Source organism: Populus nigra, chromosome 15 (genome assembly GCF_951802175.1).
Source record: "Populus nigra chromosome 15, ddPopNigr1.1, whole genome shotgun sequence".
NCBI classification, from domain to species: domain Eukaryota; kingdom Viridiplantae; phylum Streptophyta; class Magnoliopsida; order Malpighiales; family Salicaceae; genus Populus; species Populus nigra.
Window position 1 is genome coordinate 9,453,598 of NC_084866.1, and position 142,120 is coordinate 9,595,717.

At 31.8% G+C, this 142,120-nt stretch overlaps 13 protein-coding genes and 8 non-coding genes across 35 annotated transcripts in view; 5 read left to right on the plus strand and 16 right to left on the minus strand.

The window, feature by feature from the left end:
- Nucleotides 1-8,645: 8,645 nt before the first annotated feature.
- On the plus strand, nt 8,646-13,133 carry LOC133674416 (proline-rich receptor-like protein kinase PERK1). Its single transcript, XM_062095506.1, has 8 exons — nt 8,646-9,410; nt 10,137-10,703; nt 10,964-11,050; nt 11,171-11,241; nt 11,435-11,511; nt 11,959-12,106; nt 12,262-12,423; nt 12,619-13,133. The coding sequence occupies exons 1-8, from the start codon at nt 8,825-8,827 to the stop codon at nt 12,925-12,927; spliced, it is 2,007 nt and encodes a 668-aa protein (XP_061951490.1). The 5' UTR covers nt 8,646-8,824; the 3' UTR covers nt 12,928-13,133.
- Nucleotides 13,134-17,259: 4,126 nt separating this feature from the next.
- Nucleotides 17,260-23,997, minus strand: LOC133674411 (subtilisin-like protease SBT6.1). Its single transcript, XM_062095497.1, has 10 exons — nt 23,294-23,997; nt 22,844-22,972; nt 22,586-22,738; nt 22,050-22,166; nt 21,515-21,699; nt 20,093-20,356; nt 18,759-19,827; nt 17,810-18,307; nt 17,664-17,724; nt 17,260-17,580 (listed from the first exon to the last, which is right to left on the minus strand). The coding sequence occupies exons 1-10, from the start codon at nt 23,801-23,803 to the stop codon at nt 17,492-17,494; spliced, it is 3,075 nt and encodes a 1,024-aa protein (XP_061951481.1). The 5' UTR covers nt 23,804-23,997; the 3' UTR covers nt 17,260-17,491.
- A 3,711-nt stretch (nt 23,998-27,708) lies between these two features.
- LOC133673817 (uncharacterized) lies at nt 27,709-33,126 on the plus strand. 7 transcript variants are annotated; one of them, XM_062094711.1, is made up of 11 exons: nt 27,714-28,038; nt 28,344-28,547; nt 28,627-28,711; nt 28,834-28,909; nt 29,130-29,306; nt 29,434-29,536; nt 29,752-29,861; nt 30,057-30,149; nt 30,263-30,343; nt 31,648-32,490; nt 32,701-33,126. In XM_062094711.1, the coding sequence occupies exons 1-11, from the start codon at nt 27,786-27,788 to the stop codon at nt 32,791-32,793; spliced, it is 2,118 nt and encodes a 705-aa protein (XP_061950695.1). In that variant the 5' UTR covers nt 27,714-27,785; the 3' UTR covers nt 32,794-33,126. The 7 variants fall into 7 exon arrangements, with proteins under 7 accessions (XP_061950700.1, XP_061950701.1, XP_061950695.1 ...); XM_062094712.1 differs by having other exon boundaries at nt 27,715-28,038; nt 30,060-30,149; XM_062094713.1 differs by lacking the exon at nt 27,714-28,038 and adding an exon at nt 28,071-28,233.
- A 3,802-nt stretch (nt 33,127-36,928) lies between these two features.
- LOC133673972 (uncharacterized) lies at nt 36,929-39,231 on the minus strand. Of its 2 annotated transcripts, none has more exons than XM_062094924.1 (3): nt 38,950-39,231; nt 37,894-37,985; nt 36,929-37,587 (listed from the first exon to the last, which is right to left on the minus strand). In XM_062094924.1, the coding sequence occupies exons 1-3, from the start codon at nt 39,097-39,099 to the stop codon at nt 37,182-37,184; spliced, it is 648 nt and encodes a 215-aa protein (XP_061950908.1). In that variant the 5' UTR covers nt 39,100-39,231; the 3' UTR covers nt 36,929-37,181. The 2 variants fall into 2 exon arrangements, with proteins under 2 accessions (XP_061950908.1, XP_061950906.1); XM_062094922.1 differs by having other exon boundaries at nt 37,894-37,988; nt 38,950-39,230.
- An 8,350-nt stretch (nt 39,232-47,581) lies between these two features.
- Nucleotides 47,582-51,626, plus strand: LOC133674391 (pentatricopeptide repeat-containing protein At5g21222-like). Its single transcript, XM_062095470.1, has 4 exons — nt 47,582-47,740; nt 48,406-48,568; nt 49,440-50,348; nt 50,440-51,626. The coding sequence occupies exons 2-4, from the start codon at nt 48,515-48,517 to the stop codon at nt 51,325-51,327; spliced, it is 1,851 nt and encodes a 616-aa protein (XP_061951454.1). The 5' UTR covers nt 47,582-47,740; nt 48,406-48,514; the 3' UTR covers nt 51,328-51,626.
- Nucleotides 51,627-59,017: 7,391 nt separating this feature from the next.
- Nucleotides 59,018-61,939, plus strand: LOC133674875 (chloroplast processing peptidase). Its single transcript, XM_062096164.1, has 5 exons — nt 59,018-59,649; nt 60,401-60,538; nt 61,018-61,104; nt 61,371-61,438; nt 61,545-61,939. The coding sequence occupies exons 1-5, from the start codon at nt 59,137-59,139 to the stop codon at nt 61,675-61,677; spliced, it is 939 nt and encodes a 312-aa protein (XP_061952148.1). The 5' UTR covers nt 59,018-59,136; the 3' UTR covers nt 61,678-61,939.
- A 1,591-nt stretch (nt 61,940-63,530) lies between these two features.
- Nucleotides 63,531-63,629, minus strand: LOC133674964 (small nucleolar RNA Z43). Its single transcript, XR_009835292.1, has one exon. It is a non-coding gene; the product is annotated as a small nucleolar RNA Z43 (small nucleolar RNA).
- A 219-nt stretch (nt 63,630-63,848) lies between these two features.
- Nucleotides 63,849-63,941, minus strand: LOC133674961 (small nucleolar RNA snR60/Z15/Z230/Z193/J17). Its single transcript, XR_009835289.1, has one exon. It is a non-coding gene; the product is annotated as a small nucleolar RNA snR60/Z15/Z230/Z193/J17 (small nucleolar RNA).
- An 83-nt stretch (nt 63,942-64,024) lies between these two features.
- LOC133674975 (small nucleolar RNA U83) lies at nt 64,025-64,110 on the minus strand. Its single transcript, XR_009835303.1, has one exon. It is a non-coding gene; the product is annotated as a small nucleolar RNA U83 (small nucleolar RNA).
- A 217-nt stretch (nt 64,111-64,327) lies between these two features.
- On the minus strand, nt 64,328-64,428 carry LOC133674965 (small nucleolar RNA Z43). The gene has a single exon (XR_009835293.1). It is a non-coding gene; the product is annotated as a small nucleolar RNA Z43 (small nucleolar RNA).
- A 4,903-nt stretch (nt 64,429-69,331) lies between these two features.
- On the minus strand, nt 69,332-69,430 carry LOC133674963 (small nucleolar RNA Z43). The gene has a single exon (XR_009835291.1). It is a non-coding gene; the product is annotated as a small nucleolar RNA Z43 (small nucleolar RNA).
- A 626-nt stretch (nt 69,431-70,056) lies between these two features.
- LOC133674960 (small nucleolar RNA snR60/Z15/Z230/Z193/J17) lies at nt 70,057-70,150 on the minus strand. Its single transcript, XR_009835288.1, has one exon. It is a non-coding gene; the product is annotated as a small nucleolar RNA snR60/Z15/Z230/Z193/J17 (small nucleolar RNA).
- An 83-nt stretch (nt 70,151-70,233) lies between these two features.
- LOC133674974 (small nucleolar RNA U83) lies at nt 70,234-70,319 on the minus strand. Its single transcript, XR_009835302.1, has one exon. It is a non-coding gene; the product is annotated as a small nucleolar RNA U83 (small nucleolar RNA).
- A 210-nt stretch (nt 70,320-70,529) lies between these two features.
- Nucleotides 70,530-70,620, minus strand: LOC133674966 (small nucleolar RNA Z43). The gene has a single exon (XR_009835294.1). It is a non-coding gene; the product is annotated as a small nucleolar RNA Z43 (small nucleolar RNA).
- Nucleotides 70,621-72,756: 2,136 nt separating this feature from the next.
- Nucleotides 72,757-77,975, minus strand: LOC133674777 (protein CONTINUOUS VASCULAR RING 1-like). Its single transcript, XM_062096007.1, has 7 exons — nt 77,605-77,975; nt 77,052-77,104; nt 75,028-75,137; nt 74,743-74,910; nt 74,557-74,654; nt 73,434-73,560; nt 72,757-73,135 (listed from the first exon to the last, which is right to left on the minus strand). Exons 1-7 carry the CDS (start codon nt 77,764-77,766, stop codon nt 73,041-73,043), a joined length of 813 nt encoding a protein of 270 aa, XP_061951991.1. The 5' UTR covers nt 77,767-77,975; the 3' UTR covers nt 72,757-73,040.
- A 5,850-nt stretch (nt 77,976-83,825) lies between these two features.
- Nucleotides 83,826-88,831, minus strand: LOC133674837 (uncharacterized). Of its 5 annotated transcripts, XM_062096105.1 has the most exons (7): nt 88,374-88,831; nt 88,159-88,249; nt 87,889-87,980; nt 87,740-87,778; nt 85,745-87,634; nt 85,375-85,519; nt 83,826-84,774 (listed from the first exon to the last, which is right to left on the minus strand). In XM_062096105.1, the coding sequence occupies exons 1-7, from the start codon at nt 88,389-88,391 to the stop codon at nt 84,137-84,139; spliced, it is 2,913 nt and encodes a 970-aa protein (XP_061952089.1). In that variant the 5' UTR covers nt 88,392-88,831; the 3' UTR covers nt 83,826-84,136. The 5 variants fall into 5 exon arrangements, with proteins under 5 accessions (XP_061952089.1, XP_061952093.1, XP_061952091.1 ...); XM_062096109.1 differs by lacking the exon at nt 88,374-88,831 and having other exon boundaries at nt 87,889-87,975; XM_062096107.1 differs by lacking the exon at nt 88,374-88,831 and having other exon boundaries at nt 87,740-87,791; nt 87,889-87,975.
- Nucleotides 88,832-96,814: 7,983 nt separating this feature from the next.
- On the plus strand, nt 96,815-99,690 carry LOC133673670 (rho guanine nucleotide exchange factor 8). The gene is made up of 7 exons (XM_062094519.1): nt 96,815-97,345; nt 97,565-97,681; nt 97,808-97,959; nt 98,096-98,170; nt 98,259-98,531; nt 98,611-98,931; nt 99,025-99,690. Exons 1-7 carry the CDS (start codon nt 97,033-97,035, stop codon nt 99,418-99,420), a joined length of 1,647 nt encoding a protein of 548 aa, XP_061950503.1. The 5' UTR covers nt 96,815-97,032; the 3' UTR covers nt 99,421-99,690.
- Nucleotides 99,691-102,882: 3,192 nt separating this feature from the next.
- Nucleotides 102,883-108,187, minus strand: LOC133674943 (aspartate aminotransferase, cytoplasmic). Its single transcript, XM_062096245.1, has 12 exons — nt 107,991-108,187; nt 107,708-107,779; nt 107,551-107,612; nt 107,387-107,470; nt 107,183-107,282; nt 106,954-107,074; nt 106,503-106,666; nt 106,226-106,363; nt 105,316-105,437; nt 104,864-104,958; nt 104,249-104,369; nt 102,883-103,233 (listed from the first exon to the last, which is right to left on the minus strand). Exons 1-12 carry the CDS (start codon nt 108,048-108,050, stop codon nt 103,149-103,151), a joined length of 1,224 nt encoding a protein of 407 aa, XP_061952229.1. The 5' UTR covers nt 108,051-108,187; the 3' UTR covers nt 102,883-103,148.
- An 8,234-nt stretch (nt 108,188-116,421) lies between these two features.
- Nucleotides 116,422-118,600, minus strand: LOC133674059 (probable protein ABIL5). Its single transcript, XM_062095019.1, has 8 exons — nt 118,230-118,600; nt 118,032-118,114; nt 117,731-117,878; nt 117,498-117,597; nt 117,309-117,345; nt 116,977-117,134; nt 116,829-116,893; nt 116,422-116,735 (listed from the first exon to the last, which is right to left on the minus strand). The coding sequence occupies exons 1-8, from the start codon at nt 118,311-118,313 to the stop codon at nt 116,634-116,636; spliced, it is 777 nt and encodes a 258-aa protein (XP_061951003.1). The 5' UTR covers nt 118,314-118,600; the 3' UTR covers nt 116,422-116,633.
- Nucleotides 118,601-123,084: 4,484 nt separating this feature from the next.
- Nucleotides 123,085-125,664, minus strand: LOC133674131 (probable protein ABIL5). Of its 4 annotated transcripts, none has more exons than XR_009835122.1 (5): nt 125,352-125,664; nt 125,154-125,236; nt 124,853-125,000; nt 124,544-124,781; nt 123,085-124,005 (listed from the first exon to the last, which is right to left on the minus strand). XR_009835122.1 is itself a non-coding variant. In XM_062095118.1 (4 exons), the coding sequence occupies exons 1-4, from the start codon at nt 125,433-125,435 to the stop codon at nt 124,731-124,733; spliced, it is 366 nt and encodes a 121-aa protein (XP_061951102.1). In that variant the 5' UTR covers nt 125,436-125,664; the 3' UTR covers nt 123,085-124,730. The 4 variants fall into 4 exon arrangements, 2 of the variants coding, with proteins under 2 accessions (XP_061951102.1, XP_061951103.1); XR_009835123.1 differs by having other exon boundaries at nt 123,085-123,687; nt 123,799-124,781; XM_062095118.1 differs by having other exon boundaries at nt 123,085-124,781.
- Nucleotides 125,665-139,950: 14,286 nt separating this feature from the next.
- The window catches only part of LOC133674159 (uncharacterized), a 2,313-nt gene continuing 143 nt past the window's right edge, over nt 139,951-142,120 (minus strand). Inside the window, exons 1-3 of the mRNA XM_062095165.1 lie at nt 141,996-142,120; nt 141,795-141,913; nt 139,951-140,247 (exon numbers count right to left, since the gene is read on the minus strand). The exon at nt 141,996-142,120 is cut by the window's right edge and continues 143 nt beyond it. Of these exons, the coding sequence (XP_061951149.1) occupies nt 140,228-140,247; nt 141,795-141,913; nt 141,996-142,120 (264 nt within the window). The 3' untranslated portion in view covers nt 139,951-140,227. The remainder of the gene's footprint in view (nt 140,248-141,794; nt 141,914-141,995) is intronic.

A 142,120-nucleotide genomic window follows, 5' to 3' on the forward strand; every position in this document is an offset into this window, starting at 1 on the left:
AGTTGGTTTCACTGTTCATATAAGGAGTGAAACTAGTTAATATATATTTTTAATCGTTTAATAACAAACATGTGTAGTAGCTCAAGTGACTTAAGCACGTGGGGGTAGCTAATGAGGTCACGAGTTTAATTTTCACCGACAACGTGAATATTTGTTACATTATGATAAATAACTTATTATCTATCACATTGTTTTTTAAAAAATAAAAATAGATAAAAGCCCCTTATAAATAAACAAAAAAAAAATCACATGTTTCACTTGAAACAGGCCCAACCATATTAGGCCACTTAGAGATAACATGATTGGATTCTTTTATATTTGATTGTCCCGATTTTTTGGTTTTTTTATATATATTTAGATTTTTTTTCTTTGTCTAATTTTACCAGTATATGTTGTACTATTTTAAAAAAGAAAACAAAATGAAACAAATTTTATCTCGTTCAGGATCTCGAATTATTCTGGATTTCTCGTCTAATTTTAACCAAGATATTTTGAGTTTATTTCGTTTATTTCATTTCAAATAACAGTTTGACAAAACCAAAGTATGATTTTATTATATAAAGAGTACAGTAAAGAGACCCAACTCAAAGCTAAAATCTAAATTCCTAATTTTATCAATCTCTCACTTTTATTGCTTGTATTTTTTATATAAATGTTATTTTGTATTTATAATAACTATTTTGTTGAATTTTTATTTTAATTAGTTGCATGGTAGGAGCAATTTGACAATGATACTATAGAACTTTAAAAGTTTGCAATTTTAAATTCTTAGTCAATGTTGTAATGCAATTGCATATGAGAAAAATTAAAGTATATTTGAATTCATTTATTGCAAAATAGGATAGAGCACAAGAGATTAAGTGATTTGATCTTTGTTCATTACAATTTAAGGATTCAACAAAGGTAGAATATTAATAATATTATATTGATATAATATTGAAAATAATTATTACTATGTTCATTAACATTGGTATTATTTTTCTAAAAATTAAATATATAAGTAATATAAATGATTTATATTCATGTTGTTTTCTTTTATATTTGTTCTTTATAGAAATTTGAGCAAAATAATGAATGTTTTAAATCTTATTTAACTTTGATAACATTAACTTATTGAATGTAAAAAACCTAGCTTTCTTGATAGAAGGGATTTAAATTGGAAAACTACTGAAGCATATTTGCCGCTTTGACTTTAAAGACGAAGATCTATTTTGATACCGAAAATAAATTTAGTGGAAATGATTATCTATTAGAATGTCTAGTTGATGATTTTATTTATATACCAACACAAAAATCAAGATCTTTATTTCTATGTTAATTATGGAGATGGTGTTTAAATTATTTTAAATTAATTTTTTTTTAATTTTGACTATTTAGTAATGTTTTAAATTTTAAAATTATATTTAAATGTTTGACATTGTATTTGCAATGAATAATTTAAAACTAATTTATCTTTATATTTGAATTGAAATAATATATCCTAAATTAATATATATATATATAAATATAAACATTGTATCATGGAACAAAAAACCAGGATATCCTTCAAAAACAAAAATGTTTTTTTTTTTTTGAAGAAAAAACAGAATATCAAAGTAACAGAATTGACATCATTGATTAAGATAAGCACTTCCCAGTTCCCACAAGTCACGGAGACAATCATTCGTGAAATCTTGGAAAACAAATATGGCAATTATCCGGCCTCGTGGCCCAGCATCTGGAAGGTTTCTTTTTTACCCATGTAAGTGATTGTTTTTTTTTCCCATGAAAAGGCTCTTTGAGCTTGACTATACAATAAAGATTGTTTTATTATTATTATTATTATTATATAGTAGCTAAATAAATTAAAACTATTAAAACTCGAATTATCACATACATGACCGCTGCTACAATATGCATAATTATTTTAGTGTGATTGAGTTAAATATATAATAATTCTTTAAAGTAGGTGCAGTGACCGTTTGGAACCACCTTCTTTAAAAATTTAAATTTTTTTGTTGTTAAAAAATAAATTTTTTATGTTTTGAATTGTTTTGATATGCTGATTTTAAAAATAATTTTTAAAAAATAAAAAATATCTTATTTTAATATATTTTAAAAAAAATATATTTTAAAAAATAATCATAACTACACTTTCAAACAAACATTTTAAAATGCAATGCTCGCATCAAATGGTAAGAACCAGTATTTCACAAGGCACATTTACAATTTACAGTAAGGTACAAAATCACAAGAGTGTGTTTCTTCAAGAGATGTATGGAGCCGTGCAATGCATTTCATGAAAAAATATATATTATAGTTTTATTTATTTTTATGTTTTAAAAGTATTTTTTAAAAAATTTAAATTTATTTTATTTTTTATTTTAATTTAATATTTTTTTGGTATTTTTTAATTATTTTGATATGTTGATATTAAAAATAATTTTAAAAAATAAAAAATATTATTTTAATGTTTTTAAATAAAAAACTTTTTAAAAAAATTATAATTACTTTTTCGTACACTTTCTACATGCTTTCCATGAAGCGCGGCAGACCTGACCAACAAACACTCTATAATTAACTCACCTTACATGGCTGCCACTTGTAAAAGTGATTCAAAAGAAAAATAATTATTGCAATTAGCACATATATTCCCGTTATTATTACTATTGGTACTATTATCATTATTTTAGAAATCATGTTATATATATATATATATATATATATATATATATATATATATATATATATATATATATATATAAAAGGAGGAATATGAAAGCTTTGCAAAGATTCCAAATGATGAAGAAACGTCTCCATATTTTAATGCGAGACTGGATAGGTGGATTGAGGTGAATATTTTGCCTTTTGGTCAGACGAGCGAATGTCATGGCACTAATTATGAGATGCAAATAATATATTACCTCCTCCATGTGAGCTCCATGGCCCACAATCCCCATCTTCAACCCTTCCAGTCCTCCTCCCTGCCAACAAGTTAAACGAAGAGACATGGAAGCCTGGATTAATTTACAGGCCGAGTATTTCAAAATATAATAGTGATTGTTTTTAAAACAAACTAAAATTATAAAAAGAAAATTCAAAATTCAGGCAACCCTTGATCACTCTGGCCAGCTACGAGCAGAAGCCTTATTTCAGTAAGAGGAGAGAGAGAGAGAGAGAGAGAGAGAGAGTCAAAGCAACTTTCATTTGCGTAAATTTTTCAAATTTTTTTATTTGAATATTATATATGTGGGCAATGAGCAGGCTCCGGCGGGTACAGTTGATATTGTCAAGTCAAGAACGCCATAAACTTAATAATTCTAAACAAGCCAGCTGCCGCTCAGCTTTGATCACGCCTCTGCAACAGGCAACGCCTCCCTTCTCAGGTCTGCCTGAATCCGGTTTCTATCCCGCCGACTGCATGTATGCTGCCATCCTCCCCACAATCTGCGTCCTTACAAGTCATGAGAAGTGGCCTCCTGCAATGAAATTATTTAGGGTTTAGTTCCTTTTCAAATTATTTTTATATATTAGTGAATTAAAATGATTAAAAATTATTAAAAAAATGAAGAACAAAATTCAAAAGTATTTTTTTTATTCCCTTCGTTTTCTTTTTAGCTGCACCGTTAATTTCCTCCCTGCCAACGTTATAGAAAGCTTGAATAGGAATGATCACATGACCGCTTGGAATCATATGAAAAGCAATAAAATAATCTAATATGACTTTTCAAATATTATATGATTTGGGTAATAAATATATCAAGTGGGCCCTCTTTTTTTTTTTAATTAGGAAACACGTCCAGATTTTTTCGTAGCGTGGTTAGCCGTTGGTATCCAGCTGGCTTGCATTTTACTTGGAGTAACAGCCACAGCTAGCATATTAGCCATAGGGTCACCTAATCCTTGACTGGCTCAACAAGACTTTGGAGTTATTTAGAACGGCAATAAGTGTTATTTTTTAAAGTAATTGTTATTTTTTAATTCACACATCAAAATAATTTTAAAAAATAAAAAATAAAATTTAGTCAATCTGAACGGCAGGGTATTTTTTATCACGGAAACGGTGCCGTTTAACACTTTAATAATTTCTTAAGAATATATAGTTGCGAAACGTTGCGTTGATTTTGGACTGCCCTTCTTTGGGCATCGAATCCAGCGTAAAATGTATAGAAAATTTTGTAAAGGCCATGTACCTCTAAAAATGTTAATCTAAGAATATTATAAAAATTGGATTAAAAATAAATAAATAGAAGAGCCATTAGCTTACAATGTAGCTTATTAGGTGGCACTCTCCCGCTGCGAAAAAAAACAATAAAGATTAAAATTTGTTTTTTTTTTAAAAAAATAAGAAACTCTTACAAATTCATGATTTTAGGTATAGATATTTTCCACACACATCGAAAATAAGATTGTGATTTTATTTTTATTTTTATTTTTATTTTTTTAATCACAAGCTTCCTTTCCTTACCGTGTGTGTACTGTCGTTGGCTAACGACATAGAAATACATATACGACAATGTCCGAATAGCCAGAGAAGAACATAAACAATGAACTCAATTTTGGCCTTGACAGTCAAATGGATTGAGATTTGGGAGTAGGGTTTGTCTTTTTCTTAATTTCTGTCCCTTTTCTTGTTGGACTCTTCTTTAATTTGATAACGCGTGAGGATTACATCCATCCTCCTCGTCTTTTTGAGGTGTGAAAACACAAACACTCTCGTCTGAACGGTATTATAATAATATTATTTTTTAAAATAATTTTTATAAATAATTTTTTATTTTTAATATCAATATATCAAATTAATTTAAAAAAATTTCTTTTCAAAAACACGATGTTCCCTCAAGAATAAAGACTATTTTTTTTTTAACTGTGAATATCCGGGTCAGTTTACACATATCTCAACTAATTCCTCAAGACTCTGAAATTAATGATCGAATAAAACTCCAATGGCTCTAAGATTTGTGGTACTCGAATTGGTGATTTACGAGGAACAAATCCAGAATCTAATCAATTAAACTACACCCCTTAATATTAAAATAAAAGGTACTTTAATCAATTGACAAGTGGTGTCCATGTGAAAAAAAACACAATCTTATAAAGCAATTCATTAGTAAACTAGTTGTTACCAAGAATGGGGCGGTTTATAATATATGCTTTTTAAAACATATATGTAATATATGTTTTTTTAAACACGTCCCAAAACTTGGGGGACGGTTCATTATTCTCTCTTCCCGTTTGAATTGGATATACATTAGATAGGTGTTTATAAATAATTTTGAAAATAGATATTTACAGCTCTTAGTAATTAAGAAATCATTAATTAAAATTCAATCTTCTAGTAACTTGAAAAGCATAGTTGTCAACAACCCTTCTTAAATCACCAAGACTCGTCTCGTTTCACCTAATTTATAAATCTCTACATATCAATTACACAGCTGTCTAACACCAAACATTCGTATTTCTATTCTTTTTATATTGTTATGATATGCTTATTATGGTATGATACGATTATGATTATGGTAATAAAATAAGTATATTAATCTTTCTAATAAAAAAATAATTAGGTGTTCCTAATGTATTTTCTAACAGAAGAAAATTTTAAATTATTTAAAGATTAATTTGATGTGATTTAGTTAACTTGATAGGTCTAAAGACAACCTGAAATACCGTTAAAAATGTAGTTTGACTAAAATAAATTTCAAGACAATACCTTTTTTTTAATATTGAAACAAAAATATATTGGACCGACCTATGTCAACCAGGGTAACCTGTCAAATCTGCAACCCGGATTATGGGACTGAGATAACTCCATATAAAATAAATCAAAATAAATTATGAAACTTAATTTTCAATTAACCCTGTGTTGGAGTATCAAATTGAAAAAAATTAATTAAAAAAATTCATAAAACAAACAACTCGAGTTAACCAAGGTTAATTGTTAAACCCGCAATCTAGATTATGCAACTAGGATAACTCCATTTAAAGAAAATCAAAACAAGTTATAAAGTTTAATTCTCAATCAACCCAATGTTAAAGAATGAGATTGAGAAAAAAATCAATTATACAAAAAACACAAAAAAAATAAACTGAGTTAAGTCGGGTTAATACGTGAATCGGGTAATGAGACTGGAACAACCTAATAAAAAACAAGCTAAAAAAATTATGAAGTCTAATTTAAAATTAACTAAATCTTAAACAATGAAATTAAAAGAAAAAAATCAATTAAAATAAAAAAAAACTTGGATTAATTTATCAAATTTTTGAGTTGAGTTATGAAATTAAAATAAAAAAATTAAAAATAAAACTATTCAAGTTAATAATGATCGATGAGAAGAGAGTCACCCAGAATAGTATATGTTAATAGTACGTCAAAAAGAATAAAGTGTAAAGTTACTCAGGACTTGTGTTGAAAATGAATGTTAGTGAAATGCAATAATTCAATTTATACTAAAAAGTATCGACCTCAAATATTTTTATTATAAAAAACAAGTTGTTATACTCTGTATTTATTTGGAGTCAATTTTTAGCTTCTCGATCTGGCTGGATGACAAGGAGAAAATCCAATCCTAATTATGCTGAATCCTTTCTTTTTTTATTGTCATAAATAAATAAAATTCACGGGGTGATCAACGGTAGAACATTTCCACGTTAAACAGAATCAACGCCGGAGCTTTTTGACTTGGCGCGGCAAACTATTTTTGCAAACAAGGATTGACAAAGTAATTAGTGACATCCAAGTTACTGTTAATTAGGTGATCACTGCATTTTACCAGCTAACGTGTAGCATTGCCTTCCCTAACCTACTGCCTTTGATGTTGACTTGCTTAATTAAATCGACCCCTCCTTTTAAATTGCGCCTTAAATTATTATAAATATCCTTGAAATTAATATATTATTGGATGTCATGGAATTGTATTTTAAATTATAAAATGTACACTAAAATGCTTTTCTAGAGTATATTTAAGGTGTGTTTGGAATTGTAGTAGCGGTGGTGATTTAAAGTATTTTTTGTTTAGAAATACATCAAAATAATATGGTTTGCACCGCGTTTCTAAACACACCCTAAGAGCCTGAATTGGAAGGCGGTGCAAACTGTGTTTCCTTAAATTTTGATTTTGTTTACTAAAACTTTTTTTTCCAGATCGTTTAGATGTGTTGATATAAAAAATAATTTTAAAAAAATAAAAAATATATTATTTTGATACATCTCTATGAAAAAAAAAACTTTTAACTATAATCATTATCACAATCTCAAATACACCCGATAATTATCATGTAAGATATATTAAAGGCTTTTTTAATCTATTATATTTTCTTACCTTATAATTACCATGAGCATAATTTTATAAATGCTTGCTGGTTATATTTTTTCATCTTGGAAATCATTAGTAATTAAATTTTTATTTAATTATTGTATTATAATATTTTATATTTATTCAATTGCAGTGAAATTTATCTTGAGAACCAATAAAGTAGTTTTTAAAATTAATTTGGCACAATCTATGATTATCATGTAAATTAGATGGTAATCTGGTTAATAGCATAGTGGAGTGTTCAGGTACTGAAGTAATAATGATTTCGAAGCAATACGAGGGTTGAAAACTAGTTGCTTATGAACGTGAGAGGCAGTTGCAACTAATACTAGGAGGACAGTTAGCAGGAGTTTCCAGATATATTAATACAATTAAAAGTGTGTGTCGGAGTATGGTAGCGGTTATTTTTTAAATAATTTTTAGTACTAAAATATATGTTAATAATATTTTTTTATTTTAAAAAAATTATTTTTGACATTAGCATATCAAAATAATCCAAAACGTACAAACCATATTAAATTTTAATAAAAAATAATTTTTAATTTTTTTTTTAAATATGATTTTCATCGTGTTTCCAACCGATTTACAGTGAAGCACGAGCCAATAATTCAGTGGTAATATAATGGTTCATCTTTAATCAACATATAATAATCCTTTTTTTTTTATTTTCCTAAAACCTTTGTCATTCTAAAGGAAGAAAGAAATTCCTTCTGCAGATAAAGAAGAGAACAGATTGATTAAAAAACCTCTCGGTAAGTAAACAACAGACGATATACCTATTGATTTTGAGAAAAAAGATTACCAATATAAAAAAATGTAATAAAAATAGAGTTTAATATCTCTGATATTAATTAATAACACTTTAATGTTTTTACTATGAAAGCTTTTCCTAAATGGTCAGCTATCGAACAATAAATTTGACTGTTTATTCTTAAAAATATTAAATTAATATTTTAAAATATTTTCATAATTTTTATGTATTAAATCTAAAAAATATATTATTTTAATTAAAAAAAATACTTTCACCATGTTACCAAATAAAAAAAAAACTCAAAGCAACAACCAAATAAATCGAAACCCATAATTAATGCCGAACAGCGCAAATATACCGAAAGGAAAAATTCCAAGGCAGGACCTCATTTATTGCAAAATAAAAAATAAAAAATAAAAAATAAAAAATCACATGATCAATTAAAATATAAATAGAAGGTAAAAAAAACGAGGAGAAAAGATGCGACGACCAGCACAAAAGCACAGCGCGGGGCCAGCCGTGTAGGTCCCAACACACACTCTTTCAGTCTTTTGTCCTAAACGAAACAGCGAATAATAATTCTCCTGATATGTGAAAAGAAAGACAACAGCTTTTTCCTTCCACCTCCAATCCTCATTTTAACTTCAAAAAATCTCAAATATCCTCAGAAACCACCACAGCACCCTCCCTTCTCTCTCTCTCTCTCTAAAAAAGAAGAAGAAGAGAGAGAAACAAAACCACTAGCGCTATCTCCTGCTTGTTTGTCTTCTGTTCTGTCACAATGTCAGCTCCTACTCCCACGTCGCCGCCGTCTAATACTACGGCTCCACCTCCTTCCACCACCACTCCACCCTCATCTACCCCACCTCCTACAACTCCTGCAACTCCTTCAGCCCCTCCACCCACTTCTCCACCACCTCCACCAACCCCTTCTGCCCAACCACCGGCCTCAACACCTCCACCACCACCAGCTGCCTCACCACCCTCACCGCCATCCTCCTCACCACCCTCACCGCCATCCTCCTCACCACCCCCACCACCATCCTCCTCACCGTCTCCACCCTCGTCCCCCCCTCCGCCTTCATCCACTACGCCGTCGACTCCCTCTCCGCCTTCATCCACTACGCCGTCGACTCCGACATCAAAGTCGAGTCCCCCACCGCCGACGAGCACTAGCACGCCGTCTCCAGCCGGAACAAGTGGGGGGTCGTCGGGAATTTCGACTGGGGTGGTAGTGGGGATAGCAATTGGGGGAGTGGCGATTCTGTTGGTAGTGAGTCTGTTTTTTATATGCTGTAATAAGAGGAAGAGAAGGAGACGTGATGACGAGGCCGCGTACTATGTGCCTCCTCCTCCTGGCCCCAAAGGTGACATTTTTCTCCTTTAAGATTTTAAATTGTTGATATTTACAAGTGGTTACTGGGTTTTTAGCTGTATTACAAATTTTGGCCTTGGCATTTCCTTTTTCTCTCCTTAAAACGCATTTTTGGGTTCAATATAGATTTAGTTTTAATGCATTTCTTAGATTCAGGGACTTGCTCTATGACTTTGAATGCACATTTGATGTTGGTTTAATTTCCTAATTTTTAAATGTTTAGGTCGACGGTTTTTTTTATTCAAATTCTGACTGCATTGAAGCACTGATCTGGTCGATGTTTTAAGTTGGCATTTTGCATTACAAGACTAGTGTGTATTTTTTTAAATAGTTTTCTTCGAAATTGGTGACCCTACTGAATGTTTTTGCTATCTGCAATTGGAATCAAGGCTCCTAGTGTGGAAATGATTGTCTGGAGAGATCCACTTGTAAAGAAAAAGGCCCTGCATAATCGTGTTTAAAATGTGTTCTCCACAACACATGATATCAAAAATAGAAAGTGAAGGAAAAGAGGAAGTAGTTTATCATTTGTAGATGAAATTTTCTTTGACAAGTTTTCATGCATTTGAAGTTTCAATTTGTGGCAAATCCAGATGATTTTCTTTTGCTATTAAGAACAAGGTGACAGTTTGTTTGACTTTCAACTTTCTGATGCCACCCTCTGGTGGTAATTTTGTGCTCGGTGGCTCATTTTCTAGCATTTCTTGATGATTACCAGATGACCCTTATGGTGGCAGACAACAATATTGGCAACAAAATGCTCCCCCACCACCTGATCGTGTTGTTGCACCGATGCAAAACCCCCCTCCTCCACCACCCGTTGCATCAAGGCCGTCACCTCCTCCTGAGCGTGTTGCAATGCCTCCACCACCTCCTCCACCACTTTTCATGAGCAGCAGTGGTGGCTCTGGCTCCAATTATTCTGGTACGGAAAACCCATACCCACCACCTTCTCCAGGCATTGCTTTGGGTTTCTCTAAGAGCACATTTAGCTACGAGGAATTAGCAAGAGCAACAGATGGATTCACAGATGCCAACCTCCTTGGTCAAGGAGGTTTTGGGTATGTGCACAGAGGAGTTCTTCCAAATGGGAAAGAAGTAGCTGTCAAGCAGCTAAAGGCAGGAAGTGGGCAGGGGGAGCGTGAATTTCAGGCAGAAGTTGAGATCATCAGCCGGGTGCATCACAAACATCTTGTTTCATTGGTTGGATACTGCATCACCGGGGCTCATAGATTGCTTGTATATGAATTTGTTCCAAATAACACTTTGGAGTTTCACTTGCATGGTATGTTCTTCCATCAAGTAATCTGCTTTTATGTTAAATTTTTCTGAAAAATATTTCAATTCCTTTATCCTGGCTGTTTGTGCACTGTTATGTTTTTGTTGTTTTTTCTATGATGAATGTTGCAGGGGGTTTTATTTTTAATGGTATTTTGACTGCGTTGTTGATTTGTTTCAACACAGTAACTCTGAATCAGATCAATTTAACCAAGCACCATGTGCATTAGGGTTATACATGTATCTGATAGAAAATAAACATTTCAGGGAAGGGGCGACCCACCATGGATTGGCCTACGAGACTAAAAATTGCATTGGGTTCTGCGAAAGGTCTTGCATACCTTCATGAAGATTGTGAGTTTTATCTTCTCTTCCTTCCCCCTCCCAGCCCTTCAATCTCTTATGGACACATGAAGCTGTACTGCTACACCTATCAATATTGTTACTAATGTGATCCATAATATTTATATGCAGGTCATCCTAAAATTATTCATCGTGACATCAAGGCATCTAATATACTTTTGGATTTCAAGTTTGAGGCAAAGGTATTAGCTGCATCCAGCTCGTTTGATCCATTAAATATGGTTTCTTTGGTAGTCAGGTTTATTTGGTTCAAAGTAATTGTTGCGCTTATTTTGAATCTTAAATGGAACTCATTTGATCCTTTTTATTTCTACCTTTTGATATAATTGCTATGGAGATGATGTATTGCCTTTTCTCTTCTTTCCTTTTGCCCAGGTTGCTGATTTTGGACTAGCAAAGATATCTTCTGATGTCAATACTCATGTCTCCACGCGGGTGATGGGAACTTTTGGGTATGGCGAACTCCTTTTATAATCTAGTTGCATAACATTCAAATTTTGTTGGTTGATATTTTTCGAAGATGAACCAGATGACGACCTTGATTTCTTCTGCTTGCTCAAGTGCTTGTCATCAGATGATGTGGTTCTTGTTTTTGTAGATCATGTTTTCATAGAACTGTTCAAATATTTTGAATTTTAAGAATTCAGTCTTCTTGAATTCAGTGTTTTGGGTCCCATTCAGTGCATTTGCATTGAGACCTTTAAACCAGCTGCAATAGTCCATCTTGAATTGTGGGGTTTTGTGATTTTCACTAACATGTCATCTGGCTGGCTTGATGATGGCCAGATATGCTGTCATGGTTTCGTTTTCTATTTAGGTGTAACCTACTTTGGTCAGATATCACTGTGTATGACTGTTAATATGAAAATTATGTATTGTTCATGTGCTTCTAAATCCAGGTATCTGGCTCCAGAATATGCTTCAAGTGGAAAACTAACAGACAAATCAGATGTTTTCTCCTACGGGGTCATGCTTCTGGAATTGATTACTGGTCGTCGACCTGTGGACTCAACTCAGTCTTTCATGGAGGACAGTTTGGTTGATTGGGTAAGCTCTAACTCTTCCTATGTGGTCTTACCAACGCATACGCATGAATACACTTATAAAACATGTACGCTGGCAAACATATACACATGCTTTCAAACAAACAGCTAATTGGACAAAATTGTGGATGTCACATCAATCTATATTTTCATTTGTAGGCGAGGCCTTTACTGACTCGGGCTTTGGAAGATGGAAACTTTGATACCCTGGTTGATCAAAAGCTGCAAAATAATTATGATCAAAATGAGATGGCTCGCATGGTTGCTTGTGCGGCTGCTTGTGTGCGTCATTCAGCTCGCCGTCGACCACGCACCAGTCAGGTAATTAGTTGAATGAAGCTTAAATATTCTTTTCAGGAGCAAACTGAATACCTGGTAGATGTTTGTGATCTTCTGATATACTGTCTCACTCTAATACATGGACAAAGACCATTTATTGAAAAAAGTGTCTGATGATATAGGCCAGGGTCGTGTATAAACTATCCTAATTGATATCTTCAACTCATAACCAAGCAGGTAGTCCGAGCTTTGGAAGGAGATGTGTCTCTCTCTGATCTTAATGAAGGAATAAGACCTGGGAACAGCAGAGTTTATGGTTCGTATGGCAGTTCAGACTATGACACCAGTCAATACAATGAGGACATGAAAAAATTCAGGAAGATGGCATTAGGAAGCCAGGAATATGGTGCAAGCAGTGAGTACAGTGGACCAACCAGTGAATATGGCTTGTACCCTTCTGGCTCGAGCAGCGAAGGCCAGAACACCCGTGAAATGGAAATGGGAAAGATGAAGAAGGCCAGTAAAGGTTTTAGTGGAAGTTCGTGACAACTGAGCCTTAATTTTCTGTAAAGACCCATCCCTTCTCCTCTTAGTATTAATTGGACGTCACATTGATTGCAAGAACGGCATGTTTTGGAGGTGAAAACACATACAATTTTTTTTTTTACTGATTTTGAAGTTTGTTTTTACTACATGTATCTAATAGTGCTTACATACAAGAAAACAATGAAACAGCTTGGCTGATTCTTTTATTCTTTCTTTAAATGTTGATAGCAAGCTTGTGAAATCTGTAGCCACTTGCGTGCCTTTTGTGCATCATCGTTCTCTTGGATTGTGGTTTAACCATTAGGTTAGATTTTGCTGAAGCATGGTTGACAGTGGTGTCACTGGCCCTTCTGGCCTTTGCAAGTGTACAGGCTGTTTTTAAGCAAGAAAAATGCCTCTTTTTTTAAAATAAATAAATAAATATTACTGTGGGGCCGACCTTCTTGGTTGGTCCAGTAAGATCTTGAAGAAGCTCTAATGGTAAGCATTGGTTTCGAGTCCCTTTTGCTTTGTAATCAAGCTCATTCGGTAAGCTCGAGCTTAGCTGTCTGATTAGGGACTAGCTAACCTACTTGAATCAACAGCACAAAAGGGTCTGTTTCTGTTATCGGCGATGGAACGAGGGGTGGTCGGGGATTAGGGCCTCCGGCTTATGTTAAACAATTGCTGTAGCCTGTAGGAGTGACGAATCAGGGCCAGCTCTGAAACGGATCCCATCCAATCCTATGTACTATTATAGAGTTTGAACGTGCTCCGCAAAGGTTTCTGTCTGAACGTGTATTGTCTGAATGCGCAGTGCCTATAATTAACCAGGACTTTCTTGCATAAAATCAACTTTCTCCCATCTCGTCGTCATTAAACAAAATCTTGAAAGCCAGTCAGTCCCCACTGATTAGAGGATCAAGCCAAGTTTTATCTTGTTCATTGCGTACAAAATCGTTGAAAATGACATGGCGGTCAGTGGTCACACCAAATTAGCTAAAGAGAGAATGGCCACGCCACCTCATGATGTGTACTGGGGCTTGGTTTTCTTTTCTCCCAGCAATATAGAAGAAAATTATTATACTTGCTAGAAGACAGCTTTTGGGCTGGTGACCCCTAGCTTTTGTGACCCCACCCACGTTACGACGACGGCATGCACATGCTGGATTCGGAGGATACAGGTGGCACCGTCTTGGCTAGCAGTTAGACTGGTACACCTAATGCCAAAGGTCCAAATTTCAGGTGGAAGCCCAGAAGAGAACGAGGCTGTGAAGATGTAAATGTCATAGCGTGTTTAGCCTTTGTTTTGAAAATGTTTTTTTTTTTTAAATTATTTTTTTAATTTTAAATTAATATATTTTTAATATTTTTATATCATTTTAATATTGATAATAAAAATATTTTTAAAAAAATAAAAAAATATTATTTTAATGTATTTTAAAATAAAAAACACTTTAAAAAATAACAGTTAACCCACTAAAAAAAGCATTAAAATTATTTTGCAAACAGGCACCAGATGAGATCAATCCAGCTATTTTACAGCTCAAATTGTGATATTGCAAGGCCATCAGTTATTCAGATTCCACTTTACACACACAATTAAAGCCTTAAAAAGAAAAGGATTACACACACACCCACGAAAAAGGAAAGAAAAAGGGGAAAACTGCTGTCAGTAGTCACCAATGGCCCTGTGGTGGGAGAATGAATTAAAACAATATAAAATTACTGTTTGTTTTTTTGTGGGTGGAAAGTGTTTTTTATTTGTAAAAGAAATGATTTTTTTTATTTTAAATTATTTTTTAAAATAATTCCATGAGACATATTTAATAATATTCCTGGTAACAAAACGAATCAAACAATGACTTGTTCCCAAGAGCACAGGCCATGCAATAATAAGTCATGAGAGGTTGAAAAGGTCAATAATATGAAGAAAAAAAATCAAGAGTATTGTGTATCCCAGTTTTTCTTATAAATGGAATAATTGGATATCTTGTTTTAATATATTTTCCTGATAAGAATACCAGTTCTAAAAGTGAAAGTAGGATTTTTTTTCTCTTATTTTTATCTATCAAATTTAGTTTTTATTCTTGTCATTTCTATTTATTTTATAAATTATTTTAAATAAAATAAATAGAAATTACAAGAATAAAAACTAAATTTGATAGATAAAAATTTTCAATTAAAAAAATAAAAGAAAAAAAAACTAACAATAAAAAATATAAGAATCAACGTTAATATAAAAATCAAATTAAACCAGATTCTAATTGATGAAATTGAAAAAAATAAATATAAAATGATTCAAAATAAAATATATAACAATAAAAAGTTTGAGGCTAAACTTGATATAATAAAAAAAATAATAAGACATTTTTAATTTTTTGCAACTTCTGAAAAGTGTTTTCCATCCAAAATAAAAGTAAAACTTTGTGGAAACCATATTAAATTTTTCTTCGACTTCCAGCTTTCTTAATTTAGCGTTAATTTTTGTGGTTTTAATTTTTTTAATTAATAAAATTAAATCATATTTTGTAAAATTGAGCATTAATATAATGTCAATATATTTTTTAACTTCACTAATATGACATACCATGCGAACTGAAACCAACCATCTAGCTTAAAACCTTGTGAACATAAATAACACGGGAGGATAAAATTGAAAAAAAAATAATAGATAAAAAATAATTGTTCAAAGTTTTTTTTTTAAGGAAGACTCGGGCGTATCATAGGTTAGTGTTTGATTATTGTCCTGAAATAATAGAAACAAAAACAATGGAGACAAGTGAAACAAGATAGAAAAGAAGACAGAGATATAATTGTGTTTGGTAATGATGTACAAGACAATATACGCGCGCGCATATATATATAATTTAGTTTATATTAAGTATTGAAATTAATAATATTATAATAACTTTAGTTATAAAATTAGAACTGACTTGACATGTTGATCCAGAGCCTGAACTAGTTCGAGTTAAAAAAAATAGAGAAATGATTGACTTGTCTTGACTAGTTCAACTCCTGAGTCGAGTTTTAAAACTATAATAATAAAAACTTTTATCCTTACATTAACCTGAGTTGATCCTTCAAATCAAGTTTTAAAACTATGATAATAACTAATTTTATTTTATATTAACCCTTCCGATAGGTGGCTCAGGTCTTACCTTGAGTCGATCCCCGATTCGGGTTTTAAAACTATGATAATAACCATTTTTGTCCTTGCATTGATTAGGGTCAACGACCAACTCCACTCATGACCCATGCATTGCCTTGGGTCGATCCCTGAATCGAATTTTAAAAATATGATAATAATCATTTTTATTCTTATACTGACTTGAGTCAACCCGACCCATGATGTGGACCTCGACCAATGACTCGGGTTTTGCCCTGGATCAACCCTGGAGTTGAGTTTCAAAACTATGATAATAATTATTTTTATTCTTATGTCTTAGATGAACAATTTGGAATTGAGAGTTTTTAATAAGGTATTCTAAGAATAAAAAACAATAAATATTGTCTCAGGAGACGTGTCTTTTCTGTATCTCATGTTTATGTTTTGTAAGTACATAAATTTACTCTAAAATTATTCCAGAGACAAATTTATTTTTATATTTTTATCTCTTTCTCTTTAACCAAATATTTTTTTTTAATCTCTATTATCTCCCTCTTTTGTGATTCAAGACAATAACTAAACATTACCTAACAATCTATAACACACCTATGTCTAGCATCATATTGAAAGAAACGATGTTTTAACCTCTTTGTTTTAGTTTATTCTAGTAAAAGCTATCACAAGAAACTATTTAACAAAGTTATTATACATGGCTCATCTCAATGAGTTCACCTAGTAACTTGTTGACCTCACCTTGATTTGGGTCGAATTTTAAACCAAAATAAGATAAAACTTGATCAATTTAATAGACATACTTGTAACTCAATTAATCTGGTTAAAACTTGATTTAATTTTTTTTTTTTAAGTTCATAAGAACATTGTCTTAAGTTTTTTTTCTAAAAAAATATTAAAATAACAATGTTAAATTGTAATTAAAAAATAAACAAAGTTATTCAGAATCAATTCAACCCATCCCGTAACTCATGACCAAAGTAATGTGCCAAACAAGCTTTATAACTTTAAATTGTAATTTTATTTATTTATTTATAAAATAATAGAAAAAAATATTCACATAAAGAACAACAAATAAAATTATAAAAAAATATTTTTTTTAATTAGCAGCCTAGTTAGAAAGCTAAGAGCAATCAGATAAAAATATTCATAAATATTGGATTTTTCTGTATATACAAAAACGTAAAATCAATCTTGATAACATATTTTTTTTTTTTGAACACAAGGTAAACTTGATCAGTAAACCTCAACTCTTCGGTGAGATGGTGATTTCATTACTTTAAAAACTTGTGCCACTGCAAGCATCCAGACCAAGAGTATAATATTAATTCTATTGCAAATACAACTAAATTCTACTATGATGCCTGCAACAGCACGCTCAATTTCGTAACAATGTTACAGTAAAAAAAAAGTTCAGATTGCGAGAAAACAAGAGAGAAGTTATCAAAATGATTGTTCTTTTAGCTATAAATTGCCCAGTCGGCCGGAACCAGACCCTCTCCTCCTCCTTCGCCGCCTTTGCCGAATGTGCCAAATGCTCAACAACAAAAGGCCTAAAAAGCAAAACGCAAGTCAAATATACAATGAAAACATCAAAATTTTCTTCAAATTTGCCTATTTAATGATATTCACTGACCAGTAATTGCTATTGCTGCAGGTAGGAGCCAATGACTAGCTACTAGCACCGGTACATCAGCCTACAAACGAAAAATGTAAATAGAGATAGTCACAACCATCCGCACAACACGATAGGGGAAGAGAAACAAAATGTTCATATTTTACCTCATCCCTGGAGAGCATGCCCCAAGTTCTGTTTCCCAACGAGTCAACCTTATTTTTCTGAGTGTCCTTTCGACGCCTCAAATTGGAAGTATCAATGGTAGAATTCAAACCCCTCCCCAGATCTATAAGAGGGTAGCCTGGAAGTCTTCTATTCCTTCCCCTAACATGTAGATTGTATCCCTTAGTTCCCCATACTTCAAATCTGGAGTCACTCTTGCAGATTAAATCCTTCCCCACAACAGCAGAATACGATGAGAAATTTACATCAGTACGACGAGTAGGTAATTGATTGTCATCTACAAATAGGGCCGCATCTTTTTTAGCTGAATCTGGGAACAGCAATGGATCTCTAATGTTCCTGCTAGTGAAATCCAGTATTTTCTTCAGGAGCCAGTAACAGTTAGTCACCATATGGCTGCTATCCAGACAGTTGGAGTCTCCATAAACTGCTATGCGACCTTGTCCCACCTCTACAAGGCCAAGAATTGAAGAGTCTGCCTGCAGTTATAACAGACGCCATAAATAAATGAACACTTATCATGTCTGTTGGAGGGTCCCAACAGCATTTGAGACAGTGAAATTGGAAATTGTCCAAAAAGGAAACTGCTAGATTATCATGGCCCAAAATATACAAATGATAAGGACTTTGCTTAAGACATTGGGAGGTCTTGGGGTCAAGTCCTACCCTTGAATAGCTAGTGTAATTTCTAATTCTTGTGGGCCACGAGTCATGAAACCTCCTCCTAAAAGAGCAAGATGGGCTCTTGTCAACACAAGGGCCAGAGGACAAGTTATGGGAGCCTAAAAGGAGGACCCACAGATACCCCACTACTTAGCGAGGAAAAAAAGATTGTCACACTTGTAGCAAACTTCGTAAAATTTGTCTCAACAATAGTTCCCTGGCAAGAACACATCGCACAAACTACAAAGTGAAGATCATGAATTTTACCTTGGTCGTGCCAGAAGTCAACACATTTTGGGTGGCCCCACTTTCTGAGCTATCCAGGAAGGGAAAACCGTGAGTATACCCACCTCTTGGAAACCTCACAATATCAGTTCCAGATGCGTAACGACTTTGCTCTCCATCAATGGAAAAATCCCCATTCAGAATCTTATCCCCAAAAGCAATCCCAAATGGGGCCAGAAGATCATTCAGTGCTGGGATATTCGCACCTCCAGTAACAGGAGTCCACCAGCTCCTCGTATTATCATCAAAGAATCGCATTTTCACCATTGTATCCATGTTATACCATTCTGCAAAAACAGCTAATCCCAATCCGGTACTGATAACATCATCTCTCAGTTTCTCAATTTCTTCTTGAAAGTATTCATCCTCAAGATCCACTAGCAGCAGTGTCCCGTATTGGCGAGCATCAAAGCATGTGAAAGGCGAACCAAGAGTTTCAACATAGTACCCAGCATCTCGTAACATGTTGAACATGATATGAAAATTTGTATGCAGGTGATCCCCATGCCAGTCAAGGATATCATTGCGAACATCCAAAGAGTCTCTTGGAATATATCCAGGAGGGTATTTAATGTTGTGAAATTGATCCCACAAAACACGCTTCTGTCTTGGTGGAGTGGGAACTACTTTTAGTTTCAGTTGAAGCACACAAGTGCTGCTTCGAGGGCCATTCTCGCCTGGAGATGGAGGACTAAACACCCTAAGAGTTACATTACCCTCAATCTCTCCAGAGAACTGCGCACCTTCTTCCTTGATTTGCATGTGCAATGCTAAATAACCAGTCCAAGGCCAGATAACTTCTGAATAAGTAAAGTGAATGCTTAGAAGATTTCCTTCTTCCTCTGCAGGATGCCAAGTTGGGGCACTTTCAATATAGCCAATGACACCCATTCCATTCAGAATGGTGGCATTAAACATAACAGGCATAGCACCTGCATAAAGTGGTTGACGACAAAAGGGCCAGGAATAAGGGCAATCTGTAAAATCAAGAACACTTGGAAAGATGCTTGCCCGAGGTTGGTAACCCTTCAGGATTTCATATGATTCTAATCTGACAGAGAAAAAACAGTTAGAAGCAGTGATACTGACAGATGATAATTAATAGAAAACTTTCTATTGGTTTCTATTAAAAAAAATAAAGAAAGAAAAGTAAAGGAAAAAACTTGAGAACTGCATTCAAGTTTTTTCTAATGAGCTTTACTCTACCCAGACTACATCCTTAATTTCATCAACTAGAAACCTCTGATGCATGAAAAATAAATGTACTACTAGCAGGACTAACAAAGAATAAAGTCTGCACATAAAAAAACACTTACAGATCAACTCTTCCAGCACCCTGCTCATACATATTCGGACCAGCAAGCTTAGCAGCCCCCTCAACCAAAGCTTGTTTCATACTTGCTGGATTCAGAATGTCCTTACGAGCACTTTCAGGAATAACACTGACAAGTAGGCATACCACACCAGCAACCACAGGACTGGCCACGCTAGTCCCTGATAAACTTTTACAACCAGTGCTTATCTTGGATCCCATGATTTCCCGCCCATATGCAACAACATCAGGCTTCACACGACCATAGCTGTACAGAAAATTTAAATAGTTAGTTCAATCATCCGTCCACATAACAAGTCCACACAGAATTTTTTTGAATGAAAATTATTCCAACAGCTGGAAAGAATTACAGAAGCAAATCGGAGAATAAGTCATACTCCAAGAGCTAACTCTTTGTGAACTCTTCCAACAGGAAAAAAAACCAAGGTGGGGCATTGTTGATCGAAGGGATAGAGTGACCTAGTATGGACAGTCCTAAGCACTTGAGGATTAGTTGTGGCAGCCCAAATACCCTCTCTCTGTGTGTGTATATAAAGAAAAATGAAGATACAAACAAATGAGCAGCCCAATCACTAAACACACAAACAAGCAGCCCAATCACTAAGCATATCAGCTAAGGAAATACCATTAAACCACCTGAATCATGAAACCACAATGAAGAGAGGAAAACTATTGTATCCTACAGAAACTGTCTCATAGGGTACTGGTTCTCAAAATTTTATAGTCAACAACTAGGTATACCATATGACTACACAGCAACAAAAAACTAGAAAGTGTTTCGTCCTCAAGAAACCCACAAAAGGGATCAAGAAATCACCACCATTCATGGGAATTCCCAATAACCTCCACCATAGAAAATTACATGCACCATGTTTCCTTCACAATTGGGCAATGTAAGAATAAGTGACTTTGAGACTCTTCAGTTCAATGACACAACACAAATATTTGTGCATGCAAATACACACACACACACACACACATTGGTGGGGGTGGGGGGGGGGGGGGGGCTAAGTCATTATGAGACAGATTGTGAATGTAGATTTGAATCCTCGTTATGAAAAGGGATGAACTGTGAAAACCCAAAGGATTGGAAAGGGCCAGGTGGAATAGATGCACACCCTCCTTCCCCTATTTCTGCTCCCATTTGGATTCAGTATCTGATGCAGAGATGGATCAGAATTGAAGAGGATCTTGAACTCAAAGAAAGCTCAAAATCTGCTGCATGATAAGCAGGATTGTCTTTCCTTTTTTCATCACATTCTTGCTCAGTGCATAGATATTTCACACGATATTATTAGAAAAGATCGATTTATAAAATAGTTATTGCAGTTTCCAAGAAGAAAAGCAAAAATACAGATATATAACAAGACAACTAAAACCAAAAGCTGTCTGAATAATAGTTTACCCATGAGGAATCTCCCAAGTGCTCATGCCACGCGAAGAAAATGGGGCTATGTGATCATTGTAATCTATGCCACCAACACCGATAACATCACATTGGTCTGCTGGATTGTTTAATGTTCCATAAAGAGGTCCATCATTTCCAATAGCAGAAACCATAATGATGTTATTAGCTGTTATTTCCCAGACCTGATCAATAAGTACCAAACAAACAAGTAGAAGAATCATTATCAGTATTGATTACTAACAAAATTTTCAGAAGCTGCCCCCACAAGACTTTGTGAATGAAGTCACTAAAAAAGTAGGCGAATCTAAAAAGTAATCCCTTGCCAGTTGGGAAAATGGGTCGCACAATAGTGGTGGCAGTAAGGCACAAGATTTAGTTCTATCAAGACTGTTATTTAAAGGACATGTGCAGTTGGTCAGTTGGAAATGGACATGAGGACAAGTGAATCATTGCTTCACATAGCAAACAGAATCATTATATGAATCATGCCAAATAGCAAAAACCTGAAATAAGCAGGCAAGAATAGTCTTACCTTCTCAACAAATGGTAGATCCAAGTAATCAGGTCCACCAATGCTCAAATTTAGCACATCCATATTGATTGCAATAGCATAATTGAATGCATCAAGGAACCATGATGTGTAAGATACCTGCAATAGGCTGAATAAAAATTTCTCATAATCTTGCCACATTTTACAGAGCAATTAAACTTATAAAAGGATGTTAAGTTTTAAGTGAAGCTTGCAAGATATACTTTAGACAGAATTAGATAATTTCTCAAAGCAGTGCTTGTTTACTCGTCTATAGCTTATAAATGTATAAGATTGAATAAGAAACATCTAGTCTAGAGGGGAAACCTTCCAGCCTTCAGGACACACTAGTCTTTTCTTTTAACATTTCTATTGTATCTAAATACATTTTGAATTTAATGAATTAGGGAAGACACTTTTCAACCAATTAGGGGATAAAATGAGATGCAAATAACAAGACGAGACATTATATATGCTTTCTCAAATCTCATTGGTGAAAAACAAGATAAGCTGAAAAATACACCTATGACAATCATTACCTGTGCATCTGTAAACACGCGAAATGCATAAATCTCTGCATCAGGTGCAAAACCAAGACACTCTGCATCTTGACCAGCAATAACACCAGCAACAAATGTTCCATGTCCAAGATTGTCATTCAAAGTATCTTCATTAGTCCAGTTTGTTCGCTCCTAAAAAAATTACAGGGGATCACATCTCAGTATCAGTTTCTCAGCTAAAGGGAATAGTATTGAAGCAGAATCTAATTATTTTTCTTGTTTGTGCAGAGATTATACCTTAATTTTCCGGAAATGCGGGTGATCAGCTCGAATTCCAGTATCAAAAATAGCCATTTTGACTTTATGACCAGTAAACCCTTTTGACCAAAGAACATCTGCTCCAAACAAGGAAGTCACCTGTGACTTCTGCAACAGATACAAACACAATGAGCAAGTGAACGTAATAAAAAACTTTGGGTGGCACAATAAAAGGGTCTAAAGAAAACTTTGGGCGGCACAAGAAAAGGGTCTAAAGAAAACTTTGGGTGGCAGATAATGGCCCATCTGAAATCCTTCAAAATTCACTTCTTTCCACTTCCAATCACCCAAAAAAAAAACTTTTTTCATAGTTAAGCCTTGCGTCGTTTTATAGAAGCAAAATCACTTACAGCTACAGGCATTGACTACCATATTGCATTAATTAAATAACAGCCATGAAGAAGAATAAAAATAAAACCCTGCAAATACCTGCCCCAAAAGTTGGCGACCCCAATGAATAGAAGAATTACTAGTCTGGGCCACAGCATAACTCTCTCCAGCGTCACTAAATGACATGGAAGTAAACATCTTGCCAGGGCGTTTCTCGCCATCAACAAAACCAAGCAAATCCCTTTTCGTATAACTAATATCCAAGTTCACATCTTTCACCATCTCCAGCCTCTCAATCTCTCCAATCACTCTCTCCTTCTGGATCGCCAACACTCCGAAATCCGTGGCATAGTCCATCGCCGGATTCCTCCTCTCGATCCATTTCCAGCCGTCCGATTTGACTCTCGATTCTAAATAGAGACGGTGATGATCCGATTTCTCGTAGTCTTTGAAACGGACTATGTAGTTTTGGGGGGCTAGGGTTTGGGAAATGGGAGAGGGGCTGGAGAAAAGATGGAAGAGAGAAAGGGAAAGGAGAGCTAAAAAGAAAGAGGACTTGAATGGAAATGTTGAGAGATTATGGTGGCTGATCATGATTTTTATTTTCATCGGGGTGGTTTTGTCAGTGATGAGGTTGATAATGGATGTTTGATTTGGCGGGTAAATCCCCTCATCTGAGAAACCCAACCGCAGAGAGAGAGGGGGGAGGGTGAGAGTGAGTGGTTTTTTTTGTGTGTTGAATCTGATCAGAAGCGTAAGATTTTTCAGCTGCAGTTTGTCTTCTGTTTTGTTTTTGTTTTAGAATTCTAGTAACCTGTTTTATTGTCGTTTTGACGAACAAGCATTTTTTTTTTTTAATTTCAAAATAAAAAATAACCATCATAAAAAAATAATATTAATATTCGTTTACAAACTAAAGTGTGTATTACGGTGTAATGTATTTTTTAAAAATATTTTTAATTAAAAATATATTATAATAATATTCTTTTTAAATTAGTATATTAAAATTATAAAAAAAAGTTAAAAAATATTAATTTAATATTTTCAAGTAAAAAATAAATTAAAAAACAAAAATATAATGCCAAATAAGCATAAAGTCTAGGAAAAAGTCTATATTATATAGTAGTAATTATTATTATTATTATTTAAAATGATATTATATTACGAAATATATTAATATATTCTAAACAAAAAAATTAAATTTCAACTCAGTTAACTAAATATTCAAATTACAGCTAAACAAAACTATATATAATTGCAAATAATCAAATTTACTATATACATCTCTCCTAAAAAAATGATTTTTATCATACAAAAATAACATCAACTCATTTTAAATCACTAAAAATTGATTCAAACGCACAAATCTCACGAAAAGATATTAAATCTATACAATCTCATAATAAATATATTAATAAAATTATTTATACAATTTCTCAATAATTATAAATAATAGAATTAATTACTTAAAAACTAAGATGTGTAGAGGTGAACATTGTGCAGCCGACATTGTTTATCTCCTCATAAAACATTTTATATACCTCTGTTTATTTTTTAAAAATTTATTTTGGTCCTTAAAATTTTATTTTATAAAATTTATTTTGATTGAAGGCTAATTAATTTGGATTTTTTAGGCAAGGGTGGAATTAGAAGAATAAAGATCAAAATTAAAAAGACATCAAATATAGGTGGCGTGACAGATGTTTCAGGAAAAATATACTTTAGTCCTCTAACTTTAGAAATAACGTAAATTATATGATTTCGGTGCCTCAATTTTTTTCAAATTAAATTTTGGTACAAAAGTTCACTTTTGTTAGTTTTTAGTCCCTACTTGAGAGATGAGAGAGGGATAGGTCGTCAAATTCCAGCGGTAGAAAGAGAAAAATATCATTAACACTTATTAGGCCACTCAAATGGTCGATATTTGTGTCAAATGATTCTATTTGATGATGAGAGTTCATATTAAGTGTTCTTTTTTACCTTTAAAGTTCGTGAAAAAAATGTGAGTTTGGTTTGATTTTTTATTTCAGGTTGATTTTGGATTTTTGAAGCCATGAATAGGTTTTTCATGGTTCTTAAGGTGGTTTGTAGGTGTTTAGATAAAAATAGGTTGAAAAACGGGTTTTTTTGGTAATAAAAAGAAACCCTGATTTTCTGACCACTATATTGAAAGAAATCTGGGCAAATAAAACGACATGTTATTTGATTTTTAAAAATTGTTTTTTTTGCCCAATTGAAATGAACAAACAAATAAGGGTCAGTGCATAGGCCCTAAAGAAATGGGTCAGGCCCAATAACACCTAACATTTTTTATTTTTTACAAATTATTATTATTTTATTTTTTTAAATTAATTTGTTTATATACTTTTTTCTCTAATGTTTTTTTATTTATATTTAGATCAAAATTCATTCTCTTTTTCATTTTGTTTAGAGTATCTCTTTTAAGTTACTATTATTTTTTTGTTATACATTTAAATTTTGAAGAGTTTTTGTGATTTATCTATAATGTTTTCTTTATCTTTTGTATAGATGAACTTTATTTTTGAAAATAAAAAAAAATATTTTTGGATAATATTTCTAAAACGTACAGCTTTGCATAGTATTTTTTTCTCTTTTATTTTATTCAATCAATTTATGAATAAAAAAATATTTAATAAAAAAAATTAGCAAACACAATTGGGTAAATGTCTCGGCTTGCGAGATTAAATATTTTGATCTACTTCAATCTCTTAATTTTTCCATTTTTATTTTTAGTTATCATTTATGGTTTTTTATTTATTAACACACACAATTTTCAATTTATTTAATTGCATATATGTATAAATTTCTTGATTTTCACTTGATTTTTTTAACTACAAAAATATGTTGAAAAAGCTTATATATACAAATTTTTTATTTGGAAAAAAAATCTAACCCATGATGAAGCGCGGGTAAAGTATTTAGTATTCTATATAACTCATAAACCATATAGTATCTTCCTTTTAATGCATATATAGAATCTATTGCTAAACCTTTATTTATACCTTCCAAAATTGTAAATGCTCAAATATTAACTTTGTCACCTTCGACAATCTTCTTAACACTATAACTCAAAAACTTAAAGATTTATTTAGAATCACAAATAAGATCTAAGCAAACTTTTGTCATTAATTAAAAGATACTCAAGCCAATCCTTAAAATGACATTGACGCACTGACAAAACAATTTAGTGAGGAATTATCCATCAACAAAATTAAAGGATCAAGACTCCATTATCAAAAACCAAAGCTTGAAAATTATTATAAACACCCAACTCTACCTACCATTCACCTAGAAGATTTACCTTATAGAACTCAAGCTCATTAGAATTATAGTTTGTATAATGAAATATTGATGGTGAAAATAAACATAATATAATTGATACTTTTCAAGAAATTATCATGACTGCAATTGTAATTAAATTAAAAAAAATTTGGATGAAAAGATAGCTGAATGATTCACTAATTTTAAGAAAAATATTTCAAAATCTTAATTTCAAGAAAAATATTTAGAAAAAAAATGCAATATCAATATTGATATTTACAATAACAAAATATCATATAGGAGAACTTCAATAATTTCAAGAAAATATTTTGAAATCTTATTAAATTTAACAAGCTCAAAGCATATTTTATATATATATATATATATATATATATATATATATATATATATATATATATATATCTGTTGCTGTAACATAAAACATAATACAAGATTTTTTTGTTTTTTGTGTTTCTTCAACATAATACTTTGTTCTTTTTGTTTTACAGTTTATAATATCCATGAAGTATATTAAATGATATTTTTTCACTGAGTTGGTTGAACTCTTCTTTTCTTTTTAATATTATTTTCATGTTTATAGCTTATGTTAGCTAGTTGATTTTATTGAGAGTTTATTTTAAATTTTAAATTTTTTTGGTTGTTATGCCTTGTTTTTGTGAGATTTTACTTTTAGTCTTGATTTTATATCTTAAAATGCTATACTATTAACCTCCTTTTATTTTAAAAATTGAATTTTATTTAATGTAATAAGTATCATGAAATTTTGTTTTGTTTTTATCTAATAATGATTTTTTTTAAAATTTCATTTATGAAATGTATATTTTGAGAATTCGTACCAACAGGGTATTTTTTTTTTTTTTTTTTTTTTACGTGGGGTGTCCGGGTCAGCTTACGCGCACCACGACTATTCCCCACGGCCCGCTGGACATCCTGCAAGCCCAGGAGCAGGTAAGGCACCGCGGGGGTGACAGGTGTACACATAGAGGGTCGAACCCGGGACGGGGGCGGAACAAGTCACACGAATTGACCACAGCAGTTAAACCCTCATGTGCTGGGTACACATGAGAGCTCAAACCAGGACACTCAGGCAGGGCAAAGCCTGCCAAGACCACTGAGCTACAAGCCTCTCTGTCCAACAGGGTATTTTTATGGTATTGCTCGTGAACCGGAACTTGGGTAGTGACATTTACTGTGCTATTTTTTTTAAAAAAATCTTAAAATCCAAAGTCACTCAAGACGGCACCAACTAGTTGTAGTCACCAGCAAGGCCGAGAAGTGAGAGTATCAGATGGCGCGAGGGCTCATCCTGACAACGCAAGCGAGAGCCACCACCACTTCCTTCACAACAAGACTTTCAGTTTCAAAACCCAAATGCAAAAACCCTCTTCCTTATCGTCTCCATCTACCTTCCCGTGTATCCTCAACTCGCTTCTTTTGCTGCAAATGTTCGGTTTCCCAAGACCCAATCGTCATCACCGAATACAAGCAGTCTTTCTCTCAGCGAATGGCTATGGCTGGACTCAAGCCTCACCACCGTATTGGTCAGTATTTGCTGTCCTTTCTAACCTTTTCTGTCTTGCGTTTTCAATATATATCACAAAAAAACTAAAGCTAAATTATTTGCTACTCGGTTTTTTTTTTTTTTGAGATATGTACTTTGGCTTCTTCAAGTCAGCATAGATATGTATGGCTTGTGCAACATTTCAAAATTTTGCTTATCTTATGTAAAAATAAAGGTAGAAGATTTAAAATTTATTCTCTTCCTTTGCTGGATTCCTTTTAAACCATTCTCGACTACAGAAACTAATGGAGAAAGATTGGTGTTTTTGTTTGTTTCGATTTTCAGCTATAGGAGTATCCGGTGGCCCTGATAGCATGGCACTTTGTTTCCTAACTGCTGGTTGGAAAACTGATGGTGCTAATGCTAATGCTATTGGCAAAAGTGATGATGGTTTTATTAATGGGATTTTGGGGGTAATTGTTGATCATGGGCTGCGAGAAGAGAGTAATGAGGAGGCACATATTGTTTCTAGTCGAGTTACTGAAATGGGTATACTTTCAAATTCTGATCTTTTACTATGCCATGTGTTTGAGTTAGTGACTTCAGTTCTAACACAAACTTCGTTTAGGAATCAGATGTGAGATTGCAAAGTGTAGTTGGTTGGATGGGAAGCCTAAACAAGGTCACTTGCTAGAAGAGGCTCGAGAGAAGAGGTTAGTAGATTTTCATTTGAAGTTGGGACCCTAACTTAGGGGACTTGTGGCTAGGGCCATTCATTCTTCACATATGGATATCAACAATTTACGTTTTATTTGCCCTTGTGCTTGAACTTCAGGTATGAAGTGTTCCAAAATGTTTGCACTAAACATCAGATTGAAGTGTTGCTTATTGCACATCATGCGGATGACCAGGTTTGGACTGTTGCTTGTCAACTCTCTCTCTACATGTCTCTTTATCTCAACATGCACACATCTTAATTTCATATATTAAATGTTATTGATAGTCAAGTCAAAATCAGAGAGTAATCATAAGATCATGGTAATGATTGTGTTATGGTTGCATCTTCCAGTTGATTCTACTTGGAGTTCTTTTTACAAACTCTAGATATATACTGAGATGTGAGAAATGCAGGCCGAGTTGTTCATTCTTAGACTATCTCGCAACAGTGGCGTGCTTGGACTTGCTGGCATGGCATTTGCTTCGCAAATGTTCTCCAAAAGCACCCATCTTTACCGTGAAGGTTCAAAGAACAAAGGGATACTAATAGTGAGACCACTCTTGCATTTTTCTAAAGAAATTTTGTACAAGGTCAGTGCAAAAGAACACATGCTGTGGAAATAAATTAATCCTTGGGTTTATGGTAAATTTTGTCCTTCGAGGCTATTCTTTTTCTTGTACATCTTAACACCACTAACCTCTATTTTCTACTTTTCAGGTATGTCAAGAGTCTGGCCAGGACTGGGTGGAAGATCCAACAAATCAAAACACAGTATATGCTCGGAATAGGATTCGAATGTCATTAGGAAATTTGTCATCATGTGAGTTGTAGATTTGACATTCCAAAGTTGGATAGGGCTTTTCCATATACAACATTGATGTTATCTGGAATCTAGAATTTTTACTATATAACTGTTTTCTCTCGAAGAATACTGAAAGGCTTGAGACTGTGTGTGCTTTGCATTATCAGCTAATGTCATGGTAATGCTATATGCACTGTATTAACCTTCTCAAACAACTAGCTCTTACATTTCAGATACCTTCCAGTCTGAACTACAAGGTGTGATTTCTGCCTGTCGAAGAACACGTGCATATGTTGACCAAATTTGTAATAATTTGATAGATCAGGCTGTGACCATCATAGATGTAAGCTTGCTCTTGTCTTTTAGACACCTTTTAATGTCTTTAGTTCCTAATTTTACTTTAGCTTACATATATTTTTGCAGAATTAGGTTTGTATATTTCATTGCAGTTATAAAATTATTCACCATTCTTCTTACCTCTTTCTTCTTTTTTCCTTTTTTGTTGTTGTTGGTTGTGGCATTGTGATTATTTTTTCAGCAGCATGGGTATGCCATCGTCGATTTAGAGATTCTTAATCCATCAAAAGTTACAGATATATGCCTGTCAAAGTTTGTTGCGTTGATCTTGCAGGTATTAATCAATATTAGTTGATGTTTTTACACCTTGATCATTTTCCTCGAGGACTTCTATGATATAAAATTGTTTGGATGCTCCTTGTAACAATTTTTATCTGAATCTATCAGTATGTCTCTCAGAGGAACAGGCCCATTAGAGGAAGTACTTCAAAATTGTTGTTACACTACATTCGCACTGTCCCATGCAAGGTACTGTTAGTTTCTGCACTCTTGTGCTTTTTTTCTTATGTAATGATCTATTGGCTTTGTTCTGTAACATTTGAGGAAGCACTGGTATTCTCTCTCTTCATTTTTTTCCTCAAGTCAAACATTTGCATTTAACATCTATATTCTAACAATATAAGCAAGCTGACACATTTCGTGCATGATGGTTTAATATTTCAATATAAAGTCATGTTAAGGATTTTACTAGAGTAGTTCCCTTCTACTTTGCTCGTAGAATTCATTTCAAATTAACAAAACAACTAAATAGCGTGGGCCGCTTTAATTGTTCATATGAACACTGAATCATGTTCATATATATTTTTTTTATCGCTTTATAGCATCCTTTTCCCATAGCTAAGTTGGTTAACATGTGGGTTCAAGCTCTAGCCATGCTAGAAATAAAACTCTTTTATTCGACAAACGACCTGTCATCTCTTGTTTTTTTTTTTAAAAAAAAACAAGGTGAATAACAAGTCGTCTGTCAAATAAAAGTGTTATTTCACTGTTCATATGAATAGTTAAACCAACCTTGTGCACTTGGGATTTTTTTTATTGACCTTTTGGGTTTTTCTTACCCTTTGCTTTTTTTATCTTTTTTTCTCCCCATTTCCATCTCTTAATGTTGGGTTTTTATTGAGTTTTATCTTTTAGTATTGGGTTGATTGTAAATCTGTTTTTGTATTTTTTATCATATAATAACATAGAAAAATTAATTCAACCTAGAAGTCCATAACTTGTGTCGTGGGTTTAACTAGGGTTAACATGGGATGTTTCTTCTATTTTTCTTTGAACCTATTCAGTCGACAAAGTCATGTCAGGATAACTTTCACACTATTTAATTTAAAACTTAGGCAAATAAAAGAGTTAGGTTGGGAGTACTGCTGTACCAAGTTGGAGGACAATTTTGAAAAGTTTTCTAAGGTTTAGATAATATTTTTTTACACTCAAAGAATTTTTGGTCCAAGCCGCAAGATAGTGCGGGAAATAACCTAGCTTATGCTAAAATTCAACCATCTGATTCTCCCAGGACAGCTTTGGTTTTAAATTGGAAAAGTAACTTTATTGAACAAATATTGTTTTTTGGAATCCCTTTGAAAAGGGAGGATACTTGTGAAATCATTGTGTGTAATTTCCTTTATTATCTATGTATTTTGATATTTATGTTTCCATCATTAGGTTGATGTTGCATGCTGGAGTGTTGACTCTGTATAATTCAAAGAATCTTCCAAATTTTTTTTATTAATATTTGTTATTTTGTTGATTCAGAAATATTTTTGACAATCCTGCAGACCTCCTTTACAGCTGCTGGATGTTACCTTTGTCCAGCTCCTCGGTCTAGGGGGACAAAAATCCTTGTTTGTTGTTCTGTTGATTGTCCTCTGAATTCAAAAATGGAATTGATTTACCCATTTTTAAATGGAGAACAAAAGCAGTATTTCCGAAATGAGTTGGAGCAAATTATAGCTGATGGAAAATCATATTCAAATCATTTTGTTCCAGATGCATCAGATGTGCATTTTTTAGATGCATCTGAGTCAGTCATAAGTGAAGCCAAAACACTCAACATTATCAGTGAGTCAACCTATAGAGACATTCTTTTACTGAAGAGGGATGAAATCAAACATTTCAAGCTTAAAGCTGAAGATAAGGTGGACTATAAGTCAAAAAATAAGGTTGAATCTATCATTGCATCCCCAAGTGAACTACTTCAGCCTGGAAAAGCATGTTATTTCATGAACAGGTTCTGGATCACATGGAAACTGAGCAACCATATTTCTGTCGGTGAAGGGACAGAAAATTGTGTTGCGGATTTAGGAGGGGAAAGTCAGGAATGCCATAGCTGTTCTTGCAGGATTGGTCATGACAAGGTTGCTGAGGTGCGGCGCATGAGTGAATCTGATTGGCTTTATCTTGCTAAGTTGTCAAAGTGCCCAAGTTTGGATAACTTGCAACAGCAAAAAGTTCTTTCATCCAGTACAATGGAGCAAATATCAGAGAAGAGAAGCCTGCATTTGGAAAATCTGGAGCTATCAGCACAAAAAGCTCTTGAAGTGTTGAAATCGATACCAGTTGCTGCTAGAAGAAGCCTCCCAGTCCTAGTCAATCATCAAGGACTGTTACTTAGCATCCCGGTAACTTGACCTCTTTTCTGATTCTCCTTCATGTTGATGCATTTCATGAACAATTATGTGATTGATTCACCTGCTCAATACTCTTTCTTTAGTTCTTTCTTAGTTATTTTCTTTAAGTATGCATACCATGATTGTTGCCTCTTTCTTACATTTTTGTTGTGCATAAGATTGGCAGTTGTTCCTTCTAATACCAGATTTTTATTGTTTCAGAGTGTTGGCTTCAAGCACTGCCCTTGTTTGATGGTGTCTTGCGAATTCAAGCCAATAGTGCCACTTGGGGGAGGTCACAGCTCATTCATGTAATCTTGAGTCATTAATATGTTGTCAGGACCATTCTAATGGACCTTTTATTACAAAAATCAAGCTGCTACGTAATAGAGCATTGGAGGTTATTTTCAAGCACATATACAGGGAGGGCAATACCTGTGCCGATTGGCTTGCCAAGTCCGAGTTTGCTTAGCTCAGGGGTTAAGATGGTACGAGGTTAACTCGGTATGAGATGCCACCTCAAGATTTTAGAACCTTTGTTGGGTCATTGTATGTGAATTTCTACCCCCAAGAGCCTCAATTTTGTCCCTAATTTTTTCCCTATTTGTAGTTTGAGATTTCCAATATTACCCTTTTAATTTTCTGAAAGTTTCAATATTATTCCTAACCATTAAGTAACCCACCTTTTAAATTTGGTTGTAAAGTTTTTATTCAAAAAAAAAAAAAACTAAAAGTGGAAGGAAAGTGACACAAATTACTATTTATTGTAATAGTATAATTACTGCTCATTAGCTATTAAAACTTTGAACTATGTATTGGGGGCAAGATGGTGTTTTTATTATGATATAATTGTTTTTTGCAAATTGTACGAGGTTGATAATTTTATTTTTAATATATAATAAAAATAGTCATTTAACCCTGTAATTAAATAATCTAATGCCTACTAAAAGATATTTTTGTATTTTTAATTTTTTAAGAATAGTGTAATTATTTTGATGCCCTTAAAAACAACCAATTGAACTCTCATCTAAGAGTTTTTCCTGTCATTTTACATTATTATTATTGTAATTTTCAGTCATTTTATATTATTTTTATTGTAATTTTTAAGGATACTTAGAGACATTGTTGTAAAATATATTTATTAAATATAAGCTTAAAAAAAAAACTTATGGTGTGTGCTTGGATGGTCCCCGTGTTGCTTGGGCGGCGCGTGAGGGGTCGTTCAACCACTAAACATCGTTTTATGGGGTGGCGTTTAAAAGATATTGATATCTTTTGCACAGTTGTACGATGCATTTTCCAAGATTCATGGTGGTTTATTGTTAGCGTTCATTTTTTTTCCTTCATCTTTCCTCTCTCCTTCTTGAGTTTTGCGCTAACCTCTGCAAAATTTCAGAACACCTCCTTCAATTTTTTTCTCCCTTGACATTTTGTCCCTATACTTTTGATTACTATTTTTTTTTTATTTTGGAATAAGCTATAAAATTATAGATGCTTTTCAATTTCATCTTCTACTATTTTTTTAATCTATAAATAATCTATCAAATTATAATTTTTTACCCCTTGACATCTTTAAATATATAAATAGTTTATTAAATTACAGATATTTTTTAATTTCACTTCTTATGATTTTTTTAATTTATCAATTTTTTTATCTTTAAAATTTGACAATCATTCTTTTAATTTTGTTTATTTTATTTAGGATTATTATTTTTTTAATTGCACCCTTCTTGAGTTTTTTCTATCACATTTTTTCTTCATTATTTTTGTTGCTTTTGCAAGTTTTTTCTTTGAAGTATTTTTTTTTCCGATCTCATTATTCAAAATTATATTGGTTGAAAATTAGATTTCTTGATTGAATATGGGTCAAAAATTTCATGATTGTGAATTTTAGAAATTAAAGTAGGTTTAAGAGGTTTGTCGGGTTTGCTTGGTTTTTTTTTCTTTTACTAAACTGATATTTTTCATTTTTTAATCCTTTTTTATTATTTTTTACGGTTTGATTCTATTGATTAGCCCTCAACAATTTCTTTCTATTTAACCTCTATATTTTTTTATTCTATAAATAATCTATCAAATCACAAATGTTTTTCAATTTTAGCTCTAATGACTTTTAATCTTTTAAATTCAGTTCTCATTCTTTTAATTATAATTTATTTTGTTTGGAATTATTTTTAAAAAAAAATTCAATTTCATCATTCTTAGGTTTTTTCTGTCAAATTTTTATCCTCATTCTTTTTGTTTTTTTTTTATTTTGTAAGTTTTTTTACTAATATTTTTGCCGTGATTTTATTATTTAAAATTAAATTTGTTGAGAGATAAGTTTCTTGATTGAATCCAAGTTCAGCATTTCATAATATGCAGGTTTTAAAAATTAGATCAGGTCTAGGAGGTTTACCCAGATTTGTTTGGTTTTTTTCCTTTTTTTGAGCTTATTTTTAATCCTTTTTTTGTTTTCTTATTTTTTTTTTGTTTGATTCTATTGGATAGCCCTCTATAATATTTTTCAATTTCACCAAAATCATTTTCTAATCTATAAACAATCTATCAAATTACAAATGTTTTTTAATTTCATCCCTTATGATTTTTTAATCTTTCAAATTTGGTACCTATTATTTTAATTGCTATTTATTTTGCTTGAAATTATTTTTTTTCAAATTTCATTCTCCTTAAGTGTTTTTCTTTCAAATTTTATTCCCATTTTTTTTCTTTTCCAAGTTTTTTCATTAATATTTTTTTAACGATTTCATCATTCAAAATTAAATTAAAATTAAATTGATTGACAGTTAAGCTTCTTAATAGAATTAGGTTTAGAATTTAACGAGTTGCAAGTTTTTAAGATTAGACCAGGTTTAGAAGGTTCTCCTATGTTTTCTTGGTGTTTCTCCCTTCTGTTTTAAACTGATGTTTTTTTTAAGTTTTACTTTTTATTTTATTTTTTTACGGTTTTCTTTTTATTAGATTAGCATTAAGTTATTTGATAATCCGGATAGACTTATATATAGTTCTTTTTAATCTTTTTTCATTAGTTTATTTATTGTTGTTGTTTTTTTTTTCATATTATTTAAATTACCACTTGAATCAATATCTTGAGACTTCGATTTTTTTAAGTCTAGCACTTTTTTTATGAAAATATTTTTGCTCAACCCGCGGCGGAGTGCAGACAACATATCTAGTATTATCTATAACTAAAAGATTTGGGTTTCATCAGTTCCCTCATTTTTCATATTCTCTCTCTCTCTCTAATTCCATTTTTCAATTTTTTTTAGATTGAATTTTTTTTTAATTTTATTTTTCTTTATTTGATAAATTTTGAATTGATCTTTATAATTTGTTTTAATTTGCATTATATGAGGTTATTACAGTCTCAAACAAAAGTTTCAGTATTTGACCGATGTTTAATTTTACAAGTTTCTATTTTTTTTTATCATAGATTTTTTTTAAAAAAGTTGTTAAATCTAGTAAAACTCATAATTCATGTCAGAAGTTTGACGGGTTAAATTGCAATGCCCGAGTTGATCTAATATATCATCATCTTGATATTAAAAAAAATATCATCTTAATTTTTTTTTAAATCAAACCATATTTTTTTTATTAGTTATCTAGTTGTCTTTGGATACTAGATCGTATTAAGGTAACTTTTACATTGATTAATTTTAAATTCAGGCTTGATAAGGAATCAGGTCGGAAGATTTCATGGTTAACAGACTACAACTTGTACTTTTTTGTATATTAAAAAAAAAAAAAATCCGCCACTAGATTTCTAAATGTTTTTGTAACATATTATAACATATAAGTGAATCTAAGAGGATAAAAAAAAGGAGAGAAGTGAGAAATAATAAAATAAAAATATGAATCCTTACTTGATTCTTATCGGTTACCCCCCCCCCCCCAAAAAAAAAAAAAAAAAAAGGCAGCCAAGAGAGTAGCTTTTTGATGCGTCGGTCCACTGCCAATGGACTGTGGGTTATCTATTTTCAGTTGAAGTAGAGAGACAAATTTTACTGCATAAACGCATATCTTTGACTTTGGTATAGCAGAAATTCCATTTAAGTTCTCGGGGATTTGAATAATAGAACCATCTGCCGGTTCTGAGGCATCTGATCCTTTCGTTTTATAGTTCAATAATCAGTACGAAGTAAACATGCGAGGGAAGAAGGTGAGACGAGAAGAGGGTTATTAATGACATAATTTGTGTAGCTGCTGGTGGTGAGTCGGTGATGCTAATGCGGTGTGGGAAACTCAACCGATTTGCAGCTGGCTTTTGTTACAAAGGGAAACCAGTAACACTCACTTTGCATAATCAAATCCTTGTGACAATTGTTGCATCAATCGCTTATAAGTCCAGATATTGCATTGCTGACAGTTTCCAAGTTCTTATGACAGAAAAAACACAATAATCAGAAACCAATATTGGCAACCCAACAGCAGTTGCAGCCAGTTTAGAAGATTTGAAAAAAGCCATTCCAAAACTCGGGCTTGGTTTTGTTTCCATTGCATTAGGGGTAAAAATTGATCCAACCCTCACAATTACAACCAATCGATCCAGTCTCAAATCCTAACTTCTAAAGTTTCAAATGGACACTTTGTGGTTGATTGTAAAATTCTCATTTGATGTTACACATGTATTTTGTTGCAATTTACCAATATGATCACTGATGTGAGATGATACCAGTAGGGGGTAACTAAGTAAGACAATATAATCAGACCTCACCTCCTCGTTCCTTCAAAGGCTGAAAAGATGTGAACCACTGCTTCCATGGAGCATCCTTTTGCTGCTCAATCCAGGATAAGAAAGCACTGTCTATCAAGCAGAACACATTGACGTAGAGGAGTTGGTACCTGACAGGCACATACCGAAAATTCACAACTTGAAATATTGGCCACACGCCACCCTCCAAGATCAAGGCTGGGAGGAAGTCCCTCTTCACATCTTCCTTCACCTGAGTAACATTCTTGCCCGTGGAAAAACCCATGTAAGTGAAGAACACAAACAAATCGAAGGGGCCAAAAATTATGCCATCAGCAGCCACTTTAGTGGCGACAAATCGAGGTGACTTTGGTTGCAGTAGAAATCTCAGCCTTATAAACCTGTCTAAGCCTTCATACCTAGAAAAAAGTTTCGTACATGTAAAACACAAGATTTGATCCTCTGATACTTGTGCATGGTGATTCTGGCAGTTTCATTTTTGTTTTGAAGTTAGCTTTCCAGTTAAAAGATAAAATCCAGTTTCAAACAACCATGTGATGATTCAATAACATTTTCCATGCCTATACTGTCTACAGTCGACCTAGGTGAAACCATTTATTCACATGAGCTCAGAAGGCTGTCTTTGGTAGCTGAAAAACTATGCAGTAGCCCGAAAGGATCCAACTAAAATGACCAAAGGAAATAGTAAGATGAAAAGGACGAACCAGAAATGGCCAACAGGACCAACAAAGCCAAAGCCAAACATGCTTGTGATAGCTACACGTTTCCAATTGATTTTAAATTCTGCACCCTCATTCTGCTACATGAAACAAAAAATATAGTTCAAACAAATGATTGCAACAGACACGCACACATGCACACACACAAACATATAACCAGCTTCAGAGAAGATGATAATTCAGTTAAATTTAGAAACCACAATGCTAATTCTGCAAAAGTACCGATTGAAACTGAAAGATACTGAAGAAGGTCAAATATACATGGTACAAAAACTAGAATTTTAGAAACAAAACAATCATGATCAAACATATTTCCCTCAATCAAAATCTCGATTTGATCAATTTTAATGTGCAATCCTTTGGCCATATTGATCAGAATATCTGAAATCAGGGTTTGACACATTTACTCTTGTCACTGACTAGAATTAAGGATGTTAATGCATTCGGTTATTGTTTCTTTACGTAATGTGATTGATTCAAAATAATGCAGCATAATTTCACACTTGAACAAGAAAGTGAACTATCCCTTGAATGCAACAATGGCCAACAAGTCAACAGCCACTATTGTGGTTGATTGAAAATAATTCAACAGAATTTCACACTTAAAAAGGAAAGTGAACTATCCCTTAAACGCAACAATGGCCAACAACAAGTCAACAACCACTAAGCCTCAATCCCATGATGGATCCTAAATAAATGGCATCTGAAAAATGAAGGCTCCATTGGAATGTGGAATCCGAATAAAGGAGAAAACTAGCCACATTCTTGAAATAAATAACAAGCAAGAGGTCAGTCCAATCCACAATAGTAAAGCAGCTGCCTTCATAAAACCAATATAGATAAAAGCAGGCACCAGCTAAGCAGCAAAAAAGACATCCAAAGATCGTCAAATTGATGCCTCAGTATTTTAAGAATCCATAAACAAAGCTGACATAGTTGAGAAAAAAACACAATTCACAGATAGATACCCAGATGCCAAATCAAAAAAAGGAAATATCAATTATAAAAAATAGATAAAAACCCAATTCGCAAGGAAGTTACAGATTTTGGAAGAAGGCTGGTAGCCGTAGAGTGAGTGATGTATTGAGCACCAATGTCACCAATGCCCCAAAGGGTTCCCGAACTGACAATTTGGGTCTTCACTGGATGAGAAGATAGACAGTGCTGGTACCATTTCCATGCCTTCAGCATCTTTTTATCAAGGAAAGCGAGAGAGGTGGGGAAGAGAAGTATAGATTTTAGAAAGCCATGACTTGTGGATGTCCAGCTTGCCAGAAGCTCTGACTTCGACACATCCCCTCGATTTTATATACATCATCAACACTGTATCTCTACTGACTGCTTTTAAAACGAATAATTATCATTATTTATTTTTAATCGTAATTTACTATCATTATTAAAATTAAAAGAAACCCTTTTAATTAGCCTTATTAGATAAACACTTTTTTAAAAAAACAAATAAAAAATAAAAATAGATAAAATACAATTGGTAAAGCGTGATGCCGCCTGACAGTTTAGAATGTGTTCTTATAAGATGAAAATTTCACTTGATCTGCTCATTTTTTATTCAATTTTACCATGCTAACTCGGATGAAGGGGAAATTTATTTTGGTTTTGTGTGGGGCAAGTGAATTGTTCATCCAACCCATCACTCAATCCAATATTTTTTATCTAATTATTTTTGTTATATATATGATTTTACAAGAATTGTATATAGAATGATGCTCTACTTCTCTGAAAAATTAGTCATAAAAAATAAACTGAAAGTTCATGTTCAAAGAACTAGAAAAACAGTTTTTACTATTTTCATATAAAATAAACTAAAATGATAAGTAATACTATATTCTTATATATATATACACAAAAATACTTTTATTAATATGAAACATTAAAATAATTTTAATTTATATTTATTAAATTAAAAAAATATTTTTATTATAAATTTAATATATTTTCTCTGGAGTTAATATAGTTTTTTCATGAATGTCAAAAATATAAACTGATATTTTATATTTAGATCATCTCATATACAAAAAAATTAGACTTTTTTTTTAAATCATTATAACCTTGGCATATGTCTTTATTTTTAGGTAAAAACCCCTTTACATTTTCGATAAATATTTTTTTTTAATTTTTCATTGAAAAAAACTGAAAAATGAAGAAGAAAACTAGAAATAAAGATGGAAATAGTTTTCTATGAATAACCAAGCCTTTAGATTTTGAAATTTATTTTGGTTTTATTTAGAGATTTTATGTTATGATGTTGTGATTTGTGGATGATAGTTTATTAATTTTATTTCTTTAATTTCTTAGAATTTCTTATTTTATGTGAATTCCGATTATGATTTCCTTAAAAAAATTTAGAGTTTCATATATATATATATATATATATATAAAATGGATATCTAGTGGATGGATAAAGCCTATTACCTAACCAAATCCAATGAGATCAAATTAGATACAGGGGATGATGGATGAGGCATAATAAGAATGTGTTTGTTGTTTTCTTGAAAACTTAGCAGAAATAATAAATTTAAAAGTTTTTAGGAGTTTTAAAAATTTTGTTTAATAAATTTAGAGTTGTTTAGGGTTTATATAAAAGTTACCTGAAAATTAAATGTTCATTTGATTTTAAATATTTACTTGAATGCTAGGTTATTGCAAATCATAAACTATCCAAATATCTGGTCTTTAACTGTAATATACATAAATTACCAGTAAGAAATTTTTTAAACCTTTTTAAAAGATAAAAATTGTTATAACTTTGAGTGTTATCTTTTTTTTTTTGTGTTTTAGATATTTATATATTGTACTTTATTCACCTAAGAAAATAAAAAGCATAACATTCTATTTATAGGGAAATATAAAACTCTATAAATAATAAAATAACAATTTGCCCCTTAAATAATATCACACTATTATTTTAGGTTAATTTTAAAAATTTATTCAATTAAATCCTTACCTGATTGTTTTTAAGTTTAGAATTGTAATCTCTGTATTAATTATATTATAGTCTTCAATTTCTAAAATTTATTCACAATCAAGTCACACTTGATTAATCATCAACTATCATATGAGCTTTTAAATAGAAATGAGTGATCTCTCCATATAAAATTCTCTTACGGGTCAGTTCAATGTACATGTCATTTTACAAGTACCTACACATTAGTTTCATGTATCTTTTACACCTTAGTTTATGAGAGTAACTACTTCCTTTCATAAAAGAAAAAATATAATATACATCGTTCTTAACAGCTATAATTAATATCTAATCTTAATAGAACATTCACTAAGAACATTTAGGAATAATGTTTGATGCAAGAATCTCATAATTATAATAATTTTTATAATTTCATATGTAAAATATTTTTGTTCCACGAATTTTATCTTTTCTTTAATTCATTAATCAAATATTAGATTTATTAATTAAATATAATTAAATATTAAATATAAAAAAACTTTATTAATATTAAATATATTTTATATAAATAAAATCAATTCTATATATAATTAACCGATTGAATATAAGACATATTCACAGCTAAACCTACACCAGGACATTGGTATCCTTGGACTTCTGTTATATATTTATCTTCGGTTTGTCTCATAGATAGAAAGGTAGTAATAAATTGGTATCTTATTCTATAAGTAATTTTTGTGACACTTGGGAAGGGGTATTTGCTACAGTAACCTATGGTTATTTAATTGTAATAAATTCAAGCATAGTTATCTTTCGAATCAAGGGAAAGAATAGCAATCCTTTAAATAACAAATAAATCATCATAAAAACAACAGGTACATGTGGTATTTTTTAAGACTTAATAAATATAATATTTAATAAATACTAGCATTTTTTTTCTTGTCATTATCTTGTAAGAGACATTTGTAGCGTCTAAAGGTGCTGTTTGGTTACTATACCATAAAGACAAAAATACATTTAATTAAAAAATAAATATAAATACATCCTTGAGATAATTTTGAAGTAAACTTTGTATTTTTAAAATAAAAGATACAAAGAGAACATGTTTTACATATAATATTTTTTATTTTTTATTTCTAAAATATCAATGACATAAACTCTTAATTCTACAACTATATAACTAAGATGTGTAAGAATAAAAATTATTATTATCATAGTTTTAAGTCAATTAATTTTTTTATTTATAAAATGGATAAAAATGATATCATTTTAACAAAAAAAAAATCAATTAGTTTGGACTGGGTTTTATCTATGATTGCAAGTTTACCAAGTATTTTATTGGTTTAAGTCTAGCCTTTGTTTTTTCTTAAACTGGATCAGTCTAAGTTTTATAGTAAGGGTTATTATTATTATTATTATTATTATTATTATTATCAACACTTAATATAAACTAAAATAAAAAAAATATTTATTTTCTAAAATATATAAATTTGATAATAATATATATATTAAGGGTTAAATAGACTTTTTTATACGTTATTTTGTCTTATCTACTATTAACTAAATAAAATACAAAGGTAATAACTTTATTTTGTAATGACTACCAAATATAATTTTATCTTTATATCTTTTATTTGTTGTATTCTCTGTTTTTGTTTTTATTGTTTTTATTTTTTTTTATCTCAGGATAATTTCCAAATGCTACCTGAAATATTCTATTACAGTTATATAAGCTTTTTTAAAAGAATATATATATATACATGCAATAAAAACGTAAATTATTATTTTTAATTCATATCCAGAAACAAAATCTAATTCTAAATTGGAGTTATCAATAAACTAAAATTTAAGTAATCAGAGCAAATTATTTTTTTCTAATAAAAAATTTATAAATCATTTCATTAGGTACATAGCACAAGATTTATAATCTTCACTTTGATAAAAGGTAAAGCGACTGGTACTTTAGTAATAATGGGTACTTTTCCTTTTTACATAACTCGATTTAGGATAATTTTACTATATTTTACGTTTAATGAAGTAAAATTACATTTTAAAAAATAAATTAACTTTTTTGTTTTTGTGAAAAATATTATAGTTAATACAATTTAACAAAATGTTCTTTATGCACTTATAGGTTTCTAATTCAATTCCAGAAAGCGTACTTATTAAAAGGGGTAGTCACAAATTCTAAACGGGATTAATTTTATTTTTTAAAAGAATGTAAGAATACCCGAATAAAAAAAATTAATAGGATTTCTTTAAAATCTGTAACCAATTAGTTTTAGTTTTAGAGATGTAAACCAACTATTATTACTATAATAATAATAGAATTAACTAAAATTGAGGTAATATTGCAGAGCCTATTGTTAACGTTATTAGTACTAGTACTGTTATGAACATGACAATAATTATAATTGTTTTATTCATGGTAAAAAAACATTTTTACTATGGTCAAAATACATTTAAAGAGTATAATAAAATACTTTTAATTTAACTCAAATCAAGTATTATTTTAATAAAAAAAATATTTTTTTTAGTATTAAAAATAAATTAACAATTATATAGTGTAGACAATTCAAAAGACTTGTTGACATGGGTGTTGAACTATCACATGGCATGGCATGCTGAGATATATTTGAAGAGTGGATGAAATTTTCACTTTATTTTTAATTGAGTATTCACTTCTATTTTTTTTTAAAGTGTGTATACTTTTATATCTGTATTTCAGTATTTGTTATTTAAAAGATATGCAAAGACTTACGATATAGTATTTTTAAGGATATAAAAATAAATCATTTTTCATTAAAATATAATTTCGAAAGTTATATGAAGTCGTTACCCCTATTAAAGCTCTTCGTTTGTTGCCAAAAGAAAGAAAATAAAAGAAAAGAAAAGAAAAGAATTGAAGTTATAATTACATTGCATTACAATAAAACTAAAAGGCATTGGTTTTCATTGTTCACTCACGTTATTTTATACTCTCTCATAATTTATTTTTGATTGGAGCACTAACTTATTATTATTATTATTATTATTATTATTGTTTTAATTATCATTTTTTTAATTTATTATTTAATACGATGGTTATGATGTTTTAAGCGTTTATATTATCTTATTTTTACATGTTATTAACAATTCAAAATATTTAAACATGTTTTAGAATTGAACTATATTTGTTATCCGCACTCTAATGCGAGTATGAATTTAAGGTGACAATGATAATCTTGTAAGCATGTTTTTTGTTTTAAAAACAAAATGCGTAAACTCATAACATACCAAGTTGAATCGGTCAAAACCTCATCTGAGTAAAAAAAAAAAGACAATGTTGTCTAAACTTTGTTTTTTGTAATAAAAACATATAAGCAACATTGTTATTTTTTTTAATGTAAAAAAAGGGTAGGGCGTGTGGAAATATTTGACTGTCATTAAAGCCAACTTAATGGGCAACCGTGAAACCTCCTAAACTGATTCTGTACCTAACTCGAGCTTTAAACTAAATCATGTAAGAGTTGCTATGAAGTGACCTAGTTAATTTAACGAGTTTAAAGATAACCTGGATAAATAATAAAAACTTGGTTTATCTTTAAAAACATTAGGATGATATTTTTTTTAATATTAAAATGAAAAAAATATTGGATCGACCTAGATCAACCATGTTAGCCTATCAAATTTGCCACCATGGTTATGAACACGACCATAATGTGTTAACCTAGTTGGCCATCCATCTCTTTGTTTTCTCTTCCCTCTTCTCTTTCTAGATGGGTCATCATTAGGCTCGGGTGGGATGAAATTAGAAATTAAATTGAAGAGTTATTAGAGAATCATGAACTAAATTGAAGAGAGAGGGCTTAGCTCTTGGTGAGATAAAATTCAAGATTAAATTGAAGAGTTATTAGAGAATCAATGACTATGTTGAATGAAAAGAGAATGAAAGTGTCTAGCGTATGTAAAAATGCCAATATGCAAGAGGAGTCGTTGCATTAGGGAGGTGTGTGTGGCTTCCTCTAGCCTTCAATGACAGTTTTTTTTAGTGTTGTTAGAATTGTCTTGGTGTGAGCTTCTTTCTAAGATAATACACAATGTCAGTAGAGCTTTGGCGACCATTTCTTCCTCCCTCCCTTCTTTTTTTTTTCCTCTCTTTACTCCTTCTAGTTTCCTTGCCTAGTTTCTTCTCTGTCAAAGAACAGGGATGCTTTATTTTTGCTCTCTCAATTTCAATTATAGTCCCTTAATTTTTAGTCCTTCGTAAAATGAAAAAATCTAAATTTGTTTTTGCAAAATTAAGTGTTGGTTCAATGTCGGGATATTTTTTTGATATTACTAGAGCCTCATACCAAGCCAATTAAATCAAACTATATAGACCAATCTCAATTAAACACATCATGTAAGGATTGAATCAAATAACAAAAAAACTATGGTAATAGAAAAAAAGACAAAGGACCAAAAAAACTGAAAGGACATAAAAAAACCAAACAATGAATGAATAGCAGAAGAAATAGTGAAACAACTCAACACAAAAAAAAAAAAAATTTTGTATTATAATGAAGAGAAGAAAGTTTCATTTTCATCTTTCTTATTTCCGTATTAGTTTTTTAAGAATTTTTTTAAGAGGCCAATTTAATGAATAGAATTGAAATTGGTTACATAAAACACAATTAAAAAAAAAAGGACCAAAATAAGAATAAAAAAAATCTATTTGGCTTTTCTCAAATTCATGGGACAAAGTGCATTTTCATACAAATAGTCTTCGTTTCTTCATTTTTGGTCCCTTTAATTTAGAAAAATAAATATTTAGGTACTAAACTTCATATGTTTTACATTTTAGCTATTGAATTTAAGTTAGAAGAAAGAAAGTAACCAGCAAAAAAGAGAAAGAGAGAGAAATTAGTCAATTGGCCACATTCTAGATATAAAAGGTCGATTTTAGTGTCAATTGTTTTCACTTGATGAAAGATTTCATTAAGATGTTTTTTTATCACTTATATTGTCGAGAAAAGTGGATTGAGGTTTAACAAGTTTTTTTAAAAATTTTTATTAGTTTTTGGTTTTTGACTGATCAACTGATGTTTTGAAATTATAAATGAGTTTATTGAGATATTTAAAGTGTTTCTTAGGTTTTTTTCAAGTGAAAAAGATTCAAAATGAATTTTTTTAGGTCTTGAAAGTCAAACTCTTTTTTCTCGTTATTGACAATTCAAGGTGTTTAATCATGTTTTAGAATAGAATAAGAAGCCAATTTAATGAAACAGAATTGAAATTGGTTGTATAAAAACAGAATTTAAAGAAAAATGACCAAAATAAAATTAACAAAATCTACATGGCTTTTCTCAAAATCACGCAAAAAAGTGCATTTTCATCCAAATAGTCTTTGTTTTCTTGTTTTTTGGCCCTTTTAGTTTATGTAAATTATGTTTATGTACTAGACTTTATTTGTTTTGTGTTTCGATCTTTGAGTTTGAGTTAGGAGAGAGAGTCATTAGAAAAAGAGAAAATAGAGAGAACGTTGTTAATTAGCTATATTTTAGCAATGAAAAAGTTTGATTTTGATGTCAATCAGTTTCACTTGACAACAAAAATGTCATTAAGGTGTTTTTGATTATATATGTTGTCAAGAAAATTAGATTAAGGTTCCAGAAGTTTTTTTTTTAATTTGAGATAATTTTTTCTTTTGTTTTCTAACAAATTAACATGTGTTTTGAGATTATATATGGTTTAATTTAAGTTTTTATGGTGTTTTGAAGTAAAAAATAAATTAGGATTTTTGGGTCTAACAAGTTAGAATTCAGCTTTTCAATGACCAAAACCTATATCAAGAGATAACATGTCATCTATTTTGTTTTGTAAATAGGGAGAAAAAAAAAAAAGAAACCAAACACGTGGGCTTGATTATGTAGGCTTGAGTGGGCATTGAGCCTAACATAATGGATTTTTTTAAAATAACTTTTTTTTTCTTAATTTTTTTTATTAATATTAATTATAATAAATAAATTAAAATTATATTTAAGACATTATCTCATTATATATAATTCATATTTTCCTTCATTTTCCAATAATATTATAATATTTTCTTTATAATATTAGCAATATTTTTATTAATATATGAATCCATAATTTATTTATTTTTAATTTGTGGTCAAGAATATTTCATAAAAATAAAATTTATATTTTGTTATGTTTTTTATAAAGTTTTTAAATAATGTTTTCAAATTATTTATTCTTTTTTTTATTTGATTGCATATAAACAAGATTTTTAATGTGTTTTTTTAATTGTTTTTTATATAATGATAAAAAAACCTAACAGTTCTGATAAGAAAATATAGATTGAAGAAACATATTTTTTTTCCTGGTTATTTTTTTATTAAAAGTTTTAAGCAATTTTTAATTGCTTTTGCTTTTAATTAAAAAAATATGCTGCTATTGGAAAAAAAGAGTTTTTGTGAGAAAATCAATGAACAAAAAAAAACAATAGTTTGTTTAATAAAATACTTTTCTAAATATCTTAAATCATTATTTCTCGTGCAAATATTAATTTTAATTATTGAAAAACTTAATAAAAATAGATATTTACAATTATTGAAATCTTTTCTCCTCTAACCAATCACTAGCATATCCCATTCTCTATTAACCATAAAACGAAAATTTGGCGTGGAAAATTCTCCTCCACCTAAAAAACTAATCATAAATTTGGCATCATAATATTTTACAGCCTCAAAAAATTATCCTAAGAATCTGTTTCTGATAATATTTGTGGATAAGAATCTCTAGTGGATGCCACAACACAAACACAGCCACTAAACAACAAGTCTGTTTCTGCTACTCTCATGAGCTGCTGCATGTCTAAAGAGGCCAACCAACCATGCAAATTCAGCCTCTTCTCACTCCTCCCCACCTTTTGCAACTGCTCAACTCGAGGTAGGAACCTGCAACTAGTTTAACTCCTTAGATTTCTCCTGCTACTGTATTTTCTCTTCCTTTTCAGTGTCAGGCATTTTTGTTTGGTGACTTGTAAGCCTGTAACTTCGCTCTACCAAGTTTCAAATTTCTATATAAAACTTCCCATTAACATTTGCCTGCATGAAATAATCTGATCACTGGAAGTTGTGATCTGGGTTTTGTTTTCAGTCGCTTAAGATTGTCATTTGATATGAGTGGTATAATCATTTTCTGTTCTTACTTATTTTAAAGTTGATTCCTTGGCAGAGGTCAAATTAACACCTTATTGATGCTATTGCTCCACATAGGTTGGTATAGCAGAAAATCTCTCTTGAGGTTTATGTGAATTTAACTGGGAAAAGGAAAATGCATCTCTATGCCTTGTGTGTCAAATTAGGTGAATTTAATAAACTCTTAATGTGGGTTTAGCCTTTTCCAGCTAGGTATTGATTCGAACTTTCAAAGATTAGCTATTTAGATGGTGTCTAGTATAGTTGCAGAATTAATGTTCCCATGATTTCTGGTTTTGCTAACCTGGTACTGCTTATTGGATCTTTAGAAGCGACTGTCTTCTCTCAGTGCAGTCTCATTCATTCAATCACTACAATTATTAACGTTATGATTTATGTTCTTAATCTGTCCAGAAGAAGATAAGTTCACTGGCATCTGTGTATGTGTGGTAGTTCGGATTGGAATACATTAAAGGCAGGAGGTGGTTTGCTAAGGGAGTGGGAGGATAGGAGATAGGGTAAGATGGAAGATGGGACAATTACAAGCGGAAAGAGGCTTGAAGCACCTGCAGTTATGGTACAACTACTCCATATTGCTCTTTTACTTGCTCAAATCTTGCCTTGCGTTGTTTAATCGCTTCAGTTGCAATCTGTGACAATCCTGTACAATCCTTTTTAAAGAAATATAACAATAACTTGCTTAACAAAGTGGCTTTTGTCTTGTACATACATTTTCAAAAAGCTTCCATTTTTTTTTTATTGCCTTACTTTTTGTGCTGTTCTCGTGTTTTTCCTCATTTTCCCCCAAGAAAGACCTGCAAAAATTGGTGAGAATCCGGCACATACTTTCATCATTATTACTGAACAATCCTTGCATTATTTATGACATCAGAGGAGAGCCTTGTATTGTGAGTGGTTTGGAGAAAGTTGTAAATGGAGATTTCAACAATTAATTCAACTAACTGAATCCGTGGACTAGAGTAAAATTAAATAATTGGGGACTGTGACATATTGCAGGGATGGGTCGCAAACTCAGCTAGTTGACTAATTATTCTCCTTAACATCTGGATCAATTCAGGTCCTATCCTATTTCCTCTTCTATCTCTTGGTTCAAGATGAGCAAATTGTGAATCAAAATTTGTAATGTAGTTTTCTGATTGTCGAGGGAGGAGTAAAGACCTGTGCATATCCATGTTGCTACAAGCATTGGCGGGGACTGAAAGTGTAGAATTGGTGTCTACATATACCTTGGCTGGCCTGTATAAATGTGCCTTTTCTCTCAAGATTATATCCATTTACTTCTTGTTGATCTTTTAGCTGATTACCAGTCAAATCTATGGAGATATATGAAGTTTTATTGCTTTGCTACTTGGAAATTACAGCACTGTGGGTCTGTGTTCAGTCATTACATGGTGACAACCAACTTTTGATTGATTTCAACTTTACAGGAATCAAATCTGCTAGAGAACGACCAATTTCAATCGGTTTCATCATTTGTGGATTCACAAGTTAAATCCTGCTGCCCTATCTGTTTGGGCAACAATCGCTGCAGGATAGTCCGCTCTAGAACAAAACTGATGAATGTTTTGATTGGGAAAGGGAAGCCTCGAGAAGCCCATTCTATTTTCAACAGTTTAATGGACGAGGGACACAGGCCAACTCTTATAACATACACAACCCTTGTCTCGGCCTTGACTCGGCAAAAACTCTTCAAGTCTATACTTCGACTCATCTCTAAAGTGGAAGAAAATGGCATGAAGCCTGATTCTATACTCTTCAATTCCATAATCAATGCCTTTTCTGAATCTGGAAATATGAAGGAAGCCATGAAACTATTTCGTAAAATGAAGGAGAGTGGATGTAAACCAACAACAAGCACATTTAACACCCTTATCAAAGGATATGGGAATGCTGGCAAGACTGAAGAAGCTTTGAAATTACTGGAGTTTTTACAGGATGGAGGTGTGAAACCAAATCAAAGGACATATAATATTCTTGTTAGAGCTTGGTGTAACAAGGAAAACATGGAAGAAGCTTGGAACATGGTGTACAAGATGGTGGCATCTGGCATGCAACCAGATGCTGTCACATACAACACACTAGCAAGGGCTTACGCAGAGAAAGGAGAGACAATTAGGGCTGAAGAAATGATACTGGAAATGCTGAACAGGAGAGTGTCGCCCAACGAGCGTACTTGCAGCATCATTGTGAATGGCTACTGCAAAGAAGGTAATATGGTTGACGCTTCAGGGTTTGTGTTCAGAATGAAGGAGCTTGGAGTGCTTCCTAATCTCTTTGTTTTTAATTCTCTCATCAAAGGATTTCTAGATACCATGGATACTGAAGGAGTTGATGAGGTAATTTCGTGTCTTTGATACCTTTCACCATGCCAAAAGAAAGATCCATCCCAAACACTCCTAATTTCTGGCTTTGTCACATGTTCAACAGGTGCTGACATTAATGGAAGAAAATGGGGTAAGGCCAGATGTTGTAACATTTAGCACAATCATGAATGCATGGAGTTCAGCTGGGCGTATGGACAAATGCAAAGAGATCTTCAATGACATGGTGAAGGCTGAAATAGAACCTGACATTCATGCATTCAGTATCCTTGCAAAGGGCTATGTGCGAGCTGGAGAACCTGAAAAGGCAGAGTCAATCCTGACTTCTATGAGAAAATATGGCGTGCATCCAAATGTTGTAATCTGCACCACCGTTATAAGTGGATGGTGCAGCGCAGGAAAAATGGAGCATGCAATGAAGGTTTATGAGAAAATGTGTGAAATTGGCGTTTCCCCCAACTTGAAAACCTATGAGACCTTGATATGGGGATATGGTGAAGCAAAGCAGCCATTGAAAGCAGAAGAATTGCTGCAAGTTATGGAAGAAAAGGGTGTCTTTCCTAAGAAGGGGACCATGCAGCTAATAGCAGATGCATGGCGTGCCATTGGTTTGCTGAGTGAAGCTGAGAGAATTATAGAAAATGACGAAGATCCGGAGGTCAAAGCAGATAGAAAGAAAGATGACGTGCCCGTGGATAGACTGGATAGGATTTATAAAGACCAAGACCTTGGTGCTTCTTATTCTAAGCTGTTACAGGTACCTGGGGAAGCTACTACCAATCAAAACGGATCATCTTCTGTTAAAATAAGAACCCAGATGATTCTTAAGAATTACAGGTCTTCGTCTGAGTCTTCATGGACAGGCACCAACTCTGTCTTGCTCACTCGTCTGTTTGTGTTTGGAGCACAACCGCAAATCAAAAGCAGAAGGCAACACCAAAGTCTAGTTGGCATTTGTGAAAAAGTCGCAAGCAGAATCCTGTGCATAAATTGACAGGGAAACGATGGGAGATACTGTTATCATACATATGTAGGATGATACAGATGACTTGAACTTGGAAAGTGCCCTTACCATGAGATTAAATCATGCAGGTCTGATGAAAGATTGCTTGCTCGTGAAAGTTGTAGATACTGCGATTAATTTTCATGTCTATTGACATCATTGTTTATACAAATTATAGGTAATAAGTGGTTACTTTGTATTTACTTACAGTACTGTTATGAGGACAGGCTGCGTTACAACATACACAATTGAAGTTATTTTAAGAATTTATTGAGCTTGGCTTTGTTGGATGCCTTTGGAGCTCACACGTCCTTACCAGTTTCTTGTTCATGGTAGATTGATGTGCTCATAAGCAACATGATAAAGAAAATAAAAACTAATTAAACAAGTTTTTCCAAAATCAATAAATCCACTTTTTAGTTATTTATTAAAATATATAAAATATTATATGAATAAAATAAATTGAATTATCTTTTTTTTCCAACTTGAATTAATATTTTTGAGAATTAGGAGGCATATTAAAACACCAAAAGGCAAAGGTAGCTGGTGAGGTTTGAAGAGAACCCTAGAAAAACAAAGTATTTTCAAGGGTGATAATAGGCTGAGATGGTGTAAATGGAATGTCGTGCTTGATAATTATTGGAAATCATGAGCACGATCAAAACAAGTTCTCTATAGGTTTAAGAGACCTTCCGATGTTTAAATTAATAAGGTTGTCGGAGAAATGAAGCCTTAAAAAATATGATGTATGTTTGTGTTTACAAGAGTGATGAAGAAGATAAAAATGCTAGAAAAAAATAAAGTTGTGTTCTTCTACTTACCTCATGGTTCATGGATGTTTATCTATTCATGAAGATAAAGGCAAAATTAAGAAAAAAAAACTATCATATTTGATTTAATAGAAATCATTTGGGTCTATAGATCCAAATAGTTGGTGATGCATTATTGAAAGAAAATGACCTTGTCATGTGGGCCATCATGGTCATGCATAGCACTATCTTGTAAAACCATTTATGATGGAAAGAAGTGAGAGTATTTGATATTGAATAACAATTGTATGGATGGTAGATAAATATATTTGGGTTAAACATGTTCTTTCTAGACTTGGATGTTCTCAGGATAGGTGTTTCTAGAAGCATGTGTGTAATATATCAAATCAGCGAGTAAGGATTTGGTAGCTAATTTTATTAATAGTGTTGGTTGTTAACTTGTCAGATATGTTTTGAGACCATACGTGGTCGCCAAGAACAAATCCGTGAGGCCCGTGGGCCAAAACGGACAATATCTGGCAGGTTAGGTCGGGCTGTTACATTTGGTATCAGAGCCAACCTCACGGCTGTTCAATTGTGCTAATGGGGTCGTCGGGCTCCTTAAGGGGGGTGAATTGTAATATCTCACATCGACCGGTGAGGATTCGACAACTAGTCTTATTAGTAGTGTTGGTTGCTAACTTGTTTGACGCGTTTTGGAGCCATGCGTGGTCGTCAAGAACAAATCCGTGAGACCCGTGAGCTAAAGCGGACAATATTTGGTAAGTTGGACTAGACTGTTACAATATATATTATTTCTTATGCCTATTTATAGCTCATTCATATATAATTAAGATAGAAATATATAATCCTCTTGCCTATTTATGACTCATTCATATATCTTTCCATCTTAATTATTTCTTATATCCATTTATGACTCATTCATTTATTTTTCTATCTCAAATATACTTTATGCCTATTTATTATGTTTAACACAATTTTATTACCACTTTTGACTGTGCACATTACCCATCATCTCAAAATAAAATGCTAGCTCAATTCTTTCAAGATTCACAGCTCTTATTCACGTAGTTGACTAAATATTTTTCGATTCACAACCCTCACTCATACGGCCAACTCATTTTATTTTAATCAATAGCCCTCGTCCAAACAACTGGCTTCATTTGAATTTTATAGCCTTCATCCAAACAGATGGCTTCAAACTTATATTCTAAGTTCTATCATTATAGTCGATTACAATTTACATATTAGTTCCTATTGTTATGATCAATTACTATTCACATATTAATTTTCATTGTTATGATCAGTTACATGCATATAATAATTTCTATTGTTGCAGTGAGTTACAATTCATATCTTAATTCTTGTTGTTACGGTCAATTATAAATCACATATTAGTCCTTTTATTACAGCTATATGAGCTCATGTTGTTGCGATTGATTATTATTCACATACAATATATTTTCATGTTGCATTCGATTATAACTCCGTAAAATTTTTCTTCCTTGTAGGCATATCTTCTTATGTTAAACAATTATACAACAAACATATCATTTTCATTTCATTTTAAAATTATTAAAGCAATTTAAATAATTAAAGAGGCGAGAAAGGTGACCCTTACCTAAAAAAACTAACACACATCTACTACCACAACATATCCTTCTTTGGTTATGTTTCTTACACATCCTAATGATATTAATTTAATATCTCGTTAAACTATCCATGCACACAATTAACTCATTTATTAATGTTCATTATTCCAATTAAAAATGCAAGCCTAGAAGTCTCCATACTTCCATGATTTCATTAATTTCATTAATTAATGATCACATCACCAATTAAAAACTTAACCATAGAGATTTATATTCATTCCAACATTCTAATTAATTTCCAACCATATTACAAACATTAATTAATATTTTAATCCATAAGTCAATATTCATGCCATCAAGTTAAATCCTCACTCTGACTTATATTTTTAAATTTCAATTTAATGTCCAACACATCATAAGATAACCAAACTTAGGATCTCAAGTTACTATATTTACCAAAACATGGCCACAAATATCCGATTCATGCAATAATTCTAATTTCATTCTAATTACAATAAATTAAATTAACACAAATCAATTAACAGAAAAATCTACATCATTACACCAAGTTCCTAAATCCCCTTTTCATCCTATAATTATTTATTTTTAGGCCTTATTAGAAAAATTCAAGGCAACAAATTCACAAACTTTCAAACTAACAACAAACATTTATAATATTGTTTAAAACACCAAATCTCACACTTCTTCATCGAATTGTTCCATATTTTCTTTTTACCTATTTCACAATAATATGATAATAATACATTTTATTTCACATGGATTTCAATCATGCCTAAATACAAAGTCATTACTATATCAAACATATCATTTCCATAATATCTTTTGAACATTAAATTTCAACGCAATTAAGTCACTCTCTCACATTTCCCTTATATTATTAACACACACTTCTACAATGTCATTAGGATATAATTCTCGACACAATTATTCATTCACATTGATATTCATCAATTTAAACACGTTATAATTACCATTCAAGCATAATAACATCATCTAAATGCTAGATTTACCTAGTTTCCATTATTTTACACAATTTCATTTTCTAGATTAAGTCAACATAACCTAATGTCCAATTTATTTTACATTAACTACTTCAAGCCAAACAATCCTAATTGTCATTAAAACATATAAGTTAACTCGATTCACAATCTTTTTCCACATTTTCAACATTCCCACGTATCACCACAACAACTAATTTCTTATAAAATCATAATGGTATCATTTATAACCAAGTCTTAATTTACCCAACATCATTCATATTCCAAAACCAGTATAATCTAATCACATTTTCAATTTCTCCCAAAAATCCTCCAAACTAACCATTTGCCCATTTTAACGAGACTTATGATTAAATTTGAAAATTTCACTATTCATTACTTAACCATTTCAATTTATATACCAACATACAATATTTAAACCAATTCAACAATTTATCATCAAATTTGGAAAGATCCTTAACATTCATACATGGCCTGCCACTCAAGGAAACCTTATTCTTACTTTCCACTCATTCCATTCCATGTATTCATTTATTAAGACTAAAATTTGACCCACAATTTTATTTGATTCAATTAGTATTTTCATATCTACTTTTTTTTTTTCAAATCCACATATTCCCAACATATACATATAACATGTAATACATATATACCACCAAAAGTCTTTCCTAAACACCATTACGCATACCTACTCATTTAGTAAACATTAATACCAAAAACAAATCTAAACCAACTTTTCATTTCCTCAAAATTAGCTACCATTGATTTATTTTTTATGAGTTAACTTAAATAATAACATATTATAATTATCATTACAATCACAAATCACAATTTCATGCTCAAAATATTATAATTCTTTTCCAAATTTCTTTGTGTCAATTCAACCATAAGTTATGAAAAATCATGGATGACCAAACTTTTTCAATTGTTTCACACATGATCAATTTTAACCACCAATGAACTCAATTTTATCAATTAAACACCTCAACAACAATAATTTCATTTCATTTCACATTTTAATACCTTTCTAAAAATTGGATCAACATGCATATCATACAAGTATTAATCAATTTCACCCTACATATATCAATTAACCTTCCACAATTCAAATAACACAAGAGTTTTATATAAACAATATAAGTTCCCCAAATCTCCCAATTTCTATACATATGATTGGCCACCTTTAAAGCTTAGAACCCAAATTTTTCTTCGATTTCTTTCAATTTTGCTTCTTACTTGTTAACTCCTACAACTACAATATATAATTTACATCATTACAACAGTTCTTCAAATTCCACAAAACCTAGCAATTAAAAAATTAGGGATTTCTTTCCCTTTCCTTTAAGAATTGAATTAAAATTGAAATTAATTAGGAATAAGACCCTTACCTTAGATAATACAACTCAATTAAATGAGTTCTTGTCAATTTCTCCACAAATCTTCTCCTTCTCTTTTAAAAATCAAACTTTTTGATGCAAACCTCGTGATCACTTAGCCACGCAACCCACAACAAGATTGACAATGAATCCTAGAAAGCCAAAACATGTATGATAGGAGTGTGACACAATGAAAACATGTCCCAAGACACCAACACTATTGGAATAAGACTCTCACTCAACAAATACTAATTCATTAACGAGAAGTAAAAGAAAAACACCACGAAGCCAATTAATTTTTGATAAGTCGAATTTGTTATTTGTCCCGACAAGCAAAGAAAACATGTTGCATCACGCAAAACACAAGTTTATTTCATTAATCCATGGTTGCTGAAAATTTCACCTTACAAAACCTTATATAATAGCTTAAATAATAACCCTAGTGGACCCCCTTTTGGTTACAAGCTAATAGGTCTAAACTAGTAATCAACTAACATAAATCCAATAATGAAATAAACCTTTAAACAATATCTAATGGGCTAGAACAAACCCAAATTAAAATAATTATTCAATATTAAATAATAATGAAATAAAATAGGATAATAAAAACAAAGTGTTCATGTTAAAATTTATCCATATATCCCAATCTTCAATTTCTGTACATTCCTGACAAATTTCAATCTTGACTTCAAACACGCCATTATCTCTTGTCTAGATGAATTACTGGGTTTACTATATAAAATTGAAAATATTAAGATGTCTAGTTTTTATCCCAACTTGAATTGCAACAAAATTCTACTTATAGCTCCATATATATCCCAAATAGTACATGAAGATCTATTATGATAGATTTGACAAGATTCATCTAGTAACTTTGACCATCTAAAAAAATATATTTCCTAATGAGGTAAAGATTCACCACAATGTAGTTTCATGTGTCCAGTATCTTCCAATAAAATTTCATCTCGATTTGATGTATAGTTTGAGAGACAAGCCTGATCTCGCAAAACTAGTCGGCAGATATTTTAAGGTTAAATTCAGATTTGATTTGGTTCGTATCACTTTCTCTGTCTAGCTTCTCTACCAAAGATACTCACTTAACTCACTATTTAAGGGTGAACTATTATGCTAGGATCATTAATTAACTTCTTAAGAATTAAAGTTAGTGAAGAGAAGAACACAAGAAAAGAGTTTTTAGAAAAAATTCCAAGTTTTCTTCTCCTCCCAAGTGTCGACCTGCTTTAAGGAAAGAGAGAGAGGAATTTTCTTTTTATTTATAATTTTACCACTACTTTATTAACCATAGGTTATTCTGGTAAATTCTCCAATCGTCAATATTTTCATGTACAAATGTATCCATTATTTCTTCTGGAGTTTTACATTAGTATTCTAGGAGTTTACCACCAATAAACATATTTTATTTTCTTTTAATTTATTATTTTCCTAGTCAAGATTCTACGCGATTTATTACGAGGTTTACACTTTACCCAGCCATCGATATTATTTGCATATCGATTTATTACTTTTTTTGTCCAAGATTTTTAAGCTAGATTGCTAAGTACTTTCACCCCTAATCATAATAAGTTTCTTCTAAATTTATTATTTTTCAATTCGGGATTTACACTATTTAACATTGGTTTATAGATCTTGGGTTAGGGGTTTACATTTCTCCTTTTACCGGTCAATCCTAAAAATTATAGTTCTTTAAGGTACTAATTCATTACCAATAAAAAATATTAACATCTTAGGAGCACAATATAAAGTAATATATAGACTTAAGAAACAATATATAAAAAATCTATCAAAATGAAATTACGAATACATAATTGAAAAATAAATTCATGTGAAATATAAACGATACGGAGACATGAGAAAAAATTATGAGAGCAAAACAAATAATGAAATAAGACTCAAATATCCCAAATTAATAAAAGACACTTTTTTTGAACTAATTTCTGTATAGCAAACCTGAAATCAGCAACAAAAGAATTTTTTGACGTAAAGCTATCAATTATGATTTTTTCTGTAATTTTCAGAATATCCCAACATATTATATATAAATAGTCCCAAAATTAAGAAATGACAATAAGATATCCCAAGAATTAAAAACTTTTAGATTTGAGTTGTTGAACCCAAGATTTGATGAAAAACCCTAATTTATGGCTAAATCCTACTTTTTTTCCTTTTTATGATTTCTTTGATCTTTCTTCCTTTTTTTTGTTCTTTTTTTTTAATTGTGGACAACTAGATCACAAATTATATTTTATTTATTTATTTTATCGTAATTAGGTGTTAGATGACGACAACAATGAAATAACATGAAAACTAAAAGATAAATGTATATAATCTGATTTTAGAGTTTTGCTCTGATACCAACTGATATGAATCACATGGATATAAAGATCTAGAAACCTATAGTCAAATCGACCATTTCCAAGAAAGCTAAATCCAAGCTTGTGATTAAGCTTGACACAACGATAATCTTTATTGAGACACCAAGAATATATAAACTGAAACTCCACTCAATGCTTATAAAAAGACACGAACAAGTTGTATGAAAAATTCCATAAAGTTTGGTTAATTCTTTGCTAAGTCAATGTAATTCAATGAAGAACCAGATTAAGAGAATTCCTTTCGCGCACGCACAAATATTATTCTAAAATCAAAGTCCTTGAAGGGAGATACTAAGAGCTTATTTGTTTTTGTGATTATATTGTACTTTTCAAAAAAAATAAATTTTTTAACTTTAAATTAATATTTTTGTATTTATGAATCATTTTGATATATTGATATCAAAAATAAATTTTAAAAAATAAAAATAAAATTATTTCAATACATTAAAAAATATTTTATAAAACATAAAATATTTTCACGCCTGGGAAACTGGAAAACTTTCTCTCACCATCGGATGAGTTGACTTCCAAGAAAGCATCCTGCCGTGTGATATACCACAGAGAATCTTCACTCCCTGCCACATGAGCTTTGGTTTTCAATTATCTTAAAAGAAGACTTGGGAATCTAATGCTGTTCTTTGAGAGTAGAGATGATGATATCCCTGCAATTTATAACTTCTCTGCCTTCCTTACAAATCTCTAATTCCCACTTCTTAAAACCTAATCTCCTTTCTCTGCAATGCTTCACAAACCCTAATTTTCACTCAATCCCTTTCCCCAAAACCCCTTATGTTACAAAATCCAAACACACTGTTTTCCTCAACTCTAACTTTGAACTCAAAACCTCACAAAGATTAAAACTTTCAGCTAAATTGCAGCGGTTAATTTGTCATGGGGTTAAAGATTCTGGTGAAGAGACTAAGACAGTGTTGGATTCTGGTGGTGATGGTGGTGGAGGTGGGGATGATGGTGATGGGGAGATGGAGAAAAATGATGGGATTTTGCCAGAGTGGTTAAATTTTACTGCGGATGATGTAAAGACTGTGTTTTCTGCTGTTGCTGTTTCGCTTGCATTTCGTTATTTTGTAGCAGAGCCAAGGTTCATTCCTTCTTTGTCTATGTATCCCACGTTTGATGTTGGCGATCGGGTTGTTGCCGAGAAGGTAGCATGGCAGCTTTACTTCTTTTATGATGTTAGGGAGGTTTTAAGTGAGTAAATTCAATGTTGAACTAAGGCACACTTCCATCATTGAGATTGCAAGTTAATTCAAAGGTTTATCGTCATGATGTCACGTAAGACTGAGATTTTGTTTGAATAATGAGAGACTTTGACCAATGGGCGTTTGGCCTAGTGGTAATTAGCAAGTAGGAGGGATAACTTTAGATTCACATTTATTGTGGAGGGCAATAAAATTTCATACAAGATGTCGCATGGATGAGGAAAATGTGTAAAGTGTTAATCCTGGAAGACTGAGTAGGAACTTATTTTGCCTTTGTGAGTGCTACAATCAGTACGATTTTTCTTCTTTGTTAGATTTAGTGAATGGTGCAATAATTGTTCTCTGGAGAGTGGTTTGAAATGGCTAGTTTAGGATGAAGTGAACGTAGACGGATACAAATAGATAGACTTTTTGTTTATACTTTCTACTTTTTTCAATATTAAAAGGTTTGCTATGCTGAGTAGTAGTTCAGGCATGCCATAAAACTCAAATAATGAACTGAGTTGTATAACATTTTCCAATTATCAAATTTTTTGAATGCATAGTAATTGTTTCTCTAATTTCAATAAAAATGGTGCGTACTGAACCTACGGACCTTGTTAGGGCATTTCCAGTTGTTTGAATTTCAATTTTAAAATGTCTAATTTTCGTAAGAAGTATCATGTGTAACAGCTATATTACTTGAAATTGTCAGGTTTCATACTATTTCAGAAAGCCATGTGTAAATGATATAGTGATCTTCAAAAGTCCACCAGTCCTCCAGGAAGTTGGTTACACGGATGATGATGTATTCATAAAACGAATTGTTGCAAAGGAAGGTGATATTGTAGAGGTCAGATACCAAAGAAGGCACTTCTGCTAAGTAATTTTATCGTAAAATTTATACATTTTTGTTATTCATCAAACACTTGACTCTCTTTTAAGAATTTTATTTCTAGACTGAGAAGGGGAAGGGGAATTGATTTTTGTTTTATTCCTGATGACTATGATGGGGCTCTAACTATTTAGCAATGTGGTTTGATTGCAGGTTTGATTGGGGAATCGATTTTTGATGCAATCAACAAGCATCGTTTCCATATGCTCTAACTGTTTTTTGAGCTAGAAGGCACCAAAAATGATGTTTTGCTGATTTATAGACCCTTATATCTCATTACATTTGGATGAAATGTGATTAATTGTGCCTTCTAGCTCAAAAAAACAGTTACAGCGAAACGATGCTTGTTGAATGCGTCTATCTTACAAAATGTTTGTTGTTTCAAAATTTCTCTTGGAAAATTTTGATCATTGCATTCCCGTATGGTTTGATTGCAGGTTCATGAGGGGAAGCTTATAGTAAATGGAGTTGTGAGAAGTGAAAAGTTTATTCTTGAATCTCCTTTGTATGAGATGACACCTGTTGTAAGTATAAACTCCATCATTGGCATCTCATGTCTTAGTTTTTGAATGTTCCTTTATCCCAACCCAGATATAGGAGGAGGGTTATGGTCGGTAGTTGGCCTACACGAACAGTCACAGTTTGACCAAGAACTCCTCACTGTAGTCATAGTGAAACTACGACGCAGAAGTTAAACTCTGAACTTCTTGCCTTGCCGTGTGTTTGCATGTAAATGTACAGTTTTCCCTTAGTAATGACCCATCACTAGTTTCTTTGCTCTGTAATGCAGCGTGTACCTGAGAACTCTGTTTTTGTGATGGGTGACAATCGTAATAATAGTTATGATTCACACGTATGGTAATGGCTCCTGAAATTACAACCTCTACATTAGGCCTAGCATTTTATTTATATTTCTTCCCTTTTCAAATAATATTGTTGACGTCTGGAATTATGCATCTTTTAGGGGTCCCCTTCCCGCGAAGAATATAATTGGAAGATCAGTTTTCCGCTATTGGCCACCTAAAAGGATTGGCGGCACAGTTCTTGAGACCGGCTGTGCTGTTGATAAGCAGAAGAGCACTGCTGCATCTGAATAGTACCAAGCCCTTCGGAAGAGCTTGTTTATTTTCTGGATATTCACTCTTCCTTTCATCGAATTCTGTCCCATTTTCTTAGCCTTTAATCTTCTCACTTTTAAAAAAAGTTCCACAGCAGCATTCTTCACTTGATAGAGGCAATTTTTGCATGGGAAAGGTTTTTTGCCCCTTTCCCATGACCTGGATGTAATTGTAGGGCGTGCCTGTATTGATCTACACAATTGAATTGTATTCAATGAAGCAACTCTCTCATCTCTCTTCACACACGCATACACCCGAGTAGGTCGTAATCACTTCATCTGCGAGCTGCTGTATTTTGCAGACCAGGAGAAAACTTTCTGGGCTTTTTGAGATTCCATAACAACACATTGAAAGTCGCCTGTTAAATACACTGTTCAATCAGTTATTTCAATTTCAATTGCCATATAAGATCACGCTTCAAGTCCAGAAACTGCTGAGAAATTATGGGGTACTTTCATTCGCATACGCATGATAATGAAAGCTATTGGTAGTGGTCATATAATTACGTAAAACTGGAAACTTACCGGTGAAATGATTTTCTTTGTAATTGTCTCCCCTGTTCCTCGTACAACGGACATTTGGGCCTGATTGTGCAGCCGAATCATCCTAGACATGGCATCACAATTCACAAGAGAACAAAATCTTCCGACGCCAGGGCATGGGCTTATTCTGTACAATGTATGGCTGCCTGAGAAACATAAGAGCATCAAATTCTAAGATGGAACTGCCCCATATTGATTCGTTGATAGATGGTATTCTTCTTCCATAAGGAAAGAGAGAAACTGCACAAGGGAGCTGCCTTAACCACCTTGCCATTGCTATGGATATTCATTCAATGATATATGTACACGAATTCTCCTTAAACTTGATGGCTTTGTTGCTATAAGAATCGATCAGGTTCATCTGCAACAAAGCCTATTCTCCTTAAACAAAATAGCTTCACGTGCTTTATTTTATTTTATTTTTTGACTTTAAAATAATATTTTGTTTTTGTTATCAAACTTTAAAAAATTAGTTGTTTATTATTTCACTCCCAATTATCACCTTTTTTTATTTTTTATTTTTTGAAAAACAATTATTGTTCCAAAATCATAGTTAGAAAGGTTAAGTCTAATTGTTTTTTGTCCTGTTTTGAATTTTATATTTTTATATTTTTATTTCAATTTTCATAACATTAAGTTGATTAAAAATTAAAAATTATAATTTATTTTAGTTTATTTTTTATAAAGTTTAAGAATCATATTAGTTTATTAACTTCTTTTTATCCAAGTAGATTTTTAATACACCTATCTTCTATATTTTTTAAATTAGTATCTTGATGCAAGTTTAAAAATATAAATTCTTCGCAGGGTTCATACGCCTCATGATTCCTTCCACGCATGGAGGAGTATCTGGAGTTCATTATTTAGTAATTTTGCCAACCTACAATGCCGGAAAAGACTGTTTAGCAGTGATGAACCAACTCCGATCACGAGAAGTTTTGGTAAGAAGCTAACTTAGTGACCTCTTTAACCATTCATATCCTCCCTTATCGTTTCTGGATTCGCAAGCGGCATATCCCTTTCAGAAATCTTCTAGGGTATGCTTGACACAAACAAATTGTTTCTGCTGAAAAATGCACATTTGCAGTAACTTCAAATCTGCAATGAAGTTTTAGACCCAAACCAGAGATCCAAGGAATGAAACTGGAACAATTCCCCATTCATTGAAAGTTTCGCTTTAAAATAGATTGTAAAGAAAGTGTCAGCAATTTAAAATACTGAATAAATCTCAGCAAAATACAATTGAAAAACAAAAAAGAACAAACTTGTTTTGAAGTAATTATACGGATGGGACTCAGAATATGGGTGGTGATATATCAGGATGGTCGGCAAGGCCCTTAAAGAGCCAATTACGACGAACGAGACCATTGATACAAATCATCATTGCCCCTACCTTTTTTACTTGGAAATATTTTCAGAGACCAGCTAATAAGCCTCGAACGGACATCAAATTTGGTTTTTCAACACGAAAGATGCCAGACATGTTTGCCTGAATCAAAATCTAAAATCAAGGGGCACAAGTTCTACATAAAAAGTCGAAGAAAATAAGATAAAACACTCTAAATGAAGAAAACGGGTAATGAAAAACAAAGGACAAATATATTTCAACGAGGTCATCAGATAGGAGCGAAAGACTAAAAGGTTTTGTATAATCACAGAGATTATCAGTTGAACTATGCTTGTAATCATCATATGACCAAGTTTTTTCAATCTAAAACAGATCTAATACACAAACAAAAAACAATTTGGGGGATCAAGATCTTATGCAAATAATATAAAAACAGGGCCTCAGAAGGAAGGCAGTAGTGGTAAGTTTGTAATCACAGCTTCATCATTCGTGACAAATATACCAGTTCTTTCATCAATGGCAACAGCATCAAAAAGAGATTATGAAGAACTGACAGAAAAAAAAATAGCTTAAAGCAGAAACGGGGAAGAAATTCATAAAAGATTCGGCCTCATAGAGAAGATTAGATTTATCAACACACATAGTTTCAGACATATGCTTGTCTTTGAATTTTTGTTTAATCATCGGCCGAACAACTATCATGACCAGAAAGACAAGAGTAGCAGAAAATAAGAAAAAGGGACTCGGAATATGGGTGGTGATATATCAGGATGGTCGTCAAGGCCTTTAAAGAGCCAGTTACGACGAACGAGACCTTTCACGATGAAATCGTCACTGCCCCTGATCATTTTCAGCCGGCAAAAAAAATACATGAATAGATGAAGTTCCTAAGGCGACAAGCCCAAGTCAAATTAAACCCTGAACCACGAAAGAACCAGATATGGACAAACAGGATGCCTTGGAGGCTCTTTATAAAGAGTGGCGGTGAAAGAAAATTAGGGTTTCAGGCGGTTTTATAGGAGCTGGGGAGAACAGAAGAACGACCAAGCGTTTTAGGTTTACTCTTCTCTGTGCAATTTACGGCCAAAGGCCTAAGGTACACAGAACAAACGGAAGCTTATGTTGGGCTGGCTGGGAGGGTGAAAACCTAGCAGGTCCAAGCAGACTATGTTGGCATCTGGGAGATTGGGCTAAGTCGAGTAGAAATTTGTTGCCCCATCGACTCCATTTCAGATTTTTATCAGCCTTCAAGTAATAATTGTAGCATTTAGATCTGCTTGGAATTATACTCATGGTCGTTGATCTTGTTAGAAAATTATTTTAAAATTAGGGTTAGTGGAACAAATTAAAAATGAGGTGCATTGTTTTATGATTAAAACTTTCTAAAAATTATTTTTCAACAATAATTTTCTTAATATGAAATATTAATATATTTAAAATAAATCGTGGATAAATAAAAAATTAATCTCAAATAATTTTTAATTTACATGTTTTTATAAAACTTAAAATTATCTTTATCTATCTCACATTGATACAATATAAGGTTTTAGCTTGTATAATTGGACGTTCAAGAATTAAAAATAGACCCATAAAGTATCAAAATTTTCATTAAAAAAAAATAATATGGGTAAAATAAACTTTAGACTTAAGTCATGTATTTATTTGCTCGGCCTATTTGAAGTTGAGGTTGGCTAGATCTAACTTTGTTATATCTTTTAGTATTAAACAAATCTCAAGTTTTATATTATGTAAATTAAATCTAATTAAACTAGCTATTAATACTACAAAACTCATTTTTATTCGAAATAAAACTATCAAAATAGACTTAAAAGAATATTTGTTAAACACATCTTTAAATTAATAATTTCTTTAGCAAAAAATTGCAAGATAAAAGAGGTCTATAAATTTATTTTAATTGTGCTATTAAATAAGATATAAAATTTTATATTTAAACATTAAAATAAGCTTTTTATTCTAATTCTTTACTTTACTCACTCATTTGATTTTTTCATTAAATTAGATTTTTTAGTTGATTTTTTCATGAAATTTGACTTCCTAGTTGATATCTTCGTGAAATTTATTGTGCTTGTTAATATGTTTTTTACATAAAAAATATTTAAAGCTTACTCTTAACAAATACATTATTAGTTTATTTTTTATTTTATTGTTATAATTAAAGTTTATAAAAACATGAATGTAAGTGTCAAAGTCTGAAACAAACACTAACTAATCACCTGAAGAATAGGACTTATACAAGTGATAAGGTTGTTATAGTATAAAACTCTAATTGTTGTATTTGGTTGAAACCCTGCAGCATTGTCTCTGCTGTATATATAACCTCTGATTCAATTTTTGATTAGGTCATCCAGCTCTTTCTGTTTTAAAAACAATTTTGACTATGCATAATTTAAATTCATCTTCAGTATCCACAGATTTTGTCTGCAATGCGTGTCAATGTAATAAGAGTTATAAGCTATCGTTTTCTGTCTTCACTTTGAATTCTCATAAACCTCTTGAAATAATATTCTCTGATGTATGGACCTCACCTCTTTTGTATGTTGATGGTTTTAAGTATTATGTTATTTTTGTGGATCATTTCACTAAATACATATGGTTTTATCTGCTAAAGAAAAAATCTGACGTCAAAAACACCTTCATTCGCTTTAAAGCAATCGTGGAAAATTATTTCAAAGAGAAAATTGTGACTCTGTATTCTGATAATGGGGGTGAATATATTGCCTTAATAGAATTCTTTGCTATGCATGGAATATCTCATCTGACAAGCCCCTCACACACTCCTGAACACAATGGCTTTGTTGAACGCCGTTATAGACATATTTTGGACACAGGCCTCTCACTTTTAACTCATGCATCTTTACCATGTATTTTTTGGTCTTATGCTTTTGTTACAGCGGTCTATCTCATTAATCGCATGCCTACTATTACATTGCAAAATCTTTCACCTTATACAGTTATTTTTCAACATTCCTCGAATTATGAAAAACTTCGTAGTTTTGGATGTTTATGTTATCCTTGGCTTTGCCTGTACACTGCTCATAAATTAGACCCATGATCCAAACCATGCATTTTCCTCGGATATTCTCTAACCCAAAGTGCTTATTTATGTTTTGAACCCGAGTCCTCTAAAATCATTGTGTCTAGACATGTGTCTTTCATCGAGAATATTTTTCCATATCATTCTTTACATAAACAGGATTCACAAAGCCAATCAACCGCAGTTGACATGTGGATTCCACCAGCTATCGCCATCCTATCGTCCACCTCTACATCTTCTACACACTCTTCTGCGGCTGCACCTGATGCGCGAACTCTCACTCCAATCTCTTCCCTGCCTTCTTCCACCACTCATATCCCTAATCCGGCCACCCCAACTCCAGCACCATCAATACCCACACTGGCAGAACCTCTCCCTTGCCACCCTATGATAACCCGTTCCAAAAACAACATTCACAAACCTATTCAAAAACTCACATTCACTACAACACTAAACACTCACATAAAAGAACCCACTACCTTTGCACGAGCCACCAAAGATCCAAATTGGTGATCTGCCATGCATGAGGAGTTTAGTGCTCTATTACGGAATGGAACTTGGACTTTAGTCCCACCGGTTTGTGCTTTTAACTTGATTGGCTGTAAGTGGATTTTCAGGATAAAACGCAACTCAAATGGCACAATGGCTCATTACAAAGCCAGACTCGTGGCCAAAGGGTTTCATCAGCGCCCTAACCTAGACTATCATGAGACATTCAGTCTCGTGGTGAAACCTACGACAATCCGTCTGGTTCTCAGCATTGCTGTCAGCAAAGGATGGAAACTTCGCCAACTTGACATTAATAATGCATTTCTTCAAGGCACCCTAGCTAAAGATGTCTACATGGCCCAACCTCCAGGGTTTCATGATCCGGACAAACCTGAGTTTGTTTGTAAACTTAGAAAAGCCATCTATGGCTTGAAGCAGGCACCTCGTGCGTGGTATCATGAACTGCATAACTTTTTGCATACTTCGGGTTTTTCTAACTCCTTGGCCGATACATCTCTTTTTATCTTCCATCAGAACTCTCACCTCATTTATTTGCTGGTTTATGTGGACGACATCATTGTTACAGGGGATAATGAAAATGCAGTTAATAAATTCATTCACTGTTTAGCAACTCGATTCTCCTTAAAAGACCCGGGTCCTCTGACATATTTTCTGGGGGTTGAAGTTCAACCTCATCCCACTGGTGGTATGCTTCTCTCCCAGCAACGGTACATTATGGATCTTCTCCACGGAACCAATATGGCCCATGCAAAACCTACGTCTACTCCTCTGCCTCCTGGCTGTAAACTGAACTTAGACATGGGTGCTCATTTGGTTGATCCTACACATTACCGTGCAACATTAGGCAGCCTTCAGTATCTCTCTCTCACTTGGCCTGATGTTTGTTTTGCTGTAAACAAACTCTCTCAATTCCTGCACCAGCCCACCGATGTCCACTGGAAATTGGTGAAACGCCTCCTTCGTTATTTACTTGGCACTGTCCACCACTGTCTACTTCTTCATCATCATTCTCTCTGTTCAGTTCATGCCTTTTCTGATGCAAACTGGGGGGGAAACAAGGAAGATTTGTCCTCCACCAACGCCTATGTAATCTATCTTGGTCGGAATCCCATCTCCTGGTCCTCCAAAAAGCAGCAAACCACAGCACGCTCATCCACTGAAGTTGAACATAGAGTAGTTGCGGACACAACAGCTAAAATCAGTTGGGTCTGCTCTTTACTGTCCGAACTACACTTTCCAGTGAGTCATACTCCAGTCATTTATTGTGACAATATTGGTGCCACCCAGCTGAGTTCTAATCCTATGTTTCACTCAAGAATGAAACACGTTGCTATTGATTTTCATTTCATTCGACAAAGGGTTCAATCCGGTGCTCTACAAGTGTCCCATGTCTCTTCAAACAATTAGCTAGCTGATGCACTGACGAAATCCCTTCCCCGCTCGCAGTTCTAGGTTCTTAAAGACTAAGTGACCCCGTCCATCTTGAGGGGGCATGTAAGCAAGTGTCAAATTCTAAAACAAACACTAACTAATCACTTGAAGAATAGGACTTATACAAGTGATAAGGTTGTTATAGTATAGAACTCTAATTATTGTGTTCGGTTGAAACTCTGCAGTATTATCTCTGCTGTATATATAACCTCTGATTCAATGCACAAAGACAATGCCTTTACATTTCACATAATAGACTATCGTCCTACATGTATGCCTTTAAAATTCAACAAAACTAAGATTTCATAATTTGGCAAATGTAATTTTAGCCGAAATTTAAAATGTTAAATGTAATTCTCTCTTGGCTAGGAACCCATCCTGTTCTCCAGTGTTCTGCATAACCATGTGTTCTTCGGTTTGCAACATTCCAAATAAAGTTTCATAATCCTTGAGCTTTTTGAGATCATTAGAACTCTGCCAGTGTGACATTCCTTTTTCATGCCAAGATCGGACGTTCTCTCACCCTCCATCTCACTATTAGTTTGTTGTCATAGCTTTATAAGACGAGTCTATTCCTTAATGGCAAATTGATCATCTTTTTCCAACTTCTTATCAGCACCATAGGTTATTCTGAGATCGTTTTCTAAGTTCAAAAGCTGGAGGTGATGTTCTTCTAAATGGGTTTGTTTATAAAATATATTTTTTTTAAAAAAAGAACAAACTTTTTTAGAAGTGATTATTCGGATGGGACTCAGAATATGGGTGGTGATATATCAGGATGGTCGGCAAGGCCTTTAAAGAGCCAATTACGACGAACGAGACCATTGATACAAATCATCATTGCCCCTACCTTGTTTACTTGGAAATATTTTCAGAAATCAGATAAAAAGCCTCAAACTGACATCACATTTGGTATTTCAATAAAAAAAGATGCCAGACATGCTTGTCTGAATCAAAATCTAAAATCAAGGGGCACAAGTTCTACATAAAAAGTCGCAGAATTTAAGATTAAACACTCAAATTGAAGAACACGGATCATAAAATAAATGAAAAGGGATAGATATATTTCAACGAGGTCATCAGATAGGACCGAAAGACTAAAAGGTTTTGTAATAATCACAGAGATTATCATTTTGTAATCACTGCTTCATCATTCGTGAAAAATATACCAGTTCTTTCATCAATGGCAACAGCATCGAAAAGAAATTATGAAAAACTGACAACCAAAAACAAAGCTTGAAGCAGAAACGGGGAAGAAATTCATAAAAGATTCGGCCTCATAGAGAAGATTAGATTTATCAACACGGACATTAAATTTGGTTTTTCAACACAAAAGATGCCAGACATGCTTGTCTGAATCAAAATCTAAAATCAAGGGGCACAAGCTCTCCATAAAAAGTCGAAGAAATTAAGATAAAACACTCTAATTGAAGAAAACGGGTAATGAAAAATAAAGGATGGATATATTTCAACGAGGTCATCAGATAGGAGCGAAAGACTAAAAGGTTTTGTAATAATCACAGAGATTATCAGTTGAACTATGCTTGTAATCATCATATGACCCAATTTTTTCAATCTAAAACAGATCTAATACACAAACAAAAAACAAATTGGGGAAGCAAGATATTACGCAAATCATAAAAAAACAGGGCCTCAGAAGGAAGGCAGTAGTGGTAAGTTTGTAATCACAGATTCATCATTCGTGACAAATATACCAGTTCTTTCATCAATGGCAACAGCATCAAAAAGAGATTATGAAAAACTGACACCCAAAAACATAGCTTGAAGCAGAAACGGGCAAGAAATTCATAAAAGATTCGGCCTCATAGAGAAGATTAGATTTATCAACACACATAGTTTCAGACATATGCTTGTCTTTGAATTTTTGTTTAATCATCGGCCGAACAACTTTCAAAACAAAAGGAAAAATGAAAATAAGAAAAAGGGACTCGAAACATGGGTGGTGATATATCAGGATGGTCGTCGAGGCTTTTAAACAGCCAATTACGACGAACGAGACCCTTCACGATGGAACCAGATATGCAGACAGAGGGATACCTCGGGGGCTCCTTGTATAGAGGCGAGAAGGAGAGCTAGGGTTATGTGGTTTTATAGTAGCTGTGGAAAACAGAAGAACGACCAAGCGTTTAAGGTTTATTCTTCTTTGTCCAATTTAGGGCCGAAGGCCCAAGCCACACTAAACCAAATGGACTAGCAACTCTATGTCGGCATCTGTTAGATTGGGCTAAGCTTATTTGAAATTTGTTGGCCCATTGACTCCATTTGGCTTGCTTATTTTTTGACCGTCAGATTTTTATCAGTTTTCAAGTGAAAAATGTAGCCTTTAGATCTGCTTGGAGTTATAATCATGGCCGTTTATCTCACTAATAACTTGCCACCCAACTAGAGATGGAAAAACGTTCTTCCCTCCTCCTTAAAACAAATGTTACATTTACGTGTTATTCCCTGAATTTTTTTTTGTTATTAACATATTAAAAATTATTAAAAAAATATTAATTTAGTATTTTTTAAAGTCAAATATATTTGTAAAAATTAAAAAAATCAGTATTTATAACATTTCAAGAGGAATTAAAAACTTAAAGTTAAGCGTAAATTGATTCCTGCCATTTAAGTAGAAAATCAATGAAGTAATTCTTCTAGTTTCAGAACAAATATTATTTAGTTCATATATTCTTAAATTAGCACTTTCACTGATTTCATATCCATTTCTGATTTATTTTTTTCTTCCTTTAAAAAATGGAAAAAACAAAAGCAAGAAGAAGGCGGGGTAGAAAGATTTGATTAAGAAAGAATGAGTGCTGAAAAAACAAAACAAATACATTATGAATACTTCAACGAAATATTTGGGTTGAGGAGAGGTGCCAAAATGAGATCAAACAAGAATGAGCTTTATGTTATGAAAATATTTCTATAGGTATTTTAATAAATTTTAAGTAGTCGAAATTAATATTTGGTGTCACAAAGTGATTTGTATTAATCCATGTGGAAGAGTTTATTTAGAATAATACTTACATAATTAATTTAATGCTTAATAATTTATTATTAACTTCGATATTATCAACTCAGAAAACACTAGTTTATCACATTTAGCAATATCGAAATCAATATATAAGTCCTTAAAATCTCTAAGTAAAAAAAGGGAAATCTCCAAAAATTATAGAAAAGAAAAGATGAATTTTTAAAACTTATAAAAAAAAGGGTTGAGATTTAATTTCTCAAACTATTTAATTGAATTTCTTTTAACAACGAAATGAAATAAAGAAGGAAAAAAGGAAGGAGAGTTTGTCCTTCAATAACGGATCTATTGAGGCTGCCACAGAGAACAAAAAATTCATGTTATCCAAGATGCCAGTAATTCCTCCAAACTATAGCAAATAATTAAAACTATTAAATATAATGTCTATCTTCTTCTTCAATCTCTCTTGTTCTATCTTTTGGTTAAATAATTGATAATATCCATATATTGAATTGAAAGAATTCCATTCTCATGGTATCCCGGGACATGAATTTAATAAGTTAATACAGGCTAGTTTAATATATTATCATTTCATTTTAAATTTTTATAAATCATACTACGTTTTAACCACGGTAGTTCGAGTTGCATATCAACCCACCAAGTATATTAATATCAAGTCAATTTCCATGTAATTTAATTTTTTTTACTTAAAAAACATTAGCAATGCTTGAATGTTTTTTTTTCTATATATATAAAAAATTTCCTTTTATATCAAAAGAATAATCTGGGTTGTAGTATAAGCCAATGATCTAGTTTATACCAATTATTCTTACTTCCCTTGGCATGCTCACGACTCCATTTCAACCAAGCTGACTCTTAACCTCAGAACATTCAACGATTCTCTTCAACATCAGCTAGAAAGTGTAGAATGAATAATAGAACTCTTGACCTCATGGTTCGTGGCGGGTTTGTTTTTGAGTTTGAACCCATTTTTTAAAGTGATTTTCAAACCATATTCAAGAGGGCGTACCGTTAGTTCTTTGATATTGTTAAATCATGGCTTGAAGACAACTTCACGTTGAACATTGACAGATGCATGCTAAAACACCATGGAACCTCAAATATCACCTCTTATCTACAGGGGAAACTCTCAATTGTTAAAACATAGACCATGAAGTACATGCTCCAGCACGGATTAGCCAAAACCATTCTATTACGTGGAAAAAAGAGAACTCAAAGCCAACAACGCCTATCTGCCAGTATAATCCACACTATTCCAAGCACTTAATGTACATTCTAAACGAAAAAAAAAAAAACGCTACACAGGCCACCAACCAGCATCTGACAAACACGGAAAAAATTGATCTGGCCTCAAATCCAGCACTATCAGCACAAAGCTGATTGAGTGGCCGCTCTGATGACTCATTTTGAAACCAATAGAAGTAATAAGCAATCCATCTACAACTACTTTCTTCAACCTCAGCTTCTTTCAGATCTACTTCTATCCACTGAAATGCTTGAATCGAGTGTTGAAAGGACCTGGGGCATCGACATCCCCCCAGAGACAACGATTTCTGCAATTGAAGAATAAATCAGAAGAAATGAGGAATGGGGTGGGGGAATAGATCCCCTTTCGATTCTCATTTTCTGGCAGGAGAATAAAAAAACATGCTGGAAACCCATCTTTCACAAAGGACCATGTATCTTAAGAGTGAATAAACTCTTGAGCCTAAAATGTCTGTTCCATGAGATAACAAGCAATATTGTATTTCTAGTACCCTGAATAAAGACAGAGCTGAGGAAAGATGTCTTCTTGCCCCACCAAAAAGAAAATATTTGATAAACTAAAGTCAAGCTAGTTGAGTCCCTTACCGATTCCTTCTCGGACTGAGAGATTGGGTCTGATAACATCTTTGGTAGTAACCAGGAATATATCACCAATGTACAGATGATTTGTGGGAACATAGACACAGCATAGCTCTTCTTCTCCAGAGTAGTTCTGCATTTCAAACTTAGAAAATATAAGAATTTGAATGCAGATGCTATTTTATGCTATGCTGAGCATTTATCATTTACCAGTATCACGATATTAACTCAATCTTTTTAAATAAGGATAACACCCCTGATTTCAGATATGGATATGATCTATAGGTTTCAATTGAAGATTAGACCCTCAATATCCCAAATTGCAATAATCTAGCATCTAATAATCAATTAGGATTTGTTGTAGACCAGCCCCAAAATTTGAGAAATTCCAAGTTCAGGAATCTTTTAGGGATTCAGTGTGTCTTCTAACATGGGACGGCAAAGGAAGAAAATCCAAATCATTGCAATATAAAAAATAGTTTGGGTTAGACAGCAACAACTAATTAATGACAGAAAAGGTACATGTTGATGTCACTGAAGTTTGCAGTTGTCAGATATTTCTCAGAGTTGGCCTGAAAGTCTATAGAATTTTGAGTGCGTGTGCGTGTGCGTGTGTGGGTGGGAAGGGGTGATCGCTAGCGTTACTGCACCAAAGACATGCATGCACATATGTTTCTCAACAAAATTAGGGATATCTATTACTCTCCAAGCAAGGATTTCACCTTCACCATATCTCAACTCATGAATTGGAGTATTGTGACCAAAATTGTATATCTTTGCATCCCAAATCAGAATCCAAGACTCAGTTAATAGTAGGGCGATTGCTAATAATTTTCAAGTTTCCAAGGTAGTATTACTGCACCAAAGAAATGCATGCAAAAGTGTTTCTCAGCAGTTAGGGATATCTATTACTCTCCAGTCTTCGAGCAAGAAGTCTGCCTTTGCCATATCTTAATTCATGAATTCGAGTATTGTGACCAAAATTGCATATCTTAATTCACGAATTGGACTATTGTGACCAAAATTGTAAATTTTTGCATCCCTAAGCAGAATCTGGGACTCGTAGTTAATAGGTCTGATCACAGACAAAAGACAAGCAATTCGCACAATCCTAAAGTGAATATCACACCTGGAGGGTCACAGTTGAAGTAATGAACCCAAAAGCATACTCGCCAATACGTGGATGTCTTATGATGGCCACTTCCTTGAAAGCCTGAGTGTTTTGGTCTGAAACACAAAAGAAACATGATGTAAATGGCATGGCAGCTGTTTAAACTCATCCAGTGAAAAAATGAGGACTAAACTGAACACAGACCTGGGGATATGGCAGCACTAATTTGCTTGGAAGCGTTATAAATATGGCGAACAAATGGCATCCTTTTGATAAACCACTCTCCAAGGCTCAGGACGGATGCTCCCAACCAAGATGACATGAATACCCCAACCAAGAAAATGAATGTTAGGGAGGTTATAAATCCCAGACCTAACAAAGAACAAAAGAAGGCAAGCCAAATGATCAGTAAGAATATGAACTGCTTTATAATATTGAATTAACATCAGAGAGGAAAAGGCTTAGGGTAGTAAACATAAACTTGCTTACCAAAGATATCAATTCCAAGTTGGGCATAAATTGGAGAGAAGAATCCATCCACAAAGTGAATAAACCACCATGTTATGTAGAAGGTGATTGCAATGGGAAACAGGATGACACTGCAAAACAGCTAAGTGTGAGCAACATGCCAACATCTATAACAGATTGAGCACAATATGAAAAACAAAACATAAATTCAAAAATCATCAAACACACATATTTTTGCTTGGATGTATTGTTCAAGAGCATGCAAAAGAGAAACACTAAACAGACGTGAAATCTTATAAAATTACAAATCAATGAAGTTACGTTCATCCAGTACAACTGCAGTCCAAGATATTCGTTCTTTTGTACATTGGGCAGAAAAACTATGTCCAATCACATAAAAGAGGCCACTGGTTTCCCTCACAACCCACAGGAAGAGCAGCTCAATATGAAAGCAGCTTGCAAAATTTATAAACTTTAATGGTGAGTGGCATCTGTGTGGTAAAAAGCATACAGTCCTCAATGAAGAGTGGACATCCAATCAGTTTACAAGGTAAAAAGCACAATCCTTGTGCACCCAGCAAAACAGGGAAAACAACAATTATCTCGCAAAATTTCTACTTCCACACAATCTTTAATGGTGAGTGGCATCTGAAGTGCCTGGCAAGTTCTAAGAACTGCCCAAAAAACAACACAAATTGATATCAAAACAAAATTTTGAAAGCAAATCACCACAAACTTTAGTTGCATCTGACTTGTTTCAAAAAGTTAAATCAACAGGAGCAACTAGGCTATCTCTAAACAGCCAAAGGACCAGATCACACATGATAGAACAAAGCACGCACAAGTTGCTTATGTACAACTGGTATAGTAGTCAGCCACACATTTGCCTCCTCTTCAGAATGAGATACAGGAATGTATAAGTGTCCAAAACCCCCATCATCAGAAAAGAAATCCATAACAGAGAGACACCATAGGGGGCGATCTCAAAGAGTTCAACCAACTCATTCATTAGGGTTCCTTCCAAAGTACATTTTGACATGACCTAACTGGATAGCAGGGATATAGATGAAAGGTCTATGAAAGTTGCAAAATTCATAGTGTAATCCAGCAAAGATCAGACAAAAATACACACTTAAACAGATAAAAGTCTTCCTATGGGTGTGGTGAAGACCATCTTGCATTTCTTATTTTTCACAAAACAATGTCAATACATGTAAGAACTAGCATATTATTCCCGAATATCTCTGCCTATCATGACTTATTAGTTCCGAGTCCACAGGATTTTCTGGGAGAATTGGCTGTGGGCTTAGAAAAGATGCATCAAAATCAAAAGGAGCTACACATAATGAGCTTATTTAGGGAGGTTCAAATCTCAACTACATGTCATCCATGAAACATGAGCCTCATGATTCTTTTTCTAAGTCAATGCCGCTTATCACTGAATTCTATTCAAGCCCTGACCTGTCTTATTGGTGGAAGGCTGGAAACTGCCTCACTCTCACCATATATACTTCCTCATTACTCAGTAAAGGACGGACCATCGGGATCCTTTTACAGACATGGATTCTCTCTCACACCAAACTTCACACGATCAAACTATGAACTACACCACCTGCTAAACCACCTCATCACTCACCCAAGTACAGACGCTTGTTTGTTTCAAAGATTGCTGGATACTCCTAGAAAACTCTTCAGCTATTTAAATTTATTCCAGCAGGCAGTAAACCATGATCCAGGTAAACATATTCAGGGGGGAGAAAAAAACTTGGAAGAGGAAAAAAAAATGAATACCCTATGAGGAGGTAAGAAAAGCTCTTATACCAAAACAAACTAGGACTGAAGGAGAGTTGAAAACATAAATTAAAATCAATTAAGTCCTTTCAAATGATTAACTGATTACATACACAAGCCATATTTCAAATCGGAGCTATCATAAGAAACATCCTGGACGGATCCTTGTTCACACACACAAACACGATTGTGGAAAGATGCAGCATTTATTCGTGAAATCAAGGAAATAAAGGAGATGGAAAAAAGAGTAGCACCATCCTGTCATGAATTTTTTTGAAGCCCAGCTCCTAACGAACTTGCAAAACGTCTACACAGACAAAAGACAGAGAAAATGTTAGATAAAAAGTTCTTTAAGAATGTGAGAGACATGAAATAATCCTCAAATATGCAAAACTATATGATAAATCGCTTTAATTTGGAACATGGCAATTTCATAGTAACCCCAAGCATTTCCTAACCAAAAAAAAAAAAAAAAAACTCAAACCTTTGTAGAATTCAAACAAATAAAACAGTGAAAAATCAAAACCATAATTCTTTTAATTTTCTCAATTAATCATAATCACGACCAAATCAACATATCCTTTGAATTAAATTCAGTGCCAAAACTTAATAACTGAAAACTCAATTCCTCAACAATTAAATCAAATCTAGCTGGAAAATGAAGCATTGAATTGAATTATTAAGCTTAAACTAAACTAATAATTAGCAGAATTGGAGTTTCAATTACAATCGTTATTTTTCTAAATAAGAAAAAGAAAAAGAGAGAGAGTCCAAGAAAGGCAAAAGGAGAAAGGAGATTGGTTAAACCTCGCGTCCTGAGTGATGCGACGAGGAGGAGGAGGAGGAGGAGGAAGCCGAAGGTTTAGAAGCGATATCAAGGTCGGGAGAGTCAGCGACTGGTATTAGAAGCTCTCGATCTCTGTCTCTGTCTCTACTGGCCATGACGATCGCCGATTTCTCATCCCCCATAAAAAAAAAATAGAAAGAAAAAGACTTGCCGGTTTCTTCTTTATCTATCGACAGATCAAAATAAGAACATATATTCTATAGTCTGTGGATTTTTTTTATTTTTTTGCTGCAGAAAAGAGAGGAAAGAGGACTCTGTCTTTTGTTTTGAATTCAAAAACGAGTACCTACTACTGCTACTATTTGTTCGCAATAATCTTTTATTTATTTATTTGGTATTTGTCAAATTAATTTATTTATTTATATACAGAAACGGAAACACTCCAGTAACAAATGGACTGGGTGGCGGAGGGGGCAGGTCATGTCTGCTATGATGGCGGATTAATCAATGTTTTTATTTATTGATTATATTTGTTTTGCGACATAAATAATAACGACTGGCTGTTTTCTGTTACTATTATTGTTATGTACAAGTGCTTTTCTTAGCTGTCACCTATGATGATTGCGTGACAGCGTTTTCCTCCTCTTTGCCAAATGCAAGAGTTTGATATTCTTTTTTTAAATAAAACAATTATACATACAGTATTTTTCAACACGTTTTTATAGTCAAATTTTTTAAGTAAAAATTAAAAAATGTATATTTATAATCAAATAAATAAAAAATTATGTGTGCTAGTACGTGAAAAAAATCATAAAAAATAAATGAAAATAAAAATAAAAAAATTGAGAAGCATGTGTAAATTAAAATATTTAATCTCGTAAGATGAGATATTTACCCGGTTGTATTTGCTATATATTTTTATTAAAATAATTTTTTTATTCAAGCAAACGATAATAAAAATAGAAACACAAATTAAACTGATTGAATAAAATGAAAAATGAAAAAAAAACACTACACATATTAAAAATATTATCTGAAAATATTTTTTATTTTCAAAAATAAAATTCATCTATATAAAAGATAAAAAAATTTATAGATGAATCATAAAAACCCTTCAAAATTTAAATGCATAATCAAAAAAAAATGTCATATAAAATATGCTCTCTAAACAAAATAAAAGAGAGAAGAGGTATTCTAAATATAAAAAAATATAAAAAAATCATAAAAAATCATTAATTTTAAAAAAGAATTAGGAATATATATATATATATATATATATATATATATATATATATATATATTAAAATTAAAAGCAAAGGGCACTACTAGGTTTGGCAAGCCAAGGTAACCCACTTGATTCATTTTGTTAGGGCCTACGTGACCGAGTCTTTATTTTTTTTTTTGTGTTGTTTAATTTACCCAAATTAAGTGGCCAAAAAATGGAAACTTAAGTTTTTTTTACCCAAAAACCGATTTTCCAACTAATTTTTGACCAAAAACACTTACAAAATACCTTAGAAACTGTGATAAACATATGCATGACATTAAAAAAACCAAAATGAACCCAAAACCAAAATCAAACGGAGCTCAGTTCTGTTTTTTAACGAACTTTAAAGGTAGAAAAACACCTAATATGAAATCTCCTCATTAAATGAAACCAATTGACATAAAAATTTATCATTTCGGTGGCCTAAATCGGTGTCAATGACTTTTTTTTTCTCTCTACTATCGAAATTTAGCGACCTCTCTCTCTCTTCTCTCAATCAGGAACTAAAAAATAACAAAAATTAAATTTTGTATCAAAATTAAATTTTTAAAAAATTGAGGCACCGAAATCATATAATTCGTGTTATTTTGAAAGTCAGAGGACCAAAGTGTATCTTTTTCGAAACTTCTAGCACACCATCCATGTTTGGCGCCTTTTTCATTTTGATCTCTATTTTTTCAATTCCATTGTTGACTAGAAAATCAAAAGCAATTGATTTTAAATTAGGTTCAAATAGTCAAAAATAAAACTTTGAGGATGAAAATGAATTGTCAAAAAATAAACATGGTCATCCACAATGATTTGTGCGTATGTAAACCGTATTGGACTTCTATAATGAATATCCCACACATTTTAATATCTGGTATAATATGTGTAATTAATGATTTTTTTTATTAACATAGATGTTTAAGTCAGTTTGCGCGCACCTCGACTAATTCCACGGACCTTGAAGTTAACGATCATATAAGCTTCTAGTGACCCTGAGGGAACTTGAACTTGTGACTATTGAGGAGCAAATCCAAGACTTGACTAGCTGAGCGACCCTCAGGGTTTAATGATTTTCTTCTTCTTCTTTGAGTATTTAGCTCAAATAACATAATTTTTTAGTTTTCTAAATACACTCGACAATTACACAAGAAGAAGCTTCACTTACTTCATTCCTGAATTTTCTTATGATAATCCTCTGTATTTTTATTTTTAGTTTTACACTGGTTTGTTTACCATTCGATAACAGGAGGGTTGAAATCTCAAAAAATGGATGTTGACATTTCGGAAATTTCTAGGCTTATTCCTTCTCTATGTTAATGGCACGTAAGACTGCCCTTGTTTCAATACTCAATACAAATAAAATTACATATAAGAAATTATTTAAAATCTTTTAAAAATAAATTCTATATTAATTAAATATGCGCATGAGAATTGAGAAGAAAAATAGTTAACAATTCCATGAAAACATGTAATATTATTTGAATAATAATTAAAATATAATGTTAATTTTTTTACAGTTAAATCTAAAAAAATAATAAAAGAAAATACAAGAGGGCAGGACCTGACACCCGCTCCACTGTACATGTAGAGGTTTACAAGATTAAGCCCACATGGATGACCCTCCTCTCTTTTTTTCTTTTTTATTTCTAAAGGGTGGAAGTCCATCTTATTTTTTTTTAAAAAGAAGTGGACGTTCGTTCATTAGATAACATATCGCATAAGAATTGTTTTGACATCATCCAATCAACTTGATGAGTCAAAAAAAAAACTTGAATGATTAATAAAAATATTATTTGACTTTAAAAAGATTCAAAGAAGATTTTTTTTTTTGATATTGAGATGGTGACATAGTGGATCAACCTAAGTTTCACGACTTAATTTGTCAAACCCGCAAAGTAGGTTATGGACTCCTGTGGATTTAATAACTTTGTTTTTAAAAAAAAAAACTATTTTTTGCCTCAACATTACCTAGTCGATTTGGCATGTCCAAAAGCTACCCGGATACCAGTAAAAATGTTGATTGACTTTAAAAGAATTTTAAGATGATTTTTTTTTTAATATTATGACAATGACATATTGAATTGACCCGGGTTTCATATTTTAACCTATCAAACCCGCAACTCGGATCATGAACTTCACTGGTTTTAATAACTTTGTTTTTAAAACTCTATTTTTACTTAATTATATTATAACAAAAATAGACACTCATAAAATTAAGCACAACTAAATACCATGATATTTGTTTGAAGTTACAATAACCTTATAAAAAACAAATTAAAATAAATTATTTAATTGTTGAAAGATAAAAAAAAAAAAACTTGTTTGCATTGTTCATATGAACACTGCAAGCACGAGATTTGGTTTCAAATCCAGGCCAAATCTTTTAGTGTTGTTAATAATTAGTAATGGGTTTTGTAGAAATAATTGGATTGGTGTTCGCACCCCACCACGTGCCAAGTTAAATTTCTCCTAACATAAAAAAAACAATGTTTAGGTGAAATTAACATTTTTAAAGAAGCAAGCAAAATCTGAAATATGAGTCATTGACTTTACTAAATTTAATAAGCTTGATTAATTTAATAATATGATTAAAAAAAGACATTTACAAGAAATGAAGTGAAAAATAGCAATAATTAACTATAAAAAATAACTTAGCAATATCATGCTCAAAAGTATAAGGAAGAAAAACTAATTGAAAACTCATAGTTGCTTTCTTGTGGATAATGCCCCACCATCAAATATAGATCATTGAGGCAATTCTGGCGCTAATACAGTAGGCTACACGATGACATTAAAAGAGACCACACGTATTGTCAGAGTAACGACCTAAAAAGCAAATCAAGCAAAATATTTTGAAGTAAGCATCCCAAGTTTATATATAATTATTTAATTTAATTTAATACAACACAATTCTTTAAAAAATGCTAAACTTAACAAAGAACAAAAATTAAAAAGACCCGAGAGATAACCCAAGTTATTTTTAAAATTAGCAAGAAATTCTATAGAAAGAAAAAAAAAAGTAACGGAATTTAATCTCCAATAAAATGAATGCTAAAGGATGAAACTATAAAAACATGTGCTTAAAAACAAAAGAGTAGACCTGAGCGAATCTCTTAAATCATAGTTACTATTCTAAACTCATAAATTGTTAAATCCTAAACTCGAACTCAATTAAGAAGCTCAATTTCCAATCAATTTAATGTTGAAGAATAAAATAAAAAAATCAATTTCTAAAATTTGCCAAAGAAAAAGCAAAATAGCAATAAACAAATGATGATCAAATTTGATAGAAAAAATTGAAGGAGAATGAAATTGTAAAAAAAAAATAAAATTTATATCAAATAAAACAAATAGCAATAAAAAGAGTAGATATGAAATCTAATAGATAAAAAAAATGAGGGATGATGAAATTGAAATAAATTCTAAATTTATGCATACCTCTAATAATACAAATAGTAATAAAAAGAACATTGATTAAATCTGAAGAAAAAACAAATTTAAGGGCTCCTATGAAAAAATTAAGGGCCAGACACAGGAAAATAAAAAAAAAGGGAGAAAAGAAAGGGAAAAAATAGAGAAATCGACGCTATATCAAAAGTCTATTGTCCACACAAACCATCTAGTAATAGAAGTGCTGCTGAGATGATCATAACATCACTCTATAAGTCATCGTTTGACAATCAAACGACCAGCCACGCGCTACCTGAATGACATAAAAACACTCCTCTTGCTAGTATGTGCATTACAAGTACCGGTTACCTTTCAATTTTAAATAATATTTTATATCTATTAAAACATCAATTTGCTTATCTTTCCACAATAGTATACATGCACTAAAATAACATAGAAAAAGTCAACTAATATTATTTCCAATTTTAAATTCATAGCATTATTAATGTATTGTTTTTTTAGGCTAAATTGTATGGATCCCAATTATTAGTTGGTCCAAGTGCCATCGGTATTGAGTTTAATCAAGGAAATCACATGTAGAGAACATGCTCTATTTAATCATGGATGGAACGGTGGATTAAATCAAATTAAAAAATTTATCCAGATATTAGTTACGTAGATTTTTTTAATTCAGAGACCACCGAACTTTGACCAGTAGTTCAAGAGGATCTTCTATTTATTTATTTATTTTTATCAGAAAATGACTCATTCGTTGACTAAAACATAAACATACAAAAGGAAATGTTTTTTTCCCATTAACAAATGCATATTGTTGTATATTTAAAGCATAACTGATTTTATTTTATTTTTCTTTTAAAAATATTGTTTGATTAATTAGTGTTAGTTATAACTTTAAAAAGAAATTTATTTGCTTTTAAAACAAAACAGGGTATATACTTCTACTTATATTGTATATCATTACTACTACTCTACACTGTTTGAAGTATCTTAGGTTTTTTTTTCAAACTTTTTTTTTTAAATTTCACCTTCAAAAGTTTTTTCTTTTAATTTTATTTTTTAATATTTTATTAATTTTAAATTGATCCTCAGAATATATTTTGATTTGCTTTTCATAACATTATCATAATTAAAAAAGACTAATATTTTTTGGAGTTGCGTACATAATATAAGACAATTCTCAACAAATTATCTATACAAGTTGACTAGTGTGTTTAGAAGTGCGGTAACAGTTGCTTTTCAAAGTGCTTTTTATTTCAAAACACATCAAAATAATATATATATTAAAAAATTATTTTTGATATCAGTACATTAAAATGATTTAAAAATATTAAAAAAAAATATTAATTTGAAGTAAAGAAAAAATTAAAAAAATTTTAACTTTTTTTAAAAACGCTTTCGAAACGCAATATGAAACACAATGGTTATATACAACAGTTGCTGAATCAATCCAATTCTTATCATTTTTTACATAAAAATAGCTGATTGCAGACATGCATTTTATAAAAATTAAGACCAAATTTAGATTCTTACAGTTTCTCACTTGACAAGGAATCAAGAATCATAGTCCTTTGCCAATATTAGAAAAGCAAATGCATATAAATTGATCAACAGGATTCAAGATAGATACCCAAGAAATCAACTAATTATCCTGAAAAGTTTGGTTTCATGAGTTTACTTGTGTATAATCTTTCTGCCCCCAAACAATTTTGGATCACCATAACACCTACCAGCTTAAATCCTAAATGTTTGTATGTTAATTAGATGGCCATATAAACAGCAAGCCCCTACCTAGCTTAGCTTATTCACGCTGACAACCTCTGAATTCTTACCTCTCAGACCTGCAAAGCAGGACAAGTTTGCTTAACATAAAGGGTTAAAAGCTCTAATTATGTAAACATCTCCTCAATCAACTCACTTATAAGCAACTTCTCTACGTCATTCACAGTTTGCTCAGCTTCATCCACAGAAAATCCGTTCCTCCACCCCAAATCCCATGTTCCACTCACTACTCCTGATCCACATCTTATATCTTTTTCCAGTATCCCATACGATTCATCTGGAAGGTTGTAAAAGCCAAGCTTGCAATAACTAGTAAGAGTCTTAGCTCCATTAACAACTTCCTCCACCAGCTTCTCTAAAGAAAGATTAAGTCTTGAATCTCCTGTACAAGTTTGTAACAGCGGGTGCCTTGTTTGTGAATCTACACAGCTTCTACGTTCAATGTATTCATTAGCATAATCTAAAGAAAGTTCCATGCTGGCTATTCGATAATGGCAGATGCCAGATGTTGGAAAGGTCTCGAGGCTATTCATATTGAGATTGAAAAGCTCCTCTGCACGAGTGAGAAACAATGGACTGCTCAAAAGTAAAGCATTCAATTGGATTCCGTTTTTGGAACTTTCTCCATCTCCTCCTATGAGACCCTTATCATTGTTGGCTTCTTCAGGAGATTTTGCAACTTCCTCATGTTCAGATGTCACCAATGTATGATTGCAGGGAGAACTCTGGCTGTCACTGCCATGTTCTGAAGGGAGGAAAAAAAAGCAATATGACAGAACAATCAGACAAAATAATAACTTATATATTTACACAAAAATGGTTCGATGTTTATTCTTGATACTAGAGGTAGGAATAGTATAATAACCTTGTGAATATTTTTTTTCCAGTTATTGTGAACACATTACACTATTACAGCCTTTTGATTTTAGTTCTTGGTTCCACTATCTTTTTGTTGAGAACAATAATTTTCTTGAGACCATTTCTAGGATGGTGAAGATAATTGGTATAAGCTTCATCCTACCAGCGACAGCAGGTTCTTAGGAATGATACTTTTACCACATTACCACAAGGCTTGTTAAAACAACTATTTACCTGCAGTTTTCTTTTTCTTAAGATTGAAATCACTAATCTATTCCCACCTTACCCCCAACCAACCCGAGTTTTCAGTGACGATATCAGTGGATGTGGAGAAAGAATCAGTCATTAATGTACATGTTTAAGTTGAACACAAGTTGAGATGAATATGAACATGAACAATTATCGGGTGCAAAACTCATGTAAATGCACTTATATCACAAGGATTTCCGTACTTAACAGGATCCCGAAATGGAGTTCACCAATTTACCTTCATTATGAAATTTTAAGACATTTGCTTCCTCCTCTGTAGATGGTTGATCAGCAAGTGGGGTGTTGGTTACTTTGGAAACAGGATCAGCATCACATTTGTGGCCATTCTTTTTGTCGTCTTCTTTGCATCCTAGTTCCTCATTCTGCAAGAAAGATATCATTATAACACAGCATTACTTGGTCATCTTCAAAACTTATTATGTGTGCCAAACTTCAAATTTGAACTTTCTTCTCACACATGATCTGGACCCTATTTTTGTAGTTTAAAATATAAATAGCTGAGCATGCATTTATGCAAGTAAGACTGTAAAGAGTGCAGAAATGAAAGATTGTTTAGCATCATGAAGATGAAATGTAAGAAGATATACAGTTGGTTTTTCTGCTGTAGGCTCAGCAACTATCTTCCGCTTCTGATCTTTAGGACTGTAAACTGTGGTTTTTGTTGTGTGTTTCAAGATGGATTTTTTATTCGTACTGCTCTGTTGAGTAATTTGAGTCTTTGTAGTCATTGATCCATGTTCAATTCTTGTGTTTGTTGAGATCACCTTGGCTTGTTCTTGAGATCTTGACACATTTTTAGGCTTCACAACCTCTGTCTCTATCCGTTTCCTGCTATCAGTATCCATCCTCTGAGTCTTATTTACCTTTTTCACAGCTGTCTCTTTTTTCTGTTGTTGGTTAGTTACAGGACAGCTAGCTTTCAACTTGGACGAACCCTTCAATTTTGTCTTAATTCTTTGCTCTTCTGCTCTTGGAACTACATGTTTGCGGTCCTCTACTCGTTCCTTGCCTAGCATTTTTATTAGAGTCTCTTCGGGTTCCGGCTCTGCGTTCCCTTTGTTTTCACGAACAGCAACTTCTTCCTGGACAACTGTTTTGATTTCTTTTTCTTCTGGTTTCACAACTACCTCTCTGCGGTCCTTAGTTCCTTCCTCCTGGCCCAGCCTTTTGTTTGTAGGCTCATCAACTTCTGTTTTACGCAGCATTTTGCTAGTGCTATAAGTCCCATCTTTGTGGTCTACTGATCTAGTATCAGGTTCGGGTCCTTTTTTTAACTTCACTTTTCGTGGCATCAATTCAGCTTTCAATGCTCCCATTTCCCAAACCATTGATGCAGGCACCTCTTTTGATTCGAAGCATGACACACCAGGTTTTATTAGTACAATAGGTGAAATATAATTACTAGACCTCCGGTTGGTATGCGTTTCTCTGGAGTGATGGGACCAGGACTTGAGCTCTTTGACTGAATGGCATTTCAAGAGTCCTTTAAATTGCATGGTTTCAAGAATATCCTTCAGTGCTCTTTGCTCTGGACGTACCTTATGCATTAAGGGTTGAGGCTTCCTTACCTTTGGCATTTCAATATCAAAGACTGGCCTTGGCCTCCTCCGACTTAAATCAGTCTCAACATCCAACTGTTTATGTGGATGTTTTTGCAATGGTTTTGATGGCATGTCTTCCAGACCCATTAGCTTGGCAATCAGATTTGGACTGTTTTCCTTCCTTGGAGGAGCTGCTGTAGCTATGGAGCGAGTAGAATGACTGCTGCTAGACTGAGCCACTGATGACTGGCTTGAGCTTGTGGAGGGGACATCTGAAGCTGAGTCCCTCCTTCTCCTTTCTTTGGACGTCTTCTCTTGGGTGGTTCTGTTTGGGAGCAAATTATGCCTGCCAAGGCTATCTGTGATTGCTTTCTTAAGCTCATCAATGTAATCATTGGAAGAACCATCAGCAGAAAGCAGTGGCTTTTGAAATCCTGTCTGGCAATGTAGATCGCCAAATTGATGTGAACTCATCATTTCAGCCTCGACTTCATTAATTTTTCCTCTTTTTAGCTTCCCCTTCTGCCTTTTCAGCTGGGCCATATAATGCGAGGCTTCTTGCAGCTTGCCAAGCATGAGGAGAGACTCCTGCATATCAAGAGCCCCTTTCAACAAATCTTTTGCAATATCTTTAGACTGGCCATCAGAGCTCAGCCCCTTAGACCACGAGTTGATCGTCTGGTTCAGCTTCTGAGCTCCTCTTGAGACCTCCAGGAGTTGAAATGAAGATGGAGTGCGATACTCTTCCACAATCCCTTTAGAGACCAGCTCCTTCTTTTCAGCTATGACTGTAAAATCTGCTTTAGAGTTCTTCTGTGCTTTATGGCTTATGATCTCATGCTCCATTTTGTGGGAACCACTCTTGGATTTTCTAATTGTCCCGCATTCTACAACTCCTTTCGGATCATCACATGTGACAAATGATCTGTACATATTCTAACACAGAATTTTGATTTGACAAAGTCAGATTCTATTGGTACTCGAACAACCAAATATGACAAATTTAGTTGGGAAAACAAAAAACTCTAACAGAATACTCACATAGTTTTGGATATTCTCTCCAAACTTTTCAACGATTGTCTGCAATCAGAATCTGCTTTGTGTCAGCTCAAACACAAACAGAATAAACAATCAGCTGCCGCCATAATAAACAATTAGCATGTCCATTAGAAAAGAAAAAGATCATTCACCTTTTGAAATCTCCAGGCATAAACTACAGGGCAAGTCCAAGAGATTAAGTACTGATAGTTTCTAAGCAACTTCTCAACGAAAATGACCTTCGCTGATTGATCATGAAATGAAAGGTCAGGTTCATAGGCTTAAACATTAAAATTGGACCCCTTTTTTTTTTGGTTTAAAACATATAGTGACATTTTTATGTTGCAGGCATTATGAGCATCAATGATAAACAAACACATGGAACCTATAATATCAGAAAAACAAATTTAACAAGCGAGTACCTAAATTCTTGGTCCGTTCTTTCTGTTCTTTCTCAGCTTTCCTCAACCCAGTTATCTCTTCCTCATCCTCCACGCATAAACCAGGTAAAAACTACAAAACAAGAGAAAATACACGAACCCAGATGAGAGAAAAGCATGCAAAACAATCTCCTGCAGGCAAGGCGACAGTGATCAGGTCTGATCATAAACAGTTTCAGTGAATTCATATTTCTCACCTGCAAGCTGCAGAACATTCACATTAAAACTCAGATCCACAAATGAGAACAAATACAGTCGGTACATTGCCTTTGTGGTGTGTATAAGTGTGCTCTCTTAGATTCGCTCATTGCTAGAGAAAGAGAGCGTCAAAGGTTTTGTTGGTTCTGTTTTTCTCTCTTTTCTTTACCGGGACTTAAGGGACAATAAAATCATTGAGAGATTCTTGTGGGGTTACAACTTGGTTTCTTGTCGAACGTGTATTGCTACAGAAAAACAAGACGGTGGGCAGATGAGATCACAGAAGAACTTGATAGGAAACTGCCTTCAGTCATGGTTGTCAGCTTTTTTTTTTTTTTTTTTACCCTGCTTTTATTAACTAAAACTTAAGGTCGTGTTTGGAATTTGGAAATTTGAGCACGGTTACTTTGAGAATTTGGGGAAGCTGTTTCACAAATGTGAAGAACAGTACATCTTTCAATATAAAGATTGAGTAATTGAAGGTTTGATTCTAAATATTGACCAGCAACCTGGAATTACTATTTTGTGCCTGGTTTGATTTTCTAAACCCAACTCTTGAAGGGCCATTAAATATTTTTAGCCCCAAACATTTGAATTTTGAAATGTTTCTGGTAACATTTTACATTACAAGACAAAAGAGGTTGACCTACAAGGCTTTATCAACAATAATTAAAAATGATTACAATTATTAGTGTTTTTTATTTAAAAATATATTAAAATAATATTTATTTTAAATATTTTTAATAGCAATATATCAAAACCATCCAAAAATATTAATAATAATAATTTTATATAAAAAAATTCAAAATTTACTTCAAATCAATGAACTAGTTGCCGGCCAAATATTCAATTCTAGGCCATCTGTGATGGATAAATTATATTTGGTGTGGGTTTGATCCAAGGGTGGGACTACGGGTTTTTCAATCACTAGTATAGTATTTGATTCAACATCATCTCGTCCATGCTTGTCTTAAAATATGCTATAATATGATAACGGTTGTTTTTTAAATAATTTTTCATACCAAAATATATGTTAATGATATTTTTTTATTTTTTAAAAATTATTTTTGACACCAGCACATTAAAACAATCCAAAGCATACAAAGCATATTAAATTTTAGTAAGAAATATTTGAATTTTTTAGAAACCCAAACGGTTAATTAGTGTTCATTTAGGTTAAAATTTTTTATTTTAAAGTTTATTTTAATGTATTAATATTAATATTAAAAATAATATTATTTTGATGTATTTAAAAAAATAATTACTATTATACTCCTAAACACACGAAAATAAAATAAAATAGAAACCATGAGCCTATTTAATGACCTGTAAAAATGAAGAAGCTTATTTAATGACCTGTAAAAATAATATTAAGCCAAGTAAAGTTTAATAAAGAAGCTTATTACTTAACCTGTGGCTAAAGTGATAGAAGTCTCACGGAGGAGGGGCATGATATTTGCCAAGCTACCAAAACGACAGCCTTAAATGCAGTCACACGACTCTCGCAGTGTATCAACACTTTTCGTGCCCATAATAAATGTCACTAATTAATTCCATCTTCTCTATTAATCTAAATAATGTACGGACTCCCACAGTTTGAATTTCGAATTTCTACCCTTACCTGTTTATTCGGTGTTGCATTTTAACGGTGTTAGTTAAAATTTTAATTTTTTAATAATTTTAGATTGTTTTAATTTTGATCTAATCATCAAACATAGAAAACATTTTAATTAATTAAGCAAATTTTTTTTTAATTTCTTTGAAAAGATATGAATATCTGAAGTCAGAGATTTCAATCTAACAAGAAATTAAGGGAAGATGGAGATTTTCTCATATTGAGAATAATAAAAAAAAAATCCCACATGGAAGAGCATAGCTGAAAGAGAATCCGACGTCTTTTGAAAGGGAAGACATGTGAGTGGCAGTCCAACCTTTAATTCATTGGCTTTAACATTATTTATTTATTTTTATTTTTATTTACGTGGGGTGTCCGGGTCAGTTTGCGCGCATATAACTATCAATATTATTTATTTATTTATATCATGGCTTCGGTGTTATTTCGACCATAGAAGCATAGCCAAATCTTCTTGAGACTCTAGCTGCGTCCATCACTCCTTTGCACCAAAGAAATAAAATAAAATAAAATAAAATAAAAGTGTTTATAATTAGTTCTCAGTCTAAAATGATTTCTACTTGCCAAACCATTCATGAATTTAATGTAATTTATAAGAATTTCCCCAATTTACTTCTTCTTCTTCACTATTGTTGTCTAACAAGATCGATCATAAAACCTAGAAAGATGATTTTCACACAATAAATATCACTATAAAGATTATTTCATTATGCTAATGGCTAATTCCTATGATGGTCTCGTTAAGGAGAAAGGAAAGTAAAAATAAAGGATGAATTTTCAGGTATATATTTAGCTACCTCATTTTTTTGTGGGTTTAAAGAGTTTTTACTCAAAATAGTTGTCATAATTCATTTTTTAACCGCTCTTAAATGTTAAAAAAAATGATAAAAAAACATCTCAATCAAAAAAAAATTTTTTTTTGCTAAAAAAGTATATTCAAATCAACCAGAAAAACAATATAAAAAATATTAAAAAATACAATTTGAAACGAAATTAAAAGAAAAGGGTTGAATATAAATAATTGGAAAGTTAATGAGTGCACTATAAAAGACATCATTATGCAGGAACTATTTTAAATACAACCGGGGATGGAATTAGGAGAAAGAATGTTGAAATTTGCTAAATAATTAAAAATTGAGAAGTCAATAATTGAATTCGAAAAAATAGAGAAATTGAGGGACCATTTTAATGCAACCTGAAATAAAATTGAATGAAATATTGAGAAAAAAGTTGAAATTCATCAAAAAAATAAAAAAAAATCCAAAAATCAAATTAAAAAAGAAAACAAAATTTCATTTATATGCATGTATACTATATGCTCAATAGAAAAAATAATTTGACCCTCTGAAACTGCTGCAAAACCAAGTGCAAATAGTCCAACACAAAAATGTTTGGTTAAAGTTTTACAACCATAATGGAGGACTGTGATTAACCCATGTGAACCAACGGTCACAATCATTCCACTAGTAAAGGTTTTAGAAGCTTCAATATCATTGCTTATAAATAGAAAGGTAAAACAAGGAACAAGAGGAGCCACGTTGAAGAGAGAAAATGCCAAGCTAGAAAAGGAGAGTTTGTGATTAGGAAATGAGCCATAAGGTGAAATATAACAAAATTAAAGAAGTATAAAGAAAAAAAAAGATAAAGAGAGAAAAAAATTGAAACCTAAAAACCCAAAAAAAAAAAAAAAAACAAAGATTTTCTTGGGTTAGAAATTCGAACTTATTGTTTTAATGGCTAGGTTGATATGTCTCTTAGATTTAGAAAGCGATGTATGTCTATTGCAATATTTTTAATAAAATTTAAGGTTAATAATAAATCTCTAGAAACTAAAGGATGATATTTACCAAGCTACCAAAACGACAGCCTAGCCTTCTATTGAAACCTAAAAACCCAAAAAAAGAAGAAGATTTTTTTGGGTTAGAAATGAGGTTGGTTTGAACTAGGAAGCTGGAGAGGAGAAAGAAAAAGAAGGGAGAAAAAAAAAAGAGAATAAAAAACTAAAAAGAGAGAAAAAAACCAAATGAACCCAAAAAAAAAACTATCCAAAAATCTATTCAATGCCAGCATAACACCGTCTCTGTTGTTAGAACAACTCCTCCCTCGTATGGAACCAACCTCAAGATAAAAGCCGAATCCTTCTTCCTTCTCATTTCTTCTTTTATGGTAGGTTTATTTATGCATGGTTTATTATTAACAAATGCAAACAATGAACATGTTACTCTTCACTTATGCATTTTTATATTATTAATTTTTATTTTTTGTGTTAATGCTATTTTCATTTCGTAAAACTGTATCCTCATCTTTTTTTTATGCATGTCTATGTAAATATTTACTTTTAAGAAAAAACGAAAAGAACATCGATGCTATTTTGTCAAGTTGGAGTCATATTTTTTTCTAAAGCTTGGATTTTAATATCTAGGTCAATTTATCTTTTACTTTTTAGGGATTGACATACATCTAACGGGACACTTCCAACTTTAAAACAAGTTTAATAAGGAGTCGATAGGTTTTCATCAAGTTAGCATCATGTTTTGATTAAATTTATTGTTTTAATGGCTAGGTTGATATGCCTCTTAGATTTAGAGAGCGATGTAGGTCTATTGCGATGTTTTTAATAAAATTTGAGGTCAATAATAAATCCCAAGTCTCATCAAAGGAGGGACTAATGTGGGTTAAGCATAATATTTTGTTCAGTTTTTTGTTTTCTATAAATAATAATGATAAAAGGTCAAAAAATATAAATAAATAAATAATAAAATAATTAAAAAATTATTGAGTTTCGATACTTTAAATTTAGGATCCGATGTTAACCAAATGAACATTCATCAATAATAAATGATTTGAGAATAAGTAATTTTTATATTTTCCTGAGCATAACAAACCCTATATTCAAATATTTAGAGCAAATGTATATTTTATAATTCTTTTATAATTTTATAATTTTTATTAATCAATGATTTATCCTATGGGCACCGAAAATTCTTGCACTTCTGATAGGCAAAACGGGTAAATGGCAACGAAAATCTGGTGTGCACATAGTGCAAGACATGTCTCCCATGTTTTAACATATCATTCATAAATATTAACATATGCCGTCCTTCACAGTGCATAAGACTACTTGTGCTGTACTTTAAACTTCGGATAATTTAGTTTTTTTCTTCCTACATTTAATATTTTAAGTATTTTAATATCGTTATTTCAAGGTTAGCTAATCAAATATTTAGTTTTTGAAAAATAAATATATTAGGATGATATTTTAAAGATATTTAATTTTTTCTCATGAAATAATCCACTAGGTCAATATGCTAATAAACAGTAGTTTGATATTGGTTTTTAGTATAAATCAAAACTAAATTCTACTGTACATTTAAATGTCATAATCTTTATAGTCATTGCGACGAACTAATATGTCTTCTTCATTCTAAATGAGTGAGTGTTTGGAAACGCGGTTGTACCTGTATTTTAAAAAATTTTAATTTTGTTTTGCTAAAAATAATTTTTTTGTGTGTTTTGAATTGTTTTAATGCGTTGATCTCAAAAATAATTTTTTAAAAAAATAAAAAAAATTATTTTGATACATTTTAACACGAAAAGCACTTTGAAAAGTAACCGCAACCACACTCCCAAACAAGCAGTAAATAACCACAACCCATCTCTAATGAAAATATTTCCAAATGTATTAGCAGATGATTAATAATGAAAAGTTTTGTATAATTGTGATTTAAACTATATGTCAATCAAATTATCTACACTTATTTGTAAACATTGAAGTCTAATATATTAATCAACTTAATAAGTATGGTCAGAATATACTCATTTTAAAAAAAATATTCTTGAATTTATTTATATATAAAAAAAGACAAATGGAAAAGGGTAGCCACACTTTATAGAACGTGCAAGACATGTCTTTCATATTATATTTATAAACCTAAAAAGTTACTGTATTCAAAATATATAAAATCTTTGTTTAATTTAGTTTTTCTTTCTTTCCAGTACACTAGCTATTTTATATACTTTCATGTTGTTATTTTAATTATAACCAATCAAAATTTTATGTTTTGAAAAAAATAATGATCCAACATGATAGTATTTTAGAGATATTTTCAAATAATTATTTTATATAACATATTAAGTCACTATGCTTGGCATTGCTGTTCACTCTAAATCAAAACTATATTATATATATTGTAACTATTTTCTTTTTACTAAATATACGTTCGTATTTTAGAAACTAATGGATTTTTCTTTAACTATTTTAAACATAAATAAATTAATTGTTATTGGATATTTTTTTAGTCAATTTTTTTTTGTTAAATGCTTCTTTATTTATTATTTTTAAACCACAATATCAAGACATTAAAACATCTGATAGGTAAGCATTAAACATCCTTTGGTTTGAGTTTGCTATGTAATTTCATTTAACACCATATACTTTGATTTCATTTATAAAATTTATTGTAGGGGCATCTCAACAAGCTGATTAGTATTGATTGATTAAGATAGAAAAAGTAAGTCACCATCTAGTTTTATGATAACTAAAAATACTAATTAGTCTTTAGAGATTTTATATAAGAGGTTGGTTATGTAATAAAAAAGAAGAAAATCACCTTAAAATATCCTATCTAAGATAAAATATTTTATTTTTGTCTTTTACAATAAAGGTACTTAACGTGTCTACATGTTAAAAGTTTACCTAAAATGATATATGTGTGTTTATTATTAAAGGTAAAACACTAACAAGACCTAAAATAATGATTTGGAATTCAGGTTCGGCAATAGAGCAGAATCCTTACTTTTGCGTTATGAGTGTTGAATCCAAGGGAATGAAATGGTTGATTGGGTTTTGGCTATTCAACTTGATCATGTTCACAATGGGCTTAAAACTCACCACTCGCACTCAACTCAATAGGTGCAGGTTTATATGAAATTGTGTCGATCTAGCTTAAATTCTATTGTTATATCAAGGATAAATATCCCAACACCAAAAATAGATTCACACAAATCAACATGAGCGTATAGATTTAAATAACAAGTTAATCATCATATTTTTTTTGTATTTTTTAAAAAATAAAAAGTCGACCATTAATCACTTTTATTATTCTCTTGTCAACATCCAAAAACAACTTCTAATGATAGTTTATTTATCTTAGGTTGACTTAAGGAGAACAAAAATAGTTAATACATAAAAAATGGTAACATTATATTGTATGCCTAATGTTGTAACATTATAGTCCGCTCTTATATCTCGGGTTGATATAATAGGCATACCGTAAACATGATTCCTATCAGGTTCATTAGTTGCTCCAATCTCTAAACACAATTGAGGATTGTGAGGATAATGGGTAAAAGTGTTTTTTTCATGTTCTCCAACCTTGTTGACATTATATGTATCCTCCAAAATAAAATTAAAAAACAAGCAAAAATCCAAAATTCATATTAATAATGAAAATAAACTTTAATAAGGCAATTATAATTATCCAAAAAAACTTATATCAATGCTTTCGCTCTACTATCGATAAAAATTTTCATCCTTTTCTTTCTATCCCTATTTTTTATATGAGTTTCTTTATATATCTCCATCAGATTAGGTTTATACCCAAGCTGTTTTTCCTGTAAAAATAAATGGTTTGTAAAAAAATCTCACAATAAAAACTAAATTAAAAATTAAAAAAAAATAATTAAATATATAAAGATAAGCTCTTACAAAATGCTAGGCATAGTTCATAATGGGAAACGCTTTTTTTGATATGATTGCTTATCAAACCATGAGTATTTTTTTATTTTTATTTTGAAACCTAGATCATGAGAACCTTTCAAAACATCTGATGCCACAAATTCTTGACCAATTACCCTCCATGACATTCAACCGTCTAGGAATTTGTGTTAGGGTTTCTTGTACTGAGATTAGAGCTTTTTTCAATCAAGTTAATTTTATAATTTAGGTTTTGATTGGATCTCTCTTCTCTTCTCTTCTTTTCTATCTCAATTGGGATTGATTATTTAGTTAGTAGGACGAGAGTTACTTATATTTATATGAGATCACTATTATTGTTTCACTTCTTAACTGCCATAATCATCAACCGATATAATTTATAATATATGAAAAATTGGGATTAAAATGTTATCGTATTTAAATCAAAGAGTGATTAATGTAATTTAAAGCTTAGAGTTGGCTCATTAAAGCTTAGAGTAAGCTCATTTATAAACTTGTGAGCATGTGAAAGGCAAAGCAACTTATATAAAATCTTATAAATTAGTAAATTAATTAAATACATTATTTTTATGAAATAAAATTAATTAATAATGAATATGGTATGAGTTACATGAAGTATTTAAAAAATAGCAATTAGATGCTTCATGTGTTTTCTTATCGTGAAAAAGAAAAAGAAAAAGAAAAAGAAAAAAAAAAAAAAAGACATTGCTATTGATCGGTGATGGAGTCATTTGCTGCTTATAAAACGGAGCAGCACAACACTTCTCGTTATTTCCCAAAGCGGCTATATTTGTAGTGTTTTTTTTTTTTTTTTAATTACGTAGAAAAAAGGCTATATTTGCTGCAACCTAATAAAGAACATATATAACAGGAGAAAACTGGATGTCCTCAGAATAATGGCAAAAGTTAGCTCCAGTTTGTGTGTTCTTCCCGGGCTTCTAGGTGGCCGAGCATCATTGACCTTTCAAAGTAGACTCGTTTTCCTTACACCGACCTCTGTTCTTTTCTTTTTCTTTTTTTAGATTTTATCGAACAGACATAGACATGCACCCCACATTCTCTCCTAGGAAAGACATAAAACTTAACTAACAACCACTCAACAGCCTCCTCTCCTCTTCAACTGAAAGCCTGTAGCCACCTTTGTCTTTTTTCCTAGATCCCTTCAAAATAAAACCAACACCGCTATTCCGGAAAAGAAGACAGATCGAAAACCCTTCTCTCTTTCGATAAGAATTTTGCAGCATTGCTTGCCAATGATCATGTTTTCATTCTCTCACTGCTGATCATTGAAGGTACTACTTGATTCATTATGGTTAGAGCATTGAGTCGTGAACAAAGCATTCTGAAAACGAAGTATCCCAATCCCACACAAATGTTCGATCAGCTTCCGGGGCGACAGGTTCAGAGTTTCACCCTTGAAAATAATGCAGACGATGGAGATGATGTTGATCAATCAAGGAGTTACATTGTTCCTAGAGTTGTAGGAGAACGCCTTGGCGACTGCCAATATATTGGAAGCCCACTTAATCGCGTACGGGGTCCAGTGAAGGCCTCTCGTACAGATGGTCATGGTTGCGCAGCTCCTGAAACACCAACTCGTCAAGAAAAGCAATTCTTATCAGGTACATACATCACGTATAGTTCTCTTCTTTCTGTCTTCATCGCTCAATAATATTATGGTTGTTTTGAAAAAGATTGTGCCATTTTTTGTCAGATTAATCAGATGCTATCACTACACAAATTGAACAGTTTATGAGAAAGAAAATCTGTTTTTATGAAAAGATTCCACGATCATGATGTTGTTTCTTTGTTACGTATAATTTGGTTTGCATTTTGTACAGACATGGAACTGATGAAGGAAAGGTTTGCAAAGCTGCTTTTGGGTGAAGATATGTCAGGAGGTGGAAAGGGTGTCTCTTCAGCTTTGGCTTTGTCAAATGCAATTACAAACCTTGCTGGTGATTTTTTCTTTTAATTGTTTCTTTTATCTGCCAATAAAAAGACCATCACTGACATTTCTAGCCATATTTGCATCATTATTTCTACTCATCTCCTTGATTAATTCTTATTCTTACACGATTCAGCATCTGTTTTTGGAGAACAAAAGAAACTAGAGCCAATGAATCCAGAGAGAAAGGCAAGATGGAGAAAGGAGATCGATTGGCTTTTATCTGTAACAGATCACATTGTTGAATTTGTTCCTTCACAACAATCCAAGGATGGAATCAATATGGAGGTGAGAATTCTGAGCATGTTTAAGCTTTTCTATGTATGCTTTGTTTCTCATCACTCATAATTCCATATGAAATTTTTTTAATCTGAACCACGTATGTCTATACACCATACATTAATATTTTGTTCTGATTTGATAGATCATGACGACACGGCAAAGAAGTGATCTGCTAATGAACATTCCTGCTCTGCGCAAACTTGACACCATCCTCATTGTAAGTAATTTGGTTTTCTTGCCTTTTCTTATCGGAGAGGATATTGTATGAACTTGCAATGTTTTCTGATCATATTCGCAATATGCAGGATCTCCTAGATCAATTTGGAAGCCAAAATGAATTCTGGTATGTTTCCAAAGACGAAGATGGATTAGAGCAAGGAACTCCACCAAGAAATGATGACAAATGGTGGATCCCCACGGTCAAGGTTCCACAAAATGGGTTAGCAGATGTAACTCGGAGATGGATGCAATTTCAGAAGGATTCTGTCAACCAAGTACTTAAAGCAGCTATGGCTATAAATGCCCAAGTACTATCCGAAATGGAAATTCCTGAAAACTACATCGAATCTCTTCCAAAGGTATGGGAATGAAATACCTCAATCGCTCTACTAAAATTTTGATACAATTTGCTTAATTTCTCCCTTGTGTTATTGGTAGAATGGAAGAGCGAGCCTCGGAGACTCGATCTACAAGAGCATAACAGTAGAATACTTTGATCCTGAGCAATTCCTTTCAACCATGGACATGTCAACCGAGCACAAAGTTTTAGACCTCAAGAACAGGATCGAGGCTTCTATCGTGATTTGGCAGAGAAAAATGAACCAAAAGGATGGAAAGTCAACCTGGGGTTCAGCCGTGAGCTTGGAGAAGCGAGAACTCTTTGAAGAGAGGGCAGAAACAATCTTACTCATTCTCAAACAGCGGTTTCCAGGAATTTCACAATCCTCACTAGATATAAGCAAGATCCAATATAACAAGGCAAGGATATATAGCATTATGTCTGAAATCTGTTTTCTGATTATATTTCTTCAAGAGTTCAGAAACTGACATTGTTTTAGTACTTCTCTTCAGGATGTAGGACAGGCTATTCTAGAAAGCTATTCAAGGATAATAGAAAGCTTGGCTTACGCGATCTTGTCTAAGATTGAGGATGTCCTGTATGCTGATTCCCTTGCACAAAGTCCACAGTTAGAGTCCAATCAGAAGCCAGAGGAAGAGCTGGACAATTTGACTTCTGCAGAGACGCCAACATCAAAGACACTCTCGGATTTCATGGGATGGAAGGTAGATCAGGGAGAGGCCAACATGAATAAAACTACCTCAACAGACAACATGGAGAACTGCTTCAGAGGAGACCAGGACAAGACCAAGGACAAAACAGATACAACCCCCAAGAGGTTTTCCTACTTAGAAAAGCTTGAGAACCTGAGTGGAATGAGAAGCCCCACAGCTCGACAGTTTCTCTAAGTTCATAAAACGAGAAAAGAACAACAGAAAAGCGAGGAAGAAAGAGAGGAAGAAAACAGTAGAGAGGTTTAGTTAGAGAGCCTGATTTGTGAAATGTAGATAACCAGGCCCAAATAGGAGTACATTGTTTGGTTAGTCCTCCCTTCAAAATGCAGGAAGAAGGAAGTCTCAGCATGAAAACAATGGGTGCGATGCATTTGGGGTTTCTTATGCACTTGTTAACCCAGCTTCGTCTTATACTCAGTTCAATCTATTCTGGTTTCTTTTCCACTCTCAGTCTGACATATGCTCTCCAGATTGCTTGAAGCTACGTATGGATTCCTTTTTTATTTTCATTTTAGACTGACTATGAAATGCGATTTAAGAAAATAGGAAGGGATCGACCAAGAAAGTTAAAAGTTCATCAATTAAGATAGCTAGAGCTAGAGGACGTATTTTCTTGCTTTTGATTACGAGTTTAAATCCTAAATCCAAGTATTTTTACTTTAAAAAAAATTAAATTTTTATTTAAAATTATGTTTTATGTTTTTTAACTATTTTGATATGCTGATGTCAAAAATATTTTTTAAAAATAAAAAATATTATTTTGATGTATTTCCAATTAAAATACACTTTAAAAAATAACTATTATTACACTCCAAACACTCTTAAATTCCTCTGCAATCAAGTTTTATGTGAACTATGATTTAAATACAGATTAACATACATAACATAATATTCTAGTAACCACTTCTAAAATTAGAATCTCAAAGATGATGATATGGAAAGTTTATTTGTTAAAAAATAATATAAAATTATTTATTAAACTTTATTTATTAATTTAAATTTTTAGTAGAGATAAATTTTTTATATTTAATATTAGAATTTTAATGACTAAGCCATAAATGTTTTAATATCACCACAATCAATATTCTTCTCTACGTAAATTAAAAAAAAAACACTAAAGATAAATATTGTTAAACCCATATACATTTTAAAACTCCAAAAACTTTAATTATAAAAGATATAATGAAGAATAATATAAAATTATTCATCAAATCTCATTTAATAATTTAAATTTTTAAAATTAAAAAAATTATTTTAACATTACTCATTTACAAATCACATTTAAATCTACACCCAAACTAATAAAATTATATTACAAAAAATTAATGCATATAAAAAAAATATGAAGTATTACTCCTTCAAACTTGGAAAAAGCTAAACCAAATATGAAAATCTTTGTAGCATGAATTCAAATCCACGACGATATAAGCTTAAAACTTGGACTTTTTTTATATAAAAAAAATAAGCTGAAACAAGCAACGGAAATTTATTCTATAATAAAATTATTATAGAAATATATTTATTTTATATATTTATTTTTATCTTTCCAATCAAATACATTTTTATTTTTTATGTATCTATTTATTCTATTTTAAAACTCTAATCAAAACATAACCTAAGTTTTGGCCCTAAGTTCTTATGATTTTAAATTGCTCCTAAGAAGTTTTCAAACAATGAGTGGTGATGATGTCGAGATCCTTGCAGACTTGTATTTTATCGGAGTTGATAATTTTGAAATGGAAGCGTGTAGCAAGATCAATGGAGACCTTCGTTTTTCCACACCCTGCTACTCCCATTATTACAAGAATCTTGTCCTTTTTATGGTGGTGGATGCCGGCGGAGGCTGCGGTGGAGGATTCCTTTTTAAGCTAAGAGCTCCGCAGACAAAAAGGGAACAAGAAGACACCTTTGAGAGAGAGAGAGAGAGAGAGTTTGCAGCAGAATATTTCGGACTGAGATTTTGTGTTGTTGTTACAAGAGAGAAATTTGAAACGGCATTAACTTTGTATGTGGCTTAGCTACTTGTACTAAACTATATATATATATATAGTAAAAGTGAGAGGTTAATCTTCTCTTCTTCTTTTTTTTTTAAAGTAAAAACACTTGGATTTAGGATTTAAACTCGTAATTATTATTATTATTATTATTATTATTATTATTATTATTTTGATCAACTAGGAAAAAGAAACTGACCACGTATTTTTTTGCTTTTGTTTACAGTTTTTCATGTTTGTCATTTTTTTACGTAGTTAATTACTTGGATTAGTTTACATTGCATTCTTTTTTCTCTCTAATATATTAAAACAAAGTACAAAAAAAAACACTACTTTCCATTTGATTTGCGAGAATTCTCTCTTTATTTAGTTTTGGTTACTGATTTATTTATTTTTTATTTTATCCTTCTATTTTATATTTATTAAATTTTATATAAAAATCTCAAAACTCATATTCATATTGATATTTTTAAAAAAATTAAATTCATAATCTAGTTTAAAACAATGATAACTTGTATCAAGATATCAAGACTAATCCTTTCATCAATAGATTTATTATCACTAAGACTGATAATAAATTTAAAAGAGTTAAATGATTAAAGCTATAAATAATTTTAAAAAAGTCAAATAATTAAAACCATAAACAAGAATGAAAAGAACAGGTTGAAAATTAAATTTTAATTTAAAAAACTCAAACCCTAACTTTCAAGCAATCAAAAGGACAATGTATCATTTAATATATAAAAAAATAATTGGGAGTGGATGTCCCATTAAAAAAAAATACAAAAAAAAAAGTAGTCACATAAACTTGGCTTTCCATAACGATGTGTACTTCAATATTTTTTTCCTAAGGTTAGGCATGCCTATACTTTTTTTAAAAAAACTAATTTATTAAAATAATATTAAAATAATTATCTAATCATTTGATTCTTTTAAAAAAAATTATAAATTTTTTTATAATAATACTATTAATTTCCTTATGAATAATATTTGTTAGTCTAAAATGCAAAAAATTTAAAATTAAATTTACTCATTAATATTAAATGAAAATAAAATATCTACTTTATTATAATTATCTTATTCATTTTTTTTCAAATTTATTGTCATATAAGAGTGTAAAAAAATTGAATTCTTGATTTTTATTTATTTTTTAATTAAAACTTAATTTCACAATCATAATAAAAGCTTTACTTAAAAAACAATCCTTAATAAAAAAATATTTTCATCAAAATAAAAACAAATAAGTTTTTATTAGAGATGTGTTTTTTCCTTTGGTTAAAATAAAAAAAGATACATCTCTGTATTTCCTTCTAAAGTCATTGTTTTATTAATGTAAAATTAAATAAAAAATATATTCGAAAAATTTGCCCATTTCTGCTGGTGGTAAATATCACTAGGGTAATGTATCTTAAGGCCAACATTCCTATTTCCTTCGAAAATAAGAGATTTAACGAATCCTTCAAAGCTTTTCTTCCATCTTTATTTTGATAGGATGTAGATAATATTAGTCATTGTAATATCAATTGTTTTTTTAAAATTAATTTTTATTTAGAAACATATTAAAATAATAATTTTTTATTTTTTAAAATTTATTTTTGATAGAAACTTAAAAAAGTTATTTTAAAATAAAAAAAAAATCAAATTTTCAAAAGCATAATATGACTGCTAAAAGAAAGACTGCCGCAACCAATCCTTCAAAAGCACGGCGATAGTCAGGTAAGGTGAGCCAATAACATACCAACGGGGAAAAAAGAAGAAGCCATAAATGTCTCAAAAGGAAAATGGCATCTTCTCAAGTCTTAATGAAAACATCGCATCCGCTCAAACGAAGTTGGGAAAAAGATCCCCAGAAGTGGAGCCTCCAATCCAGAGAGTTCTTATTATATATAGACCAAAAATCTGTTGATTTCAGCCAACACGGGTAACAGCAGCATGTATGGCATCTGTCAGATGAGGGACTGTCCTGGAACTAAGACCTGCCATGCTTATCCTCCTACAGAAAGAAAGAGAGCAAAATAGTACCTTTAGCCCCAACAACAGTCATTTTAAAATTTAAAAAGAAATAAAAATTATTCCGTCTATCTCCATGTATATGGAACAGATAACAATATACAAATATGAGTTGGATCTTAATATTTGTCCAAGAAAAAGAGTTGAAACTTGACAAATCAACACAGGGGAATCATTGTTCTTCAAGAATAATCATATAGAAAAACATCGCTACATGCTACAAAACATGTAGATTTATGGAGAATTGTGAGGTTTACAAGAGCTGAAGTTTGTTGATAAAATACCAGAACAGAGCAAAGACATTATTCATAAATATAGGGAGGTGTGGCATTTTCATCTTTTCAACTACGTTAATGCAAGGCAACAAAAAATTGATTAAGAGTTGATAGCAGAGGAAAAAAGATTATTTATCTTGGGCAAACGTGTTAAACAACAATTACATGGTATTTTGAAGTAGAATCCAAACAAATGATGGACAAGGAAACAGTGTCAAAAGCAACTAATATGCATGCAAAATAAAATCAGCAGAAGTGAAACTGAAGAATATTACAACAGCAACAAAACAACTTCAGTGCATGGAGGATTTTACGTTTCTTTTCTTTCCTCTTTTTTTGAGGAGGCTCAAAAACGCTCCCTAGCTAATGACTTAGCATCAATTTTGCCCCGCAAAAAGTTTTTATATCTTTTTTGTCCCCAAATAATTTTGTTTTCACAACTGAGGCCTTCAATGAATTTCTAAACAAAAAAAAAAAAATTTAGATCCCTTCAAAACAGCAACGTTTCGTACAAAAAGGTACAATTTGAAGGAATCCATGATCAGATATGAATAGAAAGACTTGATAACTTATGAAATTTCAGAAGACAAAACTCAAAATTTTTTATAGGAACAAAATTGAGAGCCTATTTGGTGGTTTTTTTGAGGTTTGGATTTTTTTATTTAGCCAAAAAAGTAGAAAGCAAAACATCTATAAATGGTAATAAAAGATAGATTTTATTACCCATCAGATGTCATGTATATGTGATACTCTTTGGTCATGAAGGCAACTTGTTCAGTGTTCAAGCCAGTGAAGGTAAACATTCCAATTTGCTTGATAATGTGACTCCAGTCACCAGGAGTGCCTGCCAGAAAGGAAAAGAGTATCAGTTTAGATGTATAAACCATCGCATAAAGTATGCTTACTAGTGCATAGTCTGAAAAAAGAAAAACTTGCTTGAAAGGTAAATTAATGATTATCCATTATAGACACATGAAAGCTGTAAACTGTTTGGTCATCATATGTTTGCAAGGAGTTTCCACAGGGACACTCTAATATCATTTTTCTCTGAGTACATCTAGTAAAAGGTGTTCAGATTGGCACTTTGGAAATTGAGGCCTTTGTGACTTTGTGCATACAAGGGGAAAGATTCTGGAAATCCATATATTGGTTCTGAATATTTTATCAGTAATGAAGAGAGGCATGGTGGCTGACACCAAGGAATTTAGTAGATGATTCAGGAGATGAGTTTGAATGGCACAATTGACACAAGTTTACGGGCCCAACCATTCAAACCATAGGCTAATGTAAGAACCAAACAGGTAAATAAAATGTATAAAATGACATGAATATGCAAACCTCTAGCAGATAAAGCATCAAATAGTTGTTTGCGCATGCTTATAATCCGGTCAGCCATTGCTTTCAGCTCAACAGTCCATTCATTGTACATATCCCTACATGAAAAAAACAGCAGTCAAGCGAAGTTTTACTAATAGCTCAGGCAGAGTCCAACGAATCAAAATAATCATTTTTTCGTGTGCTTTTGAATGCAGCAGATAGTATAATTTACATGCCGCGACTCCATACCACTATAAATATTTCCAGTTGTGGGATTGATTTCTGTAAATCCAGAATCTTTATGGGTATAATTTAATACCTCATTTGAATAGAGAAATTCTTTCACTGTGCCATTCTTCTGGGTGGAATTTAAATAAATTCTAAATATGTCTCTATCAGACATCAACTTCTAAGATTAAGCTGGCTTGGTCATGGGGCTTAAAGCAACTCACTAAGTTTAAGAGAGCTCATACCTGTCTTTGAGAATGGTGGCCACAATTGATGCACCATGAATAGGTGGATTAGAATACATGGGCCGTATCACAAGCTTCAACTGGCTCTCAACCCTACTTGCAACATCTGCTGTCTTGCAAACCTGAGAAAACGAAACTGCAAGTAACTATTTATGAACATGTATCTTACCAAAAATTACTATGCATAGACCTCTGTTCGCACAAAATAAGAACAAATAAAGCTAGTTGTCACCAAATAAAATGTAAATTCCTCTGAAAATACTTTCAGAACAATGGCAATATCACAACCTCCTAGGATTTCTAAATTATTTTTCATGTCCTGTCTGGTTAAAGATGTCATCATCACCTTCCCCAAGAGTGAATCAGGAAACACATATGGCTATTTAGTTTGAAAAATAAAAGAGTAAATTATTATCTGATCCCTTTGTTTCTAGTTAAATAGTTAGTTAATCCCTTGAGGTAATTTAAAATTTTCAAAAAGAATTAACAACCAACTCTGGTTTAGGGACTAACTTATGATTTTCAAAACCAGAAGAACTAGCTTAGAAAATCATCAAAAATAATTTAGTCTGAAAAAAACAGAGAGAATAGTGCTCTACCTTTTGAACATTTGATATATATATATATATATATATATATATATATATATATATGACCTTGCTTATCAAAAAGAGGGGGGGGGGGGGTGAGAGAGAGAGAGAGAGAGACGTTGCTTGTCAATAAAATAAAATAAAACAAGAAGGCATCTTCTACATAACCAACCAGAGAAGCCGATGGTATTATGGGAATCTAGAAGTTGTCGCGTTATAAGAAACCTCATTTATTTAAGTTGCAAGCTTCAGTGATCAAGTATTCACTAATTCATGATTGTTAAGCATATAACAAAACTTTCAGAAGCCGAGTGTCTTACTATGCTGAGAGCACCAACACGTTCCCCATAGAGGCCCATGTTTTTTGCATAACTCTGAGCTGCAAGACATTCACCGCCATCTGCAACGAACATGCGAACAGACCCTGCATCTGCATCTAGGCTACCACTAGCAAAACCCTGGAGTGTCAAAGTACAAGATTTTTGGTCACCTGTGCTATAATCAACTAGCACTAACAAAACTTGATTAAGATCAATCCTTTTTCATTATTCTAAGCCAAACTTCTTTTTGCTGAAGATATCCACTATGTCCTAGTACCTGGTAAGCACTGTCAAAGAATGGTAGCAGCCCTTTCGATCTCATCAACTGTCTGATCTGCTCCCATTGTTCAATGGTTGGGTCAACACCAGTGGGGTTATGAGCACATGCATGAAGAAGCACTATAGATCCTGATGGTGCAGCTCCAAGATCCTCTAGCAAGCCTACATGCCATAAACATAACGTAAGGCTATTCTTTGAGTTGCACAGCATCATAATCAATCAGCACCATGATTTAATTAAAACTCGGTGCACAAACAATGATACAAGAAAAAGGTGTGAAGGCCTAATATGAAATTTATCAATTAGGATTTTAGAGTCAAATAAAACCACAACAGAAGTATAATCAGCGATAACATAAAACTGTAAGCATTGTGGCTGTCTATCTAATGGTGTAACAACAATTTATTAGGCTGATACAGTGTGATAACATAGATTAGAGGGTTCAAACCTTGGAAATCCAGCCCACGTGTTGCTGGATCATAGTAGCGGTAAGACTTCACAGACAGCCCTGCAAGACCGAAGATTTTGGTGTGATTTCCCCACGTGGGATTCGGGATGTAAATCACGAGCTGCCAAACAAGATTAGATGAACATATCACACATTGACTGGCAACATTTTATGTTACGAAATACCAGGTAAAGCATAATGAAAGAAACATAGCAGAGAGAGTCCTTACTTGGTGGTAATGCCTAGCAAGAAACTCAGCCCCAACCCTCAGAGAACCAGTACCAGACAAGCACTGGACAGTAGTCACTCTGTTCTCTTGGATGGCTGGACTGTTGCACATCAAGCAATAGAATCACAATAAGCCAATCAGCAGAAGAAAAGGTGGGAAATGTTATTGAATTATGCAGAAAGCAAATAGCATCTAAATATTTACCTATCAGCACCAAAAATGAGCTTGGCACTCAATTTGTTAAAATCGGCAAGTCCAACAATGGGAAGATATTCTTTGACCCGAGAGCTGGAAGAGATATATATTTATAGTAATGAATATCCAATAATTGAATGAGAATGAGAGTGAAAATGATTGAGATGGCTTACCTGTCATTCACTAACATCTGCTCTGCTCTTCTCACCACATTCAAAACCAGAGGCTTCCCTTCCTAATACATATACATCAAACCCAACAAATTGCACATCATTATTGCTTCAGATTAGTATTAAGAAAAAAAAAATGGTTAACAAGGAAGGAGAGTACCTCGGTTCGGTAAGCACCAACACCCAAATTCAACTTATGTGGGCTGCTATCCTTGTTATATGCAACTGTCACCTGTTTTTACAGCAAATTAAAATCAATTACTATTATTCTTCATTCAATCCACCCATGCAAATAAATTTGCATCCGAGAAACCAACTTCTCTAGTAAAACTTAAGATGGAAAAAAAATATGAGAGAGAGCGGTGTGATCGCGATCAAACACAAAGTAAATAAGTGACCAGAAAAGGGGAAGGATTTGTAGAGAGAAAGAATTTAATACGTACTCCAAGAATGGGATCTTCAGGAGCTCGAACAATGTTAGCAAACACAGAAGAAGACTCCATCACTTCCTTCCCTTTGATTGATCAGAAACAATCACTGTGTAACGAACCTTTAGTGCGACTGTTATTTGAGACTGGAGAGAGAGGAATGAACTTTTTCCTTTTCCTTTATTAATTTGCTGTGTATATGTTTTATAATTAAATAGTGTTATAATACTGTGGGCGGCTATTCTTCAGGGCTCAGCCTTCCTTCCAAGGGTCAAATGCCTCCCGGGAGGAGGGGGCGCCCATTGTAACGCTTTACCTTTTGAGCCCATTGTTTGTCTCCATGTTTTCAATTTCGTTATGTCATCAAAAATCGCCGTACTATTTAAAAAATAAAATGGAATAAATTTTATGTTGCTCGGTTCTTCCTAGATTTTTTTGGTCAAATTATAGACGAGATGTTGCAGTTTTATTTTGTCTTCCATGAATAATGGTTTTTTTTTTGTTTTTATTAATTTATATTTTTTAATTTCATCTTTCAATATATTATTATTAAAGATTATTTTTCATAATTTATTGTGATTTGCTTTCTTTGTGGTTATTATTATGCTAGAATTAAGACGACAAAAACACCTAAGAGAATGAATTAGGTATTTTTATTATTAATAACAGTTATTTCAATTAACTAAATTAAACAAAATTAACTAACAATATAATTAAAGTGGTTAAAGTAAATAGTATAGGGATAAAAATTGCAAACTCGACTTTTAAAGTGGTTCGGTAAGTGTACATCGACACCTTAAAAATCAAACCGATATTGAGTATTGTATTTTTTACTAATCCAAATCAAAGATTACAATGTTCTTTTGATGAATTTTCACCATGCTTTTTTTCACAACTTGAAGAAATACTCTATTCAAGATTTTTCATCAATCACCAATGATCAAGAGTTTTTCACTTAAAACTCTTGAAGGATTACAATTTGTTTGAAATATAACAACACTCTCTCAAAGAGTGGGTAATACAATTAAAACTTATGTCTATATAGTTCACACAATAACACATAAAATGTATAAAAGTGTTTAAGTGTAGTGAATATGAGATTTTATACTCTTGTACAAGAATATGAAGGTTTTAATGTATAACTATGAGCATACAGGGGCAGAACTAGGGGGAGTCAAGCAAAAGCCCAGACCCCTGCAAAAAATTTTAAATTTTTTATTGTTTAGTATTTAAATATGGAATATATAATATTTTTTATTTTAAATAAATAATTTTTTTAATAATATAACTTATTAGATTAATTTTGGCATTCTTATCAACTATTGTCAGCTCCGCCCCTGTGAGTATGATTTAGAATTGATAATTTGTGATATATATTCAATTTCAATATTTAATTCTACAACATATATATATATATATATATATATATATATATATATAGAGAGAGAGAGAGAGAGAGAGAGAGAGCAAAAACTAGTTGTTTCATAGTCGTTATTGTTTCTCTGACAGATGAAACAGTCGTCCAGTTTAGATTGGTCAAGTCAATCGATTAACTGATTCCTGTATATTCGCAGGTGTTCATCTCAGATGAACAAGAAGTCGACCAGTTCACTTGGTATGGCTAAGCGATTGACCGGTTCAACTTAAAATCTAGTTTTTGTAGTTTTAAGCCTGGAGAATCTTGGACTGATTAAATGCATATCAATTCTATAATGCATGCAATGTGAAATGTGTGAATTCATATTAATTTGTGCTATCAAATTAGATATAAAAATTTACATAATTTGCTCTAAAATGAATCTTGAAGAACTAAGTCTTCATTTACTTTGCATCTTGGACTTGTTGATTGATTTTTTTTTCATTTAATTTTTCATGCTTATTGATGATCTTCATATAAACCTATTTAAACTTATTCTCAACCAAGTATATTATTAGTCCAATTTCATTTAACTGTTATCATCAAAATACATAAAATATTAACATATGACCCAAAGGTCAATAGTTATTTTAGTCTTATAATTCATGTCACGGGTTTAAAGGGTTAACCCGATTGACCTGAGTGTTTCTGTTTATTTTTTAATTGACATTTTTGTTAGTTTTATCATTCAAAATCTTCAACATTTGGTTGATTATGAATTAAGCTTTGTCATATGTTCTGGTTTATTTTCTATGAAGTTATTTTAGTCTCAGACCCTAGTCATGAGTTTGTGAGTTAAACAGGATAAACTTAGGTCATTTTATTGTGTTTTTTTTTTCATATTGGATTTTTTCTAATTAAGCTTTATAATTTGTTTCGAATTGCTTTATATGGGGTTATTATGGTCTCATAACCCGAGTCACAAATTTAGAAGGTTAACCCAGGTCGATCCAATATATTATCGTCTCAATGTTTTGAAAAAAATGATGTCGTCTTGAATTTTCTTTTTAGTCAAACTACACTCTCACCAGTCATCCAAGTTGTATTTGGACCTGTCAAGTTGATCGTGTTACATCAGGTTAACTTCCACACAGGGTAGCGCGACCAATGATCTAACACTAGTAGTTACTAAATAGAAATATTTAAATTTTGAAATTATATTTAGATACTTGACATTGTGTTTAAAACTTGAATTGCATAATTTCAAGTTAATTTATCTTTGGATTTGAATTGAAACTATATATGTTGAATTATATATATATATATATATATATATATATATATATATATATATATATATATATATATATATTCAGTTTTTATTGACGTTCTATTTTTTTAATTAGAAAGATATATTTTGATTTTAGAGCATTTCAGCGTGTCGTTTTAAGTTTATACTGTTCATAGTACAATCCCAAAGCGACATGCCGAAATGATTCAAAACCAAAACGAATCATTCCAATTAAAAAAAAGAATATCAACAAAAATAGAATTGACAACCTTGATTTTGCGTCATTGCACAAGGAACCCACGCTAGCTCTCTCCAAAATAAAATGTTAGCTTAAGTTTTATTTTTTAAAAAAATTAGCATGGGTCTCTGAATGGCCTAGTCATTTTTTTCATTAAATTTATTTATGTTCTTTCAAAAACTATAATTTATATCCTTAGTCAACTCAATTTTTAAATTTAAATAAAAAAACAATATACTCATATATAAGATAACATAAAAATCAAAATTTACTCTTCACAACAAAAACCCCAAATTGATTTTTTCTTTCCTATCTAACATAAAATCTCATAAAAATAAAATAAAAATTGTATGTTTAATTAATTTCTTTCTTTTCACTTGGACTACTAGTTATAAATCAATTATTCTTATTTTTGTTAAAACACTAAAAAAGTCCCAAATTCATTTTAAACCTTATTTTTCCCTTTGAAAACTTCAAGAATTGTTATCAAGTTTTTGATTTGTGCTCTCATATTTCTATGATTTTTGATATTCTCTAAATATTTTTGGAATCTCATACTTCATTTTTAAGTCTAAAAGAAAAAAAGTCTTCGAGCTTTTCAAGAATTTGCTTAAGAGTTTTTGAATTCACATTAAAGATAACTACATATCATCTACCTTTTTAAGTAGCCTTAGGAGGTCGGTCCAGCTTTAAACAACTCAAGCGAAGTACTTTAGTCTTAAATAGGCAGAGAAGGTTTGAATTCTAATATACAAGACAATGGTATCAATTAGAATGAATTAATGTCAAAGACAAGTGGATGAGTTAATGTTAAAGGGATACGTAAGAGAAAACATGAGTCCATACACAATTTTTATCTTATTTATACCAAAAAACAAAGAGACTTAGAGAATACATGTTGATTGTCATGCAATTAATAATATTACGATAAACTATAGACATCTAATTTTTAGATTTCATGATATGTTAGGTGAATTGTATGAATTGTATGTGTTTTCTAAAATTGAGTTGACAAGTGGATATCACCAAATTAAAATGAATAAGAGAGAGATGAATGAAAAACTACTCTTAAAACTAAATATTATTTGTACGAGTGATTAGTTATGCCTTTTAGACTTGCTAATGCACATAATACTTTCATGAGATTAATAGACAATTTTTATGCAATTTTATAGGTAGATTTGTCATGGTTTATTTTGATGATATTTTTATTTATAGGAAGAATTTAGATGAGCATGTTGAACAATTAAGGAATGAATTGCATGTTTTAAGAAAAGAATGTTTATATGCTAATTTGAAAAGAAAAAAAATGTAACTTTTGCATGGAGAAAATTTTCTTTCTTGGTTATATTGTTAGTGTAAAAGGTATTGAAATGAATGAGGAGAATGTAAGGGCTATCCAAAAAAGACCTACACCTAAATCAATCATAGAAGTAAAAAGTTTTCATGGTTTGGTTGGTTTTAATAAGAGATTTCTTAAAGATTTTAGCATTTTAGTTGCACCTTTAACTATATTATTAAGAACTATCATTCAAAAGAATTTGAAAAATTAGAAAGATTTTCTGCTTGATATGATTCAAGAAAATGTTGAATAAAAAATTTTGAATTCTAGCGTAATTGTGCCAACTATTTTTTTACTATATCAATCATAATTCATTCCCAATCCAACTGTTGGATTTAGATGAAAGTTTACCACGTGTTTTGAGATAGTCAATCAAATTTTACAAAGGTCTTGCAATACATGTCAAAATATGCAATATGTTTTTTGTTATTTGTTGTCTTTTAACTTGTGAACTTCTTATTTAGAGGGATTCTTTTTCTCATAATGCAAAGATATTCAAAAGCTTATTTTTAGGAGTTTTCTAGTTCTATAATGATTTTTAATGGGCATCAACATAGTTTGCAGGTGTAGTAAGGATTCCTTAATTTTTCAAAATTATTTTTTAAAAAGGATTCCTTATTTATCTTAACTGTATAAACAAAGGGGGGTTGAGCTATTTAATGGAATATTACTTTTGGAATGAATTATTTCAAGGTTTTATTTTTTATTTTATTTTATTATTTGGATATTTATATTTAGTTTAGAGTTTCTGTTTATTTTGGCCCGAAATCAATGTTTTAGGCATTAGGCTTGTATTAGTTGATTATTAATATGGGGCTCATTGGTTTGCAACCTAATAAGGGCCCATTAGGATTATTTAGGAGGACTATATATTGTATTCCTTGTAAAATTCAGCAGCCATAATGTTTTGAATAAATTTTTGTTTTTCAAGAGCAACACTTTTTTCTTTGTTAGGACAAAGAAAAAAATTGACTTATCAAGATATAATTGATCATGTGGCCTCTTTACATACTTTGGGTTCTTGATTTCCTATACTCAATAAGTCTAAGTTGAATTTCTAATACCTTTATTTTTTAGGTATACGGCTATATGAGTCAATGTTTATCTATCACAAACTTGATTTTTGGCTTTTCGGGTTTGTCATCTATTTCATTATGGGTTTCTAAATCTTTATATCCATGGAGTTTGCATTAGAAAAAAGTTGAACAAGGAAATATAGATTCTAACGTAATTATATCTACCGTTCAATTTTACATTGTCTAATATAACTCTTAATTTGACCATTGGATGGAGCTGAAAGTTTATCAGGAGTTTCCATACATATTGTTCTATATTGGTTTATAATTTTAGGTTAATCAAATTTAAGAAAATTCTTGCGATACAAGTCAATATATACAACACAATACAAATTTTGTTATTTATTGCCTTCTGATTTATGAATTTCCTATCTGAAGAGGATTCTTTTCCTCATAATACAAGGATATTTAACAATTTATTTTTAAGAGTTTTATAGTTCTACAAGGATCTTTAATGGAAAACAACATAGTTTTCAAGTGTAGAAAGGATTCCTTACTGTTTCAAAATCATCCTTTTCTTACAAGAATTTTTTATTTATCCTAACTGCATAAGAAAATAAGGGATGAAGTATTTAATGACTTATTACTTTTGAGCTAAATTATTTCTTTATTTTAATCTAAATTTTTTAAGATTTTATTTGTTACTTTATTTTATTATTTGGATATTTATATTTAGTTTATTGCTTATGTTTTAGTATAGACTTGTTTTGGCCTAAAATCAAGGCTTTAAGACTATTTTAGGCTTGTGTTAATTGATTATTAGCTTGGACCTATTGATTTACAATCCAATAAGGCTTTATTAGGGTTATTTAAGGAGACTATATATTGTTTTCTTTGCTACAACATTCAAGAGCTTTGATGTTTTGAATAAACTTGTGTTTTACATAATGCAACATTTTTCTATTTACTAGGACAAATAATGAATTTTATTTATCAAGGTATAACTAACTTTGTGGCATCTTCATATACTTTAAGTTCTTGATTTTTTATAATCAACAAGTCCAAGTTTAATTTCTAATACCTTTAGTTTTTAGATACAATGATGTCTCTAGGACAAGGTTTTCTATCCAAACCTGAATTTTAATTTTTTTGGGTTATTTATCTACTTTGTTATAGGTTTTAAGATTGTTATCCTAAGGGTTTGCATCATTGTTATTTGTTGAAATTGCATATAATAGAAGTGTGCCACCTTTTGAAATTATTTGACTTTAATCTTTTAACTCTTTTGAATTTGATTCCTTTACCTGTTGATAAAAGAGTTAGCCTTGATGGTAATAAGAAAATCATAGGTAGTGAAGGCTCTTTATAAGAATGTATGATGTCAAATACAAAAAAAAGAACAATATACATTCAAAGCTAATAAAAGCATAAATATGGTCATCTTTGAACCAGTTGATTGATTTTTAGTGTATATACATAAGGAGAGGTTTTCTGAATGTAGGAGATATAAATTGATGTCGAGAAGAGATGGTCCGTTTCAAATTCTTAAAAGAATTAATGACAGTGCCTATAAAGTGGATTTACTAAGTGAATATGATGTTAGTGCTACTTTTAATGTTTCTGATCTCTCTTCATTTAATGTAGATAATGATTGAAAGTTGAATCATTTTAAAGAGAGAGAGAGAGGATGATGCAATTTAAACTAAAAGCATCTATTAGAAGTTCTAGTTGGGTCAATTACAAGGTCAAAAGTAAAAAAACTCAAACATGCATTCAATAGGCTTATTCAAAGTATTTAGGCCAGGGTGAATTTCAGAAATGCTATATCTTCAACAAGTGATGATCAGATCTTAGTAAATTTAATCTATGTATGAAAGATGTCTAATCCATATACTTCATGGCCTTATTTTTTCTAATGCGTAATTTTAATCTAACAAACATAATTTTTTTTATTTGACCATTGGATCAAGTTGACATCATACCCCAAGATTTCAAATGTCTTGTTTTATACACGGTTAAAATTTCATAGTAATTGAACCTTGGAAAGGCCTTGTGACAAGGTCCAAAAGCTACTGTGCGAGTTTTGTATTAATTTCATAGTTGATTTTTGATTTTTTTTTCTATTTTATTTAGAAATTTTTTATTATAATTATTATAGTCTTGTTTAATATGTTTTTACTCATTATAAATAGGGTTATTTAGCTTGTATTTAGGTTTTTTTAAAGACTTTAATTTCAGAATAATCTATTGCGTGATTGTGAGATTAAGATTCTCTTAATTTGATTTTTCATTGAACTATTTTGACTTTTCAAAGAATAAACCAAGATTTATGGCGTCTTCTATACTTCTCATTCATATTTTTTATAGGTGTTGAGTGAGGGTTTAGTTTTTAAGTATTGGAGTCTTGGTATATGTTATATTTATGTCAAGCTCAATTACAATCATGAATTTAACTTTATTGAAAATGGTCAATTTAGTTGTGGGTTTCTAAATCTTTATATTCACAGGGTTCACATCATATCCTATTATAATTTTTATGTTTTAAATAAAACATTAAACCACATAGTTGAATTCAATTATATTGTTTTCAATTAATGTGGAAATGAATTGAATTAGCAATCTTAACTATTTTGCCTTTCATTTTAAAATCATTTTTGTTACAAAAATCATTTCTTTTTGTTACAAGACTCTTTATCTTTTTTTAAAGTGACATAAAATATAGACATTTTAAAGAAGATATAAATAGACATATCTCATTTTAATTGTTTATAAAATATTTGTTGGATAAAATTCAAAAATATATTTGTTAATAAATCAAAATCTTTTCAGTTTATATTGATAGACTCTTATCTTTTCAAAAATATATTACTAAACAAACATGTTATCCACTTTTAATTGGCTTAGTAAAACCAACAAAGAAAAAGAATAAAGGGCCAAAAAAAATATATTAATGACATATTTTATGAGGAACAAGAATATCTTGATGATGATTGTTGCCAAGTAAAGGGAAAAAAATAACATTGTACCGTGAGGAATTTTTGGGAGGAAAGAAAGAGACGAACGAAAGAGAAAAAGCAAAAACAAAGTTTGTGTTAAAATATGGATATTTTTTAAATATTGATTTCAACGTTAATTTCAAGAAAGATTATTATAGTAAATCAAAGGACATTCATTCTGATTTCTTTAATTCCAAACACAAAAATTCATTGAACCCTCTCAATCAAATTTAATTTGCAGGATTTCAAATAGAATGTAAGAAATACTTGCAAGTTATAGCACATAAAAAAATACAAACCATCAAGACGTTGGAAATTTTTTACCACTTGTCATCTATAGAGGCATATTCTAAGGCCTTTATAATACGATAAGCACTTAAAAACCACCACTATGACATAACTTTTTCCGATCACTGCATTATGGTGTTCGTTTTGCCCGGCGAATGAGTGAAAAGATGTCTCTACTATGTGCTGATGATTTTCTAAATATGGTGCTCCGTCCATGCCTTGAGGAACAATGCTGCACCAGGCCACGAACTGGCTTAGTAAAACTAATTCAATACCAATTGACGGATACAATAATTAAAATATATCGAAAGCTCGTAATCCTCACCTGAAACTGAAAAGTGGGATTTGAAATCCTTGAGAGTGTTGAAAGGCCATCACGAACAGGCACTACTGTACAAGTCAATACTATGTTTTAAATTATGTATTAATCTAACTCGTTAATTAGCTAGATATGTCATGACCCGATATGTTACCTGACTTAGGGTCTCCCTTCCCGGTGGAAATTCCCGACCACAGATTCTTGGTTGAGGCTGATTTCTGAGAGCAGGTGTGAAGGAAAAGAGGCAACTGCTCTGCCCCAAATTCATGCTTGGCCAACAATATTTTTGTGGGAGCTTGAGAATTCGAATCTCTGCATAAATACAATAAAATACATCATGACATCAAAGCTCTTGTTTTCTAATTTATCTCCATTGATTCTTGCAGTGACGTATACGCTTAGCTTGATCAATGCACGTCTTGGTTTTGTAATTGTTATGAAGGCATGTAAGTAGGTTATAGCTAGGAGACAAATGGCAGCGTGTACCTTGCATCTTCGTTTGATTTCTCAACGCTTGTAATTTCTGGTCAAGAGAAACAAGCCATGTAATATGAAGATTTACAGAAAATCAGCAGCAAAATTGACTTTTATTTGAATCTAGCTAGCTAGCAAAACAAATCTGATTGCTCGTAACATGAAACAACAAAACAAATTGAAAAAAGAGTAAATATTTACGTGTTGACAAATAGCGGTGGTGATGTTTCGGTAAATATGCGTTCCACCTTACTCTTGTGAGAGCAACCCTGTGAGCATATTTTTCACATGAAAGTAGCCTCTAACACAACACACACACACACACACACACACAAAAAGGGGTTAATTGATTAATATCAGAGGCTATAAATTAATTAAGGACGTTGTTCAGATGGTGACTAAGTGGCTCAAAATGGATTAATGTTAATACTGACTTGTTTTAGGCAATTAATTCTAAGCTCAGCCTCCGAAAACGCACAATTGTTAGAAATGCTGTTGTTAAGATTAGCAGAGACGCATCCAAGATGATCAACAACTGCAACAACTGCCCTACAGAGGTACTCCTTTGTGCTTTCCAGAACCCTGCAAAACCATGAATATAAACAAATAATCATCTTTTTTCACCATGAGCAAGTATTGGTTTTCTCAGACAGAAATTGAGAAGTGAGAGTGCTTCAAAAAAATAGTGCAAACTAAGTAGAATGGTACTCTAGCTAGCGGAGGTTGAGAGCTCACATTCTTTTCTGGTTGGTGTTCAAGAAAGTTGTTTCACAGTGACTGGCTGCGTTGTGGAGCTGAGAACGCAGGTCTCGAAGTTCCTATAAATGAATCATGAAACCCAACATCTATATATGATTTCCCTGGAAATTAAAGAATCATGAAAGAAAAACATAAACAAAAACAAGGGCAAAAACAATTAAGGAGTATATATACTTGAAGAGATCTGTCAAAGCGGATAATGTCTTGCGATTCATGACTTTCAGGATTTTGAGAGGCATATGATTTGGAGATCTGCATTATTTTTGATGAAGTTCCTTTAAAATTACAGTAGAAGATAGAAGAGGAAGAGGAAAAATATATAGATATAAGAATTTCCAAAGATAATGCAACCTAGCTAATCGATCCCTTTGCCTCTAGTTTATATTTAGATACAAACAGGAACTAGCTAGACGGTGTGCCTCATGGAAGCTAAAAAACAAAAAGGTGTGTTACAGAGAACTCGTGATTTTTCCACTATCACGTTGGAGGTGGCCGAGCAGGAGCGAACAAAACAGCGTCCAAAAACCATTAATGAAAGATTCTTCAAAGCCACATGAGCTCTGTAAGTACAATAGAATGACAAGAAAATATCGCCCGCCCGTGATTCTATGTTCCTTTCTTTTCTCTCACTTTTCAAAAAAGTGCAGTACCCTAACTGATAGCATGATTTCATGATTGAGGGTTGGTTAAAAAATGCGATAATAAATATTTTTTATTTAAAAATATATTAAAATAATATTTTTTATTTTAAAAAGTTATTTTTTATATAAAAATATTGATTAAAAAGTATAAAAAAATTAATTTTAAAAAATATAATTTCAAATGCTTTCCAAACTAAATTGTAATGACAAAATTATTCCATAGTCATTAAAGTCTTGTAACTAGGCATATATAGTAAGAATGTCTTTTTATCATAACACAAAGATTATATGAGGTTAGATTAGTTATTTTGTTTTTTTCACAATAAAATTATTAATATAATTCCATAATAAAATATTATAATGCCAATTATTAAGTAGCCTTTTGGTCTTTTTAATTTTTTCAAAATAGTATAATTATTTTGAAGTCCTTGAAGACAAAATCAACATAACTCTCTTACAAGATTTTTTTTTCTTTTTTGTAAATTTACGTTGGTCTTATTGTACATTTAAAGGTTACTCAATGGCATTATTATAATTGACAAATATTAAATATTATTAAAAAGTTATTTGCGCGTGCTTAGCATGCACAGATATGTGGATTGTCATCACGCTGTTCAAGTGGCACGTTTTGATTACTATTTTTTTAGTTTTGAATAATCAATAAAATTAGAAATATTTTTTAATTTCACCGCTTACTATTTTTTAATCTATAAATAATCTATCAAATTACAAATATTTTTCAATTTCTCCCCCGAGTGATTTTTTAGTCTTATAAATTTTATCTTCATTCTTCTTGTTGCTATATGTTTTGCTTTTGCAAGATTTTTTATTAATATTTTTTTCACGATTTCATTCTTCAAAATTAAATTAATTGGGAATTAAACTTCTCAATTGAACTCAGGTCCATAATTATTATGGGTTGAGAAGTTTAGAGATTAAAACATATTTGGAAGGTTCGCTCGGATTTGCTTAATTTTTTTCTTTTTTTAAGCTGATATTTTCTTTTTTTTTTCAATTTTTTTTTTATAGTTTTGCTTTGTTATTTTTTATGGTTTTGCTTTTATAGGGTTAGCCTCGAATTCATGACCAAAATAATCAGTTTCAAAGGTTAATGTGGGTTGTTTTTTTTTCTTTTTTAAACTGATATATTTCAATTTTATCATTCATTTTTCTATACTTTTTTTTTATGAAATTATCTTAATTTTATACTTATTTTTGTGAAGTTTACGAGTTCACCTAATTTAACATGCCTTTTTTTGTTTTTATTAAAAAGAAAATTTTATAGTTTTACCCTTCAATTCTAGATTGTTTGATAATCTAGATAGACTTAAATTTAGATTTTTTTAATCATTTTTTTAGTTTATTTATTATTCTTGCATTTTTTTCATATTATTTAAATATTTATCAATTGAATCAATGATTTAGGACTCAATTTTGTTTACCTAACTTTTTTTTTACATTGAAAAAAAAAGCCCAACATGTGATGGAGTGCGATCATCAAATCTAGTCATTAATTGTATTAAATATGTGTCGTACTGGTTTTTAGTTTAACATGGATGTCCGGGTCAGCTTGCGCGTACCTCGACTAATCCCACGGGCCCTGAAGTTAACGACCATGTAAGCCTCCAGTTGCCATCATATAAGCAACCACGGGCTCGAACCTGAGACCACAGAAGGAGCAAACCTCTTGATCCCAAGCTTTTACCACTGGATCACCACCTAGATGGTTAAATATGTGTCGTACTTGATATTATGGCAGGATGTTGGCTAGGAAAGTTGGCCAAATGGCAAGTAGGCCAAATGGCAAGTAGAGATGAGAGAGGGATCTGGGTTGTTATAAAAAAGAAAGAGAAAAGGATTAGGTTTTTTTTTCATTGTGAGAGAGGTGATGAGGAGGAAAAAGATGGATGGTTTCTCTTCTCTTTTTGTTTTTATATGCTTTTTCTCTCTCTGTTTTTTTTTTCTAAATCTTTAGCACACTTTCTCTTCTCTTTTTCACTTCCATAATTTTTTTACTCTTCAATGATGACTAAGGTTTTATGGTAAAATGAAAAATAAAAGAAATGAGACTAGGTTTTTGGTGGGTTGGTTTGTAACATGGATGGCTAAGTTTTCTCTCTCTATCTCTTCATATAGTGGCTAGGTTTCCTTCTTCTTTTTAGTTTTTCCTCCCCTCCCCTCTTCTCTCACACTATTCACTCTTCTATTTATAGTCTAATTTTTTTTTTATCAATTTCTCTTTAATTGCTTTCCCTTCAAATAACTTAATTTCTCTTTAATTGCTTTCCCTTCAAATAACTTAATTTCACTTTGATCCCTTATTTCTTTTCTTTTGCACGTTATTCCTTGTCCATTTTTCTCTCTTTTTTTATTTTCTTTTTTTATTCTGATTTTTTTAAAAAGGAATATTAATGTCAATTCAATAAGAAATCAATAATTGTAAAATGGATGCATTAATAGCCAACATACATCGAAAGCATATTTTTGGGTTTTTCTAGTTTTTTTTAAGATGCTGGAAAATATAAAATGGGGGCAAATGTGTTGGAAACATATGGTTTTTAAAAAAAAATTATTTTTTAGAAAAGACATCAACAAGAAAAAAATATTATTGAAAATACAAAAAGAGTGTTTGAGTGGCTAGATGCATCGAAAATATAATTTTTAAATTTTATTTTATTTTTTGCTGGCAAATATTTTGACAAGAAATCAATAATTGGAATTGGAATTAAAACTTCGATCAAAAAAATAATTTTTCTTGTAAAATAATAATAATAATACAACACTTTGCTTTGGTATATTTACTGGAAACATATATAGATGGGTAGCCTTAAACAAACCAAAAACAAAATCGCCATTTCGTTAGGTTTTGTTTTTCTAGTGTTTTTACCTAAACTACAATATTCCTTTATAATGTTTACACCTCTAAGAAAAGCATATGAAAGATCATTTTTCACATAAGATTTATAACACAAGACTAAAAAAGAAGATGTTAGGTGGGGAAGAAGCTCAAATGGAACATAATCAAGCAAATGAGGTTGAGTCCCTCAAAGGAGAAATAACTTGGTTTGTTGGTTTGCCAAAATAGGCTCTTTAAAGTAGAAAGTCAGATGAAGGGTCTTAGAAAAGATCATATCCTCCATACAAGTTACTACTGAAATGCCCACTTTATTTTCTATATTAGTTGTAAGAGTAACTCCATAATTGCCTTATTTCATCAATCCTCCTTCAATGATGTCCAATTTCTAAGATGAATTTTTTTAGTCTTTATCGCATGAGATATCTTAGCAAGCTAGATGTACAAATGAAAAAAGAGATTGGTTATGCTAAAGAAAAAATAAAATTACCACTTCAAAACATTCTATTATAGATAAGTTGCTTCGTGTTTATTTTTATGATAAAGGTACTTATTATGTCCACATGCTGACGGTTTATCTAAACTAACTTAATGTTGAAGGTAAAGACCTATGATAATGATTTGAGACTTAAATCTGGCTACAAAGCTTGATCCTCACTTTTAAAATATAGATGTTGGATCCGAGAAGACGGTGAATATTAAGTTGGGTTTTTAACCTATTTGTTGAACTTATATTTTTTTCTTGTTCAAATTAAAGAAAAAAAAATAAATTAAAACAAAATGTATGAGCAAAATTGCCACATATGCGAACCCATTAGCTAGTCAAAACAAAAGGCATAAAAGAAGTTACTAATTGTAAGAAATGAGATGTTTGAGGGTGGATGAAACCAGTGACTGCCACCAGTGACTGCCATAATATTTTATGAGCCACTCTTTTTAAATTTTCAAAAATTTCAAAAATTTTCTAATTTTTGTATTCCTTTAAATTATTTTCACTAGAAATATTGTACAATCAAACAGTTCACACAAACTCAGAGGAACTCCTTTTATCATAGAAAAACAATTATTTGTTATTTAGAATAAATAGTTTTTATATGTGTGTGTGTCATAATCTTATTTTTCACCCTTTTTATACTCTTTTTGAAAAATCTTAAAAAATAGCAAAAAACAACAAAACAAATTCAAAAAAGTATATTTTCGACATGTTTGCGTCATTTTGGTATTTTTAATGTCTTTTTAAAAGATTTAAAAATTCAGAAATTTATTTTCAACGCGTTCAGTTTTTTAACACGCTCATTTTCAAAATCATTAATTAATTTTATTGAGTCAATATTAACATTGTTTTTTTTTATATCAAAATCAAAAACAAAAATATTTGGACAAGGGGATCAAATATGCAAAGGAAGAAAATGAGGGATTAAAGTGACTTTGGGTTGCTTAAGAACCAAGTAATTAGAAGAAAAAAGACAAGTTTGTTTAGCCTGTAATAGGTGGTTATACGACATACAGATGAGGAAGGGTAAAAAAAATAAAATTAAAAAAGTCAAAAACATTTTTCTCTTTATATATTCTACACAAAAAACATGTGATCCTTCTGAAAAGAAGGTAAAAATTTAAAAAAAAAAAAAACACCCAAATAATTAATTCTCCTTAACCCTCCAAGAGCATAGCAACCACCTTCCTTTTCAACTAGCCACTAGCAACCCCCACGACTAACTGCCATTAAAGTCAGCAGTGCCATCGTCCTTAGCCCTGCTCCACCATAACCCAATAATGCACCGCCAACCAGCGACCTCCTCTCAGCCCAGTAGCTCCAACAGCCACAGACGACAACAGCATGGCTAGCCACCGTGAGCAACATCAGATCCCACCAACGCTTCTCGACCCAGCTCTATTGTGACCCAACCACGCACCTCTAACCAGCAACCTCCTCCCAACAATATCATCTCATCCTCCTAGTAACGGCATCCTTCATAACGTGACCATGCTGAAAATCCAACGACTAGAACCATTACCACCAAATTTGTCTTAGCCACACGCCTCTATACCGAAACCAGCAAGCCACCAACAACCCCTATCAAGCAGCAACCTTCCACACAACCAACAACCCAAGGTGACCACCCCAATACCACACCATCTTCATGACGACCCATAACAATTCGTCATAGTAGGGGACAATGGACAAAAAACTAGTAAGGAAAGAGAAAAGAACATATCTAATGAAGAAGAAGAGAAAGGAAGACTGAACCTTCTATCAAGTATATCTCCTCCCTCGTATGTTCATTTGTCTCACCACTAATATAGAAATAGAGAGGGGTAGAGGAGTACAAGATCCACCATCCCACGCTCCTCCAGTAGCGGTGACACGTGAATCCACACACCAATAATGGTGGGAGCTCGTGGTACACGTTCCACCATTGTTCCACGACTCCTTCGGCCTTTATTCCAATAGCTCCTAGACATGTTATGTTAAGCATTTTGAAAGGTCGATTAATAAACTTAGAATATTTTTTGGACTAAATGCTAAATTTGTGAAATTTTGGAGCCAAATGTTTATCATTTGTATAATATTTGGACTTTTTGGAAACTATTAATTTGGTTTTATGTGTATTTTTTATTATGAAATGATGTGGTTATTTGTGTTGAGTTGTATATGGTCAATTCTCTCAAAAATAAATTATATTTGTATATTTTAGCATATTAAAAAATCACAAAAATCATTTTTTTATATGTATTTTTAGATTTAATAACTAATTTATTAAAGCATAAATTTAATGAATTAACTTTAAAAAAATTATAATTGATCTAAGTTAAATTTAAGTTCGATGAAAAAAGACGTTAACTTAGAGAAAATTGGTTAACTAGCTAGTGAGACACCTAATTTATCTAACTAAACTCTGGTAAAACTAATTAGCCAGGTTAACATTAATTTTTACAATATTGTTTTATTAAAAATTATTGAACTACGGTGATCCTGAACCAATGAATCATACCTTTTTCCAGATTAGTAATTCGGATCAAACCTAACAAATATGGCACAGAGCAGAATTCCACCAGTGAAAGTGATGTTAAAATTAACTATCGCATTCAGCTTCCACTTGAGTCCAATCCATTGAATGAGGAAGATCCCTGACTCCGAATAGTTCTTAATTATTCTGCATATACATCCTTAAAATTCCCTCATGCAACCTCAACAGTGAAGCACATGGCTGCTGACCTTAATATCAGAGGCTATAAATTAATTAAGGACGTTGTTCAGATGGTGACTAAGTGGCTCAAAATGGATTAATGTTAATACTGACTTGTTTTAGGCAATTAATTCTAAGCTCAGCCTCCGAAAACGCACAATTGTTAGAAATGCTGTTGTTAAGATTAGCAGAGACGCATCCAAGATGATCAACAACTGCAACAACTGCCCTACAGAGGTACTCCTTTGTGCTTTCCAGAACCCTGCAAAACCATGAATATAAACAAATAATCATCTTTTTTCACCATGAGCAAGTATTGGTTTTCTCAGACAGAAATTGAGAAGTGAGAGTGCTTCAAAAAAATAGTGCAAACTAAGTAGAATGGTACTCTAGCTAGCGGAGGTTGAGAGCTCACATTCTTTTCTGGTTGGTGTTCAAGAAAGTTGTTTCACAGTGACTGGCTGCGTTGTGGAGCTGAGAACGCAGGTCTCGAAGTTCCTATAAATGAATCATGAAACCCAACATCTATATATGATTTCCCTGGAAATTAAAGAATCATGAAAGAAAAACATAAACAAAATCAAGGGCAAAAACAATTAAGGAGTATATATACTTGAAGAGATCTGTCAAAGCGGATAATGTCTTGCGATTCATGACTTTCAGGATTTTGAGAGGCATATGATTTGGAGATCTGCATTATTTTTGATGAAGTTCCTTTAAAATTACAGTAGAAGATAGAAGAGGAAGAGGAAAAATATATAGATATAAGAATTTCCAAAGATAATGCAACCTAGCTAATCGATCCCTTTGCCTCTAGTTTATATTTAGATACAAACAGGTACCAGCTAGACAGTGTGCTCATGGAAGCTAAAAAACAAAAAGGTGTGTTACAGAGAACTCGTGATTTTTCCACTATCACGTTGGAGGTGGCCGAGCAGGAGCGAACAAAACAGCGTCCAAAAACCATTAATGAGCTCTGTAAGTACAATAGAATGACAAGAAAATATCGCCTGCCCGTGATTTTATGTTCCTTTCTTTCCTCTCACTTTTCAAAAAAGTGCAGTACCCTAACTGACACCATGATTCCATGAGTGAGGATTGGTTGAAAAATACGATAATAAATATTTTTTATTTAAAATTATATTAAAATAATATTTTTTATTTAAAAAATTATTTTTTATTTAAAAAATTATTTTTTATATAAAAATATCAATTAAAAAGCATAAAAAAATAATTTTAAATAAAATTTTTAAGTCATGTAATTTCAAATGCATTCCATTGTAATGACAATTATTCTATAGTCATTGGGTCTTTTAACTAGGCATATATATAGCAAGATTGTCTTTTTATTGTCACACAAAGATTATATAAGGTTAGAGTAGTCATTTTGTTTTTTTTCACAGTAAAATTATCAAAATAACCCCATAATAAAATATTATAATGCCAATAATTAGTAGCCTTTTGGTTTTTTTAATTTTTTCAAAATAGTGTAATTACTTTGAAGTTCTTAAAGATAAAATCAACATAATTCTTTTACAAGGATTTTTTTTTTTTGTAAATTTACATTGGTCTTATTGTATATTTAAAGGTTACTCAGGGACATTGTTGTAATTGATATATATTAAATATTATTAAAAAATTATTGACGCATGCTTAGCGTGCACAAATATGTGGATTGTCATCACGCTGTTCAAGTGGCACGTTTTTATTACTATTTTTTTAGTTTTGAATAATTAATAAAATTAGAAATATTTTTTAATTTCACCTCTTACTATTTTTTAATTTATAAATAATCTATCAAATTATAAATATTTTTCAATTTCTTCCCCGTATGATTTTTTAGTCTTATTAATTTTATCCTCATTCTTTTAGTTGCTATATGTTTTGCTTTTGCAAGATTTTTTATTAATATTTTTTTCACAATTTCATTCTTCAAAATTAAATTAATTAGGAATTAAGCTTCTCAATTGAACTCATGTCCATAATTATTATGGGTTGAGAATTTTAAAAATTAAAACAAATTTAGAAGGTTCGTTCGGATTTGCTTGATTTTTTTTAAGCTGATATTTTCTTATTTTTTTAATCTTTTTTTTTAGTTTTTCTTGTTATTTCTTATGATTTTTCTTTTATGGGGTTAACCTCACATTCATGACCAGAATAATCAGTTTCAAAGGTTAACGTGGATTATTTTTTGTTTTTTTTTCTTTTTTAAATTGATATATTTTAATTTTATCATTCAAACATTTTTTTTTACTTTTCTTTCTATGAAATTATCTCAATTTTATATCCATGATTGCGAAGTTTGCGAGTTCACCTAATTTAACATGTTTCTTTTTGTTTTTATTTTAAAAAAAATTTATAGTTTCACCCTTCAACTTTGGGTTGTTGGAAAATCCAGATAGACTTAGGTCTAGATTTTTTTTCCTTTTTTATCATTTCTTTAGTTTATTTATTGTTCTTGTATTTTTTTAATATTATTTAAATTATCAGTTGAATGAATGACTTAGGTCTCAATTTAATTGTATTAAATATGTGTCTTACTTTTATATATATATATATATATTTAAAAAAAAAACATAAAAAAAATATAGGTGAAAATTACAAAAAGAGTGTGTGTATGCATCGAAAACTTTTTTTTTTTTTATAATTTGGCAAATATTTTGACAAGGGATCAATAATTGGATTATGATAATATTTATCTATGAACCGAAAAATAACACCTGTATTATCCACTTTATTTGCGTGGATATGGAATTTAGGATGTTGTTATGTTTTAGAGTATGTTTTGTAGTGTGATAGCGGTTACTTTTGAAATAATTTTTTGTGTTGAAATATATGCTAATAATATTTTTTTAATTTTTAAAAATTATTTTTAATATCAGCACATCAAAACAATCCAAAACATAAAAATTATATTAAATTTTAACAAAAACAAAAAAAAGTTAATTTTTTTGGAAACCAAACGATTTCTTAGCATGATGTTATGTTTTCCTATGTCATTGTAGGATTACGGTTAACATTCATGGGAACTAGAATATCTTTTGTTTGTTGTAACTGAATTTTCAGTAATTGGTTTGTATATTAAATACTAAACATTTATTTAGTTTTCCATTATTATTCATTTATTTCTCGCAACCAAAATTAACGTCAGTTACTTAATAAAATACCCTAATTAAAACTTCGATAAAAAAAAAAGTGATTTTTCCTGTATAATAATAATAATACAACACTTTGCTTAATTTGGTATATTTACTGGAAACATATATAGATGGGTACAGTGGCGGAGAGAGGGGGTTTGGCAAGGGTCCGGCCCCTGCAAAGAAATGCCTCTCCCTTGTAAATATTTAATAAAAATAAAAAAAAAATTTGATCCTTTTAATTTATAATTTGACCCCCTAATTTTTTTGTCTTGCTCCGTCCCTAGATGGGTAGCCTTAAACAAACCCAAAAAAAAACCGCCATATCATTAGGTTATGTTTTTCTTGTGTTTTTACCTAATCTACAATATTCCTTTATAATGTTTTCTCTGTCATGAAAATTTTATTTTTTAGTTCGGAAATGTTTCGTATTGTAGTTAGAGTGTTTTGTAATTAATAAGAATTACTAAAAATCTCCATTTTTTTTAAGACGGGTGCCTACCACATTTTTCGTATATTATATTTTATATACCTAGTTAACATTAATTGGAAATAATAATAAAAAGATTAAAAAAACAAAATTTTATTTATTAAAAATGTATAAACCGCAAAATATGTTTAATGTTGATTGTTACAGTAAAATTATTTTTTTTTTCTCGTAAGTGGAAAAAAAAAGCCTTGAGGGAGACACACAGGGAAGGGCAAAAATAAATTAAAAGTTAAAAAATATTTTCCTATATTTTTCTCTCCAAATATCCTACACAAAAAAACATGTGCCCTCTTATGAAAAAAAAGCAAAACAAAAAAAAAACACCCAAATAATTAATTCTCCTTACCCTGCAAGAAGCGCAGCCCCTTCTCGCAGCCCCCTCCCTCTTCAACAACCCACTAACAGCCCCCACAATCATCAGCCATTGAAGCCAACATTGCCTTCATCTTCAGCCCGACCCAGTCACGCACTACCAACCAGCGACCTCCTCTTAGCCCGGTAGCTCCAGCAGCCACAGACGACAACAGCAAGGCCAGCCACCGTGAGCATCAACAAATCCCACCAATGCTTCTCGACCCAGCTGATCCACTGTGACCCACCCATCACCGCCAACCAGTGACCTCCCAGCCAAGGGCAGAGGCATGTATGGACTAGGGTGGGCTCTAGCCCATATCAAAATTTTATCAATAGTTTTTTATTAGTTTTATGTGAAGAAAATTTGTAATTTTATTAAAAAAATTCTGAAAATTTATGTGGAGTCTTCTAACATGATATTTTAGTTTGGGTTAAAATTTCAAAATTTTTAGAGAAATTCAGAAATTTGATAAAAAAAAATCACAATTTGACTAGTTTACGTTATTGGATGTAATTTTCAGTCCGACCATGAGATTGAGCTGAAATTTTACAAGGGATCTTAAAATATATTGAATAAATTAGGATGAACAGAGTTTGGTAGTGCTAACAAAAAAAACATCAAATAAAAGCAAAACGATTTATTAAAGGTAAAATGGTTATTTGCCATTAAAAAATAAAATAAATCAGTTCTTTCTTCTTTTTATATGTTGTCGACTGGGCAAAAGTAGAATAGAAAAAGAAAGAAAAGAAAATGCGAGAGAGAAAGAGAGAAAAGTAACGGGAAAAACATAAAAAAATCCAAGGAAAAAAAATAAGAAAAGTGAGAGAATAACCTTATAAACTTAGAAAGTCCAACTTATAAAATACTAATCTAAGGAAGAATCAAGTGAAGAAATGAGGAATTGAGAGAGGAAAAAAATTTCATTACTTTATTTTTCAGTTGACATGAGATTGTTATTTTATCCCAGTTGAGGGGTTGTTACAATATCGATTATAGATGAATTATATTCCACAAAATATCGAAAGATATAACTTTAATAGTTAATTTATTTTTATTTTCACTTTAATTTTATATATTTTCAAATTTATTTTTTAATATTCTGGGTAGTGTATTTGAATTAAAACTTTACTGTTAACTTTAAAAATTCATGTATATAAATTAATAATTTATCTTTTAAAAAAATTATATATTTATTTAATAGACCAGGCAAAAAAATTTTTTTGACTCCGCACTTGCTTCCAGCAGCAGCATCCATCACAAGATGACCCTGCTGAAAATCCAGCATGTATCCTTATCTTATTCTCATGAGATTTCCATTAGACTAGTCTTATTTTGAACACTGAAAAAGGGTGAGGATAAAGAGATGATGAGGAATAGGGATAACATGCATTATATAAATGAATATTTGAGGTACACATGAACATGAGTAGAATTTATCGAATCTACAAAGAATAAATATAGTATAGTTTTCTTATATAAAAAGGATCTCATAACCCCAATAATTAAGATTGTTAGTTCAAGATATATATATATATATATATATATATATATATATATATATATATATATATATATATATATATATATATATATTAGTTTAGAACTCTATAATTCTTGCGATGAGGTTAGTTCATAAACTCTATATATTAGTTTAGAACTCTTTTTGGGCTAAAATGGCGAGCCATTCAACCAGGGATCTACCATAGTCTTGCGCCAATACAAGCTTTAAAAGGATCATAATGAAACTAAAACTCACTATTGATTGTCTCTCTCGGCTCGAAAAGGCTTAGCCCTAACACATTTCAAAAAATGCTAAAGCTTGAAAGCCCAGTACATATGGTTACTACTAAATCATGAAATAACACCTATTATTGGTATAGTGATGAATTCAAATGGTAACGATACAAAGCATACTTATTAAACTTGGTCTAGGGATTGACCTGGTTAAAGAGCCGGGTCCTGGATTTTATGAGTCAATCTAAGTCAACTCAGGTCAACCCAGAAAAATTAAAAAATATATATATTAAAGTTTGAATATTTATATGAAAAAATTAACAAAAAATCCATGTGAATATAGATGTTATAAATAATAAAATTTTAAAAAATATTTTAATTTTTTTATTTTACATTAAAAAATAGTATGTTATTTTTTTTAATTAAAAAGAAAAAAAATTAAAAGCCGCCCCCTATCTCCACCAAAAAAAATTTCACAACCCTAAATTTTCCCTATCTCTACCAAAAATAAAAACAAGCCGCCCCCCTGCTTGGGATTTTCTCTCCCAAAACCAGTAAAGTTTTCCTTTTCACTTGGCAAAGCAATTGCCAAAGAGACCTAGCCACACCTCCCTCGTCCCTCTCTCAATCACCCTCCTGCCTTGACCAAAACTAAAGAGTCCCTCCCTTTTTTTCCCAGCCACCTATTGGCCAAACCAAGAGACCCAGCTCTTCAATAGTGATTTGCTTGTTTTTGCATTATTCTTAAAGTTTTCCTTTTCACTTGGCAAAGCAACTGCCACAGAGACCCAGCCACAACTTTCCTCGTCCCTCTCTCAATCATCCCCCTGCCTTGACCAAAACTAAAGAGCCCCTCCCTTTTTTTCTCAACCTCCTATTGGCCAAACCAAGAGACCCAGCTCTTCAATGGTGATTTGCTTGCAAACATCAGCTCATTATAGAGAAGATGAAGAAAGAAGAAGAGAAGCCGAATCACAGAAACCACATTTAAAGAAGAACCGAGTCTCGTCCGGGTTCTCCTGGATCGCCCGGGTCATGGGTCAACCCTCCGGGTCACTCGGGTTTTGCCGGGTTGTTGCACCTGCCGGTCTTTTAACAAACCTGAACCGATAATATATGAGCGAAAATGCAACATATGTGCGAACCCATTAGCTAGTTGAAACAAAAGGCAGAAAAGAAGTTACTAATTGTAAGAAATGAGGTGTTTGAGGAGCCAGTGACTCTCACAATATTTTATGAGCCACTTTGTTTAAATTTTCAAAACTTTTGGAAATTCTCTAATTTTTGTATTCCTTTAAATTATTTTCACTAGAAATGTTGTACAAACAAATATTCACACAAACTTAGAGTAACTCCTTTTATCATAGAAAAACAATTATTTGTTATTTAGAATAAATATTCTATATATATCATAACCTGATTTTTTTTATCTTTTTTATTCTTTTTTTAATCCAAAAAATAGCAAAAAAATTCAAAAAAATATATTTTCAACATGTTTGGGTCATTTTGGCATTTTCAACGTCTTTTTAAAAGAATTAAAAATTGAGAAATTTACTTTGACGCGTTTAGTTTTTTAACACGCTCATTTCAAAATCATTAATCAATTTTATTGAGTTGATGTCGATATTGTCTTTTTTAAAAAAATTCAAAATAAATAAGAAAAATCAAAAACAAAAATGTTTGGACAAGGAGCAATACAAGATTTAATAGTTTTACTAACATAATTTTTCCGTCGGCGTAAAACATGTATTCCGTCGGTAATTAATTTACCGACGACATCACCAACAAAAATGCTCCGTCGGTGAATCCTTCATCGGTAATTTTTTATTCGTTGGTAAATCCGTCGGAAATAAAAAAATAAAATTACCCGCTTCATTTCGTCGGTATATCCCTCGGTAATAATATTTTTTTTTACCAACGGATTTACCGACAGAATTACCGATGGAAATGCCATCGGTAATTCCGTCGGTAATTATTTAAAAAAATTAAAAAAATTCATTTTATAAAATTATAAAATAATTAAATTAACATAAATCAACACTGTATAATATATACTCAAAATGCTTGAAAAAAAATAAGAAAATCAACTCAAACAAATTTGCAACAAATAAATAAAATGAAAAAATAAATTCAACTAAAAAAATTCATATGAAAAAAATGAAGTTGCAATTGCTAAAAATTTAAAAATCCTATATATAAATCAACTAAAAATTAATCTCATATGAAAAAACAAATCTCACAACAACATTTATACAATTATTAAGAACAAAAACAATTAAAAATAAAATAAAAAACAAATATAAAGGGTTAAAAAATATGAAAAAAGAAGAAAAATCTTACCTTAATGTAGTTGCAAGTGAAGCTAAGGAGAGAAATTTTTTTCCGTAAAGCATATTAATTAAGAAAAACTAAGAGGATATAAGAAGAAAGAAGAAGAAGACATACCCGAGCATGGAGAAAAAGAGAAGGAGATGAGGAGAGAAAAGAAGAGAAAGAAATAGATATTAATGTTTTTTACAAATAGTGAAGAAGAAGAAGAAGAAGAAGAAGAAGTAGAAGTCGAAGAATAAGAAGAAGAAGTAGTAGAAGAAGAAGAAATAAGTTTGTCTCTTGTGAAATAAGGGATTCGGGCTTTTTATTGGGGCGCGTTAGCGACGGATAATTGAATATTAATATTTTTTAATTATTCCTTCGGTAATATTTAATTTAAATTTTCAATTTCGTAAAAAGTTTTCAGAAACCGCCAACAATTACCAATGATTTTTCAGTCCGTCGGTGATTCCGTCTGTAATATTTAAATGAAAATTTTAAATCAATTGATTTTTTTCAGAAAACCGCCAAATAACACCGACGACTTTTCAATCCGTCGGTGATTTTGTCCGTAAAAAACAACAATTAACAGTGCAATTGGAAAGTGAACAGTTCTGGAGCTCTCTGAAAAATACCGATGGATTTTGTCCGTCGATGATTCCCTTTGTAATTGACACGATGAACAGTGTAAACAAGTTTACCAACGGATTTACCGACAGAATAAATTCCATCGGTAATTCCGTTGGTAAATCCTGACACATCATCATTTTTTTTTTTGCTTTGTTTTAATTTTTTATCCCTCCGTAATTCCCTCGGTATATACCGAGGGAATATGTCCATCGGTAAAATCCCTCGAAAATTTACTGACCGAAATATTCCCTCGGTATTTTCATTTGTATTTATCGGTCTTCTGGTAATGGAGACCAAATACACAAAGGAAAAAAATGAGGGACTAAAGTGATTTTGGGTTGCTTAAAATCCAAGTCATTATAAGAAAAAAGACAAGTTTGTTTTGCTTAAAATAGGTGGTATATACAAATGGGGGAGGGGAACCCCTATCAAGCAGCAGCCTCCTACATAGCCAACAACCCAAAGCGACCATCGCAATGCCACACCACATTCACAACAACCCATAGCAATTCGTCATAGCAGGGGACAATAGACAAAAAACTAGTAAGGAAAAAGAAAACAACAAATCTAATGAAGAAGAAGAGAGAGGAAGACCGAACCTTCAATCAAGCATATCTCCTTCCTCATATGCTCATTTGTCTCATAACTGGTGTAGGAACAAAGAGGAGTACAAGATCCACCATCCCACGCTTCTCCAGTAGCGGTGACGCATGAATCCACACACAGCAGTGATGGGGCGCGTGGTACATGTATCACCATTGTTCCAAGGCTCCTTCAGCTTTGATTCTAGTAGCTCCTAGACATGTTAAGCATATCAAAAAGTTGATTCATAAACTCATAATATTTTTTGGATTAATTGCTAAAATTCTAAAATTTTGAAGCCAAATGCTTATCATTTGTATAATATTTGCACTTTTTGGACACTATTAATTTTATTTTATTTGTGTGTTTTATTATGAAATGATGTGGTTATTTGTGTTGAATTGTATATGGCTAAGTTTCTCAAAAATAAATTATATTTATATATTTTAGCATATTAAAAAATCACAAAAATAATTTTTTTTATTTTTATATGTATTTTTAGATTTAGTAATCAATTTATTAAAATATAAATTTAATAGATTAACTTAAAAAATTTATGATTAATCAAAGTTAAATTTAAGTTGAATGAAAAAGGCATTAACTTAGAGAAAATTGGTTAACCTAGTAACTGACCTAATTTATCTAACCAAACTCTGATAAAACTTAGCCAGGTTAGCAATATTTTTATTATTTTTTTAAGAATAAAACAATATTGTTTTATTAAAAATTATTGAACTACGTACGTATACGGCGATCCTGAACCAATGAATCATACCTTTTTCCAGATTAGTTTCGGATCAAACCTAACAAATATGGCACAGAGCAGAATTCCACCAGTGAGAGTGATGTTAAAATTATGTCGCCTTCAGCTTCCACTTGAGTCCAATCCATTGAATGAGGAAGATCCCTGACTCCGAATAGTACTTAATTATTCTGCATATACATCCTTAAAATTCCCTCATGCAACCTCAACAGTGAAGCATGGCTGCTGACCTTAAACAAATTAGCAAAACTTTGTTGTCCTTCCACTGTTTGCTCACTTGCGTTACCTATACCAGGAAAAGGACTGGAATCAGCAAAAGCAAGCAGGCTCCGATCTGGGATTGCTAGCAGTTTCGAATGTTAAATAGCTACAGAAACTCATTGGTCGAAGAAACAACTCAAAAGAATCCCCAACACATTTCAGATATATCACTTTCTCAGTGCGTAGATTCTTCAAATAAAAAACATGATTGAAGAGGATGTTACTTGAGACTTTGAACAGTATTGCCACTCAACCAGTGTTTTCCTTTGATTTTAAGGTGAAAGAACTGTAGAGACGCCATTCCTTTTGAATGAGCCCGTGGTTCATGGAGAATTGAAAACACCGGCCGCCATGACTACAACACGTACAAGGTTTGACGACTTATTAATTAGTTCATATATACCTAACCCAACTTCCAAAAACATTCATGCTTGCAAGATTAATACTCTCTCTTGTCCATGATTTGCAAAGTTCTTGATCCTCAAGTAATTTATTTATCTATATATACCCGTATACACAGCTTAAATTATTGCTACGATAGAATGCCATATCACATTGCTCTGCTCTCAAATTAACCTTGCTTTCCTTCATCACTCAAGATTCTTCATGGCTCGTTTAATCGCATTACCACTCATTCTCATTCTTCTATCGCTTAGCCACGGTTCATCAGATGCTAGGAAGATTCCATGCCCAGAGAAGGGTAACGTCCTCCTTCCGGAAAACTTGGTGTTGAATGTGCTTCCTAAGGGCCCAGCACCGCCGTCCTCTCCTAGTGGTGGGGGTAATCCAATTCCAATTCTTGCTGGGACCGGGACAATTCTGGGATCACATCCAAGTCATGGAGAAGGAAATTAGAGACATTTCCTCTCGTGTTTATTCGGAAAATAAATACTCTATGAATACTTGCTTTCTAATTGTTACTCCTTGGTTACTTTCAAGGCATTTATCATCACAATATATGCTACTTTGTACGTCTTCTTATCCACGAAGTGTATGATTGTATAATATTTAAATTAAGACTCATTATGGAGTCATCAATAAAATATCCACCACGTGGATAAATTGTTTGTGTAAATGGTATAATTAAGATAATATTAGTAACCTCAATATCAATGAGTTTACATAAACTTTTACGTGGATTTTAAATCATACTGTATAAATCCATGAATCAAGTGTTGAATCACGAAGGAAGAAACACACCCACCACCACTTGAATGCATGCACTCAAAGGCCACCACTTGCATTAAATAAAAGCTTGATAAAATTTACATTGACCCAACTCAAATTTACTTCCAAGGAAGGAATATATCTCGAGACTTGAGAAAAATTCCTAACATACATTCTCACACGTAAAAAAAATAGACAAGGAAAAAATGTATTTATAAATAGAGCACAAAAGAATATGATATTTTTTTTTATTTCTCTAAAAAATATAGTCACCTTACTTTACATAATTGATGGAATTATGGGTAGGAATATTTATATATTAAACACATGGCTTGAACATATTGATTACATTATTTATCATATGTCAAGATAATAAATATTAATAATGTTGCCTCTATATATCACTATCAAAAAATCCATTTTACAAAACTATAAAATAATTAAATTAATATAAATCAACACTCTATAATATTTAAATCGCTTGAAAAAAAGAAGAAGAAAATCATATGAAAAACAAATTCTACAAACAGAAATCTTATTTTATGTGATATATTTTTATATTTGTAGAACATCTAATAATCTCATTTGTTTTCATAAACTTATGTGTGTGCATGCTAAATAACAATTTAAGTATCAACCTAAGTCAAGAAAAAAATCAAATGATGTGTCATCGTTATATAAAATAGTATTGAATTTGATGAAGTCATAAAAAAAAACTACAAACAGGAATTGGACTTCCCTTGATTGCATTATAGGCTAGAGACTAGTCTTGAATATAGGCTTTTATTTTTGGTCGGAGTGTTTCTGCAAAACAAGTTTCTTGTAAAAATCAAATGGTGACATTTGTTTATCTCTTATGTTGCAGTTGCAGATATCTTAGTCTGTGGAGAATGAAGTTGTATAAATGGTGGAGATTATGGTGCTTTGACGAAGAAGTTGGTGATTTTCAATATGGAAAAAACAACTATTGGCGTAGAAATGTAGTTCTGTGCTGTATAATTCTACTAACTGAAAACTATATGGAGGTGATTGCAGGGCTAGAAACTCTAAATAGAAAAGTGTAGTGCTTGTACTAGGAACTAAAAAAATGCATAAAGGTATATTCTGGCTTGGTAAGAAAGAAAAAAAGAAAGCAGAATGAGAGGCATGGGGAGGAGGAGAGAAAAGAGGTAAACTCCATTTGTTTTAGCAAGCTCAAATGGTTGGAAAAGTTTTTTTTTTGTAATTTTTATATACCATCAGAATTCAAGTAGGAATGTCAAGAATTTGGAAGGGAATTTGAAGGGGAAAATAAATTTTGTAGGAAATAATAGGACGGGGGATTTATTCTGAAGAATTATATGTAATTTTTAGATTAAGAGTTTGATATTTTAGGTTGAAACCCATGAATCTTCTAATAACAATGCTGACTTTAGGAACATTCCTAAATGCTGACATTGGTTAGCAATTATTTCCATTTATTTTTTGACGCAGGTTTTGCTAGGCATTGTCCCAATCATGCATATTCTTAAAGAGTTTTTTACTATACTAGTACAATAAAAAAAATTCTCAAATGAGTACATCTTAAAAAATAATAATTTCAAAAATAATACAAGAATCAATTCATGTGGGTATTGCCTACACAACTAGGTGTGTTGTGCAAGTGCTACCTCCGCAACTAGCAAATTTAATTTTTCTTCTTGCATATCTATGGTTTACATATCATGAAAGAAACAAAAATAATCCATTGGCTAAAAAAAGAAAAAGATGATATGATATAAAAAGACAAGAGATAGGAGAGAAGAAGAAGAAAAAAAAAAGAATGAAACATTAGAGATACACCAGAGCTCTGATGATGACACTTATAATATAATCAAAAAGATCTCGACGAGACGAATTCATCGACACCATCAAAAGCTGACTTTGGAGTTGATAATGAGCCACACATATCTTCTAAAGATGGTGGTATACTCACTTATTAGCATCTTATCACCAACTCTAAAGTTTGCTTTTCATGGTATCTATAAATTTGTATTGTCAAGATCTTTTAATGATATCGAGAATGTCATCATTAGAATTGTGATGTCTCTAACATTTCTTTCTTTTTTTGTTTCTTTTTCTTTTTTATTTTATCTCTCCTCTCTTATCTTTTTGTGTCATGTCTTCTCTTTTTCTATTCAATGAATTATTTTTGTTTCTTTCATGACTATTAAGAAGGTGTTTGGAAGTATGGTTGTAATTGTTTTTTAAAATGTTTTTTACTTGGAAATGCATCAAAATAATATTTTTTTTTATTTTTTAAAAATTATTTTTGATATCAGCGCATCAAAATAATTTAAAAACATCAAAAAAATTAATTTTATACAAAAAAAATTAAGGGAACGCAGTTTGCACGGCGTTCCCAAACGATGCCTTAAATCTTTACAAAACATGTATATTAACTTTTTTATATTTAAATGTTTGGCAAAGCATGGATATATTGCTAGTTTAGGAATTATTTTTTAGTTAGTTGTGATAGTTTGAAAAATATTTTTTCCTATATGCTAATCTAGAAAAAAACTCTATCCTTAATTGGAATTTAATGAGTGTTTGTTTTTATCTTACAACCTGTTTTTTAAAGTATTTTTTTAATTTATTTTTCATCTAATTAATACTTTTGTACGTGTTTTTGAATGGTTTTAATGTATCAATACCAAAATTAAATAAAAAAATTTTAAAAAAACATTAATTAGATGCATTTTCAATTAAAAACTATCGTACACTACAATACTAAATTCAAATACTCTAACAATACCAAATACAAATTCGAATATTCCTTTTGCTTGTTTGCATTCTCAGATATGACTCTGGTAAGTATAAGTTTCTAGGATTTTTCACGTTCAGCAGTACTTTCAAACCCGTCCAAAAGGAGGGGGAGGAACATCTTAACGTTCACTTTCTCAAATCTCCAATGGCAGGTTGGGAATTTATATATTCATATTCAAATCCAAAACTTCTGGATGACCAGCTCCAGCAAGGAAGCTGATACATTCATCGTGCGCCAGACATCACTTACTGTTATAATAAATATGTTTGGAAACACGGTACAAATAATTCTTTTAAATTTATAAAAAAAATTATTACAATTTATTTTTTTATATATTTTTATATCGTTTTGATATGCTAATTTTAAAAATAATTTTTAAAAAATAAAAATATATATTTTAATATATTTTCTAAACAAAAAACACTTTAAACCGTAACCGCTATAACAGTCTCACTCACCCTAAATCGTTGGCAGAGCTTCTTCATAGCACGTAACGTAAGAATCATGTCCAGTTTCATTCAAGTTATGGTTGACTTACATTTGAAAGAAACTTTCCAAGCATAATCAGTCTAGTGTCAAATTTATTAGGATTCTTCTGCTATCGAGCTCAAACTGTACAATGCAGTGCCACTAAAGTTTGACCAACTTGCCCTCTCTGCATATGGTAATTCTGCTTCCTAGACATCTAATTACCAAGTTGCAATGGCTGAGCAAGCAGCAAACAACGAATTTCACAGCATACAAGTACACCAGTTTTGCAGCGTGCTACAAACAATACAAGGAGGTTGTGGTTGCTATAACAGTGGTACAGGTCGACTGGTAGATCTATTGGCAAGGTATGGTTTAGTGGCTGAGTTCTAAATAAATGCCTCTTGTAACTCAGTATACAAGGATCTATAATTGTCTGAGGCATAGCCTAATGGTAGTTATTCCAATCCTTCAAAAGTTATCTATCAATCAAAAGTATGCAAGCATGACATGAAATTTGCAGCTGAATATAAATATAAGAGAGAAGCGCTATCTCCTACAGTTTCCATAAAAGCTAATTTAGAGAACAAAAAATCATCCAGCCTCCTGGATATAGACAGTCAAAGGAAGTAATAAATGAGTACAGCAAAAACAATGAAAGATGAACATAACGAGGCATGTCCTGCTCAGTTTCACATGTAACAAACACTCCTTTTCAATGTTACGATTGTAAGATCAGAGCAAAGAAATGCAACATGAAACAGCCACTCATCTTCACCTTGTCAAAAGTTCCCATGAAAAAGACTGTCATAAAGGCATCGAGACACCTACAATATAAACAAAGTAAGTAGTCAGGTAGGTGGTAACATCATACGAAAATGACAAATGTAATGTCATGTTTGATGTTATTAAAGAAACAAATCTCATGGTTACATCTCACTCAGACTGGGAAAACATGTATGTTTCAGTAACATGTTTCTTAAACAATTCAAAAATAAATAAATAAAGTGAAAAGGCTGTCATGTGAATGGTGATTTTATTGTCATTTCTGTTTTATAATTTTCATTTCCTGAGTATTGACAGTAGAGAGCATAAAATGCCACTATGGCTATCTAACTCACTACAAAACAAAGTTCTTTCAGCATATACAAAAGGATCATCTCAGTTAAAGGGGTTAGAAATGACAGTTCAGCTCATAGTAACACCTAGCAAAAGCAGCATGGAAAAATAGTAGCTTGCACAACCTTTTGAATAGTAAAACATGACTTTCATAGAGAACCAATCATTAATTTATGGCTAGCAACTGTTCCTTTCACAGAAGTTCTCTTTGAGAAAACATGACATCAATCCACTGAATCAACCAATCAAACTGCAGCCAAAATCTGAATGTACTTACATCAATCAGCATTACCTAATAACTGAGATCAATAAAAATCATTCCAGCATATGAAAGCATTCAGAATCATATGTGTCTCAACTTTCCTCTCTCTTCTTCAGACCATTACCTATACACATTTCTTCTTTCCTTATCAAGCTCGGTCAAAACCATATAACATTCTTGCCACCATAGCACCACACTCTTTTGATGCAGAAAGCAATTTCAGATTTGAAATTTTCAACCTATCACCAGAGACACTGTTGAAGTTGAACATCGAACACCAATGGATGTTTCTACTTTCATAATCAAGCTTCATCACAACAATGTGTTGTTCTTCCCACCATACCACCACCTCACATTTTATTTCGTTAATTGAACACCATTGATGATCTTCTGCAGATTCCAGATGAGTTATATAAACCCCCCACCCCCCACCCACCCACCCTTCTTTTTGGAAAAATGAGCACAAGCATTACTAAACAGAAGCAAGGAAAATATCCTGGCAGATATAAAGGAACACTAATAAAGGGGAGATATTTCAACATCAGAACTGCAGAAGTTCCCAGGATCTTTAAAAATTACCAAAACCCATAGAAAATTGATCAGTAAGGATCCTTGGATTTTTTTTCCCCTAAAAAATGTGATTGATAGCAACCTACGGTTACCCCATGGATTCTGAATCTAAGAAAAGCCTCATCAGTTGTAATCAATTGACCACTTCACAGGGCTGTGACAAAATCCAAAACAATTTATGCTTTCTATTGGTCATGATCATGGCTCCCTGTGGGAGTTGTTTCTGGATTAGATTTCCACAAGTCCGTTTATTGCAAAAATAAAAAATCTTTATAGTCTACCGCAATGATTTCACTGAACAAGCTGATATATTTTGCATTGTGGAGAACAATATAATGTACCATTTTCGGCCAGTAAAATAAACAAACAGGTGGCGAGCATAAAGCTGGGGAGAAAATGTTAGGAACGGAAAACCAAACCCACCTTGAGGCACTAAAGCCCAGGAGTCAGATTCGCTAGACAAGCTCGAAATCAACCTCGCTGATGCTACCGCGCTGTGCAATGGCAACATCGATTCGATGCAACTCAATTGCAGTGGTAATCTATCCATTAAAACAAACGTAAGAAAATAAATAAAGAGAATATCGAAAAGGCTTTTAAGAGAGGGAGAGGAAAAGATGTCACCTTGAGGAGCGAGAGAGGCGTCTTGTTGTTGCAGGAACAGAAACCTGAGTTGGAAGAGAGCTGGATTTCAGTGAAGAGAGTTCAGCCGATACCGATTTCTTGTTGAGCTTGAAAAGGAAAGGCTG

Coding starts and splice junctions, on each gene's coding strand:
- LOC133674131 (XM_062095118.1), bottom strand. CDS start 125,435: ATGCAGATCTCCAAATCATATGCCTCTCAAAATCCTGAAAGTCATGAA. Junction 125,001..125,153: donor AACACCAACCAGAAAAGAAT/GTGAGCTCTCAA, acceptor ATGGTTTTGCAG/GGTTCTGGAAAGCACAAAGG. Junction 124,782..124,852: donor GAATTAATTGCCTAAAACAA/GTCAGTATTAAC, acceptor ATTAATTTATAG/CCTCTGATATTAAGGTCAGC.
- LOC133674059 (XM_062095019.1), bottom strand. CDS start 118,313: ATGCAGATCTCCAAATCATATGCCTCTCAAAATCCTGAAAGTCATGAA. Junction 117,879..118,031: donor AACACCAACCAGAAAAGAAT/GTGAGCTCTCAA, acceptor ATGGTTTTGCAG/GGTTCTGGAAAGCACAAAGG. Junction 116,894..116,976: donor GAAGGGAGACCCTAAGTCAG/GTAACATATCGG, acceptor TGACTTGTACAG/TAGTGCCTGTTCGTGATGGC.
- LOC133674875 (XM_062096164.1), top strand. CDS start 59,137: ATGATGATATCCCTGCAATTTATAACTTCTCTGCCTTCCTTACAAATC. Junction 60,539..61,017: donor AGGAAGGTGATATTGTAGAG/GTCAGATACCAA, acceptor GTTTGATTGCAG/GTTCATGAGGGGAAGCTTAT. Junction 61,105..61,370: donor TGTATGAGATGACACCTGTT/GTAAGTATAAAC, acceptor TCTGTAATGCAG/CGTGTACCTGAGAACTCTGT.
- LOC133674391 (XM_062095470.1), top strand. CDS start 48,515: ATGGAAGATGGGACAATTACAAGCGGAAAGAGGCTTGAAGCACCTGCA. Junction 48,569..49,439: donor TTGAAGCACCTGCAGTTATG/GTACAACTACTC, acceptor TCAACTTTACAG/GAATCAAATCTGCTAGAGAA. Junction 50,349..50,439: donor ATACTGAAGGAGTTGATGAG/GTAATTTCGTGT, acceptor CATGTTCAACAG/GTGCTGACATTAATGGAAGA.
- LOC133673670 (XM_062094519.1), top strand. CDS start 97,033: ATGGTTAGAGCATTGAGTCGTGAACAAAGCATTCTGAAAACGAAGTAT. Junction 98,532..98,610: donor ACATCGAATCTCTTCCAAAG/GTATGGGAATGA, acceptor TGTTATTGGTAG/AATGGAAGAGCGAGCCTCGG. Junction 98,932..99,024: donor GCAAGATCCAATATAACAAG/GCAAGGATATAT, acceptor ACTTCTCTTCAG/GATGTAGGACAGGCTATTCT.
- LOC133674411 (XM_062095497.1), bottom strand. CDS start 23,803: ATGAAAATAAAAATCATGATCAGCCACCATAATCTCTCAACATTTCCA. Junction 22,739..22,843: donor CGCATTTCCGGAAAATTAAG/GTATAATCTCTG, acceptor TAATTTTTTTAG/GAGCGAACAAACTGGACTAA. Junction 17,725..17,809: donor GCATGCTCTCCAGGGATGAG/GTAAAATATGAA, acceptor TTTCGTTTGTAG/GCTGATGTACCGGTGCTAGT.
- LOC133674777 (XM_062096007.1), bottom strand. CDS start 77,766: ATGGGGGATGAGAAATCGGCGATCGTCATGGCCAGTAGAGACAGAGAC. Junction 74,911..75,027: donor ACTTGGAATTGATATCTTTG/GTAAGCAAGTTT, acceptor GTTCTTTGTTAG/GTCTGGGATTTATAACCTCC. Junction 73,561..74,556: donor CTTCAACTGTGACCCTCCAG/GTGTGATATTCA, acceptor TTTGAAATGCAG/AACTACTCTGGAGAAGAAGA.
- LOC133674837 (XM_062096105.1), bottom strand. Junction 87,635..87,739: donor GAGAGAATATCCAAAACTAT/GTGAGTATTCTG, acceptor ATTCTGTGTTAG/AATATGTACAGATCATTTGT. Junction 85,520..85,744: donor CTACAGCAGAAAAACCAACT/GTATATCTTCTT, acceptor TCTTTCTTGCAG/AATGAGGAACTAGGATGCAA.
- LOC133673972 (XM_062094922.1), bottom strand. CDS start 39,099: ATGCTGAAGGCATGGAAATGGTACCAGCACTGTCTATCTTCTCATCCA. Junction 37,989..38,949: donor CCAGCCTTCTTCCAAAATCT/GTAACTTCCTTG, acceptor TGTTTCATGTAG/CAGAATGAGGGTGCAGAATT. Junction 37,588..37,893: donor GGTCCTGTTGGCCATTTCTG/GTTCGTCCTTTT, acceptor ACTTTTTTCTAG/GTATGAAGGCTTAGACAGGT.
- LOC133674416 (XM_062095506.1), top strand. CDS start 8,825: ATGTCAGCTCCTACTCCCACGTCGCCGCCGTCTAATACTACGGCTCCA. Junction 11,242..11,434: donor ATTTCAAGTTTGAGGCAAAG/GTATTAGCTGCA, acceptor CCTTTTGCCCAG/GTTGCTGATTTTGGACTAGC. Junction 12,107..12,261: donor AGGACAGTTTGGTTGATTGG/GTAAGCTCTAAC, acceptor TTTCATTTGTAG/GCGAGGCCTTTACTGACTCG.
- LOC133674943 (XM_062096245.1), bottom strand. CDS start 108,050: ATGGAGTCTTCTTCTGTGTTTGCTAACATTGTTCGAGCTCCTGAAGAT. Junction 106,667..106,953: donor ACGTGGGCTGGATTTCCAAG/GTTTGAACCCTC, acceptor TATGGCATGTAG/GCTTGCTAGAGGATCTTGGA. Junction 104,370..104,863: donor TGATGCTTTATCTGCTAGAG/GTTTGCATATTC, acceptor CCTTTCTGGCAG/GCACTCCTGGTGACTGGAGT.
- LOC133673817 (XM_062094711.1), top strand. CDS start 27,786: ATGGCGCGAGGGCTCATCCTGACAACGCAAGCGAGAGCCACCACCACT. Junction 28,712..28,833: donor GAAGAGGCTCGAGAGAAGAG/GTTAGTAGATTT, acceptor CTTGAACTTCAG/GTATGAAGTGTTCCAAAATG. Junction 29,862..30,056: donor AGGCTGTGACCATCATAGAT/GTAAGCTTGCTC, acceptor TTATTTTTTCAG/CAGCATGGGTATGCCATCGT.